At 49.9% G+C, this 103,370-nt stretch overlaps 1 protein-coding gene across 4 annotated transcripts; it reads right to left on the bottom strand.

The window, feature by feature from the left end:
- Positions 1-22,635: 22,635 nt before the first annotated feature.
- DPY19L3 (dpy-19 like C-mannosyltransferase 3) lies at positions 22,636-95,308 on the bottom strand. Of its 4 annotated transcripts, none has more exons than XM_084770819.1 (20): positions 95,098-95,308; positions 93,379-93,520; positions 89,518-89,651; positions 68,657-68,747; positions 65,403-65,524; positions 63,897-64,042; positions 61,155-61,278; positions 59,821-59,955; positions 55,399-55,530; positions 52,567-52,668; positions 47,095-47,168; positions 46,837-46,995; positions 44,329-44,451; positions 43,186-43,297; positions 42,250-42,306; positions 37,320-37,402; positions 30,770-30,902; positions 28,256-28,414; positions 25,583-26,299; positions 22,636-25,489 (listed from the first exon to the last, which is right to left on the bottom strand). In XM_084770819.1, exons 2-19 carry the CDS (start codon positions 93,479-93,481, stop codon positions 26,138-26,140), a joined length of 2,151 nt encoding a protein of 716 aa, XP_084626945.1. In that variant the 5' UTR covers positions 93,482-93,520; positions 95,098-95,308; the 3' UTR covers positions 22,636-25,489; positions 25,583-26,137. The 4 variants fall into 4 exon arrangements, with proteins under 4 accessions (XP_084626945.1, XP_084626946.1, XP_084626947.1 ...); XM_084770820.1 differs by lacking the exon at positions 95,098-95,308 and adding an exon at positions 94,928-95,028; XM_084770821.1 differs by lacking the exon at positions 95,098-95,308 and adding an exon at positions 94,906-94,977.
- Positions 95,309-103,370: the final 8,062 nt, after the last annotated feature.

Here is a 103,370-nt window from a genome sequence, read left to right as displayed (position 1 = left end):
CATCTAGCCTTTTGCTTGTATTATTCTGGTTAGCTTACAATTTCTAGTTTCCTTCAAAAGAATACCTTTGTTTGTTTTCTTTTCAAGAGAGCGTGTTTGGATGAAAAAAACAAAGCGAAACAAAACAAAAAGTCATTATCAAACATAATAAAGCTTAGCCAGGTGGTGGTGGCTCGCACCTGTAATTCCAGCGCTCTGGGAGGCAGAAGCAGGTGTTTCTGTGTGAGTCTGAATCCAGCCTGGTCTATTTGTTTTACATGTATGTCCCTGGATGGATGGATGTGCACCCGGTGCGTGCGATGAGCGTCCTCGGTGGGCAGAACCGGGTGCTGGAAGCCTTGGAACTGGAGTTACAGGGTGGTTTTGAGCCACTGCGTGAGTGCTGGGAATCAAACTCTGGTCCTCTGCACGAGCAGGAAGCATCCTTAGCACTGAGCCACTGGAGAGAGCCTGGAGAGGAAGCATCCTGGGACTGGTCCTATTTCTTGTAGGCATCATGAGGGGGCCCTGAAGCTCTTGTTTATGAATGAACTTTTTGTTAAAGCATTAGTACAACAGCTGTTACAAACCACTTTTACATGATTTATTGATGTGTGTAGAGAGATGGATGATAGATAAATAGGTAGATAGACAGATGATTGATAGATGATAGATAGATAGATAGATAATCAAACGCATTCAGTTACCCTCAGAGGCCAGATGAGGGCATCTTATTCCCTGAAATTGGAGAAACAGGCAGCTGTGAGCAACCATGTTGGTGCTGGGACCTGAAACCTGGTCCTCTGAAACAGCAGCAGGTGTGGTTAGCCACTGAGTTACCTTTCTAGCCCTCAAGCTATACTTTTTTTCTTTGTTTGTTTGTTTGTTTGTTTGAAACAGGGTTTCTCTGTGTAGCCTTGGCTGTCCTGGACTTACTTTGTAGACCAGGCTGGCCTTGAACTCACAGTGATCCGCCTGCCTCTGCCTCCCGAGTGCTGGGATTAAAGGTGTGCGCCACCACGCCCGGCCCAAGTTATACTTTTTAATCTTTTTAAAAAGTGTGTTAGGTGGTAGGCAAGTCTGACCTTTTTGCCCGTTAAGATTATTTAAATCTTGGGAACTTAGGAATTCAAGATGATTTCTCTGTGGGGACGTCTTTCTGTGACTGAGGTAGGACCCAACTCACCAAGGAGACCAGCACAGTGATGACAAGAAATGAGTTACATCATCGGAGGTGATCCAGAGCTCTGGAAGGCCTTGACCTACTGTGTGCATATGACCATTGATTAGAAAAGCGTGTCCCTACCTAGACACCGCTGAAATAAGTGAGCCGAGACACATTCGTTATGTAGATTAAAACCAAAGGCATCCAACTTTGCATCTTTGATTACATACCCAAACCATACAATTACAGCGTATAAAATCAATTTTTACTGTAGTCATAAGTAGCAATTAGACAGAGTGTTTTACAATTCAAATGATATTTGTATTAGATGAAACGTCCCCTTTCCCCAGCCCCAGGAGAGCAGCTGACTAGGAAAGTATCTCCTGTAATCCTTTCTATATAAGGAGTCCCCAAAAGAGCTGCTTAGGGGATGCAGTGGGAAAGAAATAACATTGACACCCCCCCCACCCCCCCACCCCCCCCCCCCCCCGCAAACACCGCTTCGTCAGGGTCAAGGGCTCATAGCCATCAAAGATTCCAACGTTTTGTCAAAGGTTTGATGCCCAAAGAAAGTTGAGAAGAAAATGAGGGCAGATAAATGGGAGAGGCAAGCAGAAACCGGAAACTAGGTTCCTTCTGTTTTCTGGGGTTTGTTGTTGTTGTTGGTGGTGATGATGGTGTTGGTGATGGTGGTGGTGATGGTGGTGGTGATGGTGGTGGTGGTGATGGTGGTGGTGGTGGTGGTGGTGATGGTGGTGGTGGTGGTGGTGATGGTGGTGGTGGTGGTGGTGGTGGTGATGGTGGTGGTGATGGTGGTGGTGATGGTGGTGGTGGTGATGGTGGTGATGGTGGTGGTGATGGTGATGGTGGTGGTGATGGTGGTGGTGATGGTGGTGGTGGTGGTGATGGTGGTGGTGATGGTGGTGGTGATGATGGTGATGGTGGTGGTGATGGTGATGGTGGTGGTGATGGTGGTGGTGGTGGTGATGGTGATGGTGGTGGTGATGGTGGTGGTGATGGTGGTGGTGGTGATGGTGGTGATGGTGGTGGTGATGGTGATGGTGGTGGTGATGGTGGTGGTGATGGTGATGGTGGTGGTGATGGTGGTGGTGATGGTGGTGGTGATGGTGGTGGTGGTGGTGATGGTGATGGTGTTGGTGATGGTGGTGGTGATGGTGGTGGTGATGGTGGTGATGGTGGTGGTGATGGTGGTGGTGATGGTGGTGGTGATGGTGATGGTGGTGGTGATGGTGGTGGTGATGGTGGTGGTGATGATGGTGATGGTGGTGGTGATGGTGATGGTGGTGGTGATGGTGGTGGTGGTGGTGATGGTGATGGTGGTGGTGATGGTGGTGGTGGTGGTGGTGGTGATGGTGGTGGTGATGGTGGTGGTGGTGATGGTGGTGGTGATGGTGATGGTGGTGGTGATGGTGGTGGTGGTGATGGTGGTGGTGATGGTAGTGGTGGTGGTGATGATGGTGATGGTGATGGTGGTGGTGGTGATGGTGGTGGTGGTGGTGGTGGTGATGGTGGTGATGGTAGTGGTGGTGGTGATGATGGTGGTGGTGGTGGTGATGGTGGTGGTGGTGGTGGTGGTGATGGTGATGGTGATGGTGGTGGTGATGGTGATGGTGGTGATGGTGGTGGTGGTGGTGATGGTGGTGGTGGTGGTGATGGTGGTGATGGTGGTGGTGATGGTGGTGATGGTGGTGGTGGTGGTGGTGATGGTGGTGGTGGTGGTGGTGGTGGTGATGGTGATGGTGATGGTGGTGGTGATGGTGATGGTGGTGGTGATGGTGGTGATGGTGGTGGTGATGGTGGTGATGGTGGTGGTGGTGGTGGTGATGGTGGTGGTGGTGGTGGTGGTGGTGATGGTGATGGTGATGGTGGTGGTGATGGTGATGGTGGTGGTGATGGTGGTGGTGGTGATGGTGATGGTGGTGGTGATGGTGGTGGTGGTGGTGGTGGTGGTGGTGATGGTGGTGGTGGTGATGGTGGTGGTGGTGGTGGTGGTGGTGGTGGTGATGGTGGTGGTGATGGTGGTGGTGGTGGTGGTGATGGTGGTGGTGGTGATGGTGGTGGTGGTGGTGGTGGTGGTGATGGTGATGGTGGTGGTGATGGTGGTGATGGTGGTGGTGGTGGTGGTGATGGTGGTGATGGTGGTGGTGATGGTGATGGTGATGGTGGTGATGGTGGTGATGGTGGTGATGGTGGTGATGGTGGTGGTGGTGGTGGTGATGGTGATGGTGGTGGTGATGGTGGTGGTGATGGTGGTGGTGGTGGTGGTGGTGATGGTGGTGATAGTGGTGATGGTGGTGGTAGTGATGGTGGTAGTGGTGGTGCTGTCATTTATGAAACACACACAAGAATGCTATTGGTCATGAAACACAGCCTCTACAGCTACTCACTAACATGGTGATCAATATAGCAAACAAACAAACAAACAAACAAACAAAAACCAGAACTTTTTTTTTATTAATTAAAAAAAAAGTGTGTTTCTGTGGGTACGTGCATATGAGTGCAAGTGCCTGTGAAGGCCAGAAGAGGGCGTCAGGTCCCCAGGAGCTGGAGTTACAGGCTGTTGTAAGCTACCCTACCTGTGTGCTGGGGACCAAACTCAGGCCCTTGGCAAGAGCATCACCTGCTCTTAGCCACCGAGCCATCTCCCTCCAGTCTGAGAGCTTTCTGAAGCAAGTTTTCTTATAACTGACAGTTATAAGTATCAGTTGATACTGTATTTGCCACCTTTCTCCTTGTGGTGACAGGATTCCTGATAGAAGCAATGTTAAGGGGGCTAGAGAGATGGCTCAGTGGTTAAGAGCAAGGACTTCTCTTCCAGAGGACCTTGGTTCAATTCCTAGCACCAACATGGCAACTTACAACTGTCTGTAACTCCAAGATCTCACACCCACAGACATACATGCAGGCAAAACACCGATGCAAATAAATAACTTATTTAATAAATAAGAAATAATAAAAAAATAAATTAATTAATAAATTTTTAAAAAGAAAAGAAAGCAGGGCAGGAGAGATGGCTCAGAGGCTAAGAGCACTGATTGCTTTTCCAAAGGTCCTAAGTTCAATTCTCAGCAACCACACTCGGAGGCAGAGGCTGGTGGATTGCTATGAGTTTGAGGCCAGCCTGGTCTACAAAGTGAGTCCAGGAAAGCCAAGGCTACACAGAGAAACCCTGTATCAAAAAACAAAAACAAAAACAAACAAACAAACAATTCCCCAATTTCCTCCCTGCCCCCCACAAAAATGAAAAGCTATGCAATGCAAGACTCCATGCACCTTCCGTGACATCAGTGGGATACTGGCGTGACACAGCTAAGGGTTGCCTACCGCTCTGTCAGTGGCCCCTCACCCGTGCGGTGCAAGACGCCCAGTTAAACCCATTGATCTGAAAACAAATAAATGAACTGGTAAGTAGATACATAAATACATTTCAAACGAAAGGTTGAAAGCAACAATTTGGTTAATTCCCTATTACTTTATTTATCTAAGTATGTTAGGGTAAGTCTTAACAAAATAATGAATTTATTTTTAATAATAAATTATTAAGTGAAAGTGAAATCATTGTAACTTGACTTGCTTTTTCTTCAATTAGCAGCTAATTGACTTTCATGCATATTTAACATTTGAATAAAAATATGTTCACGTCTCTAAAAATGAAAGGGCTATAAAAGAGAATTCCCTGGGGCTGGAGAGATAGTTCAGCAGTTAAGACCAGGTTTTCCTCTTGCAGAGGACCTGAGTTCAGTTCCCAGGGTTACTGCCTGTGACTCTGGCTCCAGGGGATAGAGCGCCCTTTTCTTCTACAGGCACCAGGCACACATGTGGTACAAATACATGCATGCAGGTGAAACATTCAAACACATTTAAAAAAAAAACATAGCCAGGCATGGTGGCGCACACCTTCAATCCCAGCACTCAGGAGGCAGAGGCAGGTGGATCGCTGTGAGTTCGAGGCCAGCCTGGTCTACAAAGCAAGTCCAGGACAGCCAAGGCTACACAGAGAGACCCTGTCTCAAAAAACAAAAAACAAAAAACAAAAAAAGAAAAAGAAAAAAATAAAAGAAAAAATCTAAAAATAATGTAAAGGGGCCGGAGAGACGGCTCAAGAGTAAGATGACATAGCCAAGCAGCTCCAACTGTTTTTACCGAGGATCCAGGTTCAGTTCCCAGCATCCACTCGGCTGCTCATAACCATTTGTATCTCCAGTCCCTGGGGAATACAACGTCCTACTTTGGCCTTGATGGGTACCAGCACACACGTGGTGCATAGACATACATATAGGCAAAATGCCTATACACACAAGAAAATTTAAATTAAAAAAATGAATGAATAGGGCTAGTGTTATAGTTCAGTGGTAGTCGGCTGGTTGCCTAGCAGACCAGCATATGCAGGGCCCTAGGTTCAATCTCCAGCACTACACACACACACACAAACACACACACACACACACACACATGTATGCACACACACAGACATAGACACAGACATACACACACAGACACACACACGCACACATACACACAGACACACATGCATGCACGCACACACACACACAGACACACACAGACACACATGCATGTACACACACAGACACGCACCACACACGCATGCACACACAGACACAGACACACACGCATGCTTGCGCGCGTGCACACACACACACACACACACACACACACACACACACACACACACACACATCCCTGCCTAGAGAGAAACATTTGATGGAGTCCCTCAGCCACGGCCCGAGGTATCTGCGCCCCATAGGAAGCAGATGCCTACATATTTGCTTGCTGATAGGACACCCAAACGAAGAAACTGAGCCAATGTCACTTACTTGAGAACTTTATAAGATTTTAATGTCCAAGAATCCAAATTAGCGCGTCTCTGTCCAAGGGGTATGAAGAACTCATCCCAGTCTAATGATCTCATAATGCGATGCCGGGAGCAGGGACGGGAGCCGCTGCCCACGCACGCAGGTGAGTTACCGCGGGGGCCATTAGCAGACTCCATCAGGCAGGGCCTGGTTCCGAGAGGCTTAACAAGAGCAGTTCCCAGGGTGGCCCAGCTGTCGCCCGCAGGTTGACATCCTCGCGGTGGGGCCTGCAGAGTGACTTCTGCCTGCAGTCCTCAATGAAAGGCACCGTTAACATTCAGGTTTCAGAGGCTCTCACAAGGGAGCTGCCTGTGCAGTGAGTGACAAGGCCTGTGGGAGGGGAGGGGACCCAGAGCCTTGATTAATGCCACCTCCCCGCGCTCTTCACGCCTGCCCGGCGGCCCCCCTCACCCCCCCCCCCAGGGAGCTGACCCACACGTCTGTCTGAAGTCTAAGGGGTGGGCGGCTTCAAACAGGGCATCAAGACAGCGTCGGGGTAATTAAGTGCCTAATTGAGTGTCTCAGTTCAGCTGGAGCCGTTTGCATGGCGTCTGTAATATCTGCAGTGCCAGTGCCACTTCTGTCTTAAGTTTACGGATTTTTTTCTCTCTTGCGTGTTTGTGTATTGTATGTGTTTGCGGCTTGTGGGGTGGTCTCTGTGGTGTGTGCTTGTGATGCGTGTGTGTGTTGTGTTTGCATGGTATGTGTACATGGTGTGTGTGGGGTGTGTTTGTATTTGTTGTGTGCTGTGTGTGCTGTGTAGTGTGCATATGTATGTGATGCGTGCATATGTGCTCACGTACCCACGCATGAGCCTGCGGAGGCCTTTAGAGGATTGTCTCTACCTGGCACTGCTCCCCCCACCGTCCACCCCCTTTAGCGTCTTGAGGCAGGGCGTCCCCTTGAGTCTGAAGTGAGCTCTTTCCGCTCGGCTCCTGGTGGCTGAGCTCTCAGAACCTGCCTGTTTCCATCCTGCAGCACATGCACAGCAGGCCTGGGGTCTTGTGGGTTGGTTTTGTTTGACTTTCGTCTTTTGTTTTACATGGGTGCCGGAGATTTGAACTCAGAACCTCGCGCTTGTGCACAGTGGGTCAGCACTCTGTCATGAAGCTGCATCTTCAGTTGGCTTCCATTCTCACAAGGCCTTCATTCCAAGCCCAGAGGTGTAGTTCATGTCCGTGTCTCCTTCGGAAGGTCTCCTTCCAGAAGACCCAAGTTCAATTCCCAGCACCCACATGGTGGCTCACAACCATCTATAATGTGATCTGACGCCCCCTGCTGGTCAGCAGGTGTACATGCAGGCAGAGCACTGTGTACATAATAATAAATAAATCTTTTTTTTATAAAAATCATGTGTTGATATGTTTTTAGTATGGCTTTTATCAACAGATTTTTTTCCCTCTTATCTCCGGGAGAGAAGCTACTACCTTTTTGGGAGAGTGCCATTGCTTCGACTCCCGAGCACTCAGTTAAGCATTTATGAAGCGCTTGCTGAGTACACTGATCCAGTATGGGATCCTAGGTATCAGATTACATTATAGATGGCTGTGAGCCACCATGTGGTTGACTGGGAATTGAACTCAGGACCTATCTGGAAGAGCAGACAGTGCTCTTAACCACTGAGCCATCTCTCCAGCTCTCTGGGCTCATCACCTCCCAGAGTCTGTTCACGAGATCTTTTCAGCTGGCAACAATCAAGCCCCTGCATGAGGTGGTCGGTCTTTAGTGGATTAACCTCACCTGTTCTCTCACGAGACGGCTCCCATCACGCACTTCGGATCCTAAAAACTAGGTTTATCTCTCCTTCAGTTATGAGAGATCCAGCTTCCAGCTCTGGTCTCTGTGGGCACCTGCACAAGCATACGTGGGTGCACTTGGGCGCGTGCACACATACACACATGGACACACACACACACGCACACACACAAAACAAAATACACTTTTAAAAAGTAGAGTTGGAAGCAAAATTTATGATCTCTCTAAATAACTGTTATTAATGCGGGTCCTGCACATGGGGATATCTTGCTATTGGATGCATAATTGTTACGTGTGCATTGAGCAGTTGGTGGTAAATTTTCTAAGTCTTTACCTATTTGAAGATACTTGAATGCTATGTGCCCTTCGCTGGGAGTTTTATGGCCAAAATTACTTCACCTGTGTAACTTGAAAGATTAGTTTCTTTGTATCTTTTTGTTTGTTTGGTTGGTTTTTCAAGACAGGGTTTTTCTGTGCAGCCTTGAAACAGTAACTGTTAGGTTTTTAAACAAGGTGCTGGGGCGGCGGTGGGGGGGCTGGGGGGCAGCTAGAGAGCTGGCTCAGTGGCTAGGAGCACTTGCAGCTCTTGCAGAGAACCTGGGTCCAGTTCCCAGGACCCGTATGGCAGTCCAGGAGAACCTGCAATCTTCTGGCCTTGCAGGGCACCGGGCACACATTTGGTTCACATAAATACATGCACGCAAATACTCATACGTATAAAATAGAAATGAAAGATAAATTAAGGGCTGGACTGCATACTGCCCTTCCAGAGGATCTGGGTTTGGGTCCCAGCACCCACAGCTGACACAGCTCATGATGGCCTGTAACTCCAACTCCAGGAGATCTGACACCTGGCCTCTGAAAGCCAGAAGAACTCATATGCGTGCACCCCCCCCCAGCAAAGAGACACACACACATTTAAATAAAAATAGATCTTTTTTAAAAGGTGTCAGGTAGGGCTGGAGATTTTTCTCAGTGGTTAAAAGCACTGGCTGCTCTTGCAGAGGACCTGGGTCCAATTCCCAGCGCCCACATGATGCCTCACAACCATCTGTAACTCCAGTGCCAGGGGATGCCATGCCCTTTTCTGATCCCACGGGCACCACGTATGCACATGCATACATACATACATGCAGGCAAGACACATAAAATAAATAATAAAATAATATATATATATACATAAAATAAAAATTATGTAAAATAATCAAGTAAATAAATAAATCTAGGCCAGCCTAGTCTAGAAAGTGAGTCCAGGACAGCCAGGACTACACAGAGAAACCCTGTCTCAAAAAACCAAAATAAATAAATAAATAAATAAATCTAAAAATAAAAAACAAAGACAAAACAGAACTAAAGTCATGTGTCTTTAAGCCCTTGTGTTAGCCAAAGTTTTGAAGTATTTTTGAAAGCCAGTCAGCCTTTCCATGGGGGTCAGCCCGCTGCTGATGCTGCTGTGTTCAGCTTTTCCACTGAGTTTCGATTGTCACCAAGAGTCTCCCTGGGTCTCACGCCACCTCGGGGTGTGACACTGAGAGGCCATGTAATGAGACCGAGTTCTAAGTCCAGGATCAGCCTTCCCGGATGGGTTTTAATTGTCAATCGCAAAAAAAAAAAAAAAAAAAAGACTGCTCTCCGGAGTGAAAAGGAATGGTCTCTGGTAAAGACATTGGCTTTTGAAAGGGTTACCATGACAACCTCTGTCTTTAGGGTAGCATTTGAGCGCTATGAAAAACAAAGCACTTGGCTCCGTGTTAAGCTGGTCACCGTGGAAGTGTGCGCAGCAGCAGCGTGCTGACTTCGCCAGCTCCCTGGCCTCCCCGGGGGACATTTGTTTTTCTTTTGACTCGGGCACTGGGTTGTCCATCTCCGGCATCGTGGACTCAGAGTAATAGCTTAGTCATAGGATCTGTCCCTAAATAAAGCAGGCGCTCTGTAGGCTCCCTGTGGCGGGACACAGGAGCTTGCTGTGTAGGTTGCGCAGGCCAAAGCGCCCTGGTTAGCATCTCCGTGCCCAGCATCCCTTTCTCTGGCCAGAGCATGTGGTCTGCGCCTTGATTGGTCCACTAACATCTCCAGGACAACGGAAGTTATATTCTTAAGTGGGAAATGGCACCTGCGCTTTCACGACCCGCGGGAGATTGTGTGTGGGTTAAAACTCTGAACGTGGCCTTGGCAGCGTGGCTGGCAGCGTCGGTGCGCATGGGCAGGGCCCGCCCCGGCCCTCGCCAGGCCACCCAGGCTCAGATCCGGGACCTTTGAGTTGGTTCACCCCATCTCTGAGCTGCTGGAGTGCGGAAGGGGCGGGTCCTGCGGACCCAAAGCTTCCTGGGGCAACAGCAGGATCTGTGAGAACCATCCTGGCATGAACACGCAGCCTAAGCCAGGGGCTGCCCGTGAGAGTGGGCCTGGCGGGGGGGGGGGGTGGCGGGGGGGGAGCAGCTGGGCCCGTGGTTGGGGAGTTTCTGGGAACAACAAAGCCACAGAGTTTTTCACTGAACACAAACGTAGTTTATGTCCAACCTGACCTTGTACAGAGATTCCTCTCACATCAGCAACGAGCTGAGATGGTGTGGCTGGTGGGACTGAAATAAAAATGTCTGTAGTTACGTCACCCCAAAGCTCAACAGTTTTTTGAGACAAGGTTTCTCTGTGTAGCCTTGGCTGTCCTGGACTCACTTTGTAGACCAGGCTGGCCTCGAACTCACAGCGATCCACCTGCCTCTGCCTCCCGAGTGCTGGGATTAAAGGCGTGCGCCACGACGCCCATGTATGTGATGGTTTTTGACCAGATATCTCCCGTACCTTCCTCTCAACTCGCTCCACCCCCATGTTCCCCGCCCCACCCATGGCCTCATCACGTTCTCGCTGAACTAAGTGTGTTTTTTAAATTTGTAATTTAATGCCCACCATGTCCATTTGGCACCGCTTGTAAAGCCCGTGAGTTTTTCTCGGAAAAAAACAAAAAACAAAACACCTAGAACCAGGCATGGTGGCTCATGTCGTAACCCCAATGCTCACTGTGTATGCGTTTTTGTGTGTGTTGGTGGGTATAAGTGTGTGTGGTATGTGTGTTTGTGTGTGCCTGTATATATGTGCATATTTATGCATGTGTGCTTGTGTATGGCTTATATTTGTTTATGTATATTTGTGTGGTGCGTGTATGTGGCATGCATATGATGTGTATGTTCGTGGTGTGTGTGTGTGTATAGTGTGCACATAGGCATGTGTGGTGTGTGTATGTATGTGTGGTGTGTGCATATGCATGTATATGGTATGTGTGGTGTGTGTATGTATGTGTGGTGTATGTACATGTGTGTGTGGTATATGTAGTGTGTGTGTTGTATGTGTTGTGTATGTAATATATGCATGGTGTGTGGCATGTATGTACATATGTGTATGGTGTGTGTTGTGTGTGTACATGTGTATAATATATGTGGCATGTATATGTATGTATACATTGGTGTGTATACATATATGTGGTGTGTGTACATACGTGTGTGGTGTGTGTGTCTGTGTGTCATGTCATGTATGTATGTGGTGCGTGTGTAACTATGTGTGTGTTACATCCACCCAAGATGCCTCTCACACAGGCATGCCACAGCCATCAGTCACCCCCACCTGCTCGGTCCCTGCGGGCCCTGGCGTCTGAGCTGACCTTGGGGACAGTGTCCGGGCTGCGCTGGGCTTGAAGGGCGCACACTCCACGGCCACTGCCTTCCCCTCTGCGGCCTCACCTTGCACAGCCAATGGACCGGAGGTGTTGGGAAGGGCACTCAGAGAGTGGGGGGCTCTCCTCAAGGTTTTTCACTCTGCTTAATTTTAACAAATAGACTATATATCAGCTAATGAATATTTCAGTCTTTCACGTATGAGCCGAGAATGTAATTATGGATTTGATTTTGCCGACTGTTGCTGCCTGCGGTAGTGAGAGAGATCACAAATCGCATTAAATGAAAGGTGAACCCCATTACTGCATCAGGAAAATGGAGCTTAATAAGTTTTATAATTATGGGGCAAATCTATGCAAATTGCCATTTTTTATCAGGCAATTTTCCATCTTCATCTCAGTGCTAATAGTCCATTAGGCTTGTGGCAGCCGGTGCCTGTGTCGGGAGCTTTCTGGCTTCCTTTCTGGGTCGTTCTCGTGGTGTTGGGGGCTGGAATAGTCCCGGGCCGGCTTTACTTTTGGTTTCCAGTCTTTTTAAAGATATCAGGATTTGAATCCTGTGCTAACCGTACAGTTTATTCCATCTTACGTAGAGATCAAGAATTATAAGAAGCCAAGTTCAAATCACTGTTTAGTTCAGTTTAGTTTAGTTTTTTTTTTTTTTGAGACACGGCCTTACTATGTAGCCCTGGCTGGCCTGGGATTCACTGTATCGACCAGGCTGGCCTTGAACTCACAGAGAGCTGCCTGCTTCTGCCTCCCAAGCGCTGGGTGTGTGTCTTAGGGTCTCTATTGCTGTGATGAGACACTACGGCCAAAAAACAGGGTGTGGAGGAACGGGATTATTTGGCTCACACCTTCACGTTGTAGCTCGTTATTGAGGGAAGCCGGAGCAGGAACTCAGCTCAGGGCCCTGGGGCAGGAGCTGACACAGAGGCCATGGAGGCTGCTGCTGCCTGGCTTGCTCTCCATGGCTTGCTCAGCCTGCTTTCTTATACACTCAGGACCCCCAGCCCAGGGGTGGCACCACTCACAGTTGGCTGGGCCTCCTCCCATCAATCACTAATTAAGAAAATTAAGCTCTACAGGCTTGCCTGAAACTGATTTTATGGAGGCATTGTCTCAACTGGAGCCCTCCCCCCCTTCTCCGATGACTCCAGCCAGCAAAGCACGGCCAACCACACCTGGCTTTGTTGTTTTGAGACATGGTTTCACCCTCTAGCCCCAAACTGGATTAGAAATGATGGGACCCTCCTGCCTCAGCCTCCCAAGCGCTAGAATTACAATTGTGAAGCCTGGCTAAGATGATAAATTTTTGAAGTGATTCTTTTTTTAAAAAGTGTTATTTTTATTTTTAATTATTTGGGGGTGGGGGTGGGGATAGGGTATGTGCAATTGAGTGCAGTACCAACAGAGGCCAGAAGAGGGCATCAGATTCCCCAAGAACTGGAGTCATAGGCAGTTGTGAGCTGACTGGTGTTGGGGGTTGGGAACTGAACCCAGGTCCTCGGCAAGAGCAGTATTATAACCTTTGACCTTCTTAGTTGTTTTACCAAATGTTTCTTTTCTTACTCTGCAGGACCATTCTAAAGGGCTTCACAGTTTAACACAGTGGCTTGTAAAAAAGTGATTTATGTCATTGTTACGTGAGTGTTCAGTCAGAAGAGGGTGTCAAGTCCCCCAGCACTGGAGTTAGAGGCAGTTGTGAGCTGACATGTAGATGCTAGCAATCAAGCTCAGATCTTCTAGAAGAGCAGCCAGTGCTCTTAGCTGCTGGGCCGTCATTGCAGGGTCCTGCATGCTGTCTTTTTTCTTTACTTGTTGTTTATTGTTGTTGTTGTTATTCAAGGCAGGGTTTCTCTGTGTAGCCTTGTAGCCCTGGCTGTCCTGGACTCGCTTTGTAGACCAGGCTGTACAAATCCATCTGCTTCTGCCTCCCAGAGTGCTGGGATTACAGGCATGCACCGCCACGCCTGGCTCTGTCTCTTTTCTCAACCATTCTGCCTCTGCCTCATACAGACTCACCCTGAGATTCCTTCCTGTGGTGCAGGCTGGGATCCCAGGTGGCGTGTGGGTGTAGACCTGGGAGGTGCAGGTTCCTCCGGCTGCAGCTGGTAGCGAGGGTGCCTCTTGCTGCCGCTGACGGGTGGCGGCCATGCAGAGGGACCAGCCTGTGGCCTCCTCATTCTCTGGACACACAGAAAGCTGTCTGGACACAGAACTGGGGGTTCCAGCTTGACCAGCAGGATGGACACAGAGACACGTCGTGGGGACATGTGAACGCGTCTTCACTTTGGACAAGAGAAGACTTCGTGTGGATGAGATTAAGAGTCTTGGGGCTGGAGAGATGGCTCGGAGTTTATAAGCACTTGCTGCTTTCCCAGAGGCCCTGGGACTGGTTCCTGGAAGCAGCCGCTTGTACTCCAGTGGGAGGGAATTTGATGCTTCTGGATGCTTGGGGCACCTGTACTCACAGGTGCATATAAACACACACACACACACACAATTATAAATAAAATAAATCTTAAAAAAAAATTGAGAACATTCTAGATGATTCTGGAACCTCCTGGGGAAAAGTATAGAGATATTTGACAGTTATGTGAGGTACACATAAAGATGGAAAAAAAAAAAAGAATTGAAACTATGTATCCAGCCATAAGTCAAGAGCCCAGGAACTTAGGAAGTGCAAATTTCCCAGAAATAGAGAGAAAAAAAAATTCCACACCTACGTCAAAGATTCTAAAAGCTGATTGACTACAAGACTCATAGAGAGTTGGAACATTGCAGATCCAGAGCCAAATTATCTTGGGGTATCTTTAAGCACCTTCCAGTAGACACTTCTCTCCCACCGTTGTGTCTGACTGGGCATCTTTTTACCTCTCGTGTAAAATCTTTTGGAATGTACCAACAGGACCACTAGCTGCCACCCAGCTGAAAGCCTGGAATGTGACACGCACTCCTCAGATAGCACGTGCTGCAAGCCCTGTTACTTGAGGTACAAGAAAATAAAAGTTGACCCAGAGAAGCTACACCTCAGGTGCTTAGAGCTGCCATTGGGGCAGCAGACAGCTGGATGGAGGGGCTGGGGCCACAAGCCGGAGAGGGGGATGAGGCCCCCTCTGTGTCGAGTGCTCCCTGCAGTCAGTTGGGGTTGGACTTGCTCTTTTTGCTGATGGAAGAGTGCGTTTCAAAACTGGCCTTAGAGAAGAAAGCAAATATTAGTATGTGTTGTAGCCACGTCTGGGGTAGACACTTTACAGCAAAGGATAAAATAGGAGTCATGAAAGCCAACCTCCATGGTAGGAAGTGTCAGAACTGTGTTAATAATAGCAATAAATATTTATTAGGTGTTTAGCCTGCTCAGTGCTGTTCTAAAAGGCTTTAAATTATTAACTAATTTAATCCTTTCAAAAACTCCGTGGGATAAGACTGCTGACTTAATCTATTTACAGTCAACACACAGACAGCGTCGTGCCCAAGGTTATGCTTTGGGCGAGCGCTGACGCCAGGCAGAATGCTCCCACGCTTGGGCTTTTCCTCCAGACCTCTCGAAGAGACATTAGAACCTACTAGAATGTGGGTTTGGAGAGATGGCTCAGGGTTGAGAGCACATATTATTAACCTTGCAGAGGACTAGAGCTCCGTACTCTGCAACGCACCCCCTCCCCTTCAAAGGGGGACTCCTACGCCCTCTACTGGCCGCCAAGGACATTGCGCTCTCTCTCTCTCTCTCTCTCTCTCTCTCTCTCTCTCTCTCTCTCTCTCTCTCTCTCTCACACACACACACACACACACACACACACGAATGCACAGTGTACCCCCACGGAGGAGGTGACACAGACAGACACCATAGCCCTCCAGGTGACCCCCCCTCAGTGTAGCTTTTCTCACGACATGACGCATTCTGTGCATCACCATGGTGGGAGACGGAATACTCACTGAGTCAAAAGCCCTCCTTGCCGGGTCTGTGAGGTGGCTCAGCACATACAGGGGCTTTGCTGCCCAACCCTGAAGCCCTGAGTTCAATCCCAAGGCTGCTGGTCTAGTCTCCGAGTCTTCTTTGCAGCTCAGTTTCCTTTAGTTCTGACCCGGGGACTCTCAGCTTTTTCCTGCTTGCAACGGCTCAGTTTCAGGGACTTCCTAGCTGTTTTGAGTTGGTTATTTTCTGGCCTCAGGAGCTTCCCTGCAGGACGGAGTGCTTCCATTTTGGAGGAAACCGTTACAAACACACGTGCCAAATCAGAGGAAAGCTTACAGTGGGATCTCTTACTACCACGTGGGTCCCAGGAATTGTCCCCCGTCCCTGTTGCCAACAAAAGCCTTTAGCCACGAGCCATTCTAATGGTATGTGGTGATATCTTCTTGCTGGTTTGTTTTGTTTTGTTTTTTGAGACAGGGTTTCTCTGTGTAGCCCTGTCTGTCCTGGACTCACTTTGTAGACCAGGCTGGCCTCGAACTCACAGCGATCCGCCTGCCTCTGCCTCCCGAGTGCTGGGATTAAAGGCGTGCGCCACCACGCCCGGACTCTTACTGTTTTGTTTTAAAACCAAATTTTCCTTTCCTTTCCTGAATTACGGTTCATTTGTTATTGACTGTAAGTAACTGATTTTAGAAATATTTCCCAGTAAGGCTTGCTTCACTTGCGGGTCCATAGAACTACACAGTGTTAAGTCAAGGATTGGGGAACTCTTTTTCATAATGGATGCACCCACTCCCCAGATTGAACCAAAGAGCATCGTTTTACAAAATAGTAAACCTGGGGTCAGCGGGGTTCAAGGCTCACAGAGTTACTGTCACCTTACTCAGCTAAATCCACACCCGCTTTAAAGAATAAAAATGTTTTTAAAGAAAACACAGAGGTAGCCAATAAGGGCTGTAGAGACGGCTCAGTGGTTAAGAGGGCCTCCGGCGCGTGAACCATCCGGTGGCTCATAACCACTTGTAACTTCAGCTCCAAGGTATCTGGTGCCCTCCTCTGGCCTCCACGAGAACATGCAGTCACACACACACACACTCGCATGCACACACACATGTACACACACGTGCGCGCGCGCGCGCACACACATACACACTTACATATTTAAATACCGATACCCACCACCTGCTATCAGCAATCATGGAAATGCTCTACACTTTCCTCCCGGCCAGTCTGACCGAGGCATTTTCTCAATCGCGGCTTCTTTTCCCTCTGTGTCTAGGTTTGCATTGATTTGACAAAAACCAACTGGCGCAGCGACTCTGCCCTAGGGATGGGTGCCTAACAGCTTTCTCCCCTTCTCTTTGAACAAGTTTTAAGTGGCCATCTTGACATCTTCGCTGACTTTGACATTTGGCAATCTTACAGGGCGTCTCTGTCGCCTGCATTTTCTCAGCCTACGGGACGTGCGTCCCTGGGCCTTGTCACGTCTTATAATTTTTAAAAATAAATGCATTCTGTCATTACTTCTGCCACCGTTGCATATTTAGAGCCCGTCGGCTCGAGCGGCCGTGTATTTTTAGTGGAATTTTCATATTTATGCACTCCTTCGGAAACGTACAGCTCAGTCAGTCTCCCTGACAGGCAGTGGGAAGGGCGGGTTAAGCCCGTCAGGCAGCATGGTCTCTGCTCTCATTCAGATTTTTGGGAGGGAACCCACGGATCTCTCCCCCCCCCCAACCATCCATCCTTGTCAGACCATCAGCAACTAGTGCAGCATTTCTGTACGTGTTTGAGCAACCTTCCTTATTTTCCATAGCTATTTCAAACTTTCACCCTTTCTCCCATTTTGAATTTAAATTTTTTTTCGAGAACTTCATACGTGAGTACTGTTTTTATATCTCCTCCTTTCCCTCTCTTCAGTCCTGTACTCCCTCTCAAAACCGTGGCCTCTACTACTACTAACTACTACTACTAACTAGTACTACTAACTACTACTACTAACACTAACTACCATTACTACTACCAGCACTACTACTGTGTATTTGCATGTGTGTGCGGGTGTGTGGGTGTGTACACACACACACACATAAGTAAAAATAAATTCAAGAACAAAGAAGAAAGAAATCCAAGCTCCCGAGAGCTTGGCCTTTGCTTCTGCCATGTCCTTACAGAGAGGATACAGTTAGAAAGGATCCCCGTCTGCTCGTACTAGATCAAGGGAGAGAAGTCACCTGTTGCAACGTGACATCAGTGCTTCCTGGGGTCCAAGATAAGCCATGGCTGAGGCTCACCGGTGGTCCGTAGCGCACACGTTTCTTCTTCTTGATTCACGGAAGCCACAGTCTTTCATTGCTACTTGAAATGGCGTGCGTGTGTGCGTGCGTGCGTGTGTGTGTGTGTGTGTGTGTTCATTTGTGTGCAGGTGCCAGCTGAGAAGCCAGATCCCCGGAGCTGTACTAACAGACTGTGTGTGTGTGTGTGTGTGTGTGTGTGTGTGTGTGTGTGTGTGTGTTTCATTTGTGTGCAGGTGCCAGCTAAGGAGCCAGATCCCCGGAGCTGTACTAACAGACTGTGAGCTTCCCAGTGTTGGTGGTGGGAACCTAACACTGTGCGCCCCTAAGCCCTGAGCCGTCACTACAGCCCCCCACCCTCCCCCCACCCCATTACCAACCTCAGGCCCTGCTTCACTGCTTCACTTCGTGTGGTATGCACACAGGAGCTCAGGCTCCCCCCACCCCACCCCACCCCCGACAATCCGCTGTGCTACTGGAGACAGATTAGGGTCCTATGCAACAATCTCTCTGTGACCTGGAATTCGCAGGCAACGTCTCATTATGCTGCCTAGGGCGGCTTGGAAGGAGGTCTTCCCACCTCAGGTTCCCCGCTGCTGGGATTACAGGTGTGCACTACATGGCTGCTTCCAATTCTTGTTTATAGTTGCTAAGCACACAGGGGGCTTTTGTTTTGTTTTGCTTTGAGACGGGGTGGTGGGGTGGTGGTGGTGGTGTCTCCCCATGCCGCCCTGGCTGGCTTAGAACTCATTATGTAGATCAGGCTAGGCCAGCACTCAGATCCACCTGCCTCCGGTGGGAGTCGAGGCTGCATCACCACAAGCACCACCCTTGCAGTGTTTGGTCTCACAGATGGACACCACCCCAGCTTAAGACAGCTTCTAATGCAGCATGCACCCAAGGGCTTCCGTCTGTTTGTTTGTCAAAAATGAGTTAGATAAACGTCGTTACCTGGCTCAAAAAAAAAAAAAAAAATCTGCCGGGGGTGGAGAGATGGCTCAGAGGTTAAGAGCCCTGTCTGCTCTTCCAGAGGTCCTGAGTTCAATTCGCAGCAACCACATGGTGGCTCACAACCACCTATACTGAGATCTGGTGCCCTCTTCTGGTGTGCAGGGGTACATGCAGGCAGAACACTGTATGAATAATAAATACATAAGTCTTAAAAAAAAAAATCTGCCTCCCCCTCCACACTTTTGTTTACACTGGACGACTGTCCCACGTCAGTGTGACATCGCGGCTTTACTCCCCTGTCTACTTTCTCACCGGCTTTATTTGGGACTCGGGTGACAAACCCCTTCTTGCCTCAGGGGGTTGACGGTTGACGATATCTGGCCCATCTATCTGGAAACTTCACCCAGCTCAGTCAGTCCAAACACTGACTTCAACATCACGGCAGACACCTGACCAGATGGTCTCGCGGCACCTTCCCTTCTTTTCAGACATTCGGCGTTTCCTCACACTTTTCCTGCCCAGTGTCTGACCCTCTACTATAAGGTGAGGCTCAGTGAGAATATGGAACTTATTTGCACTGTCCACCGATGGGAAGCCAAAACCTGCAGAGCACAAAATAGATCAGTGGTAGAGCATTTGCCTCGCTGGTGCAAGGCCCTGAGTTCCATCCCTAGAACTGTAAAAATTAAAATAAAATCAATTACCATGACCTTTAAGGAAAAGTACCAACACGGGGGTTGGGGGAGCTCATTCTCAGTTACAGAAAACCTGGCTCAGGTGCCTTACATCATCTGCGGAGTTTTAGAGCACATTTAAACCATCAGACCTTCAGATAACATTTAATCTAATGTTCCAGTTGATTCAAGTGCTCTACCACTGAGCCACACCCCAGCCCCTCACTGGGGGGTTCTGGGCAGGGGCTCTACCACTGAGCCACACCCCAACCCCTCACTGGGGTATTCTAGGCAGGGGCTCTACCACTGAGCCACATACCCAGCCCCTCACTGGGGGATTCTAGGCAGGGGCTCTACCACTGAGCCACACCCCAGCCCCTCACTGGGGGATTCTAGGCAGATGCTCTACCACTGAGCCACATCCCAGCCCCTCACTGGGAGATTCTAGGCAGGGGCTCTACCACTGAGCCACACCCCAGCCCCTCACTGGGGGATTCTAGGCAGGGGCTCTACCACTGAGCCACACCCCAGCCCCTCACTGGGGGATTCTAGGCAGATGCTCTACCACTGAGCCACATCCCAGCCCCTCACTGGGAGATTCTAGGCAGGGGCTCTACCACTGAGCCACACCCCAGCCCCTCACTGGGGGATTCTAGGCAGGGGCTCTACCACTGAGCCACATCCCAGCCCCTCACTGGGAGATTCTAGGCAGGGGCTCTACCACTGAGCCACACCCCAGCACTTCACTGGGGCATTCTAGGCAGGGGCTCTACCACTGAGCCACACCCCAGCCCCTCACTGGGGGATTCTAGGCAGGGGCTCTACCACTGAGTCATGCCCCCAGCCCCTCACTGGGGGATTCTAGGCAGGGGCTCTACCACTGAGCCACACCCCAGCCCCTCACTGGGGGATTCTAGGCAGGGGCTCTACCACTGAGTCATGCCCCCAGCCCCTCACTGGGGGATTCTAGGCAGGGGCTCTACCACTGAGTCATGCCCCCAGCAATCCCATTTTTATTCAGTAAAACCAGGGGATTTCCCCCCCTGTTTTGGAGATAGTTTTACACTAGCCCAGGCTGGCCTGGAGCTCACTATATACAGAGAGACCATTTGAACTTACACTGGTCATCTTTACCTCAGCCTCACAAATACTAAGACTGCAGGTGTGCACCACCATGCCCAGCTTTGGAATTTTTTTTCATTCATGTCAGCACCATAAAACTTTTACACCAATACCTCATTGCCAGATGTCCTCCTGGCCCAGAGAACTAGGTGAGTTCTCACACTCACGGTGTCTGCAACCCAGCCGGCTCTTACATATGTACGGAAACACTGAGACTCTGGACTGGAGAGATGGCTCAGTGGTTAAGCACTGGCTGCTCTGCCAAAGAACCCAGGTTCGACTCCCGGCCCCCGGCCCCATGACAGCTCACAACCATCTGTGACTACAGTTCCTGGGGACCTGCCACCCTCTCCTGGCCTCTGCAGGCACTGCACACGTGTGGTACACAGACAAACACCCATACACATTAAAGACAGCAGACCACTGTTCACAGGGCTTCCCCAAATTGGCCGCAGTGACCAGTCCCCACAGTCCCCCAGCCATGGCAGGGTGTCCATGGTGAGACCAAGTACTAGAACCGTCCCCCTCCCCCACCCCAACCCCAACCACCAAGCTCTGGATGAGCACAGCTTATGTAAATAATCTTAGGAGTAATAATAAGAGAGCTAATTGTTCACAGGTGTCATTTCCTGGGGGGGGAAAAAAACTCCACCTTTTCTTCTGAGAGAAAATGCTAATAGTTTCATTCAATTTATGAGTCTTAATTAGCACACTGCTGTTCTAATTATTGTGCGGGGCCTGAAATCATTTTCCTGCACCCCTTTCCCTCTCCCGCACATCCACACTCAATCAGCCACTTCTCTCCTTGATGAATATGCACTTCTGGGCGCACATCTGCGCATGTCAATCACACACAGCACAACGCGATGGCGTTTCTGAAAGCAACCTGTCAGTCTCGTCTTTGTCAATGGCTCTTTCCAGTTTCATTTCTCTCTCTCTTGTGTTCATACACACACAGACACAAATGTCTTTTTTTTTTCTTTCAAATGTGCCTTGATTGTATTTTTTAAATGCACTTTTATTTTATATGTAAGGGTGTTTGCCTGCATGTGTGTCCCGGGTGCCCTCAGAGGACAGAGAGGGTGTCGGGTGTTCCGGAACTGGGGTCACGGGGACAGCTGCTGACAGCCACGTGGGTGCTGGGAATCGAACCCAGGTCCTCTGTAAGAGCAGCCACTGCTCTTGCCCACCCACCAACCCATCTCTCCAGCCCCATAAATCTATCTTTTCTTGCAATATAAATACAAACCTTCAGAGAAAACCCAGCTGATTATCCCGGTTCAGGTCCCTAAAGTGCTTTTGCTGGGAAGATGTTTCCATCACATTCTCTCTCACGCTCATGAGTTCTCTGCTCCCACACTGTGAGGCAGGGGCTCTTGTTTCCACCACAGCGCTGTGCACTGTGGGCTGGGGGGGGCAGGGGGGTGGGGGGGGTCCCAGCAGCCCTCCTAGCGCCCCTCCCATCTTGATGTAGGAGTGCTGGGATCGTAGACTCAAGCCAATGCTAGATGTTAATCACGTGATTACATGTAGCTCCGTGGGCGTATGTGCACGCATATCCAGGTGTCCTCAGAGTCCAGACGAGGAGTTTGGAGTGGTCGTGAGCTGCCATGTGGGTGATGGGAGCTAAGCCTGGGTCCTCTGTGAGAGCCGCCTCCCTGCCCCACATCTGGCTTTTTTACATGGGTTCTAGCGACCAAAGCTGGGTCTCCGTGCTTGTCCAATAGTTCTCTTATCCACTCAGCCACCGGCTGCTCTTTCAGAGGACCAGGGTTTGCTGTCCGTCACCCATGCGGTGGCCTGGGTGCGGGGGCCTGAAGCCTGCTTCTGGCTTCCACGGGCAGAGTCCACACACACGCAGGCAAAGCACCCATGTGCACACAGCAAATACATCTTTAAGAATGTTTTTATGTAACTGGGTACGGTGGTGCAGACCTGTAACCCGGTGTTTGGAAGGCTGACTCAGGAGGATCCTGAGTTTGAGGACAGCCTGGGCTACATAGCAAGATACGGAAGATGGGGAACAGGGGAGAGGGGGAGAGAAAGAGGGAGGGAGGGAGGGAATGAGTGAGAACAGAACCTCTTTACCCCATCATTGGTAATTTACACACTGACACGGATCTCCACCTCTTTACCCCATCACTGGTAATTTACACACGGACACAGATCTCCACCTCTTTCAGTTTGACCTTCAAAGCAACAAAAAGACACCTTGGGTAATTGAAAAGAGCTTTATTAAGTATATAATCTCCATAGACAACAAGTTATAAATGTTCTTTTTTCCCAGCACTCGGGAGGCAGAGGCAGGTGGATCACTGTGAGTTCGAGGCCAGCCTGGACTACAAAGTGAGTCCAGGACAGTCAAGGCTACACAGAGAAACCCTGTCTCGAAAAACAAAAACAAAAACAAACAAACAAACAAACAAACAAAAAATGTTCTTTTTTAAGGTTTTCCCCCAACAGATGCCACAAACTGGCAATGGCCGCAGGGACACAAGTGCCACCCCAACATGACAAGAGACCAGCGCTCTCTCCACAGACAGGAGGCGGCCGCGGCTGGAGCACGCAGGAGCGTGCTGCAGACAGGATCTCAGAACACCTTAATGGTCTTCTGCCGGTGCCAAGCTGTGATTTCAAATCAAATGCTGAGTTTTGGGGGGAACTATCTTCATGCCCACTGAGCTGTGTATGGCACTTGGCCAACACATCTGAAACAATAACATGGTGGGGCCCTCCTTGCTTGCAGAACCTCTGCCAGCCACGGGAGCAGTCACTGGCTGTTTAAGGGTTAATGCTGGAAACCGAGGAGAAGCTCCCAGCTCAGGCATTAGGCATGAGGCATGAGTAGAAAAGATAACTCCTTGACGGACTTTAAGCCCACTCACTCCTTCATTTCAGTTCCCCCAACATCTAAAATTTTCCTGGTCACATTTTTATTTAAAAATAAAAACAATTTTCTTTTCACTTATTTGCCTGTGTAAGGGATGGGCACCGAGTGCAGTGCCTGCAGGGGCCCCGCAGAAGGCATCGGGTCCCCCTGGAGTCACAGGCAGTTGTGAGCTGGCTGACACGGGTGCTGGGAACCAAACTAGGGTCCTCTGCACAAGCGACAGACGCCTAACCGCTGAGCCGGCTCTGCAGACCCCCAGCAGGTTAAATTTAAAAGCAATTTTGATAGGCAAACCACCTTATCAAAGCATTTGATTTAAACTTTTGTAAAAGTATATTTTTATCTGTCTGCCCGCCTGCCTTCCGCAGTGCTGGACATCAAGCCTCGGGCTCTGTGCAAGCTCAGGTGAACACGCCACTGTCCAGCCCCACCCCCAGCCCTCCTGTGGTCAGGCTCGGTCCTCAGTATTGGCAGCAGACCTGTGCACTGAGAGACCTGGGCGAGCTAGCACAGGAGCATGGCACCTGGAGTGCAGACGAAAGGCCGCGGCCACCTGCTGGATTGCAGCAGGTGGCTTCTGAGAGCGCTGGAGGCTTGAGGCTCCGAGGAGGCAGAAGTGGAGTTAATTAAGAGCACTTCTGTTGTACTTAGAGCATCTTCTGTGAGCTCAGAAGCAAAGCCTAGGGCTTGCTCTACCGTGAGCTACAGCTGATTGCTATTACCCACAGTCCCCAGGGCTTGCACAGCAAAAAGTGAGGCTCCGGCTTCAGCCTGCACAGGGTACAGGGGCTACGGCCAAGGGCAGATCTGTTTTCTTCCCATGTGCTCGAAGACGAGGTCGTAAACTATAGTCCTCATCAGCGCTAAAAATATCAAACATGATTTGCTGAAAGATTTGGTCACCAAGAGTAAAAAAACTTGTCCTGTACATTGTCACAGTGTCTTGGGGAGAGCGCCTGTGGGAAGACTGGTTTTGGCACTTCTCACTGTGTGGAAACGGTTTGGCAGCAATGGTGCCGATCACCACGGTAAAGATGTGCATCCAAGTTTAAGTCAGTGGCTCTTGGATACCAAGATGCCAAACACCAAGAGAGTAGACGAAAACATACGGGAATGTTCGAAACAGACGCAGACTCACCCACAAGGCAACAGCCACGGGGCCTCAGTGCTCTGTGCCTTACCTGCACTTGCTCTGCGTAGAGTGAGGCACCGGCCCAGATTGCTCCGCCAGCTCCAGCAGCAGGCATGCAGTGCTGCTGGCGTTGCTAAACCTTTAGCACTGATGAACATATTTTCTTGCTGCATTACCCCAAACTGCAGCTGTCTCCAACCTCGTTAAGGGGTCCAGAGAAAGCAGGATTCCAAAGTCTCAACGGCCTAAATTCAGTAACCTAAATAACTGCAGTGAGTTTTCCATAAAACCCCTGCACCTGATGAGACAATGGGAACGCATTTTCGAATGCTTCTTACGCGGTACCCGGCCAGCGAATCATCAGAGCGCGGGGTGCTCTCCCGTCCAGCGCTCCGTGGGATTTATTGCCCTAACATGTGGGGAGAAACACTTAAATCACTTCTAAATGGCAAGAGCGGGAGAGAAAGTTAATTTCATTAGCTATCTTGATTTAATTAAGTGGACAATATGCCTGTCTCAGCAGCTTTTACATGCCCCTGCCATTAGAAGTGAATTATAAACGCAATTCAGAAGCTGGAAGCAGGTACCCAGCCCCTCTGCTGTTTACAAGCGGGCGCGGCTCAGAGGCACTTGGTCACCTCTTAGGGAGGAGACTGATGTCTCCAGGCCTGGGAGAGAACGCCAGAGGCCACAACTCACAGGGTATGAAAATGCCACACGGAACTGGAGTCAAGGTACAGCATCTAGAAAACCTCAGACTTTCTAAGTTTCTAGGCTATGAAAAAAAAAAAAAATACAAAAGCTAAAAACACAAAAACATTTAACCAAGTTTTGCAAACCCAGTAAACTGAATTGCAGGACAGACTGAAAAGCACGGATAGGTTCCCCTCGCAGACGTCTCGCATAAGCTGTGACACTCTGCTGTCTCACACTGGAATACTCTAGTGTCTTGAGGCAGGGTCTTTTTACATAGCCGTGGCTGGCCGAGAACTCACTACCTAGACCAGGCCGACCTTGAAGTGTTGGGATGCAGGGAGTGTACCTCACACCTGGCCCGGCCCTGAAGTGTTGGGATGCAGGGAGTGTACCTCACACCTGGCCCGGCCCTGAAGTGCTGGGATGCAGGGAGTGTGTCCTCACACCTGGCCCGGTAGCACTCTGATTTTTGTGCCCTGAATGAAAACAAACACACGCTCTAAATCTGCCCCCATACAACTGCACACATGACATTCCAGATCATAAACGGGATATGTAAGAGTCAGAGACCTAACATAATTTGTTTCTTCACTCATGTGAAGGTAAATTGGAAAAATGTTATAAAACTTTATCGAGACAGGAGAGTAGGCTTTTAAAAAGCCCCCGACTAACCTCAGTGGTGAGGGGAGATGAGGAAGTGAACCGTGCGGCCTGTCAGCTACACTCACTCACAACGGGCCCATGTTCACTGCAAGTCACAGGTGTTTAAACAGGCACTCGTTTTCCAGGCCACCAGGGGGTCATGCAAGATTCCCTCTGCGGCAAAATCACCAGCCAGTCTTGGGCAGGTGCGCCTGTCAGCCTATGAACACCCCCGGGAAAGACGGAGACAGGATGGCCGGAGGCCTTTGCTGCGAGCCCAGCACTCACGCCCCGCTGCTGACTCACAGACACCGACTCCGTCGGCCGTAGGTGTGCTGTGGTTTTAAGGACGGACGTGGTTACTTGTTTCTGGACAGTCTGTAGACGTGGAACGTCCTGTTCTGGAATACTCTAGTGAAGTGAGCTGTGTAGGAGGGCAGGTTCCGTTTAATCTCCTCACAGAAGCGAGGGTGCTCCGCGGGTCTCAAGTCAGGTTCACTCTCTCCTGGCCCATCCATCTCCTGAAGGCAAAACAAACCCAAATACAACGTGAGTGGTGGTGGTGAGCCCTCATCCATCCGTCCACCCACCTACCCATCCATCCATCCATCCATCCACCCATCCATCTATCCATCCATCCATCCATCCACCCATCCATCCATCTGCCAATCCATTAATCCATCCATCCATCAACCCATCCATCAACCTGCCCACCTATCCACCATCCATCCATCCATCCATTCATCTATCCATCCACCCACCTGCCCACCCATCCATCCATCAACCTGCCCACCCATCCATCCATCAATCCATCCATCTATCCATCCACCAACCTATCCATCCACCTGCCCATCCATCCATCCATCCATCCATCCATCCATCCATCCATCCACCTATCCATCCATCAATCCATCCATCCATCCATCCACCAACCTATCCATCCACTTGCCCACCCATCCATTCACCCACCTATGTATCTACCCATCCATCCTAGCTTTTGCTTATTGCTTTGTTTAATCTTGAAACAGGGTTGTCTCTCTCTGTAGCCCTGCATAGCCTGGAACTCCCTCTGAGTGCTGGGAATAAAGGCATGCACCGCTACGCCCAGCCCATATCCTGGGCTTTGGGGACAGGACTCAACTATGTAGCCAGGCTGGCTTAGAACTCTTAATCCTCCTGCTTGCGATTCATGAATGCTGGCACCACAGACATCTGCCACCACACCCACTGGGGGGAATCACATTTATAAAGGCAAAAACAAAAAACCAAAAAACCAAAAAACCAAAACCAATCAAACAAAAAAAACCCAAAAACAACAACAACAAAACCAACCAGGGTAGGTCCTAGGCTTCCTTAGAGAAGTGATGCTGGCCAGGTAGTTTGGTGCCTACACCACCTAGGGATCAAATGGTCCACCTCGCTCTTCTCCCTTCAAAGAGCATGCCAAGGCTGGAAAGGAGAGCTCTGAATCATAAGACTTTTCACTGTAAGCTGGGCATGGTGGCACACACCTGTAATCCCAGCACTCAGGAGAGCAGAGGCAGGAGGATCTACAAAGCGAGTCCAGGACGCCCAAGGCCACTGTTTTGAAAACAAAGAACCTCCCCCCCCCAAAAAAAAAAACCCAAAACAAAACAACAACAAAAAACCCACCCACCCCCACAAAAAACAAAAATAACCCAGAAACCTTGTCCCTGTTAACAGTAGGATGGACGTAAGCTGGACCCCTCCCTCCCCAGGCCCTGAAGACCTAGGAACTACAACTGTAGAAGATTCCCCAGCTCAGGCGCTGTTGAGCGGAAGAGCGGCACTCGGGCTCACCACACGCGCAGGCGCCTGCTCTGCTCACCCTCTGGGTTCCAGGAAGTTACTGCCTGTTACTTTTCCTTGCAAAACTCTGAATCTCCAATTCTGCACCTTCAGGTTGCCTTTCAGGTTCGGGCTAGTTTCCACTGCCGCTGTTTACACCGCCCATTACGTCATGCCCCCAAAGGGACAGAGACCTGGGTCAGCTCCAAGGGAGACACAGCTCGTTCTTTGTGGGGGGCAAGATTAGCTACCCTGAGGCTGTGTGCAGATGGTGGACTAGAGGGAGCAGGGTGTGTGGGCCACAGGGCCTGGGAAAAGGGGGTGGCCTGCTGCCCAACACTTGTGCCAACAGCACGCCTTGGAGAAGTATGTTTATAGGCAGAGGTGTTGTATATAGAAGAAAAATATCCTTTACAGGTAAATTTTACGGGGCGCTGTTATCAGTCAAACCTGCCAAGGCAGAGGTACTCCATCTGAGTTAAACTGAGGACCCAGAGCTTTCCTGTTCCCTGGTCCCCTGGCCTTGCTCCCGCTGTCGCTAATAGGGCAGGACCTCTGCAAATGTCGTTCATACACGTGGTACAAAATGACGGTCATCATTTAGCATTCTCTACGGACTTCTACCCTTCCCTCAAAGCTTCCCCAGGAGGAAGGAGCAACGAGCTCACGTGTCCATTGGCGACGTCCAGCAGGTCGCGCAGCCGGCAGCCCCTGTGGTGCCTGCGCTCATAGCAGATGCTGTCCTCCAGGATCACAAAGTCAGCGCCGAAGGACCGCAGCAGCGCGTGCACATCCTCCGGGGACCTCTTCGCATATATCTGATAAACCTTCGGAAACGAGATAAAGGTGGAACGGGGCACACAGGAGGAGAGGGGACATCCCCGGGGGTTGAGGCTAAGACCTGACACTCACATCCCCTTGCTGCCCAGGCCACTCTTGTCCTGTCAATCACAGTCTGGAGTTGGGGGATGGGGTGGGAAAATTTCCAAATGGATACCGGAATTATTTAACAGGCAGGGGGAAAAGTTACACTGAACACATCTAGTTTAGATGCCAACAACACTTGGATTGAGAGTGAATCACTCTAAGTTTTGAATATATTTCTCATCTTATAATTCTAAGAATTATTAAACATGGCTGAGTCAACACGACGAGCAAGCAGGTTGGTGGCACCGCTTGGACACATGTGTGGCTAACAGGGAGAACTGGCTTCCCACAACAGTAAGTGGGCAAAGGCCCGGGCCTTGGCTGGAGCGGGCGCTGTTCGCTTTGTCACTGTTACACTGTGTCCTGTTGGCCCAGGAGGCCCAGGGGTTTACCCTGCACCCCAACCCTTTCCCGGGGAATCCCCCAGGGCACCTGCACTAGCAGCCTTCCCCAGGGGCACCTCCCCCTTTCAAGCCCATCGTGATGACCCTGAGCAAAGAATTCTGGGAGAAGACGGCTTGGGGCATGGCACAGGGCTGTGAGAAGCACACTTCCTCTGTGGCTCTGACTCCTGACGCACTGCTGTGTGTGGCTGCCTGACACAGGGTGAGGCATTATCACCTGCTGAGGTCCACAAGGAGGCCTCGGCTGAGAAGATTCAAAGTCCTGCCTGAAGGTGAGCGCTGTGCCTGTGGGCCCTCCGTGTTTACGGCTTTACACGGGAGAGGGTGGCACTCAGCTGCCAACTCCTAATGGAAACTTCTGTCCTATTGAACGTGGGGCCGTCTGCCAACACCTGAGCCAGATGAAAACCGTTTTAGCTCTTTAACTAACAACATTACAGAGCAGGGGCTGGAGACATGGCTCAGAGTGCACACTGCTCTTGCAGAGGACTAAAGTTCAATTCCCAGAACCCAATTTGGGTGGTTCAAAATTGCTGTAACTCTAGCTCCAGGGGATCTGACGCCTTTGGCCTCTGTGAGCACCTGTACACAGGTGCACAGGCAATCGCTCAAAGTACCCTATTTACGCATAGTTAAAAATAAACCTTAAAAAGAAAAGTAATGGTTAGTATAAGCCAGGCACATTAGGACGGGCCTGTAATCCCAGCACTCAGAAGGCAGAAGGATCACAAGTGTGAGGCTAGCCTGGTCTACAAAGTGAGAGCATGTATCAAAAACCAAACCAAACCAAAACCCTTGAGCGAGCAGCCTGAAGCAGTATGAATCCTTGCTAATAAAGGGGGGGGGGGGCGGGGAAGGGTGGAGTAGCAGGTACCGTCCTCACTGCTGCCTGGCATATAAACTGAAACCACCTGCTCAGAGGGTGCTTGACAAAGCCTGCCTACCAAGACCTGATACACATAAATGAAGAAAACACACCACACCCACATAAAGTATTTACAGTTTTCAAACTGGTCAGGAGACGGGCTGGGATCCAGTGCAACTGCACTGGTATAGCTACATCCAGACCATAATGTCAAGAAGGAGGAAGGTGGGCTACAGTGGCTCTTTGTAAGAATAGACGGGGCTGGAGAGATGGCTTGGTGGTTAGGAGTATGTACTATTTCTTGCAAATTGAGGACCCAAGTTTAGTTCCTGGCACCCACATCAGCAGACTCATAACCACTCGTAACTCCTGCTTTAGTGGGATCTGATGCCCTCTTCTGGCCTCTGTGGGCACTGCACTCAAGTGCACATACGCATGCATGTGGGCGCACACAGGCCACCCACAGACAGACAGACAGATATGCTATTTGCCTCCTGGGAAGGCAGTGGGCAGCTAGGATACAGGGATGAGGTGAACATGTTTCAGGCCATTCCCTTCTGTATTCTATGAACTTTGAACTCCTGGGAGCGTGTTATCTATTTAAACAGCAACAGCAAACGCCTCCCCCACCCCCCCACCCCCACCCACACACCAGGGCTGGTTTATGAGACATGACAGTATGTTCCCACTTCTGTTCCTTTCTTTCCAAAATCACAAGCTCTAAGGCTTTGGCCTAAACGCTGCCTCCCACACATCCCAGGATGTTAATTAACCCTCTCAGCTGGCCCCTAAGAGGAGCACGTGCTGTAGCCAGCCCTTAAAAGGCAGAGTCAGGAAGGAGGTGCCAGCCAGCCCCATGCCCTTATGTTCCGGCCCCTTCCTAAGCCACAAGCTGGAGGTAGTGGCGTGCATCGAATTCTCATGCAGCAGAGGAGACTTGCCCTCTGCCCTTGTTGGCAGCGCAGGGCACCGAAGACTGGCCTCACCGCTTGGGTCCGCTCTCTTAGGCTTTTGTCTTCGTAGTGCGGGTGGTTGGTCAGGGTCCGTCCTGTGCACAGCTTGACTCCAGCTAGCAACTGCATGCTTCCAGCGAACACGGCCTTTCTAGGTGTGTTAGAGCTGCAAGGTTTCAGAGTGTGCCAATTAACTCCAGCACGAACCAGCATTCCCAAGGAGACACCTCCCCCTCAGGGTGACCCAGCTCTGAAGGGGAGTTATGAACAGTCAGGGGCCACACAGACGGCCTGAATTGACACATACGTCCACGGTATTTTATGTAAACTATTTTTTTTCTCCTTTTTTTTTTTTTGGCTTTTCCAGACAGGGTTTCTCTGTGTAGCCTTGGCTGTCCTGGACTCACTCTGTAGACCAGGCTGGCCTCGAACTCACAGAGATCCACCTGCCTCTGCCTCCCGAGTGCTGGGATTAAAGGCGTGCGTGCGCCGCCGCCGCCACCACCGCCCGGCTTGGGTGCACGTTATTTTTGACAGGAAGCATTCTAAACATGCCACATGGAGGGTATGTCCCTCTCCTCCGCCCTCGAGAGAAAGGATCTTGGTCTTTTTCTCTTAAATTTTCATACTGAGTCTTGCCATGTACCCCAAGGCTAGCCCTCAAAATCCTCATCCTCTTGTCCCGGCTTCTTGCATGATGGGCTGACAGGTATGTCTGGGCAAAATAAGAACCTCCGAAGCTGACTTAGCTCCCTCTGTCTGGCTGAAAGCCTGAGCTGTTACTGGGGACTCTAGGCCTCTGCCCCACTGAGGGATAGACCAGACACTGACCAGGAACATCCCATGATATGCTTATCTTTGAGGTAAGAAACAGGAGGGGGGCTGGGAGGAGGGCGGGTGGAGGCAGCAGTGGCGGCTGCAGCTCACGCCTTTAATCCCAACACTTAGGAGAGGCAGCCAGACCTCTGTGAGTTCAAGGCCAGCCTGGTCTACAAAGTGAGCTCCAGGACAGTCAGGGATACAGAGAGAAACCCTGTCTCCAAACAAAACAAAACAAAACAAAACAAAACAAACCCTCCCTCACCACCAAACAACAACAACAACAACAACAAAACAAAAGCGGAGGGCTGCTGGCATGCTGTATACACGCCTCGAATCTCAGCCCTGTGGAGACGGTAAAGGCAGGTGGATATCTGTGTTTGAGGCCAGCCTGGTTCAAACAGCCAGTTCCGGGCCAGCCATCACTGCATAGTAAGATCTTGCCTCACAAAAAAACAAAAACAAAAACAAAAACAAAAACAAAAGACTAAGAAGGAAAGAAACAAGAGACTTTTGGCGATCTGAGCTAAAATGATGGAGGTACTCCTGAAGGCTATTTGAAATTTAAAAAGAAAGCCGGAGCAGGCTGCTGCGCCTTTGGGAAGCAAGGCCTGCAGCCTGCTCCGCTGCTGCCACGGCGGCTCGGAGGCGCTTCATCACATTCTTTATTCTAACTTAGCACTGAGAATCCAGTCTGGACGCAGGCCAGCAAAGGCCGACGGATGTCTGGGGGCAAGACACACCGCGCTTCGAGTGATGACACTTACAAATAAATTACTTTTAGAAAACCCGAGATTTCTTTCTAGCGATGACATCCATGTACTGCTGCTGCGTCCCAGCAAGGCTCCCGGTTGAGGGGGGAGAGACGGAATTACAGTGAGTGGGGAAGGAATGACAGACACTTCACTGCACCCCCCCCTCGCCCCCACTGAAGTCTAAAATCTGGATTCCAACAGAGAAGAAAGTTTAGCGTGAGCTTGGCTGGCCTGACAGGGCTGTCAGGATTCTAACAGGCAGATTCAGGAACACAGAGCAGACAAAAGCTTGCTCTGTCCCCCCAGATCTGGAACTTGACACTGGTCCCACACGGTCAGGAGAAACAGGAGGGCTATGAAGGAACGGGAGGGTCTAAATCACTCAGATAAGTCTGTAGGGCAAGAACTCAGTTTACCTCAATTAATGCCCATTTGACACTCACCCAGGGCCCACGACAACAATTCTGCACGACACACGCTTAGGACACACAGAAAGGGAGCCTAGTTTCATGTTTGGCGGAGCAGGAGGTAAAGGTGGCCCCGGTTTCATTTGAACTTGAAGTGTAAACCTCCAAGAGGTTAATTACTGCCGAACTAATGGGCAAACTGAACGCTTCAAGAAATTTACAGAATTATGCAGACAGGGAAAATGATTCACTAAATACAAAAAGGCTTGGGTGGGCGGCTGGAGTGGTTAAGAGCACCGGCCACTCTTCCAGAGGACCCTGGCTGGATTCATTCTGGGGAGCTGATGTCCCCTGCTGGCCTCCGTAGACACTGCGCACACATGGCGTGCACACACATATAGGCAGGCAAACACTCATACACATTTAACACATGGAACGTTCCCTAGTACCTTAAGTCTGAACCTAGACAACATGGCTCAGAGGTTAAGAGCACTGACTGCTCTTCCAGAGGTCCTGAGTTCAATTCCCAGCAACCACATGGTGACTCACAACCATCTGTAATGAGATCTGGTGCCCTCTTCTGGCCTGCAGGGGTACATGCAGGCAGAGCACTGTATACATAATAAATAAACACACACACACACACAAAGCAGTTCTGTCTGATTAAAAGCAAAAGAAATTCAGTGTGTGCTTTTCAGTTGTGCTAACATCCTAAACAGGGCAGGCTCCTTGACTGCAAAGAGACCGCTTCTAGTGAAAACCACCTAAAAGCAGGTAATTAAAACGCTGTCCCTCCAAATAGCCCCATCCACACCTATCTCTTAATTGCACAAGAAGATTCCCAGGCAACAAAAAAATGTGGCACCCCGGCATAGGCTGGCAAATGCATGTCCTAGCCAGGCAGCTGCTGCTTCTGCCTTGCTGAGGTCAAGCGCTCTCTAGTCACACCCCAGCCCTGCAGGGGCACCGCCCACCGGCTCTGGCTGAAGGAGAGACTCAAGAAGGCAGAGGGCCCAGGGATCCGATCTCTGTACCCAGGGGAGCGTGTGCTTGGAGGTAAGGCACACTGCGCTGTGAGCACACGGTATGCGACGGCGGGCGACAGCACGGTGCTCGAGCTGGCCTCCAAGCTGAGAGCTAGTGGCAGCCTCCAGCTCTCTAAAGGTCACTGGGAGGTGGCTGGGGGCTGCATATCCAGGGACCTGGTCTCCATAAAAAGTCCTTGCAGGCTAAAATGTCTTTATATAAGTGGAGGTAATTAAAATCTGCTGAGAGTTGTGGCGCAAGGCTAAGGCTACCGCGCAAGATCCCACCCAGAAGGAAGGGAGGGAGGAAGGGAGGGAGGGAGGGAGGGAGGGAGGGAGGGAGGGAGGGAGGGAAGTAAAAGACCCCCTCTTTTGGTTGGTCCTTGGATGTATCCCAGGTTAACCTCCAACTCATTATGTTGCCGAGGATGGCCTTGAACACTCGATGTTCCTGGTTCTACCTCCGAGTGCTAGGAATACAGGCTTGGGTCTTTTAAGTTGCCCAGGTTGGCCGTGATCTCACTGTGTAGTCTGGGCAGCCCTGAATGTTTGATCTTCCAGATTCTGCCTTCCAAGTAGATGGGCCTGGTTTATAAATGTAAGCGCCCATTCATTCCATAGAAAACAAATTGTTTCCCCGCCCAGCCCCCGCCCCCCAAGACAGGGTCTCTCTGTGTGGCCCTGGCTGTCCTTGGACTTGCTTTGTAGACCAGGCTGGCCTCGAACTCACAGAGATCCGCCTGCCTCTGCCTCCCGAGTGCTGGGATTAAAGGCATGCGCCACCACTGCCCCGGCATCCCCACACTTTGTAACAGAGTTTTCTTACATTAGCATGGAAGATCCATGGTGTGTCCCTGGATTTTTTTTTTTTTTTTGCATGCCCTCCTTAACCTGTCGGTCTTTCCTTGCCCTAGGCAACACCATCATGGCTGCAGTGACAAGGGACAGCATCAGTCAGGATGGCAAGGGTGTAGGCACCCCTCAGTGATCACGCTGGGGCCCCAGCTGTAGGCTTTTCTACCGGCAGCACACACAACCTGTGACCAGTCTCCCCTAGGGAGCCAAAGTAGACAGGACAAACCAGAGAGGGTTAAGTGGCTACTGAGGTGGGACATGGTGGCACATACCCAGGCTACAGAGGGAGAGTTCAAGGCCAGCCTGGGAAACCGAGTGAGGCCCTCCGCCTCAAAATGAAAAGTAAAAGACAGGTCTGGACCGTACTCAGGGGCGGAACGATGCCCACCTAGCGTACACGAGGTTCCGGGTTCAACCTCTGGCACTAAAAAAAAAAATAAATAAATAAGAATATTAAACGTCTCCCCTTACCGTGAGAATCAAAGCCAGCCGACCACAGCTGATCTGAATGTTGATTTAAACAAACATATTTTGTGTCTAAATAGACCCTACTTTGGCATACATTCATCATCACTTAAGCTTAATTTACAAACACGCCAAGCAGCTATTTTTACAAAAAAAAAAAATCATTTCAATTTGAGGGATTTTTAAGGGAAAACAGGCAGGGACTGGATGACAATGGAATTGATGTTTTTAGAATAATATGAATCTCTTCAGTTGCTGAGAATGAAAAAGAAGATGACGGCGACGTAAGCCAACCAGCTAACAAGTTAAAGGTGTACGCAGGCCAAGAGGCTGCCCCGGGGAGGCCCCGTGTTAGCCAAGGAGCTCTCGGGTGCCCAGGCCGGCCCCCAGCAGGGGCCATCGGCAGCCTCAAAGTGCTTTCTTTATACTCCACAATAGCATCTCACCCAGACTGTTGCAGAGACAGAGATGTTGCTTTAAATAGGTTTTTGAGGGGGAGAATTTGAAGATGGCGTTGAGTCTGAGACAGTCAGAGACAAGCCTGGGCTCCACTGCAATCACCTGGACCACAGGTGAAGACGCCGAGGACGCCGGCCCAGGGGGAGCTCCACCACCCACAGGACGCGTCCTAAAGCTAAATTCCCAGCACCTGTGTTGGGTGGCTCACAATGGCCTACAACTTTAGCTTGTGGGGGCCTTTTCTAGACTCTGCAGGCACCTCCACGCAAGCACACATGCCCACATGCATATACTGAAGATAAAATAAAACTTAAAAAAAAAAAAAAAAAAAGACAGGACCAGCCTTGCTTTCAGAGGCACATGTTGTAAATATCTAATTGATTAGCTAGTACAAAAGTAATTAGCTTTTCTTTACATGAGTAATAACCTTTTCCTATTTACAATAAATACCGAAAGAATTACTTACCCCTACACTACCCACCATGATTTAAACTTAATAAATAAAGATGAAGTGCTGCTCCCCACTAGAAGCATGTCAAAAATTATACTCCTGTCCAGTCAAATCCAGCCTGACACCGGGACTCAAGCCACATAGCTATTAAGATTTAAGTCTCTATAAAACCCAGGCATGGTGCTCGGGGGGCCTCAGCTACCAAGCAGCTGCCACCACATAACTCAAAGCAGTACTGACTGGTACTGGCCAGGAAGCGTTAGTCACGGCACGGCACGTACCCATGGGCATGCGGCTGCTGCTAAAAGCCTAAGTGATGGAGACCGCGGATAACTCCAAGGCTCACCTGTGTGTGTGTGTAGAGCAGGAGAGCGTGCCACAGCGTGTGGGCTTGCTGCTCAGGTGGAGCAGTTCACCCTGCTAGTGAGAGTCAGAGTTTCCAAAATAAACTTTGAAGCACACCAGTGCCGTTCTGAGGCTGGAGGCTGAGGTGAAGCAACCGAGTTGAGTGAAGAAGGAGGAGGAGGAAGAGGAGGAGGAGGAGGAAGAGGAGGTGGAGGAGAAAAACAAAACCAAAAGCAAGCAAGCAAACAAAGAAAAAGGGATTAAAAAAAAAAAAAGGAAAGAAAAAGAAAAAGGAAAAAGCAAACCCCCAAAAAACCAAAAACCAAGAGCAATATCATGCCAGGGTATTCTGAAATTGTTCTATATTGAAAATCTTCTTCTTATTATTTTTTTTAAAAGAATTTATTTTTATTATTTATACAGTATTCTGCATGTACACCAGATCTCATTATAGATGGTTGTGAGCCACCATGTGCTGCTGGAAACTGAACTCAGGACCTTTGGAAGAACAGACAGCGCTCTTACCCTCTGGGCCATCTCTCTAGCCCTTGAAATCTTCTTGATGAGCTGGAAAGATCAGTGGCTGACAGCACTTGTTTCTTTTAGAGGACCTGATTCCATTCCCAGCACCCACATGACGACTCACAACCACCGAGGGCACCAGACAGACACGCAGACACCCATACACATAAAAATATAATTAAAACAATTTTAAAAAAGAAAAATGCCTTATTTTAAAAAATTCATTAATTGCTTTTTTAAAAAATTTGAGACAGGGTCTCTCTAGGTAGCAGTGGCTGTCCTGGAACTCTCTATGTAGACCAGGCTGTCCTGGAACTCTCTATGTAGACCAGGCTGTCCTGGAACTCTCTATGTAGACCAGGCTGGCCTCGAACTCACAGCGATCCGCCTGCCTCTGTCTCCCGAGAGCTGGGATTAAAGGCGTGCGCCACCACCGCCCAGCTCATTCCAGGTTTTAAGCTTAAAAGAAAAAGTTCTTACTTGATCCAGTTCATCAGCTCCACTGTATCCGGGTCATAGAATTCTTTCAACTCGGAGAGTTCATCCATCATTCCTGGCCAGGACTGAAATTAAGAAAAAAACAAAAACAAAAATTCACCTCGGTTAGCTGTCACTGAGATTAAATAACGGAGGAAGAGAAAGTGTGTATCACGCAGTCAGGAGCCAGCGGCAACTGCTCCCCAGAACTGCTTTAGCTATGCAGGGGTGAATGGAGGCTTAAGAAATTCCAGAATCGGGAGCTGGAGAGATGGCTCAGTGGTTAAGAGCACTGCCTGCTCTTCCAAAGGACCCGGGTTCAATTCCCAGCACCCACATGGCAGCTCACAACTGTCTATAACTCCAAAATTTGACACCCACACACCAACACACATAAATTAAAATTAAATAAAATTAAAAAAAAAAAAAAAAAAGAAATTCCAGAATCATCCCTGCTGCAGTGAATCAGGGGTCAGAGGTGCAGTCAGCTTTTATATACAGGCTTTATGCTGCTTACAACCACAACCACCACAACCACAGCAACCCCAACTACAACCACCCCCAGCCCTGTTAGGCCTGGAGAGACGGCTCAGTGGCTAAGGGTACTGGCTGCTCTTGCAGGAGGAACGTGGGTTCAGTTCCCACCACCCACAAGGTAGCGCTCAGCTGACTGTGGTTCAGCTCCAGAGGATCTGCTGCCCGCTGCTGGCCTCTGTGCATGTTGCAGGCACATGGTGCACAGACTTACACATAGGCACACATACAGGACCGGTTTTCACACAGACTAATCACCCTGTCCTTACGAGCATCACCACAAGACAGACGCTGCAGCTGGGAGCATCACTATCAGACCCATTGGTGGCTGAGGCCGCTAGGGTGAAAAGCAGGAGAGCCGTGCCTCAGAGCCTGCTTCTAGGTGCAGCCCGTGCTCGCTGTGGGGCCATGACTATTCTGGTGCGTGAATTCTAATAGAAATGCTGTCACAAGGGGAAGAACTGGCAGAAACCGGACTCTCCGGGAGCACCAAATGTATCAGACTTCGTTATTTATGCTGCGGGTCAACTTGCGTCACTTAAGGTTATACAGGCACAGTGTAAAAAAGAACATTCCTGTCTGCCACTTATCAATAAGTGGCACTAACAATAAGTTCTAGTTCATTAATCAATTAAATCTTAATTATTCTCAAATGATGGTGGGCCAAGCACCATTTCCCCCTATTAGTTCTTACTTTGGTTGTTTTGAGGCTGTGTCTTACTCTGTAGCCCAGGCTGGCCTCAAACTCCTGACTCACTCTATCATACTGACTTACTACACACACACACACACACACACACACACACACACACACACACACATTTCTTTTTCTCTTTTGGTTTTTCGATACAGGGTTTCTCTGTGTAGCCTTGGCTGTCCTAGACTCACTTTGTAGACCAGGCTGGCCTCGAACTCACAGCGATCCGCCTGCCTCCGCCTCCCGAGTGCTGGGATTAACAGTAAAGGCCACCACTACCCTGTTTACAATCTTTTTTTAAGACAAAGCCTCGCCCACTATGTAGCACAGGCTGTCCTGTAACTCACTCTGTAGTACAGGCTGCACCGAACTTACAGAGATCCCCTGCCTCTGCGTTCTGAGGCTGGGATCAAAAGCGTGGGCCACCACGCCTAGTTTTATTTTGCGGATTTTGAGATGAAGCAGCTAAGGTATTCTGTGCAGTGAGAGCAGAGGCATCAGGCTGTCTGTCCAAGGTCTGCGTGCCGCTCTCTCACCCCTGGGCCACCTCGGTAGCTTCAGGGAGCACGGACTTTCCCTGTGCTTCCACCGGTGCAGCGATGAGGGGTACTTTGTTCTCGGCAGGCAGTGACAGGGTGTCACAGGGGGAGGAGCTTTGAGCATTAGGGGACAGTGAGTCCGCTATTGGATCTGGTTGGCGCAGGCCAGCGCCCCAGACACGGTTTTCCCTGTGAGGAAGCCCTAGTGTGGGCACAGCAGCAGGCTGTCTCCACAGCATCACCAGGGCTGGACTCCGTAGGCCTGGGGTGTAACCTGTAGCTTGCATTTCCTAGTTCACTGTCACTGTTGCTGTCGCCGCCACTGCCTGAGGACCATGTTTAAAAGCCAAAGCTCTAGAGCATGCTTTTATTTCCCTAAACCCTTCCTAAATCTTATCACCAAGTCCTTAAACACCTTTCAAAAAAAATTTCACCAAATTTCAGCAAGTAGTGGAGACATAAAAGAACACAGCCTACAAGTACACACACATCCACAGACACACACCCATAGACACACACCCACAGACACACATCCATACACACACACCCACAGACACACATCCATACACACACACCCACAGACACACACCCATACACACACACCCACAGACACACATCCATACACACACACCCACAGACACACATCCACAGACACACACTCACAGACACACATCCATACACACACACCCACAGACACACATCCATACACACACACCCACAGACACACATCCACAGACACACACTCACAGACACACATCCACAGACACACCAATAGACACATCCATACATACACACCCACAGACACACATCCATACACACACACCCACAGACACATATCCATACACACACACCCACAGACACACATCCATACACACACACCCACAGACACACATCCACAGACACACCAATAGACACATCCATACATACACACCCACAGACACACATCCATACACACACACCCATAGACACACACCCACAGACACACATCCATACACACACACCAATAGACACACATCCATACACACACCCACAGACACACATCCATACACACACACACCCATAGACACACATCCATACACACACACCCACAGACACACATCCATACACACACACCCACAGACACACACCCACAGACACACATCCATACACACACACCAATAGACACACACCCACAGACATACATCCATACACACACACCCACAGACACACATCCACAGACACACCAATAGACACATCCATACATACACACCCACAGACACACATCCATACACACACACCCATAGACACACACCCACAGACACACATCCATACACACACACCAATAGACACACATCCATACACACACCCACAGACACACATCCATACACACACACACCCATAGACACACATCCATACACACACACCCACAGACACACATCCATACACACACACCCACAGACACACACCCACAGACACACATCCATACACACACACCCATAGACACACACCCACAGACACACACCCATACACACACACCCACAGGCACACATCCATACACACACACCCACAGACACACACCCACAGACACACATCCATACACACACACCAATAGACACACATCCATACACACACACACAGACACACATCCATACACACACACCCACAGGCACACATCCATACACACACACCCACAGACACACACCCACAGACACACACCCACAGACACACATCCATACACACACACCCACAGGCACACATCCATACACACACACCCACAGACACACACCCACAGACACACATCCATACACACACACCAATAGACACACATCCATACACACACCCACAGACACACATCCATACACACACACCCACAGGCACACATCCATACACACACACCCACAGACACACACCCACAGACACACATCCATACACACACACCCACAGGCACACATCCATACACACACACCCACAGACACATCCATACACACACACCAATAGACACACAGACCCATACACGACACATAAGCATACACACACATACACCCATACACACATCCATAGACACATATGCATACATACACAAGCACATGCACACATACGCACATGTACACTGACACGCATACATATAAGTATGTACACACACACACACACACACACACAGTCCCCAGTCCCACATGGTCCTGTGCCCACAGCTGTAGTGGTGACAACTGACCTGGGCCTGGTGGGCTCTGCCTGTGACAGTGGCTGTTCTGTTGACAGGACACACTGACTATCAAACACAGTTTCCAAGCCCAAAGCCTTTGGTTTATAGAACCTCACATCACAACAGAAGCAAGCCAGCCTGGAGCCCAAGCTGCGGGCTGACTCTCTTGACCCCCCGACAAATCAGGGCCTCTCTGCAGAAGCCTCCAGTGCCACTGCCCTACCTTAAAACCACAGACGTTTGTTTTGGTCAAGAGAGGGCAAGAGTTCAGATGGATTAAACACTCTGTGCTGTTTTCCCAGGTGATGATGATTCAAGGCCTGTAAACCTCAGAGGTGACAAAAGAGTCACCCAGCGGCCAGCGATCGATGTCTTAGAACACTTTCAAATCGTCTAATGGAGAATGAGACGTTTTTTTCACTGCTCACTAAAGTGTCCTTGGGTTGGGGGAGGGGCCAACCTTTCTTTCCGTTGTTTAGGTTTTGTTTTGGGTCTCACTACGAAGCCCAGGCTGGCTTTGAACGCTGGCTCCCCCACTCGGCCTCAGTGCTGGAGATTTATTTCTGGCACACGCAAGCACACCTGGCCCTAGACACTAACCGCACGGTTTACTGCCTGTGTCCTGTCCCCCCTCCTCCGCCCCCACCCCCCGAAGATGAGCATCTAATCAGTGGGCCCTATCTTAAGACCGCTCACTCTAAGCGCAACAGGCCCCAGGAGAACCTTTTTTCTGCCTTCCTTGTTTCAAAATAAGTCTAAAAACACCTTCAAAATCTGCTTCAAGCAAGAGTCAAAATTAACAGCATGGCTTCCTCCCTTTCTGAATGGTCTTTTGACCATAATGCTTGACCCCTAAAATCTACGGTTAACAATGACTCTCCTATCAACGCCAGCCAACTCAATAAGATGTGAAGGAAACCTTCACAGACGCCCACTAAGGCCGTCTGCTGCCGGACGGCAGACCGGGGAGAGCAGCCTTACCTTCCAGCACAGGTACAGCAGGGTGAGGATGGGCACCGAATACCGCAGGACCCAGACCTGTGGGGCAGAGACTCTATTTAGATGGCACGTCTCTGGACCTCTTGGGCCTCAGAGCCTGGCGCTGTTGACGCACGCACGCACGCACGCCTTCCGAAGACAGCGACAAGACAAGATGCGCTGAAGGACGCATCAGTCTCTCCAGCTGCCAAAGCCCTGAGCTGAGCGAGCCACCGGCAGCTTCCACTGTCCTGCCACCCAGTGAGCGTAGACGGCAGAGCGGTTGGTTCTTAGCGATGGGCTGCTCGGCCCCATCACGCAGATGCTGGTAAGCTATTTTTAGGAAAATGCCCTATAATAATGATTTGTAATTCTGGACAATGGAACTACTGGGAAGTTTTTAGTTTTAATTTCCCTTTTTATTGCATTGCTAAGTTCTGTGTATAGTGGACATTATCTGACACGTAGAGATCTAAGTGACCTGATGTAGCTGACGACCAGACTCTGCTCTGTTCTCGCCTTGAGTTCCTGCGCAGACTTCTCTCGGGGATGGACTGTGACCTGGGACGTGGAAGCTGCGTAGTCTCTCCTCCTCAAGCTGCCTTTGCTCATGGTCTTTTATTACAGCAACAGGGAGCAAACTAAGATGGAGGGGACTCACAGGGGTGTGGGAGACGGCAGGGTGCGGACAAGCAGCTAGGACGCATTGTACACACGTATGAAACTGTCCAAAAACTTAAGTGAGTAACGCAGGATAACTTAAAGTTATAATTAAAATAATAAAAATTTTTTTTTTTTAAGTCCTCATAAAAGAACAAGTGAGTGAATCCGGTCTAAGCGACACGCGGCACCTGCCGAAATGCTCGGGGGGGGGGGAACTGATACTGAGGACACACTACAGCTGTTTCCGACTGACAGACGGGACGGGATGGCACTGACCCTCTTTGGGTTACAGAGGTGAACCAGCCTCAGAAGCAATTCCCAGATCTCAGAGCTGCAGAGGCCGAAGGACGCAAACACGCACATGTGCGAGGTCCACAGGTACTTCATCCTGAAACAGCAGAGTCGGAGGTCAGCAGCCTGTGCGAGGGAGGGAGGGGGGGAGGGGGGGAGGGGGAGGGAGGGGGAGGGGGAAAGGGAGGGAGGAAGGGAGCGAGGGAGGGGAGACGGGGAGGGAGGGGGCGAGAGATGGAGGGGGAGGGAGGGGGAGGGGGGGAGGGGGGGAGGGGGAGGGGGGGAGGGGGGGGAGGGGGAGGGGGAAAGGGAGGGAGGAAGGGAGCGAGGGAGGGGAGACGGGGAGGGAGGGGGCGAGAGATGGAGGGGGAGGGAGGGGGAGGGGGAAAGGGAGGGAGGACGGGAGCGAGGGAGGGGAGACGGGGAGGGAGGGGGCGAGAGATGGAGGGGGAGGGAGGGGGAGGGGAAAGGGAGGGAGGAAGGGAGCGAGGGAGGGGAGACGGGGAGGGAGGGGGCGAGAGATGGAGGGGGAGGGAGGGGGAGGGGGAAAGGGAGGGAGGACGGGAGCGAGGGAGGGGAGACGGAGGAGGGAGGGGGAGAAGAGGGGAGGGGGGAGGTATAGAGGGAGGGAGGGAGGGAGGGAGGGGGGAGGGAAGGAGGAGGCTCACACACACTGACAAGGCAGTCTTGAGGCCAACGCTAGCGCTAACGGGCTACCCATCCATTCCAGCACTTTCAAGGCGCGATCACACAGGTAACTGAAGGACGCTTGCAACCAAGAAAACCACAGACGGAAATACTCCACAGAGGGAGGAGGACACGGAGGGCAGATCCCCGGGGGCAGAATCACCGACAAAGGCGACTGCCACGTCTTGAATCCTGCAGCTCGATAACGTTAATTAAAGACCTGTCAAGTTTGGCTCAGCGGTTAAGAGCACTGGCTGCTCTTCCAGAGGTGCTGAGTTCAATTCCCAGCAACCACGCGGTGGCTCACAACCATCTGTAATGAGATCTGTTGTGCGGGTGTACATGTAGGCAGAACACTGTATGTATAATAAATAAATCTTAAAAAAAAAAAAAAAAAGACCTGTCAAGTTAAATCAAAGACATGAGGGGAGAAGGAAGTACCTCATCGTACTCAACGCCAAGACGCCGAACAGAACGGTGTGGGTTAAGTTGTAGGCGGCTTCCGGCTTCAGGTCAACCGCACGCTTTCTTGTCTGACCCACGGACTGCGGACCTGCAGAGTCGCTGGGGGAAACAGCAAAGAGCAGCATTGAGCTGGATGTGGAAGTCTGACTTGGCTTTTCCTGTGCGAGGAAGTGAGTCAGCATCGGATGCACCCCCAGATCCAGCGAGCTCGGCAGGCTCTGCACCCGGTCAGCTGGCTCTCCCGCGCTGGACGCAGACGGGGTCCTGTCCGCCTGTGTGTCTATAATAGCATTAACTGTGCTGTCTAGAAGAACTTTCCCGTTTCCAGGGGATAAGGCTTCTCTTGAGCTAGCTTGTAACTGATGAGGTATTTCCATAGTTCCTTTTTAAAAAGATTTTTATTAAAAAAAAAAATTTTTTTTATGTGTCTGTGTGTGAGTTCCTGAGGAGGCCAGATGAGGCCACCAGGTCCCCTGGGACTGCAGTCGCAGGAGGTTGGGAGCCACGCAACCACAGGTGCTGAGAATCCAACTCAGAACTTCTGGAAGGACCAGGCGGCACTCTTAGCCACTGAGCCATCTCTGCTTTAGCCTCAGCAATCGTAAGGCTGAAGAGGCCTTGGCTTCCGCTAACCACAGCTTCCGTGCCTGGAAGTCACAGGTCGCCAGCGTTTTAGGCGCCTACGCAGAAAAGCTGCTTCTCTGAGACCCCCACCATGCTTTCATGAGTGACAGTGGCTTCGACTTTTTAATTTCCTTTCACTGAAACACAGATCGTAAGTGCAAAACCCACAAGCTTGATGGCAAGTATTCTACAAGTCTGCCCAAACCTGCCCCGTGCTCCCTGACACTTCCTTCCTGTGGGCGGGAGACACGGGCAATGACTTCATAGGAGCTTCAGTAAATACTCACAACCACGGGCCACGCAAACCTTGTGAGCTTCCCAACGACAGCCAAGGGGACTAATGAGCAATAATTAGCTCTTTATTTTTCTGGTACTGGGAATTGAACCTAGGCCTCAGGCATGCCAGACAAGTAATGTACCGTTGGGCTAATGTCCCGCCCTTATTTTCCCTTGCTATTTTGAAACAGTCTAAGTTGCCCACAATGGCCCTGAACTCATCTTAGCATAGGGTGGCCTTGAACTTGTAATCCTCCTGCCTTGGCCTGAGTGGCTGGGCATACAGGTCTGCTGTGTTGTCATGTATGAAGTCCTCACTTGAGAACTGTGTGATGGGGTTACGAAAAAAAGACACAGACAGACACCAACACACACAGACACACACACACACACACAAAACAACCTGCCCCCCCCCATTTTCAGTTATTTTATTATTTTGTACTGTGCCACATTGTAACCCTGACTGCAAACAGGACCCAGGCTGCATGTGCCTCCTCTAGAAGAAAGAAAAAAGCCACGTTCAAACCAACCCAGACTCGTGAATCAACAACAGGTGGTGATACCTAACGCCTACAAAGGGGTCTTTGGAAGGAGACTCTATTTCCTACACTTGGTGTGGTTTTCACACTGTTACACAGCAGCCTCACAGCGGGTCTTCCTGTCGGACAGGAAAGGAGACAGAAATACTGACAGGTCCCCTGACTCACCAGAGATGGGCTCTCCCGTGCATACTGGCTTAGACAGGAAACCAGCCCACCCCAAACTGGGTGCACTCTCTTTCCAGATGAGCAGCGAGCGCTCTTATGCTCTGGGCCTGTATTTTCGCCCTCCCTGCCTCCCTCCCTCCCTGCCTCCCTCCCTCCCTCCCTCCCTCCCTCCCTCCCTCCCTCCCTGCCACCCTCCCTGCCTCCCTCCCTGCCACCCTCCCTGCCACCCTCCCTGCCTCCCTCCTTCCCTCCCTCCCTGCCTCTCTCCCTGCCTCCCTCCCTGTCACCCTCCCTGCCTCTCTCCCTGCCTCCCTCCCTGCCACCCTCCCTGCCACCCTCCCTGGCTCCCTCCCTGCCTCCCTGCCTCCCTCCCTCCCTCCCTGCCTCCTTCCCTGCCTCTCTCCCTGCCTCCCTCCCTGCCACCCTCCCTGCCACCCTCCCTGCCTCCCTCCCTGCCTCCCTCCCTGCCACCCTCCCTGCCACCCTCCCTGCCACCCTCCCTGGCTCCCTCCCTGCCTCCCTGCCTCCCTGCCTCCCTCCCTCCCTCCCTGCCACCCTCCCTGCCTCCCTCCCTCCCTCCCTGCCTCCCTCCCTGCCTCCCTCCCTCCCTGCCTCCCTCCCTCCCTCCCTGCCTCCCTCCCTCCCTCCCTGCCACCCTCCCTGCCACCCTCCCTGCCTCCCTGCCTCCCTCCCTCCCTCCCTCCCTGCCTCCCTCCCTCCCTCCCTGCCACCCTCCCTGCCACCCTCCCTGCCTCCCTGCCTCCCTCCCTCCCTCCCTCCCTGCCTCCCTCCCTGCCTCCCTCCCTGCCACTCTCCCTGCCTCCCTCATCTCCCACCCAGAACAGCTCCATTACAGCAGGCGTGTTAAAACTCCCACCTGAGATTATGAAAGGCCACAACTGACGCTGTGACCACCGTCACCAACAGGACAAACATGTACGCGTAGAACAGCAGCGTCTCGGAGAGCCTCTGGAACGTGTTGAGGGGCAGGAGGCCGAAGGCTTCTTCGCACAGATAGAGATTTGCATCGAAATCCCTGGGGAAGAGGCAAGCCAGTTACACCACTGCAGGGCAGAGCGGAGGTCCCCACGGGCTCAGCATGGAAGGACAGGCCACGGTCCCACGCCAGTCCTACCTTGTTGCTCCAAACCCAAATTTGGCCTTCAGAAATTTAAAGATGTGCTCGTCTGACTTCAGGTTAAGGATTTTCTGTTAGGAAGAGAGAAAAGGAAATGAGCTCTCCGTGCCCTGGGTGCGGCTCCCTGGCAGCCCGTGCCGGGCACAGCTCAACAGAAGCACAGGGGCTCAGTCACAGGCAGCTCCCGAACGCACACCTCTGCCTCATCCCCCGCCGCCTTTCAAGGGTGACCTTCTACTCAAACACCCGCAAGACCTCAGCATGCGACGTGGACAGAAGAAAGGCGGCCTTTTCGGTTTTATATCCGAAGATCAAGCAGGGGATGTGAAATCTCAAGCAGGTACTCAGCCAGTGTGGCTGCCGGGTTCTGGTTTTGAGGACACAAGTGACAGGACTCATCGGTACATAAACAACTCCGGACAGAAGGAACCCTAAAGTGCAGATGCCCCCAACTCCAGTGTTTATCATTAGTGATTGTAATTTTAATTTCTATAAATTTAGCTTTTATTTATGGAGTATAAAACAGTCGCATAATAGAGACAGTGGGAGCTGGAAAGATGGCTCAAGCGGCGAAGAGTCTAGACTGCTCTTGCAGAGGGCTTGACCTGGGGTTCTTGGCAACCAAGTAGGGCAGCTCCTAACTATGTGTAACTACAAGTCCAGGGGACCTGGTGCCCTCTTCTGGCCTCCATGGGCACTGCACTCATTGTACAAACCCATCCACAGGCACACACATATGCATCGTTAAAAATAAAATCTTCAAACAAAGATGGAAAAATAGTATCAGATGAAAAAGCACAGGGAAAAAAAAATAAGATAAAACCAGAGTTAAGATGAGAAAACAAAATATACTCATTAGCAATGAGGAAAAAGTGAGGCTTGTGCCTTTAGGTAGCAAATGTGTAAACGCTCCAGGCAAGCCCAGTCTGTACAAGGACTTTCACAGACTGCCGTAGCTCTCTGCTGATCAAGGGCTCTCTACTGGTTCAAAGAGCAGGATCAGCGAGTCTGTCAAGTGGGACATACAAGCTGGCCAGTGAGCCCAGTCAAGCCTTGCTGCTACCACAGGAACCGGCTCAGGGAATCCTTCAGACAGTCCAATCGTCTATGTGTTGTTTGCATACAAACATATTCTTCCATGCTCTTTTTTGGGGGATGGGGGACCATGCGAGGTACTGGACTTACGGCCTTGCACACCCTGAGCAAGCAGCCCCCTATCCCATTGCAGAGCACAGAGCCTTGAACTCAGGAACCCCCTGCCTCAGTCTCCTACCTGCTGGGATTACAGGTATAGACTTGAAACCAACTCTAGATTACTTACAATATCAAATAAATTCTATATAAGTGGCTGTTATACTGTATTATTTAGGAAATATGATAAAAGTCTATACATGTTCAGTATTGATACATTTTCAGATTGCATGTGTGTGCGTGCGTGTGTGCGTGCGTGCGTGCGTGCGTGCGTGCGTGCGTGCGTGCATGCATGCGTGTGTGTGTGTGTATGAAGGCAGATGTTAATGTCAGGTGTCTTCCTCCATCTTAGAACTTGAAGCAGGGCCTCTCTATGAACCTGGAACTCTCTGACTCTGGTAGGCCGGCTGGTGAGTTCCAGGAACATGGCTGTCTGCCTCCCGGGTGCTGGGATTACAGACACATGGCACCAAGCCTAGCCTTTCACAAGGGACCGGAGGTCTCTGTGCTTGGACTTTACCGACTGAGCCATCTCTCTAGCCCCTTTTCTGAGTAATTTTGAGTCCTCCAAACTAGGAAACCGTGGGTCTGAAATGGCGTTTAAGAACAAGGTGGCAGCTAGATGAGGTGGCACACGTCTGGAATCCCAGCACCCTGGGAGGCAGAGCCATGTAGATTGCTGTGAGGTCAAGGCCAGCCTGGTCTACAGAGCGAAACCCTGTCTCGACCTCCGCCCCCGCCCCCCCCAAAAACCAAAAACAACAACATGGTAACATGTTCACTGTGGTTTGGTGACTGAAAGATTTTTTTCTTTTTTTTTTTTTTTTTTTTTTTTTTTTTTTTTTTTGGTTTTTCGAGACAGGGTTTCTCTGTGTAGCCTTGACTGTCCTGGACTCGCTTTGTAGACCAGGCTGGCCTCGAACTCACAGCAATCCGCCTGCCTCTGCCTCCCGAGTGCTGGGATTAAAGGCGTGCGCCACCACGCCCGGCAGATTTTTTTCTTGACAGTCAACAAGCGAAATGAAGAGATGGCCATTCTCCTCTGGGGGGGAGGGAAGATGTTTTCACAAAGGCCTCTTATGCCAGACCAGCATTCAGGAAGAGGAGAAATGGGATGTGGAAGGTTCTGATAAAATCCTGCTGCTTGAGACTGGGGAGGTGGGTTAACACCACCATTTATAATGGAAGTTTTGGTTTCTTTAAATTCAGTGATGCTATGTAAACATGTTGTTTTTTTGTTTTTGGTTTTTCGAGACAGGGTTTCTCTGTGTAGTCTTGACTGTCCTGGATTCACTTTGTAGACCAGGCTGGCCTCGAACTCACAGCGATCCGCCTGCCTCTGCCTCCCGAGTGCTGGGATTAAAGGCATGCGCCACCACGCCCGGCTGTGTAAACATGTTTTTGTTTTAATTCCAAATGTGGGATTTCAGTTTGCCCTTTGGTTTGTCCACAGCTGATAACTGTGTTGTGCTGGAGTGTGGCCTTTGCCAGCTAGAGTCGGCTGAATCCTAAGGACTCCGAGGGGCATAAAAATGGGAGCCTAAAGAGGGAACGGGCGGAGACTGAGGGAGGATTGCCCGATGCGTATGCTGCTTACCTGGGCTACTGGGTATTCTGAGGGCTGAGATTGGTTTTGCCCCTAAAAAGAACCCAATGACCCTAACCAGCTTTTTTCCTTCTAACCTTCTTTCTCTCCTACTTAGGGTTGGGCTGAGCTCCAGATCATGTCGATCACAATCTTACAAGGCGTGAGGCGGAGGCAGGCAGGCTCCCATCAGCTCCAGGCCAGCCCACTCTGCCCAGTGACCAGGCTAGTTAGTATGTGTGATTCTATAGTTATTTTTAATTCATTTTTTTTTTCTGGTGGGAATGGAACTGAGGGCTCCGTGTACTCTGAGTTCATAACCTACCTATGACATCCCAGCCTACAGTTGTTCATTTTAACTTAGCAAAAATAGACTCACATCTTCTTAAAAAAATGATAAACAAATAAACTCATGTATAATTCTATCACATAGGTGGGTAAGGGAGTGGGGTATGTAGCTCAAGGTCAGCTAGGGTATATACACACTCTGTCTCAAAAATCTCCCAAATAAGACAAATAGGAAATAGTTATTTACTGCTTATGGAGATGGCTTCAAATGTGGCAAACAAGCCACTGGACAAAATGTCCTCATTTCTGCTACAGACAAAATTCTGCCTAAAAAGGGGCAAGCTTGGATGCAGGCAAAGTTGATGGCCAAACTCTTGCCAAGTCAGGGTAAGCAAGTCCTCAATAGTTCCTGCCTCACAAATATGTCTATCAGATATGCTGGGCCAGAAGGCAGAAGAAGATGCTCCAACGTTATGGAAAGCATTGGGTGACTTCTCAGGCAGCAAACTGTCTCTGTCATCTTCTCATTTTGGAAGCTGCTAACCTACACTCCATGCATACTCAGGTAATTAATTTTATTCCTTCTCAAGTCTCTAATGGGGTTGAAGACCAGATAGTTTAGTTTTACAATTAAGCTTAGTTGTTTAGGGGCTAAGATGTTTTTAGGTCTAGATAGATGTTTTAAGTTGATAATGATGAGATATGATAGCGATTTACGTTCAGAATTTTAGACTCGCCAAGATATGAAAGATATTTTTCTTCAAGGCCAAATACAAATAGTTAAAAGACTATGATTGTAACATTTATATAATTCCTGACTGTTTCTTGGCTGTATGTAGTGTATTGTATTTATATGTTAACAATATAAATGTATAAAAAAAAAAAGAAAAAAATTTTAAAAACTGGAAATAAAAAAAGAAAGTGGTTATTTAAAAAAAAAAATACCATAGTGCTAACAGGAAATAGTTAATGTTTTTAAAGTTGAACCTTAACTCTTGAGTTCAAGGAAGGACACTGTGCTGGCTAGTTTTAGAAAGAAGCCTTAACTGAGAAAAATGCCTTGATAAGACCAGGCTACAGATAATCCCGAAGGGCATTTTCTTTCTTCTTTGTTTGTTTGTTTTCTTTCTTTTTCTTTTCTTTTTAAAAGGGTTTCTGTGTGTATTCTGACTGGTCTGTAGGCCAGGCTGACTACGAACTCACAGAGATCTGAGGCATGTGCCGCCACCGCTCAGCGGCATTTTCTTAATTAGTGATTGAAGTGGGAGGACCTGGCTCATGGTGGGCGATGCCGTCCCTGGGCTGGTGGTCCTGGGTTCTGTAAGAAAGCAGGCTGAGTTGGGGGCTGGAGAGATGGCTCAGAGGTTAAGAGCACCGACTGCTCTTCCAGAGGTCATGAGTTCAATTCCCAGCAACCACATGGTGGCTCACAACCATCTATAATGTGATCTGACACCCTCTTCTGACCTACAGGTGTACATGCAGGCAGAACGCTATATACAAAGCAATGAAGAAGAAGAAGAAGAAGAAGAAGGAGGAGAAGAAGAAGAAGAAGAAAAGAAGAAGAAGAAGAAGAAGAAGAAGAAGAAAAGAAGAAGAAGAAGAAGGCAGCAGCAGAAGCAAAAAGCAGGCTGAGCAAACCATGGGAAGCAAGCCAGTCAGCCTCCACGGCCTCTACATCAGCTCCTGCCTCCAGCCTCCTGCCCTATTTGGCTTCCCTCAACGGACTGTGACGGGGCATATGTAAGCAAAATAAGCCCTTTCCTCCCCGAGTTGCTTTTGGTCTTGGAGTTTGATGATAGCCATAGCAACCGTAACTAAGACAGATACCGTGGTGCTTTGACTGAGATGCCCTCCATGGGCTCAGGCATTTGAACACTTGGTCCTCAGTGGTACTGTTTGAGGAGGCCTGGGAGGTGTGACTACCTCTAACCCTCTGGAGGTAAGAGCCCAAATAAACTCTTCTCTGAGTGGCTTTGGCTATGGTGTTTGTCACAGCCACAGACAAGCAGCTAACACATGTGTGTTGCGAAGGGGAAGAGAAATTATTCACTAAACCAACGAAGCCGAGTGTGGCCCTGCTGGGTCGATCAGGACTCAGAGACTCAAGGGTGCTTTCCAAATGAGAACCATTTCTGATTAGGAGTTCAAAGCTTAGGCCGGGTGGTGGTGGCGCACACCTGTAATCCCAGCACTCAGGAGGCAGAGGCAGGCGGATTGCTGTGAGTTCGAGGCCAGCCTGGTCTACAAAGTGAGTCCAGGACAGCCAGGGCTACACAGAGAAACCCTGTCTGGGAACAAAAAACAAAAAACAAAAAAACCAAACCAAACAAACAACAGGTTCAAAGCTTATCTCCAACACCATAAATACATTTCAAAAACGGATCGAATCTCACATATCTCACCTTAATAATGTTGTTGAGAAAAAGTGTCAAGCAGAACACCAGAAGTAAATGCAACAGTAGTTTCCCAATCCTAGTCAGGAAGGTCCCGGTTTTTAGGTTTTTCTAGAAATTGAAAGAATTGTTTTAACTTTTAATTAACATTTAAATAAACTTTAAGGTCACTTTAACTTCATAAACACTTGAGATTACTTGGATATTTATACACTCAGGAAAGCATACATGAAGGACAAAACCTACTTTATTGGGTCTCTTTTCCTTTATTTCAATAATTTTACAAGACGTGTGAAGGTCGGGGGGAGGGGGGAATAATGGTGCTTAAAGGTCCAAGCAGGGACGAGGCTGCGAAAGGTGTGGGGCGCTGGTGAGATGAGACTAAGGATGTACGGAAGCGCCTTGTGGGAACCTACTACTTGGTAAGGTAATTAGAAATGTAATTAAGTAAAAAAGGATTTTGAACAGAGGTCACCTGTATGGGTGAACACGGGTGTCCCTAAACACGCAAGTTATTAAAACAACTCTGGTGTCCACACGTGGGAGACCTCCCTAAGACCCTACGACAACAGAAGTTCGTGGCTGCCCACTGTAACAGACGGTAAGGCCCTACTGGTGAAGACACCACATAAGCGGGCCTGACTGGGGAACTCCCTCTCAGAAGGCGATCTTTTTCACGGTGCAGGAAGGTGCTAGGCAGCAGCCAGGCCAGGTGTCCCGCTGCTGTGACAGTGGCAGAGCTGTCAGGGAGTAGCCAGCTGCTTTCTGAGTAGGCGGAGTCCACTCACTGGGAGGGGATTCATGCCTGGTTCTGTAAACTTAGCCAAAAGCATGTGGCTGGGGGAGGTCATGAGAACTGGGGAAAAACCTCTGGTGGCTGTTGTGTGGACTGGCCACACTGTCTAGGTGTCTTCTAAATATTTACATGTCTATCTGCAGGTCTGTGCTGCCCAACCTTGGCCGGAGAAGCTTCTCTTTGAGGTGGGAAGTGGTTGATGCAGAGACTCATATCTGAACAGAGTACTGAGAACTATTGACTCTTGAGTGTTTAGCCTGCAGTGTTCAAACTCCTCGGATCACACCCCACCAAGGCTCGGGGAACACGGGGAGAGAGCGGGAGGGTCAGAGGGTGGAGAGTAAAACCCTGAAATGCTATCAATCAGGACATGACATGGCAAATGTACTCACGAGGCCCACAGAGGGTACGGATACCTTCAAAAGCCCTACACAAGATCAAGTCAGACAAAAAGCCCAGTACAGAAGGGCTGCTGCTGCTGCTGCTGAGGCCCACCCCTAGCGGAGCAGCTCCTGACAGCTGATGGCTGATGGGAGGCGGACAGGCACCATCTGGAGGGCATGGCTCCCAGTCGGTTGCCCGTGCCACAGTGGATGACCCCCACAGACACTTGTATGAGTTTAGCATTAATTTGATTCAGCAGGTTAATTGTTTTTAAAGATTTATTTAGTTGTGGATTTGTGTCTATAAAGCACTCTATTTATATGTATGACTGCATGACAGAAAGGAGTATCCAGTCTCTTTACAGATGGCCGTGAGCCACCATGTGGGTGCTGGGAATTGAACTCAGGACCTCTGGAAGAACAGACAGTGCTCTTAACCTCTGAGCCATCTCTCCAGCCCTCAGCAGGTAATTTTCTAAACGAAGACCCACAGTTGGCAGGGGGACATGTTGGGGGCCCTGAGGAGACACTGAAGAGAGAGTGTGAGGATATAATCAGAATATATTACATCCATGGATGGATTCTCAGGGAATTAAGATACACACAAAAGAATTTTACACAATCCTGTAATACCGTACAAGATGCCCCATGCCCTTTTAAGTATTTGCTTGGACTCTGAATTCTGAAAACAGCTGACTTTAATTCACTTTGACGCCACCAACAGGATACATAGAGACAGGAAAGAGTGGTGCTACCACAAACAGCAAGGAGTCTAGACCCGGAAGACCGTGATGGGTGCACTGGCACTGCTGAGTACACGCACAGTTTTTGTTTTTCTCTTACATCGCAGCTTTACATCTATGACATGTAATAATGTAATTAAAGTACGCAACCTTGGCTAATGCCTGAGCTAAGGTTTCGGTTGCATAAGACACATGGCTGCTAGGAGGAAAGAATTGACACACGATCTGAGACAGCTCGGAATGAGTGTTTAGCACGCACTTTAACAAGAGAAGCCAATGTTAACCCCGCCGGCGCGCTCTGCTGGGAACTGGGTCATGTTTGCATTTGAATTCAGGATGAGAATAAGGTACAGTGAGTCACACATTCAAAAATAAGACTTTACAGGGCTGGAGAGATGGCTCAGTATTACGTGCCGGTCTTTGTAGAGGACCCCAATTTGGTTCCCAGCACCCACTTTAGTGTGCCCTGCCCTCACCGCCTATTGGTTTTTCGAGTCATGGTTTGTCTGTTACAGAGCCCTGGCTGTCCTGGACTCACTTTGTAGACCAGGCTGGCCCTGAACTCACAGAGATCCACCTGCCTCTGCCTCCCGAGTGCTGGGATTAAAGGTGTATGTGCCACCACACCTCCAGCACCCACTTTAGGCAGCTCACAACATATAACTGGTCCAGGGGATCTGGTGCCCTCTTCTGGCCTCTATAGGAACTGCAATTATGTGCACATCCACAACACACACACACACACACACACACACACACACACACACACACACACACACACTCAGAGAGGGAGAGGGAGGGAGGGAGGGAGAGAGAGAGAGAGAGAGAGAGAGAGAGAGAGAGAGAGAGAGAGAGAGAGAGAGAGAGAGAACCATTAAAGCAATTAAAAACAGAGCTTATAAAAATTTAAAACTCCTACCTGAAGCTTTCTTACAATTAATACTGAAAGGTTAAAACTGATGAGCAACGATCCCAGAATCATGGAGTTAAAAAACTGAAGCGTGCAGACGAGGAGCAAGCAGCTTATCTGTATGCCGTACAGCCAGGTAGCCTGCGAGGAGGACGACACAATGAAGATTCAAGGCATGGTGACAGAAAACATGCCTAGCTCCAAGAAACACTACCTACAGAAGGACACTACACTGTATAGATTCCATTTGTTTTTCACTGTTGGTGACAGAAAAAGTTTTTAAGATTCCTATTTAATTATGTGTGTGCGTACTTGCCTTTACGTAGGGTGCATGCCATACTTTCAGAGGCCAGAAGAGGGTGTCAGATCCTAATTTTCTAGACCCTCCACTTCAGGACCATGTTACGCATAACTACATTCAGTTTGTATTTATGCCCACATGACAGCTCACAGCTGCCTGCAATTCTGGGTCCAGGAGATCCAACGCCCTCTTCTGGCCTCTGTGGGCACTGCGTGCATGTGGTGTACATACATACGTGCAAGCAAAAACTCATACGTGGAAAAGAAATAAGTAAATCTTTAAAATAAAAAATGAATTGATCATTTTTAAATTCCATACTCAGCGGCAGATCTGACTCACTCTCGGTTGTGTGCTTCTAACCTCAAAGGAAACCAATGTGCTTCAAGCACGGAGAGTGAGGCCTGCGGGTTCTGCGCTTGCCTGGTGTCACCAGGGGCTCAGGGCATGGGATGGTAGCTGTCCTTAGGAATATGATGTGTCTCACTGTACACAGAAAAGCGTGGAAGAGAACAGCAATTGGTAGAAAGAATCAAAACCCAACAGCGACTGACCGAGGCAGTGCAGGGTCAGACTGGCACCTCACACTTCATACAAGCGAATTCCACACAATGATTATTCTGTGAAAGCTAGACCTTCAAGGCACTGCAAAACCGCAGTAAAGACCTGATTCTCAAATGTCCTCCCACAGGCTTGGTCAACAGCTGGCGGTACCTTAAAACCCGCCCCCCCCCAGAATAACATGCATGTATACAGTAAACATGATCATGTCCAGTCCCTGCTTCTGCCCTATGTCCCCCAATATGCTCCCTCCCTAATTCAGGCCTTTGCTTGTTTTTGAAAACATTACGCCTAGTTAGTGCCGCCCATCTGTGTATGGGTGTGAGCATCCTTCGGTGCGGGAGGCCCACTAGGACCACATCCTCAGGAGAGAATCATTCTCCCGCCCGCCTCACCATCCACCAGCGACGGAGGCGGGGTGGGGCCTTGTGCCAGCATTTCTGGTGGCTTGGCTGTGTGTGGCTCTTGTGCAGGCAACCACAGCTGACAGAGGCGGAAGAGCTGAGTCTTTGGGAGATGGGGCCCAGCACTAGGAGCGGCCACCAGCACGAGGCCCTCAGCAGCTACGCACACACAGCTCTGGTTCTGATCCTTGCTTCCTGCCTGCTGACGCTAACAAGCAGCTGCCTCACGCTCCGGACACCACAAATGGGCCCAACCCATCCCATCACCATGCCTTCACCAGGACAGACTGAAGTTTCTCTGAAGCCATGGGACCAAATAAACATTCATCCTTAAGCTGCTCTGTTCCAGTGGTGAGAAAAGTCACTAATATTACATTGTCACTAACATTACAGCGTCACTAACATTACAGCGTCACTAACATTACAGTGTTATTAACATTACAGCGTCACTAACATTACAGTGTTATTAACATTACAGCGTCACTAACATAGCGTCACTAACATTACAGCGTCACTAACATTACAGCGTCACTAACATTACAGTGTTATTAACATTACAGCGTCACTAACATTACAGTGTTATTAACATTACAGCATCACTAACATTACAATGTTATTAACATTACAGCGTCACTAACATAGCATCACTAACATTACAGCGTCACTAACATTACAGCGTCACTTACATTACAGCGTCACTAATATTACAACATCACTAATATTACACCGTCAATAATATTACATCACTATTACAGCGTCACTAACATTACAGCATCACTAATATTACGTCACCAATATTATAGCATCATTAATATTACGTCACTAATATTACATCACCAATATTACAACATCGCTAATATTATGTCACTAATATTTCAGCATCACTAATACTACAATGTCACTAATATTACATTTCACCACAGGCTGGGATGAGACGGCTGCATTATGTGGGTATATCTGCTTTTCAATCTTTTAAGTTTAGTTTTACGTGGCTGAGCTTGATCAATATGCACCCAAGCACTCCTAACAAGTCTCCGCTCCTGGCTCATGTCCTCTCCACGGAGTGCAATGCACGCTGCCTGTTGTGACGCTGACTCATGTAGTGCGGGGAACCAACCATAGCTGCTGAGTTCCTGCGTGCAATGGCCAGGTCTCGTCCTGAAGACAGCATTTCACGGCTCCCTCCCACTCCCCAGATCTTAACATCTTTCTGCCCTTCCTTCTATGGTGTTCTTGAACCTGGGGGATGGGGTTGAGACGGAGGTCCCATTTAGGGCTCTGATGGGGAAGTTCCCTAGTCCGCTGACCTCCCCTGACATCAGCATGGCTGGCACAGCTAAGTGGGGGCCTGTGGGAGACGGCGAGCATCCCAGACTTTCTGCTGCCGCCCTGGCATGCAGCAGGCTTGCTTCAGCAGAGCGGGGTGAGAACAGAAACCCAGGAGCTGGCTGCCATGGTCACCTGCTGGCAGAGGTGGGCGTGGAGCTGCACGAGTTTGGAAGGCGTCAGCTGCCACCGGCTGTTAGCTTTTCGTCTTGCTAAGTTTTCTCTTTTGTGCTCCTCTGCTACAGAGGCTTTTCTTGTGCGCGTCTGTCTAACTCTTCTGCTATTTCTGGGGTTCTGATCTCCCCAGTGCATACTCAGTGCCACGCTTTTCCTTCTGGTCTGGAAGTTTCTAGCTGTCTTCACTGGGGTTGTATTGCTGTGAGGAGACACCATGACCCACTGCAGCTCTTTAACTGAGGCTGGCTGGCAGTTTTACTGTCAAGGTGGGAAGCGTGCCGGTGTGCAGGCAGACATGGTGCTGGAGGAGCCGAGAGCTCTACATCTGCATCAGCAGGAAGAAACACTGGGCTTGGCCTGAGCTTTAGAAACCTCAAAGCCCCCCCCCCCACCCCTGCCAATGACACACCTCCTCCTAGTGCCACACCCTATGGGCCTATGGGGGCCATTTTCATTCACACTAGCCACCTCCCTTCTCAACTCTGTGGCCGATCACTTGCTTTGTGTAGGGGCCCAGAGCTTTACATGTGCACGCAGGAGCGCGTGGAGGGCAGAAGATGCTGCCCGATTCCCTGCGACCAGAGATACAGGCATCAAATCCGGGTCCTCTGCAGCCAGTAAGCATTCGGAATTGCTAAGCCATCTCTCTGTCCCTTACCTCTCATTTTAAAAGATTTAACTTAAAAAAAAAAAATTAAGTCTTTAAGTATGTGTGTGAGCGTGGTTATGTACATGTGAGTCAAGCGCACCTAGTCACGCCAAACCATGATTAGAGGACAGCACACACACTAGGAGACAGACGTGACTCTGTTTATTTTATATGTAGCGTTTGACCAATGAGCAAGAAACCACATATTCTTTGTATTGGGAGAATGTGTCTATAAACATTTCTTATAAACTATTATGGAAGAAAATAATTATTTAGTGGGAATGGTGGCTCAGACCTGTAACCTCAGTGCTTAGAAGGCTGAGGCAGAGGACTGCTGAGTGGGGAGTGGGGTATGACTTTCACACGTACTCTGGTGCCCCATATTTGACCACGTCCCCTGGATGGGGAGACCTGGTGGCACTCAGAGGAAGGATAGCAGGCTACCAAGAAGAGACTTGATACCCTATGAGCATATTCAGGGGGAGGAGGTCCCCCTCAGTCACAGTCATAGGGGAGGGGAGTAAGGGGAAAATGGGAGGGAGGGAGGAATGGGAGGATACAAGGGATGGGATAACAACTGAGATGTAATATGAATAAATTAATAAAATATATTTTTAAAAAATAAAAATAAAATAATTTTTCAAAAATTTTGAGGGGCTGGAGAAACCGCTCAGCAGTTAAGAGCACTAACTACTCTTGCAGAGGACCCAAGTTCAATTCCCAGCACCCATATGACGGCTAACGACCACCTGTAAGTACAATTCCAGGGGGTATCCAACGCCCTCCTCTGGCCTCTGAGGGTACTGCATGCCCACATGTGGCATACATACATATATGCAGGCAAAAGCATCCATACACATAAAATAAAAAGTAAGTAAATAAATATCAAGAAAAAATTTGTTGAGATTGTCAAACTGGGCGTCACATGACCACAGCCCAGTCACACAGGATCAGCACAAAGCTTTGCCACTGTGACAGTCTCACCAGTTTCCATGCCCTCCTCGGGCGGCGCTCACCTTCATGGCTGGCAGCATGTCCAGCGAGTCCAGGATGAACAGCACCAGCGCCTGCAGCAGCATCATGAACTGGTTGAACTGCCATGTCAGGCTAAAGAGAAACGTTGACACGAAAACGGCCAGAAGTGTCAGCCTCTGCGGGGGAAGAACAACCGTGGGTGACTCGCGTCTCCAGCTGTGAAACAACCTCACAGTCTAGTTTCCTCAAGAGCAGCCTAACGGTTCCACGGAACTGTGTGTGGGCTTCCTGCGGCTACTTGAGGGAAGATTGTAGAGAGGACATTTTTACCTTGGAAGCATGCGTCCTCTTTGCAAAGGAAGGAAAAAGCCCAGAGGGAGGGAGTTTAGCTTAATTTAGCAATGACGAGATGGCTCAGCTGTCAAGAGAGCTTGCTGTCCTTGCCGAGGACGTGAGTTCGGTTCCCAGAACCCACACGGGGCTGCTCACAACAGTCTGTAGCTCTAGCCTGGGGAGATGGGTGCCTCCACAGGCACCCTCACCTAAGCGCCTGTACCCACACGTGAATGCAGACACACACACATAACTGCTCACGGGATGAGAGCTACCCCCGAGGACCGAAGCGCCTTCCTTCTTACAGGAAAGCAGGGGATTGGAAGGTACTCTAGAAACTGTGGCTGGCGAGTGTGGGGTGGCTCAGTGGGCAGCGTCACTAAGAATCCCAGTTCAATCCCGGATCATACAGGTGGCAGGATGAGAAACAACTCCCAAGTTTCCCTCTGAGCTCTGCGTGAGTGCTGTGCCACCCAGCACACGGGACACACCCACACAAAGTCACACTAACACTACACTCACTCTCACACTCATACACATGCATACTCCCTCTCACACACATAATCACTCACACACTCACACTCGTACACTCACTCACACCCTCTTACACACTCATTCACATACACTTACCCTCACACACATACACATTCACACACTCTTACAGACACTCATGTACACTTACAGACTCGGGCAAACTCTCACACTCGTACACTCACATACTCACACTCATACACACACTCACTCATACCCTCCCACTTTAGACACAATCTCACTTAATCACACACACTCTCACACACACACACACTCTTACACTCTCTTCCACACATACACTCACACCCTCTCACACTCATACACTCACACACTCTTACACACACTCACACTCTCATACACTTACACTCACACCCACATACACTCACACACTCTCTCACACACACACACTCACACCTACACCCACTCATACACTCACACACTCTTCTTACACATGCTAACACACACTTGCACACACTCTCACACAAGTAATTAAAGTGTTCCAGAAACTTACTTCAGAGAGCGTCTGTAAGTTTGGTCTCAGGAAGTAGGTAATGGCGGCTATCTGAATCGCAAAGAAGGGCAGAGCCCAGTTCTCCCTCAGCGGGATGGTGAACTCCACTCGTGTGGTGTCTATTCTGTGGGGAGACAACACAGACAGCCAAAGGACAGTTAATGCAACTGCTTCTCCAAGGAATCCTGCCAGGAAAGCCACAGGGCTTTGCAGCCCGTGTCAGCCAGGGTACCGAGGCCACGGAGGCCCACGCCAGACTCCTCCTCAGCCCGTGTCAGCCAGGGTACCGAGGCCACGGAGGCCCGCACCAAACTCTTCCTGGTACTTCTATCTAGAGGCTGTAAGCAACCTTTCTTCTTTTCTTATTTCTTTTTCTTTTAAAGATTGGCTTTGACTTTATGTACGTGAGCGTTTGGCAGCAGTGGCCAGAAGAGGGCACCGGACCCCCTGGAACGGGAGCTACAGACGGTCATGCTGGGCTGTGTGGGAGCTGAGAACCAAACCTGGGTCCTCAGCAAGAGCAGCCAGGGCCGAGGCAGCGCCACAGCCCCACGGCCGTCTGCCCTTAGCGTTGTACGTCTGCCTCTGAAGCTTGCTGATGGCAGTCACTTTTTCAAATGAACGTGACCTGAGGAGGAAGCCTTCACCTCTGTGTGATCAGCACTGAGGGGCACCCATGCACAGACGGGGCAAGTGACAGCAACTGCCAAGAACGACAGTGTGAGAGCATAGGTGACACCCTTCTGTTGGACCCCGCGGCTAGGGTCACAGTCTGGCGTTACCAGTAAGCCCCTGACCTCGGTGGTAAGTGTCAGCTGGGTTCCCTCCTCTCCCTATGATCTGAGGGACCCCAGATCCTGTAAGGAGCATCACACAGGCCTCAGGGAGATCACAGGCCCAACCCCCCCACCCCCCGCCATAAGAACCCTGTTCAGTGTGCACTGGGGATTCCTAAAAATCCCCTCCTGATGCTAATGGGGTGTCTTAGTCTCTCCATACCTCTACCCACACCTGGAGTGCTGTTGTCCGCACCCCCCCCCGCCCCAGTCCCTGCCCCCTGCTGTCCACAGGATAACTAAGTCCTGTGCTCCCCTTCTTAGAATAGGACTGTGCTGCTGCATGTAAACCAAGTATCCCTGGCACGCCGAGCCCCAGGGAATCAAACACATTCACCCAGAAAACCCTCCCACTGCCCACGCCATTCCTCTACCATGATCGTCTGAGACTCACTGCTCCGTCTCTGAATCTTTGAATTTGCCTGCCTAGCTAGGCTTGCTGGGGTGCAAGCTCCCGCCTTGCCACCACCACCCGGCTTGAATATGTTTTTAAAATGTAATTCAAAGCCGGGCATGGTGGCGCACGCCTTTAATCCCAGCATTCAGGAGGCAGAGGCAGGCGGATCGCTGTGAGTTCGAGGCCAGCCTGATCTACAAAGTGAGTCCAGGACAGCCAAGGCTACACAGAGAAACCCTGTCACAAAAAAACCAAAAAAAATAAAAAAAATTAAAAACAAAATAAATAAAATAAAATGTAATTCAATAAGGCTTCCACATTTACAAATGAATATGAAAATATATTCATAATACCAAATAATAATATATCTATATCCCAGTATATTTTGCTGCAAATCCTATTATGATGTTCAGGGAAGCTGGCTGTGTTGGGGGAGGCCTCTGACGACAGCAGCTAGGAAAACAGAGGCAGGAGGATCTGAGTTCAGACCCTGCTTGAGCTACAGAGTCCAGGCAACATACTGAGACCCTGATGCAAAATCCAAAAGTTACGAGAGTCTGGGTCTTAGTTTAGTGGTAGAATGCTTCAGGGTGAACACAATGCCCTGGGCTCAACACACACACACACTCACACACATTCATACACACACACACACACACACACACATTCACACACTCACATTGCTCCACACATATACTCATACACCACAAACGCTCATACACACACACACACATACACACTCATACATATACACTCACACACACATATTCACACTCACACACACACACACATTCACACACTCACATGGAGATCCACACATATACTCATACACCACAAACGCTCATACACACACACACACACACTCATACATATACACTCACACACACACATATTCACACTCACACACACACATTCACACTCACACACACTCACATGGAGATCCACACATATACTCATACACCACAAACGCTCATACACACACACACACACACTCATACATATACACTCACACACACATATTCACACTCACACACACACATTCACACTCACACACACTCACATGGAGATCCACACATATACTCATACACCACAAAAGCTCATACACACACATACACACACACACACACTCATACATATACACACACACACACACACTCATACACGTACACTCACACTCACACACCCCCCCCACTACTGAGGGAATAGCTGAACTGTGTAGAGATGAGGGGCGTGACTGAAGAAATACCATCACGGAGCAAACAGGTAACGGCAGCGGGATTGTGGCAGCTGACGCTGTAACGCGGGGTTCTACTGCTCAGGGGAGAAACTTCCGAACGGACCTTTCTCCCTTGCTAAAATAAGAAAGACACTGTGAACCCAAGAAATACGGCAATACCATGCCCTGGCTCCCTAACCACACTGCTCACGGCCATTCTTCCCGTAAGGAAACAGTCACTTCATCCACACTCAAAACTAGGCAAGGAAGAGGTGTAAAGTGACCCAACTCACCTGTTAGTGACGTACCAGAGGGCGGCCAACAGCCCTGACAGCCAGGTGCCACTAAGGAGCCAGCTGGTGACATAAAGGGCTGTCACGTAGACTGCTTGGAGGCCGAAAAGAGTGTAGATATAAAAATAAACAGGTTCTAGATATTTCTGTAAAAGACAACAATAAGAACTGCCATCAGAGCTGGGGATGCAGCCCCGTGGAAACGCGGCATCTTAGTTACGGCTCCCCTGCTGTGAAGAGACGTCGGGACCAAGGCAGCCTAGAGAGGAAAGGGCCTATGGGGGCCTGCAGTTTCGGGGGGGGTGTTCATGGCCTCCATGGCAGCAGCACGGGGCAGCAGGCAGCAGGCAGGCTGGGGTTGTACCTGAGAGCTTACAACTTGATCCTCAGGCAGGAGGCAAAGAAAGCTAAGTTTCAGCTTTTGGACCCTCAAAGCCTGCCCCCCCCTCCAACACACACCTACTCCAGAAAGGCCACACCTCCGAACCCTTCGCACACAGTTCCACGTACAAACGTATGAGCCTAAACATTACAGCTAGCACATGCAAGTTTATCGCAGACGCCCTCAACCCCCTTACTAGCATTTAAAAAGTCCGTCCACAGAGGGGCCTGGGGAGCCGGCTCAGTGCTTGAGCGTGCATATGGATCTCACGGAGGACCCGAGTTCCGTTCCCAGAACCCATGTTAGGCAGCTCACAGCTGCTTGTAACTCCATTTCCTAGAGAGACCCTTAACGGCTCTGGTTTCCGTATGTACTTGTACTCACACGCACAACCCCCTACGCAGACACACATACACACATATCCAAAGTGAAAGCAATCCTTATAAAATATGTCCACAAAAAGGGGACGCTGAGAAGCTCGGCGTTGGCCTTAGCAGGAGGGTCATCACCGCTCTCCACCCACAAGAAAGCAGCTGTCTTTCTTCAAACTAGCGGGAGAAGACAGACAGAAGGGAAACTCAAGACCTTGTCTAATTCTGCCTCATTCATGTGAGACTTGGGCACTGCGGTCTGATAACTGTATGTATAGTACTTAAATCATAAAGATAAGTCAGAGAGCCGAGGGGTGGTGGTGGCTCACGCCTTTTAATCCCAGCACTTTGGAGGCAGAGGCGGGCAGATCACTGTGAGTTCAGGGCCAGTCCCATCTGCAAAGCGAGTCCAGGATAGCCAAGGCTACACACACAAAGAAACCCTGTCTTGAAAAATAAAAACAAAAATAAGTCATAGAAAAATGGGTGACTCAGGAATGGTTACACATTTTCAAGTGAAACTATTTCTCAAGCTTTTAGACTGCATGCATATTATGGCGTAAGCCAGGAAGCACCTACTTGTGAAAATAAAATCACAGTATCTCAAAGGATTAAAAACCCGAAACAGAGTCCTCAGTGCCCAAGCGACGATGCTCTACCAAACCAGTTTGAACCAGAAGAGGAGAGGAACCTCCACTGAATGGCAGAGCGCACCCTCGCCCTGAGGACTCAGCGCTGGCAAACACTACATACCTGTATAGGGAGGAGTCTATATAAAACACTGAGAAAAACTTCTTGGTAAATATTCATTCGCTGAAGGAGGTTGATTGTCCTCATGGATTCAGTTTTATTGTCATAGATTAAGCCATGAAAACCTAAGGGTGTTAGAAAAAAAAATCAAGAGTGAAAAATTACAGCGGTATTCCATTCATTCATAGACTCTAGTATTATGCTGAGAGTGTGGTCAAAACAACTGACTGTAAAGTAAGCTGTAGAGCCAAAGTGACAAAGACGGCGTGACAACGCGGCAAAGGCTACACTACACATGTCGAACAACAGAAAGGAACAAGGACCCGGCCATTCACCCATGCAGGGATGGCAACCTAATAACTGATAAAAGCATCAGCAACACACAGAAGAAAAAAATGTGGCTGGGTGTGGTGGTGCACGCCTGTAATGACTCCGGAGGCAGAGGCAGCCTGCCTGAGTTTAAAGCCAGCCTGGTTTACAGAGTGAGGTCCAGCACAGCCAGGGCTACACAGAGAAACCCTGTCTAGCCAACTTACCAACCAACCAAACAAACAAACCTACTAGAGGAAAACACACCACAATGTAGGTACACGTAAGAACTTCTGACTAGAGCCGGACAGGACAGCCCCCCAAAACTGAGAAATGTGATGGCATCAAATTAAAAAGCTCCTGCACAGCAAAGGAAACCAACACTGAGACACAGACGCCTCTAGATGGGAGAAAGTCTCTGCCAGCTACACCTCAGACAGGAGATTAATATGTAGAGTGTATAAAAAAAAAACTGCAAAAGTTTAACACCATAGAAATAAAACTGCTTATCGATAGACGGGCTAATGAACTGTTGAACAGTTCCCAAAAGGAGGAACACAAGCAGCTGATACATCTTTTAAAAATCGTTCAATGTCATTAACCATTGGGGAAATGCAATTTATTTATTTATTTATTTTTTTCCGAGACAGGGTTTCTCTGTGTAGCTTTGGTTGTCCTGGACTCACTTTGTAGACCAGGCTGGCCTCGAACTCACAGTGATCCACCTGCCTCTGCCTCCCGAGTGCTGGGATTAAAGGCGTGCGCCACCACCAATGCAAATTAAAAGGGCTTGGAGACCACACTTTGCGCTGGTCAGAGTGGCTGTCATCAAGAAAACAAATGACAGCAAATGCTGGAGAGGATTCGGGGAAAGAGGAGCCTTCGTCCTTGCAGGTGGGAGTGTACACTGGGGTAGCCGCAGCCGCTGGCTCTGGAAACCAGGATGGAGGCTTCTCAAGAACTTAGAAACCACCACTGATAATCAGAATGCGCCCCCTAAGACACATGCCTGGGAAACTACTGCAGCACTGTTTGCCGGGGATGGGGCTGATCAATGCAATGGTACAACCACTGCTAAGTTGCGGGTGCTGCAGTAAACACTGCTCAAAAAACGCTTATGCCGGCAACTGTGGACTAAGCTCAGTGGGGGCACAAAGAAAACGAAACGAAGGCAAAAAGGACATGAAAGAAGGTGGAAAACTTGTTGGAAACAAACAAACCAAGGTTTAACAGAGGCAGGGGGATGACAGTGGGTAATGGGAGAAGGGGAAAATGATACAAATGCATTATTTACACATAGGAAATTTGTTAAAGATTTTTCGGGTTTTTCTTTTTTTTTTTCTTTTTGTTTTTTGAGACAGGGTTTCTCTGCCTCCCTGGCTGTCCTGGGACTCACTTTTTGGACCAGGCTGGAGTCGAACTCACAGAGATCCACGTGCCTCTGCCTCCTAAGTGCTGAGATTAAAAAGGTGTGCGCCACCACGCCTAGCTAAGATTTTTTTTCTTTTAAGATTATTTCTTCCTCAAAAGTCCTCGTCATAGGACGGCTGGTCCTGTATCAACCTATCAAAGTCCTCGTCATAGGATGGATGGTCCTGTATCAACCTATCAAAGTCCTCGTCATAGGACGGATGGTCCTGTATCAACCTATCAGTGACATCAGTGTTGTTCTTGCCCTGTAGCGGGAGTATGCAGGCAGGGACTTAAAGAAGCAAATTCACGGGGCCGGGTGTGGTGGTGCATGCCTTTAATCCCAGCACTCGGGAGGCAGAGGCAGGCGGATTGTTGTGAGTTCAAGGCCAGCCTGGTCTACAAAGTGAGTCCAGGACAGCCAGGGCTACACAAAGAGACCCTGTCTCGAAAAACAAAACAAAACAAAAAAAAAAAAACAAACAAAAAAAAAGAAGCAAATCCACTTGATGTCACGCCCACAGAGGGCTGGGGATAGATGAGACAGGCACAGGTACATTCTGACCCCTGACCTGGGCTTAAGTTAGCAGCGAGGGGACAGAGGCCCAGCTCCACCATGCCACCCCTTGCCCTCAGCATCCTGAGAGGTTACCTTAAATTTTCAGGGGCCCTGACATGAGAATATGTGGCTTTGATGCTGAATTTTTTTTTTTTTTTGGGCATTTTAATTGTCTTTATTTAAAAAGAAAAACCTACACAAAACAAAAAACCCCCAAACTAGGTATAAAAGTCTTTGTTCCAAATAGATTTTTTTTTTTTTAGCATTAGCCAGTATAATGAAGGCTTAGTCAGAGAGTAAATTAAAATTGTTAAGATCAATTCTCAAGAAGAGAGGCCAGCACACACAAGACACAGACGCAGGCTTCAGTAAGGGAGCGCCCCCTGCATCTCAGGTGTCCCCCACGGTGACTGTGGAAGGTACTGGAAGCTGTGGGAGTTCCGTTGCGAGGGTTTTACCTGCCTCTGGTCCCTTCTCTGAAAACTGACAACAGATGCCTTGGGTGGGGTGATGGCAGGAGCTAGGGGGGGCTGGAGAGATGGCTGTGCCACTGAGAGCACTGGCTGCTCTTCCAGGGGACGCTGGTTTGAGTCCCAGCACCCACATGGCGGCTTACAACCATCTCTAGTTCAGTCTTAGGGAGCCTAACATCCTCTTCTGACCCCCCACGGGCACCAGGAACACACGTGGTGCATAGACATATATGCTGGTGAGACAGCCGTACAGTTAAAATTATGAGCAAAGTGTGGTGGCACACGCCTTTATCCCAGCTCTCAGGAGGTGGGGGCAGGTGGATTTCTGACATGGAGACTGTCTGAAAACAGACAGACAGACAGACAGACAGACAGACACAACCACAACTGCACACAAATAGATAAATAAATAAAAGTGTATCAGTGCAAAGCGGGGAGGGGGTTGCTGGCCTGAACAGCGAGCGGCAGAGAAGGCTGCGGTCCGGGTGCGCGGCGGCCGTGATTACCTTGCAGGAGGGTCGGCGCCTGCAGCATCTGCTTGTAGTAAGAATAGTACAGTCCGCACTCCGTCCTGAATGAGATTTCTCGCTCCACTTCCTGAAACAAAGTGAGAACTCCTGGGTTTACTTGACCTAGTTCTGTTGAAACACCCACCGTTACCATAGAAACAAGATGCAGAACTACTAAGGGCCGAGGAGAGAAAAGATGCTTTGCAGATAAGCAGAAGTCTTGACGCAGCGGGGCTCAGAGGCAAGCGCCTGCAATCCCAGCAGCAGGAGGGCCGAGGCGGGAAAGGCATGAGTTCAAAGCCGGCCCAGAGACTATATGGAGAGACCCTGCCTCAAAACCACCAAGAGAAGACCAAGGACGCTGGGCAATGGGCCGGGTCACTATTCTCTCTGCTTTTGTAGGTGTGTTTACATAGGAAACCATTTTTACGCTGGGCGCGGTGGCACACGCCTTTAATCCCAGCACTCCGGAGGCAGAGGCAGGAGGATGGCTGTGAGTTTGAGGCCAGCCTGGTCTACAAAGTGAGTCCAGGACAGCCAGGGCTACATAGAGAGACCCTATCTCGAAAAACAAAAACAAAAACAACAACAACAACAAAGGAAACCATTTTTACCACCTGACAGAAGTTGTTCAATTTAAGGGGTATGTCAAAGTTCAGCTACAAAGAAACTCAAAAATCACCAAGACACCCAAGTGACATTAGTTTTCAGGGCACTGGGGCTGGAGAGATGGCTCAGCAAATGAAGAGACCATATACACATTAAAAAATTATGTTATTGCAGACCCTGCTACTCCAATGTTCCAAAAGCCAGTGGTGCCGAGCACATCCCCACACCGCCCACGAACCCCAGGCAGCCGGGAGAGGGCATAAACACACGCAGCTGCTAAGCTGCTAACATCCTCACTTCAGCACAGCTTTGCTCATCCCTACCTGCCATGAATTTTTTCAAAGAGTAATAAACATTTTATTAAAAGAACCATTTATGGTCTGGAGATACGGCTCAGTGGTTAAGAGCACTGGCTGCTCTCATGAGGACGTGGGTTCAGTTCTCGGCACCCACAAGGCAGCTCACAACTGTCTGAACTCTAGTTCTGGGGGGATCTGATGCCTCCTTCTGGCCTCTGTGGGTACTGCATGCACTTGTGCATTCACAAACATGCAGGTACACAGTCATAGACAGAAAAACCCACTTAGACTATTTATCTCCAGACCTGGAAATAATGCAGTTCTCTCACCATTTAAACATTTCTTTTCTCTTTTAAAAACACTATGAATTTGGGGGCAGTGAGTGGGCTTAGCCACGTCTGATGACCTGAGTTCCGTCCCCCGACCCACTTGGTAGGAGAGACAGACATGCTATCCTTTGGCCTCCACACATGTGCCCTGGCAAATATGTACTACACACACACACACACACACACACACACACGTATGTGAAGAACTCACTCATGCGCCTACGGAGAAACTGCTAAGCGTGTCTCAGCACAAGCCGACTGCCTGCGTTCTGTCCCCTGAGCCCACACAACTGAAGGAGCAAAAAGGCTGCTACGGGAGGTCCTTTGAGTTCCACAGATGTGACATGATATGCCACACACGCACATGTGCACACACGCATGCACACACGTATGCACGCCTGCACACACATACACACGCACAAGTCCAACTGAAAAGAAATTTTATAAGAATGGAAAAATATCCAACTCTTGACTCCAGGAAACTATTTAGCTGGTACTGTCTCCTCCTCGTGGGACACAGAGGACACACTTTATACAGTGAGCTTCCTTTCAGAGAAGAGAAGCGCATCTCGGGAAGTCAGGCATTAAGGGGGGGGGAGGAATGAAGGAGTGGGGAAGAGAGGAAAGGAAGAGGAGGAGGAGGGAGGGAGAAAGGGAGGCGGAGGAGGAGGAGTCTGCCAAGATGGTGGCTCAGGTCTGTAGTTCCATTACCCAGGAGGTGGAGACACGTTGGAGGTCCAGCCTGGGCTACATAGTGAGACTTTATCTCAAAATAAAAGTTTTTAAAGGACCAGAAGTGCCAGTCATGGTGGCGCACGCCTTTAATCCCAGCACCTGGGAGGCAGAGGCAGGCGGATCGCTGTGAGTTCGAGGCCAGCCTGGTCTACAAAGCGAGTCCAGGACAGCCAGGGCTACACAGAGAAACCCTGTCTCAAAAAACAAAACAAACAAACAAACAAACAACAAGGAGTGATGCAGACACAGTCCAGAAGTACGGACCAGACTGGCCAGCACACGGTAGCGCAGAGGCAAAGCAGAGCAAAGCAAAGCCCCAACCACGGCGGGAAGCCATCAGTCCTGAATCGTCCCCGCCCCAGGGACAGGACTGTGGGGGTCGGTCCCTCCTTCTTGGACTTCACCGTGGTGCCGCTTTCCCAGCAGAAAGATGCCATGCTCCTCAACAATCACACCAACCTAGCCATCATTAATCTCCGCAAACACATGATTTATTGATAATATCCAGCCAAACTGCACTGCTCAAATTCCCACCTGGTCGAGAAACCGCGGAGACAGCCACGGTTAACTGAGCAAATACTAGCTTTTGTTCATGAAAAGGGGGGGGGAAAAAGGCAAAGTGAAAATAAACCCACATTAAGTGTAATTACACTCCTCTTTCCTCCAGCTGCCTTTGAGCGTTCACACTGCCAGTGACTGCCATCAACAGAGTATCCTAACTCCACACCCGGAGCCCCAGCGGGGGAGCCAGCGTGCCCAGGCACATCTTCGGGTTTCATTTCCTATATGGCTCTAAGGTTGGGGGGGGGAAGTCTTACAAGAGTGGCGGCGGGGTTTGGGGGGGTGCGGTATTCAAAGTATGAACCTCGGAAAGCTTTTGTGCCCTTCCCCCTCTTTCCTATACCCAGAACAGTAAAAACCAAAGGGGGGATCTAATTAGTAAAGAAGGCGTTCAGACATGATTAATTGGTAATCTTGGCAGCAGCTGTCTAGAACCAAATGCTATCCTTTATTAGACAGACACTCGCAAGGTTTACATCTGCTTCACGCTAAGAGAACATCTGCTTCGCTCGCACGCTTTCCCAGTTCGACGGCAATTTATACTTCGGCGGGTCCCGCCGCTGAGAGCGTGCACCGGCGGAAGTTACCCTCTGCAGAACGCAAAGCGCACCAACACCCCGCACTCTCACTCGCACACGTTCTGGGGGTGGGGATGGGGGGCAAACAGTCGTAGGTGCAAGAACAAAAACAATAAAATAGTGTGTGCACGTGTGCACGAGCACACACACCCCTGCAGAGCCAGCACTGGGCGTGAAATGTCTGGAAGCTGGGGTTCCAGGCCATGGTGAGCTGCCGTGCGTGCGGGTGCTGCAAACTGAACCCAGGTCCTCTGGAAGAGCAGCAGTCTCCTCACCTCTGACCCAGCTCTCCGGCCATGTGAATGGTGCTTTGAAAGATCCGCATCCCTAAAAAAACGTTTCAGTATAGTAGCTTGGATAGTAATTTAAGTACTAGAAGCAGGGGGGGGAAATAAAAGTGCTGTTCACAGTTCGTGATCTGTACCCCCAGGGGCATGCAAGCAAGCTGCTGGCAGTGCCCGAAAGGTTACCAGGTCCTTTGAGAATTATGCCACTCAATTCAGGAACACAGCGCGTTCATTTTTTTTTTTTTAAATCTCACATCAATAACTTTTGTTGATGAAAGCTGTTCCCTCCCATCCCCCAATAATTAGACTGCTGGGAACGGAGAAGCCAACGACCCATTAACTTTCTGAAACGCTGTTTCAGAGTTAACAAATCATCTCACCAAGAAACGGGGGCGTTCAAAGGAAGACAGCTGTGCGGAGAGCCCCGCACTGGGAACCGTGCCCTTGGCAAACGTATTTACGGCACGTACATGGTTTATTGTCTGGTTAAATTCCCATCCATCTGTTAGGATGGAAGGATTCCTGCCCCAGAGTTGATTAAAGCTGTGACACGTGACAGCTGACAAGCGGGGTTGGTGAGAAGGTTAAGTCTTGCAGGCTCCACCAGCTTCCTCTGGGCCCTGCCCGCCCAGGAGCCACCAGCATCTGCAGATTAACCCTGTCTATCCCGGAGACACCTGGCTCTGAAGGAGCATGCGAAGGCTGCAACGCCAAGGCCCACTGGTGAAACAGAAGCCCAAGAAAAACACACCAGGAAGAAACCAGGAGAACCAGGCTGGCTTTGCAGGAGGAAGCATAAGGGGTCTAAGTCCTAGACCTAAACGCACAGAGAATACAGGGGGGACCAGTGGAAGCTCACAATGGAGGTCTAGTCCAGGGGATCTGACACCGCCCTCTGACTTCCACTGTCACCAGATATGCATTTAGTGCTCAGGCACAGGAGGCAAAACACTCACACACATAAATCAATCCAAAATGCAAACTTCATCTTTTTTTTTAAGTAAAGTAGCTGGGTGTGGTGGCCTTTAACCCCAGCACTTGGGAGGCTGAGGCAGGTAGATCTCTGTGAGCTCCAGGTTTACATGGTGAGTTCCAGGCCAGCCAGGTCTATAAAGTTTGCCCCAGTCTCAGGATGATGATGACGGTGGTGATGATGACGATGATGATGATGATGATGATGATGGTGCAGAGTGGTGAGCCTGGTGAAGTGGTGTGTGAGCAGAGATCCGTGGGCCAAGTGGATACCTGGGGAAGGGTCTGCCCATCATACAGAGCCATGCACAGGTACCAGGAAGACTAGCCAGGAGGGCGTGGCAGCCTGAGCGGAGATGAGGTATGGAAGAAGAGGCAGTCAGGGCAGGAGGCAGGCCCTGGAGGGCACATCTGCCGGTCTCACCGGCCACACAGACCCTGGGCCTGTACTTGGGAGCTCAGAAGGCTGGAGTGTGCAGAGTGGAGCTGGGAGTTTGTGTTCAAACTCATTAAGTCTGAAAAGTGTCGGTGGGTTTACATTTTATCTTGATGGGGTCTTGCTAGGTGGTCCAGGCTGGCTGGCACTTATAGGCACGTGCCACTGTGCCTGGAAAACACCGCAGCCCCAGCAAGTGTCTGTCTCTCTCTCTCTCTCTCTCTCTCTCTCTCTCTCTCTCTCTCTCTCTCACACACACACTCACAATACATATGCATCATATATTTGAAGACTTTAATCTACGTGTATATTCATGTATCTGTGTGAGTGCACGCCACAGAAGTACAGGCACTCAGAGCGGCTGAAGAGGGCGTCAGGTCCCAAGGAGCTGGAGCTACAGACGGGTGTGAGCTGCCTGGAACTCTAGACGACCACTGGGTACTTTGAACCACTGAGGTCCTCTCCAGCCCCCATAGGGTTTATATTTTTAAAAGGCTGGGGGGTAGGGGGGAAAAAGCTGCAGAGTTCAGAATGGTCCAAGGGGATCGCTGGGTGAAATGAGCCGGCCTCAGAAAGATAAACAGTACACACGGTCGCTCACGCGCAGGATCTAGATATAAAACATATGTGAGACGAGGAGGCTGAAGGGCAGCTTTGTGGGGCAGACGAGAGGGGAGCAAGTCGGGGCTGGAAGGAAAAAACCGGACCACACATTGCCAGTGTGTCCTCATACGCAGCGCCCAGGTTTTGTTCGTGAAAACAGAAGCAGGAACAACAGAGGGTCATGCGAGGTAAACCGAGCCAAGTGCAACGGCAGGCACGTTTGAAACTTCACAGTGAAAGAGAGCCGCTATTTGTAATCATTTAAAAAAATTAAAATAAAATAAAGGAACTGGCTGGGCTTGCACTGTAGTAACATGGGCAGAGAGAAGGCACAGTCCTGACACAGTCACCTTCTGGACAGCGTCTGTGCTGAGGGGCGGGATCGGCTGAGGGCGTTCACGCAGGGTCTGAATCATCATCAAGCGTCTTCAAAGCCTTCTGGCCTATGCCAGTCAGACACGATGCTCCGAGCTGCAGAGATGGCAACAGCAAGGCCAGGGCAGGTTAGGGCAGACCAGGGCTTTGGCCTGTGCATCTGAAATGCCCCGTGGACACTAGAAGAAGGTGGGCAACCAAGGGGCTGATTGACAGGTCTGGATTTCGGGGGAAATACCTGAGTGGGGTCTTCACTTGGAGCTGCCAGCATGTAGTTCTTAGAAATATGGCTCAGTGGTAGAGCCCCTGCCTAGAATCCCCCAGTGAGGGGCTGGGGTATGGCTCAGTGGTGGAGCCCCTGCCTAGAATCCCCCAGTGAGGGGCTGGGGGCGTGGCTCAGTGTAGAGCATCTGTCTAGAATCCCCCAGTGAGGGGCTGGGGGCGTGGCTCAGTGGTAGAGCCCCTGCCTAGAATCCCCCAGTGAGGGGCTGGGGTGTGGCTCAGTGGTAGAGCCCCTGCCTAGAATCCCCCACTGAAGGGCTGGGGGCATGACTCAGAAATAGATAACTTATCTAATTTGCAAGTGCTTAGTTCCATCCCTAATTCAGGAAAAACTTCTCATAAAAAAAAAAAAAAGAAAATCTCCAATGCTTGACATTTTTAGAGTAAAAAATGGCAAAATATTCCCTATTGAAACTACAGAAATTATTTTCGGGGGCCACACTTGGCAATTCCTATTTTCCTAGAATAAAATCTATTTTTTTCCTAAGACCTCAGATTTGCACACACATGCCATCTGTGATGTCATGATCTGCTTCTGCTTTTTAGTTTCTCTATTTCTACCTCATTTTGTCCATCGATGTGGACGAGGCCACACTGATGGTTTTCATTTTCACAGAGTGCTTTCCCATTTTCTAATTAATTTACTTCTTAGCTGTACCCTCCTTTTGCTGGATTATTTGTTTTCTTCCAGTTTCCATTCGTTTCTGGGCACTCACTCTTATCCTATATATTATACTATTTAAAGGAACAAAACTCTGCACACTGCTTTGAGATACATCTCTGCTTTCTAGGTTTCATTTATAATTTCTAAGCATTCAGCATTCATTTCCTCTGTGCTCCAAGAATTTTTAAAGAAACACTTTTAGGCACTTGTCTTCACTGTACAAGGCCCCGGTTCAGTCCTCGGGGACACAGGAGAAAAGACAGGAAGGAAGGGGGAGGGAGGGAACGGAAATTTTAGAATTACAAGTAGCAAGGGCTTTTGTATTTAGATAGCTCAAACTTTTATTTAAAGGATGGAATAAATCAAAGAGAAAACTGTCACTGCCCTGAGGCAGGAACCATAGTGCTTATTTTACTGGGTGAGTGAAGTCTTCCTATTTTCTCTGTGAAAAGCAAAGCAAAGCAAAACCAACCGAAACAAACAAAAGGGGAGGCAGAGAGAGAGGGCTCAGCACCCCAGAGCACTTTCTGCTCTTGTAACAGACCTGGGCCGGTTCAGGTCCCAGGACTCACATCAGTAGGCTCACAACTGCCTGGCGCTACAGTTCCAGGGGATCTAGCGCCCTCTTCTGGCCTCTTGGGGGCATAGCACTCATGGGTGCGTGCACACACTCAAACATACATCTATCTATATGTGTAACTTAAATATAAAAGTTTGGGAGTTGGAAGCGGAAGTGTGTGTGGGTGAGTTTGAGGTCAGCTTGGTCTACATTATGAGTTCCAGGCCAGCTAGTAGTAGTTGAGACCTTGTTTAAAAAAATAAAGTTTGGATAGATCTGACATACTTATCTTCTTAACTGGGGAGGTTTCTTAACTACAGTAACACAGGACAACTTATGTACCTCTGTTTGTCTCTTAATGACATTCTGCAGAGAGTAACGGTCAGAGGACCGACCGTGTGTGTACTACTGTGCTTTTTGGGTAGTTTTCTTTCATAAACACACCTGTGGGGATTTGTATTTTGAGACAGCTTCACTATGGAACCTAGGCTGGTCTTTTATTTGTTTTGTTTTTGTTTTTTTGTTTTGTTTTGTTTTTTTGGTTTTTCGAGACAGGGTCTCTCTGTGTAGCCCTGGCTGTCCTGGACTCGCTTTGTGGACCAGGCTGGCCTCAAACTCACAGCCATCCACCTGCCTCTGCCTCCCGAGTGCTGGGATTACAGACTTGTACCACTGTACCCGGTGAGACAGGGTCCTGAATAGCCCAGGCTGGCTTCAGAGTCTCTATGCGGCTGGCAATGCCCTTGGCTTCTGATCGCCTGGCGTCCTCCTCCCAGGCTGAGATCACGGGTGGGCACCACAGTGCAGGTTACTGGACACACACAGGGCTTCATGCATGCTATACGTGCACTCTATACACCGAGACCTATCCTGGGCCAACTCACCAGCTGGAGCTATACATACATTTATAGATATATTTTGCTTCTTAGCTATAAAAGAGAATCCAGGCTGTCTGCATTACCTGGGTTCTTTTTCTCCTTCCCCGGCCCACATGCTGTGTTATCATCACACTGTTACTTGGTCGTATATTACACGATGAATCATTACTTCATCACACGTGTAAACCTGCGCGGCTCGCATCCAATATGCTTTGTGCTGTGGTGTTATGTAACCTTGGTCCTGCAGTAAGCTACGTGAGTTCCGCTGGCAACAGTTCTGACATTAAAAAAAAATTCTACCCTAGACAGACAGACAGAAAGGTAAGTAGGCAAGTATGTAGATGAGTGATTGATACATACATACATACATACACACACACACACATACACACACATATACATAAATTTTTTTGAGATACAGTCTAGCTGTATAGCCTTAGCTGTCTTGGAATTCACCATATAGACCAGGCTAGCCTCTAGACCGGCTTCTGCTGTCTGAGTTCTGGGCTTTCAGGCATGCACTGCCCTGTACCGGCTTTTGTCGTGGTTTTAAAATCTGTCCAAAGGCTAGGTTAAGTATTTCCTCTGAGTTTCCTTAGGAGCTTGCAGATCATTTCCCAGAAGAAGTTTGTTGCCTTTGTTGGCTTGAATGAGCACGCCTGCACAGGCTCATAAGTCTGAGAGCTTATGCACCAGGGAGCGGGATTATTCGAGGGGATTAGAAAGATTCGGAGGTGTGGCCTCGCCGCAACACCTGCGGCCCTGCTGGAGGACACGGCACTAGGAGTGGGCTTGAGGGTTTCGGGAGGCCACGCCAGGCGCAGGTGCTCTCTCTCTCTCTCTTTTTCTTGGCCTTTGGATCAGGATGTAGAACCGAGCTACAGCTCCAGAGCCATGCGCCCCGCCATGATGATCATGGGTAAAACTCTGAAACTGTAAGCCAGCTCCCAGGTAAACCCTTTCCCTTGTAAGAGGGGCCTTGGCCGTGATGTGCCTTCACAGCAACAGAGCAGTGACTAAGACAACGCCTCAAGATATGATGAAATGAGTGGGTTAACATGTGAACTGCTTATCCTAAAAGCATTATTCAAAACGATCTTTTTTTTATGACAGGCTAATATGCAAGTCACTACTGTAGGCCTAAATCAGCTTCAGATTGACGATCCCCTGCCTCAGCCTCTTGAGTGTACGTATCACAGGCATGCACCACACCTAGTCAATCCACTCACAGTCTCTGAGTTTCACATGTGACAACGAAAAAGCTGCAAGTGAGATGAAGCCCTGCTGTCGACCTCCCCCCTCCTCTTGCTCTCCAAAACTGGGGGACTGTGTGCGCGCGCTATAAAACGACTCTGGCACGTAGCTATATGCCCAGTGCTAAGTCCCACAGTCCCATAGTGCTCTGTACTTGTTACTCTTCTGTGCCTATAAATGGTGGCGTGTGCCACCGCATGGGTGTGGAGCTCAGTGGACAGCTTTGCCGAGCTGGCTCTTTGCTCCCTACAATACTGGACTCCAGGGACCAACCTCAGATCAGATCTTCAGGCCTATGTTCAAAGCGCTGCATCACACACCAGGCCATCTCAGTGGCTGAGAATACACACACACACACACACACACACACACACACACACACACACACACACACACACCCCACACACACACAGACACACATCACACACACACACCACACACACACATACACCCACACAGGATTCCCACGTATCCTAGGCTGGCCTCAAACCCATTATGGAGCCCAGGATGACCTGGAACCTTGCTCTTCCTCTCAGTTGCTGGGATTACAGCTCTGCTCTACCACTTTTCCACATTTTGTTTGTTTGTTTGTTTTGTTTTGTTTTGTTTTTGAGACAGGGTCTCTCTGTGTAGCCTTGGCTGTCCTGGACTCGCTTTGTAGACCAGGCTGGCCTCGAACTCACAGCGATCCGCCTGCCTCTGCCTCCCGAGTGCTGGGGTTAAAGGCGTGCGCCACCACCGCCGCCGCTGCCACCGGGTTCACTCTTGCACATTTTCATGGTGTCGCATCCTGCTAATGATTTTGCTGGGTTAACTTTCACTGGACCAGCTATGTCCTTTCAATTTGTACACCCCAAACTTCCCTTTATCCTTGAACCTTCTGGGAAACAAATTCTTGTGCGCCCTTTCCCTGCTCTTCGGCTGGGACACGAGCGCTGCTGCACGTGTGCTATTCCGCGTCTCTCTTCCCCTCCACCGCTTGGCTAATTTCACTCGTTTGTCTCCATTCACAAGCCTGCCCAACCCCTCCTCCTGCTCTTCCCACAGTCCCATCTGCAGGAGCCTCAATCCTGCTTGGTGCTATTTTTCCTCTTTCTTTTCTAAATTCTGTCTGCTCGTGTTCCCTCTCCCTTTGTGGTCTTTATCTCTTTGTGTGAGAAAAAGTACAGGCGGGGGGGTAGAGAGCTGGCTCAGTACCTTGCCGAGGATCTGTGCCCACGTGATGGCCCACAACCACCTGTGACGCCAGTTCTAGGGATCTGAGGCCCTCTTCTGGCCTCTGAGGGCACTGCACACACGTGGTGCACACACATACGAGCAGGCAAACACTCATAAACATAAACTTTTTTTTTTTAAAGGTCTCTGCTTTGAGTCTATCTTCCAAACTAGCAAATACTTTATTTTTTTGGGGGGGGGGGTCTCACTGCGTAGTTGAGGCTGGCCCTAAACTCTACCGTCCAGGCAGGAGGCATAGCCTCCCAAGTGCTGGGGTTACTGGGGTTACAGGCCTGCAGCACTGTGCCTAGCTGTTTCTGATATATTCGGTTTTAATCTTCAAGTCTTTGCTATAAAGTTTTTTTCTGGTTTCCTCTCCCTTCCTCTCCGACTGTGTCATTTCACAATCTTCTGCTAGCTCCTTCTGGGTAATCAGCTGTTCTGAATATGACTAACAAGTTCGTCCTTCAGCAGTTCCTTCCAAAAAGGCTGTGGTGGGGAAAGGCAAGGGACACCCTCAGCAAAAGCTGCATTAGGATAGAGGTTGTCTTTCTTTTTTTTTTTTTTTAACTTTTGTTTATTTATTTTATGTATATGAGTGCCCTATCTACCTGCAGGCCAGCAGAGGGCATCAGATCCCAGTATAGACGGTTGTGAGTCACCATGCGGTTGCTAGGGAATTGAACTCAGGACCTCAGGGAGAGGAGACGGCACTCTTAACCGCTGAGCCATCTCTCCAGCCCTAGGAGTTGCCTTTCAAGAGTGATTTCTTAGCCTGTCCCCGTGGTGCGTGCCTTTAATCCCAGCACTCAGGAAGCAAAGTCAGAGGTAGGGAGAAATTTTGAGTTCAAGGTCAGCCTGGTCTACACAGCGAGGCCCAGGCCAGCCAGAGCAGCACAGTGAGACCGAGAATGGCTTCTCTAGTTTCCTCCTCAGTTCAGGGCACAGTGATTGGCAATGCCGGGGTTGTTCAAACTGCAGGTCCTGTTCTACTAAATCCCAAGTCACCCGTTGGCCTCCTCTCATACCGCCTAGCTCCCTTCTCTGTCACAGAGGCACACCCAGGACAACTGCACTGTGGCTCCCTGTGCCCACTCCCACAGCCACGCTAGGGCATGCCTGCGCCTCAGGCCTGCGCTGCCTACGCTCTGCAGCTGCACCTGAAGGCGGAGCCAGAGAGCGCTCGCTCAGCACTCCCCTGGACCTCACCGGGTTTGCCTAATTTGGGCAACAGTCTTCTTAGATTCATGGGTCACAAAGTCTGGGGTACAGTGTGGTAGAGTGTGCTTTGCATGTGCAAGCCTTATAAGGGAGGAAGGGAGGGAGGGAGGGAGGGAGGGAGGGAGGGAGGGTGAAAGGGAATCCGGCTCTCTTCGTTTTCCTTAATTGTTCTGACACGAGTAGAAAGTGACATGTTTTTACTGCCACTTTAAAGTGAGAAGTTAAGTAAGTAATTTTGGGAATTTAATGACACAATTAGAAACAATCCAACTCTCCAAAATTGGGGCACATTCAGAGAGTGAAATAAGTAAGAGTATGCGCACGTCAAGTAACGCTGAGTTCTGCAGGCACAGGGCTTTTATCTAACAACGGTGCAACCGTCTATGTGACATGACACCAGATATGGTGAATTGTACACATGATATTGGGTTTTCCACGTCAAATACATATGCATAAAGGAGGAACGATAGTGGGGGAAAACGTTTTTCTTTGGTGGTGCTAGCAGAAATGAAACCCAGGCATGCGCAGACTAGCCAAATGGTCTATTACTAAAGCACGCTTTTACCTTCCGCACTCAAAACTGTCCCCACCCGCCGTGTGTGTGTGTGTGTGTGTGTGTGTGTGTGTGTGTGTGTGTGTGTCTGGAGAGTGAACCCAGGGCCTAGGCAAATACTCTACCACTGCACTATATTGCTGACGGGACTTTCACTTTGTTTACGTTGAGACAGGGGTCTGGATGAGCTGCCCATGCCGGCTTTATAAACTTAACTCTGCAATCCTCTGCCTCAGCATCCTGAGCAGCTGGCACAGCCAGCTCTTAAAAAAAAAAATAAATAAAAATTTAAATTTAAATTAAGGTAAAACTAATGTGTACTGAAGTCGGGCGTGGTGGTGCACGCCTCGGATCCCAGCGCTTAGGGGGCAGAAAGCAGCGCATCCTTGTGTGTTCCAGGCCAGCCAGGACTACGTAGTGAGACCCTGTCAAACATAAACACACACACATATAGAAAGAGAGAGAGAGAGACAGAGACAGAGAGACAGAGAAAGAATTCCTAAATACATAAGTACAGCCTGCTTTGTCAACAGTATGTATGTATGTATGTATGCATGCATGTATGTTTGTTTGTTTTCAGGGCTAATCTTTGGTATTAGATAACCCATTGGTGTGTCCGTCCCTGTTTCTAACATCAATTAATAAAAAAAAAATAGGCCATGAATTTAAGTGGGTACTCGGGAGGGTTTAAAGAAAGAGGGAGGAGGGATGACGGAATTATAAACAAGCCAAACGTGGTAGTGAGTGCTAAGCAATGTTCTCATCTGAAAGTCTGTTTCACCATCAAGGCATGGCATGTATGACAACGGCAAATAAAACATAATAAACGCTCTCAATTTTTAAAGCACAATAGCAACACGGCTTCCCTATGGCCTCTGCCGACAGCTGTCGTCATTAAAATGCACTGCCTGCTCCCCCACCTGCCGGGACTAACGGTGTCCCCTCCTTCCGACGCAGGTCAGGACCGAGCCCCCCAGCGGCTGACCGACTCCCCACTCCTTCAGCAACCCCACAGGCCCACCCTGCTACACACACACACACACACACACACACACACACACACACACACACGCTTGTTTACTTAGCCCCAATAATGCACTGGGCTTTAAGGGCAGTGCAGCAAGCCTTGTTTTCATTATAAAACAGGACGGCAGAACAAGCAGGCTACATTTAAAGGCCAACTTAAAGCTAAGGTGTTTACTCAAAAAAGGAAAAAGAAAAAAAAAAAACTCAAACAAACCTATAAAATGTACCGCACACACTGCAGACATTCAACACGGTCTATGTATTTTTTAAATCTCTAACATTTGAAGTTTCACGGCAAGGAAAGTAAACCGCAGGGCTGAACAGACGGAAATACAGCCTCTAACCCGTGAGCGGGGCTGGGGAGGGTGCGGAGCACAGGCCTGGCACACGGCGTGAGCCGCCATCTTTCCTTTCAGTTCTCAAGTGGACGCTCCAAGGTTCCCAATTCCCCCTCTCTAACAAAGCAGAAGACATTCCAAACACCGCTCAGAGGCCGACTGTCACACGTCCAAGGTGAGCCTGGGCTATACTCAGAGTTCCAATGAGGCGACTGACTTTTTACCCTGACCCCAGTCTGTGTCTGCCCCGGCATTGCTCAGCCCAAGCGCCCCTGGATGATCATGTGTTCTTGGGCAGCACGCCTGGGAGTTTCTGTGACCTTGACCATAACCCGGATGTGTAAGTAAAACAGCTAATGCGAGCAGGCTCCCCTGACCTGCACCCGACAGCAGCAGCATCATCGTGGTGTTTGCCTTTAGACACGCTCTGCCCCCTCTTCCCCCCCCCCCCCCCGCCCCCGAGCTTTGGAGCAGCAGCCCGCTCTTGGTTACCAGCTAATAAAGGAGCCCAACTTGGCCTTATATGCCCAGCAGCCTGTAACTCTCTCCCCTGGCCTGTCGCCATCCGGCCATCCAGAGCTGGGCCTTGAGACTATGACTCAAAGGAAAGAAACAGACAGACACGCCCTGCTGAGGTAGGACAAGGTGGTGTGTACCTGTCATCCCGGCACCCCAGGCTAAGGCTGGAGGACCGATAGTTGGAGGCTAGCCTGGGCTACGCACTGAGATGTTCTCTTAAAATCAAGTAAAACTTAAACCAGGAAATGATTTGGAGCACAGAAACTCAATGTATGAACTGTCTGTCTTGCAACGACTTATTTGCAGTTGTTGAATAGTTAATAATCCCGAGTACTCAAAAACCAAAGTATTTTCACACACACACACACACACAAAAAAGCTTAGTGCCCCAGGAGTAATGGCATGTGCCTTTAACCTCGGCACTCAGGAGGCGAAAGCACGCAGATCTCTTGAGTGTGAGGCCAGCCTGGTGTACATAGCGAGTTCCAGGCCAGCTGGGACTGCACGGCGAGACTCTGAGCTCAGTTGTAGCCTCCACGGCACAGGGGCGGTGGGTGGAAGAAACCTGTTAGAGGCTGTGCCAGCTTGCGGCTTCCCAGATGGCATCGGAGGCGCAGAGAGAGACTGCCCGGGCTTCTCTTTCTTCCCCGTTCTACACACTTTTGAAACAATCTCACCCACACATCTACAAGCTGGTAATAGGAAAATGTCCGCTTTTCAACACAGATGGAGTGCCTGCCTTCCGCACGCCCAGCTTCCTCAACTCCCCATCTTTAGCGTGACTGCTTCGAGAGCGCCTTCAGTATCGAAAGTCAGCTGGGGGTGCTGGCTGGAGAGTCGTGAGTTCGGAACCGGCCTGGGGCACACAGACCTTGTCTTTTGGAAGCTAACTCCTGAGCCCTAGAAATGGAGAATCCGGCTGTCCTCAGCCCTCCGTTCCTGTGGGAGGGCTCAACTCACTGTGAGCAGTGCCACCCCTGGGCAAGTAAAAGCTCGGAGAGCAAGGCAGCAGGCAGCACGCCTCCATGGCCTTTGCTTGAGTTCCAGCCTCCAGGTTCCTGCCTTGACAGGCTGTAATACGGAAGTGTAAGCTGAAGTAAACCCTTTCCTCCTCCTCCTCAAGTTGGCTTTTGGTGGTGGTGTTTCACCACAGCAACCAAAACCCTAAGATAGGTGACCTGGCCAGGCTGGCATCAAGCCACACAGTGCCAGGCCGAGAAGAGTACTTCACTCTGAGCTCACAAGGAAGGGCAAAGGATGCCTGCGTGTGGGGTGCTGCAGACTGCCCGGCGCCTCCCCCCCCTCAGCTGGTTCTAAGCTGCATCTTTGTGCCAACTGCAAGTGCAGCATTGTCCCTGAGTTCTAGGGGTCACTCCAGCCAACTGCTCGCCCCCAAAGGCCAGTGGGCACCTCGGCACTTACAGCCAACTGCTCGCCCCCAGAGGCTAGTGGGCACCTCAGCACTTACAGCCAACTGCTCGCCCCCAGAGGCTAGTGGGCACCTCAGCACTTACAGCCAACTGCTCGCCCCCAGAGGCTAGTGGGCACCTCGGCACTTACAGCCAACTGCTCGCCCCCAGAGGCTAGTGGGCACCTCGGCACTTACAGCCAACTGCTCGCCCCCAGAGGCTAGTGGGCACCTCAGCACTTACAGCCAACTGCTCGCCCCCAGAGGCTAGTGGGCACCTCGGCACTTACAGCCAACTGCTCGCCCCCAGAGGCCAGTGGGCACCTCGGCACTTACAGCCAACTGCTCGCCCCCAGAGGCTAGTGGGCACCTCAGCACTTACAGCCAACTGCTCGCCCCCAGAGGCTAGTGGGCACCTCAGCACTTACAGCCAACTGCTCGCCCCCAGAGGCTAGTGGGCACCTCGGCACTTACAGCCAACTGCTCGCCCCCAGAGGCCAGTGGGCACCTCGGCACTTACAGCCAACTGCTCGCCCCCAGAGGCTAGTGGGCACCTCAGCACTTACAGCCAACTGCTCGCCCCCAGAGGCCAGTGGGCACCTCGGCACTTACAGCCAACTGCTCGCCCCCAGAGGCTAGTGGGCACCTCAGCACTTACAGCCAACTGCTCGCCCCCAGAGGCCAGTGGGCACCTCGGCACTTACAGCCAACTGCTCGCCCCCAGAGGCTAGTGGGCACCTCAGCACTTACAGCCAACTGCTCGCCCCCAGAGGCCAGTGGGCACCTCGGCATTTACAGCCAACTGCTTAGAAGTGAGAGCCACCTGGGGATCCCTCAACTTGAGACCAGAGGTGGCTTTTTTGTTTGTTTGATCTTTGTTTGTTTGTTTGTTTTGAGATGCCTGGAACTCATCGAGACCTGCTTGCCTCTGCCTCCCAGGTGGTGCTGGGGTTAAAGGTATGCGCCACCACGCCCAGCTGCAACCAGAGTCCGAAGCCAGGGCAGTTTTGCCCAGAACTAGTTTCTCAACCTTGGAAGTCTGGCCGAACTGGTGGTAGCTGGAGAGAAGTCACTGGGCCCTGGAGAACGGCAGGTGGCACCTGCAGATGCAGCCAGCCAGCCACCACGCCGCTCACCGAACACATCAGGTCGTCAGTGAGCTCTCTGTCCTGCCGTCTGTAAAAAATGTCACCTTCCACAAGGTCAGCTTCCTAGGAAATTCTGAGTCGGCCTTCTTTTCTCCAATTCCATCCAGCTCGGATGTGCAAATGGGGGTGCAAACTCTACGTTCCCCAAAGAAGGCGTGTGGACAGCTGCAGGCACGGAGCCAGGTCATCTCCTGCCATCCTCAGTCTCAGTGGCCATCTGTCCCCAGCCCTCCCTCCCTGACCTGGGACAGCTGGCTAGCAGGTGGAAACTCACTTAGCAAACCACCAGCTTCTCCCAGATTCAGAATTAAACACTGTCATGAGAACCACACCCACAAAACCCAAGGCGGAGAGTCCCCCACTCTGCCGAGACCCACGTCCTAGCTGTGCTCAAACATCATGACCGAAAGCAACTTGGGGAGGAAAAGGTTTACCCGCCTTATACATGCAGGCTACTGTGAAGGGCAGTCAGGGCAGAATTAAAGCGGACGCCATGGAGGCGCTCACAGTCTTGAGCTTCCCCAGAGACCGCCTCTGCTCCTACAACCACGAAGGTCCTGGTTCCCACGTCTTACCCTTGAGGGGCTCAGCTTTACCCTGGTCTCTCATCATCTGCTTTGATTTTTCTTTCTGATTTTTGTCCCCCTCATCAAAGTGAAGTTAAACGCCTCCTTCAATGCCGGATTCCCAGGCCTAGGAGAGCGCCTGGCTCAAAAAAGATAATCGCTTACTGAGTGTGTCCTAATTGGATGTTCAGGTCTCACAGAATCCGCTGAACAGGATTAGCTCAGCAGTGGGCGCCAGCTTTACTCTACCCTCCTCAATCCGTTCTCCACACCACGGCCTGAGACGCCTCTCCAGGGAAACGCTGCAGCCTGGTTAGATACGGGGCTCAGCACACGCTCGGGGGGCCATTTTTCTCTTAGAGAGGAACACAGGCCCCTCGCTACCGGCTGTTTCCACACCCATCTACCCTTTCTGAAGTGGGAATTCTGCAATTTTGGTTTCTTTAAAAACACAGGCTGGAGAGATGGCTTAGTAGTTAAGAGCACTGGCTCTTCCAGTGGACCTGGGTTCAATTCCCAGCATCCACAGGGCAGCTCACAACTCTCTGTAGCTCCAACCCCAGGGGATCTGGCACCTTCACAGACATACATGCAGGCAAAACACCAATTGCACATAAAATAAAAATGAATAAATCTTTTTTTAAAAAAAAAAAAAAGGAAAAACAACCCACAAAAATATTATAAGAATTATATTTTCATTTTAGTCCCCAGGTGTAGGGGTGTGGGGCTGCTTCGGGCTGTCCGCAGCAGCTGGCCATGATTTGCCTCGTGCTCTGGCAGAGGCATGGTTTTGCCAGCTGCAGACAGTTTCTGTGACTGTGATGTTTGGAATTCTGGGAACTTTTCAGAGTGTATATATAAAACGCTTGCACCCTGATGGGTGGGGTTGGTAGCCGTTGGTCATTCAGAGGGGTTGGTTGAGGTTTGTTGGTAGTTGTGCTCAGAGAAGAAACAAAAGAAAGGAAATTAGATTCACGGATCTCTCTCTCTCTCTCTCTCTCTCTCTCTCTCTCTCTCTCTCTCTCTCTCTCTCTCTCTCTCTCCTTTGTCTCATATCTAGTGATAGGGGGTGAAACTGGAGAGGAGCGGGGATCAAGAGTGGGAGAAAGAAGAACCCACCAAGTAGCAAGGACCAGCGACACCTTCCCCCACCTCTTCTCCAGCCATGCTATACTGCTTGCTGTTGGCACACCCAAGCCTCTCTTGCCCCCTGGCCTTGGGCACCTGTTCCTCCCCCGAGGCACTCATCTCCCCTCCCGGGGTCTCCTCCTTTGTTCCCCCTCCAGGATGTCTTAGCCAATGCTTCTAAAACCCTTCCCTGGCCGCCACACGGGCTGCCGTCCTGTGGGCTGCCCAGGCACACGGGTTCAGGACGCGTGCCCCGCCCGCCGTCTCCCTCTCAGGGGCGTCACGTGGAGGCGGGCTCCTGTCTTGTTTGTTTGTCCCGCTCAGTACTGTGGGTGGCTACTACACAGTCGCTCCATCTGGTATGCTGGACAAGCTGAAGCCCTTGCTACTCCCTCCATGTTCTCCGCAGAATTTAGTTCCCTGTTACCCACAGAACAGGTGCTCAACCCCAGATTGAAAAAGCAGCGCAAAGCCGGGCAGTGGTGGCGCACGCCTTTAATCCCAGCACTCGGGAGGCAGAGGCAGGCGGATGGCTGTGAGTTCGAGGCCAGCCTGGCCTACAAAGTGAGTCCAGTGGCAGCCAAGGCTACACAGAGAAACCCTGTCTCAGAAAACCAAATAAAAAAATAAAAGAAAGAAAGAAAGAAAAGAAAAGAAAAAGCAGTGCAATGAAGCACCATGGTGTCCAAGCAGCTAGATGACGGAGTATGGTCCTTTTAAGGATGTGAGCAAGGGCCACTCATAACCTTTAAAAGACCCTGACTCAATAGTTTGTCCTTAGTCACATGACTTCCTTCAACACGTCTTCCTGCTACACTGCTACCAGCATTTAACTTCGGACACATGGTTCCCACAGAGGTATTTTAGTTTTTATTCAAAATAAGTGTATTAATGTTCATGAAGAGGCACTGATCCGGGGCTGGAGAGATGGCTCCGCGGTTCACTGCGCTTGCTGCTCGTCCAGAGGACCAGGGTTCAGTCCCCAGCACCTGGGCCCAGCGGCTCACAACCACCTCTAACTCAGCTCCGGGGGATCTGAAGCTCTTTCCTGGCCTCTCCTGGGCACTTGCACCCACAGCGGGCTGCACACACATGGACGCACACTATATATAAATAGTAAAATACATCTTAAGGGAACAAGCAAGGCATTTTTGGCTCAAAACCCCCTGGCAACCTGCAAGCTTCCTTCTGTGAAGTTAGGTGCGCCCTGAAACAATGTCAGCAAGTTCTAGAAATTCTGAGAAAGACAGAAAGAAAACAAAATGGTATTTAGAGAGTCAGTCCTGTCCCATCAGCAGACACGGTATCAGAAAGGTCTGAAGCCCCTGGTGGAGATGAGGGCCTCATCGCGTTTCTTCGTGTTTTCCTTTTTTTTTTTTTCCTCTCCCTATTGCAACCAACAGACAGAAAAAAAATTAAATTAAAAAAAAATTAAAATTTCCACCATGACCCAGTTTGTACACAATCAAAACTAAAAGTAACAAAATTCTCCTCAACCCTACTCTGTAATATTCCACTGGATTTCACTGAAAAGCACAACTCAAGCTTACTGCGCCCGACACATAGCCCACATTATCTCTTTCTCTTTCTGCATGGGGACGAGGGTCAGGGATATACACATGAACGGAGGCCAGAGGTCAACTGAGCGTCTTTCCTCAGAAGCCGTCTGTCCATCTTGAGTTCTAGGAGACGGAGTCTCTCACGGCAACCTGGGATTGTAAGAGCGCACTATTGTGCCCGGATATTTACACAAGTGCTAGAGGCTTGAACTCAAGTCTTCACTTTAGTTTTTACTTTTTCAGGCAGGGTAAGTAGCCCAGGCTAGCCTCAAACACAACCCTTCTGCCTGTGTCCCTAGTGCTGGGGGAAAGGGGACACCACTATACCAAGTGAGAAACTCTGTTGCTTATACAAATGATGATGCCTTTTTTTTTTTTTAAGACAAGGTTTCTCTGTGTAGCCTTGGTAGATTTGTAGACCAGGCTGGCCTCAGAGCTCACAGCGATCCACCTGCCTCTGCCTCCTTAAATGCTGGGATTAAAGGCGTGCGCCACCACCGCCCGGCGGCTGCTGCTATTTTTAAATGATGGACGCTCAAGTCTTTTTGCCCTGTGTTTTTCTTTTTTGAGGGGACAAGGTCTCCTGTGACCTGGGCAGGCTTCCCATCTCTGCCTCCTAAGGCCTGGGATGACAGATGCTACCGAACCAAGGTAGCGGGCTGGGTCGGATTCTCGTGGTCCCGGTGAGTGTGCAGGTGCAGTCACACATCTACAGGGTTGGCTGCTGGAGAAACAATGGGCCCAGGTGCCCCATACCTTAATATTGGAAAACCACAGATCGTTCTCATGCAGGGTGGCCAGGTAAACAGACGTGAGAAGCCCGATGCAAAGGGCCACAGTCCCACCGACCGCAGGTGACAGGATCTTCCAGAACCTTCCAGAGGCACGGCCTTTTAGAAAAGAGAAACACAGGAAACAAGAATTTGGAATTTAGAGATGGCTCCGCTGCTACGATCACTTGCTGCTCTTGCAGAAGAGCTCGGTTTGGCTCCCACACGCACAGCAGGCAGCTCACACCACCTGTGCCTCCAGCTATAGGGGATGTGATGCCTTCCTCTGTCCTGTGCTCATTTGTACAACCTACACACACACACACACATACATATACACACACATACACACATACACACCTACACACATATATATACACACACATACAGATACACACACACACACACACATACATGCAGACAGACATACACACACATACATATACATACACACACATACATACACACATATACACAGACATACATACACACACACACACACACATACACACAATTAAAAATAAAAATAAATTTTACGGAAACAGTAGAGCATGATTCAGAGGACACACAAACTAGGAAAAATACAAACGTAGGCGGTTTAAGGATAGTTAGAAAGGATGAATATTCTAGTAGGGAACAGATTAAGGACAGGAATAGGCAATGAACAAAAGGGAAAAAAATGGCCAATAAAACTAACAGACAGAAGAAAATATGTTAAAATTCATTCAAATTCCCTAGCACTGACAAAAAAAAAAAAAAAAGCAAAAAAAAACCCACCAAGCTGTACTTTAAAAACTCTTGGCAAATATGAAACTTAAAATTGCTAATACACGGGCTGGGGGTGTGGCTGGGTGGTAGAGCACCTGCTTGGCATGACCAGCAGTGCCAAGAGGGATAAATTTAAATGGAGCTGGAACTGCTTTGGAAATGCGCTGGCTAGTGTTTGTGTCAGCTCGACACAAGCTAGACTCAGCTGAGAGGGGGGACGCCTGCTTAGAAGCTGCCTGCACGAGACCGGCCGTGGGCAAGTGTGTAGTCAGCGGCGGGTACAGAAAGGCCCAGACACTGCGGGCCGAGCAGCTCCTGGTCCCTAAAGCAAGCAGGCTACAGCCGGGCACGGTGGCCAACACCTTCAATCCCAGAACAGGGAGGCAGAGGGATCACTCTTGAGTTCGAGGTCAGCCTGGTCTACAAATAGAGTCCAGGATAGCAAGGCTACACAGAGAAACCCTCAAAAAAAGAAAGAAAGAAAAAAGAAAGAAATCAGGCTGAGCAGACCACGAGGGGCAGGCCAGTCAGCAGCACCCTCCACGGCCTCTGCATCCGCTGCTGCCTCCAGGATCCTGCCCAGCTTGAGCTCTTACCCTGACTTCCTCTGGTGATGAACAGTAATGTGAAAGTATAAGGAAAGCAAACCTGCGGGCCGTGGTGGCGCACGCCTATAATCCCAGCACTTGGGAGGCAGAGGCAGGCGGGTTGCTGTGAGTTCGAGGCCAGCCTGGTCTGCAAAGTGGGTGCAGGACAGCCAAGGCTACACAGAGAAACCCTGTCTCGAAAAACCAAGAAAGAAAGAAAGAGAGAAAGAAAGAAAAGAAACCCCTTTGCTCCCCAGGCTGCTTTTGTTCATGGTGGTTCATCACAGCAATAGAAAGCCTAACTAAGACAGAAATAGATTTAAATAAACAAACATTTTGGGGACCAGAGAGATGGCTCAGGAATTAAGAGCACTTGTTGCTCTTACAAAGGACAACAGGTTCCATTTCCAGCCCTCACGTGGTGACTTGTGTAACTCCAGTGCCAGGGAACCCGGTGTCCTCCTGTGACCCACAATGGTTCCTTCCTCCTCCTGACCACTGGGCACACGCATGTGGTGGCTCAGGGCACGGGAAGGGGCGAGGAGCAGCTTCCCAAGCAGCACGTGGATCTCGCGTGCTTTTGTAATGCCACGTATGAGTGCTGAGGGCAACCTTGTGGAGACAGCGACACTCAGCCAGCGAGGTAAAACACTGTCATCTGTGCCACTCTCAGGATGATGAGGAAGCTGGGGAAGGGAGCCTTTCCTTCTTTTTAAAACTTGTCTTTTATTGTCGGGGTTGCTTTTTTTTTTTCTCCTTCTTCTTACATCATTTTATAAAATTTTAAAATTATTTTATTTTATTTTATTTTTTGGTTTTTTGAGACAGGGTTTCTCTATGTTATCTTGGCCATCCTGGAAAAAATAATTTTTAAAAATTAAAAAACAAACCAAAACAGGGGGCTGGAACAATGGCTCAGCAGTTTAAGAGCACTTACTACTCTTACGGGGGACCCAGGTTCAGTTCCCAGCACCCACATGGCGGCTTACAACCAGTTCCAGGGGATCCGATACCCAAATCTGACTTCAGAGGACACCAGGCATGCATGTAGGTGCATATACACACATGCAGTCAAAACTCTCATGCACAGAAATAAATAAACAAACATTTAAAAATAACAAGAAACAACCTAGGGGCTGCTGAGGCAGCTCCGTGAGTAAGGGCACTTGCTGCCAAGCACGATGACCTGAGCTTAATTTCTGCAACCCACAAAGTGGGATGAGGGAAGATCCCTGCTGGCTGGCCTCGGGCCTTCACCTGCAGGCACTGCTGAGCCACCAACACAGACAACGTAAATAGATAAATGTAATTTATTTTTATTATTTTTATTTTTATTTTTTTGGTTTTTCGAGACAGGGTTTCTCTGTGTAGCCTTGGCTGTCCTGTACCCGCTTTGTAGACCAGGCTGGCCTCGAACTCACAGCGATCCACCTGCCTCTGCCTCCCGAGTGCTGGGATTAAAGGGATGTGCCACCATGTAATTTTTAAAAAAGATTTATTTGTTTACTACTATTATGTGTACAGTGCTCTGCAGAAGAGGACATCCGATCACATTATAGATGGTTGTGAGCCACCACCATGTGGTTGCTGAGAATTGAACTCAGGACCTCTAGAAGAGCAGGCGGTGCTCTTAACCTCTGAGCCATCTCTCTGCCGCCCCCCCCCCCCGTAATTTTTTTTTTAAAGACACAATCTAACACATTTTAGCTGCACAGCAACATCAGCAACTACACCAGGGCACCTGGCATGCACTGCTCCCATCAGCTTAGCTGAGTGGCCCGGCTTCCCAACCCAGACATCTTTTATCATATCAAACAGCCTTCTCTGCTACCTACTAGCTCTGGCTGCTAAGAACTCATCTGGCTACAAAGGACTAATTACATCTGATCCAGAAAAGGGCTGGTGGCTGGAGAGCTTTTTCATGCTGACCAGGGGTCACTTAGCAACTGCTCAACGTTATATAAGTGATTTCCCCAAATTCTCATTTTCCCGCCTGCCCCCCATTCCTACACCCCTCCCCACCCCCTAAATAAAGCAAAAAAAAAAAAAAAAAAAAAAAAGAGGTTAACTTCAGGAACCTGACTGGATACAAAACGCTAAATTTCTTTTTCCAAAGATTTTAGTGAAATGAGACGCAGCCCAGATGAGGCTGCCTGGATGGTACAAGCACACAGAGAGCAGACGAGGTATTACGGACAGAGACACTGTGCTAGGCCAGGCGAAGCATCACTCTAAAACCCAGATGACACTGACACAGTCAGTTCCATCAACAGACAACTTTTTTACCAAGGATTCTTTCTTTCTCATCAAAGCTCTTGGACTGATTGCAGCCGAAAAAGCCAATATAATCAAAGTGCACTCAGAATATCTGAAACAAGTGTCCTTCCTAAGTCTCACGAGCTTTTTTTTTTTTACCCTGTTAGAATGTGACATGTGTTAATACGCAGAAGTAAAAGTAAGCCAAAAACACTGCTTCAGTTCCAGTCACCTACCAGATGGCAATTTCTTTTCCAACGCCACATCTTCTTTTGGTAATGGAAAATCCTCAGAAACTTCTATGGGTTTTGTCTCTTTTCTTTGCCGGATGTACATCATGTTGTCAGAGACTCATCCGCATTGTTCTTCCAACCACGCCTACAAACAGCACCCCGATAAATGTCCCACGGATAAGCTCGGCACCCTGTTTCCCCCCCAAGACACCCTTACGCTCCTACGTACTTAAATCGCATGAGTTAGCCTGCTGTCCCTCGCTCAGCAGACTCTCCCATGCACATCTTAATCAGCCTTTAAAGACACAACCCAGATATTTAACTCAGCCACATTTATGAAGCACCTGTTCCCCAACAGGCACTGGCGAGAGTCAGGGATACAGGTGAGCCATAGGAAGGCACCCTTCTTCCAGGAAGCCATCTTGGAGGCTCCTGGCCTCGTGATGATGTTTTACCTCCCTGGTTCCGTAACACTAACTGTGCAATTTGTTGCGTGCCACCGTTTTACATTATTTATTTATTTTACAGTTCCTTTAGAAAGTGGCGGGTCTGATTCTCTCACATAACTGACCACGTGGGAGGGATTCCTAGTAAACTTGTGACAGCTAGATTTTGAAGAATTGATACATTGTCTCTGACACCTGAATTTTAGCACCTGTGTTCTAGGAAAAGAAAAGAAAAAAAAAAATCCCTGCTAAGCTTTATGCCTGGGTGTCAAAGACAGCGCAGAGCTGTGCCAATCAGGGTGGCTGCCCTCGCAGGGGGGGGGGGCAGGGGGGAGGGAGCAACAGTGGGTGTAGCTACAGGAGCAGTTACCTAGATTGGAAGCTGTGAGGGGGAGGCGGGGGTGTGGTGGTGGTGAGTAAGCTGGCTTCTGTCCCCCGGGGAACATCTTGCCTCGGTCCTTCTGACTAATGAATAGCGTTTTACTAATTATCTGTTAAAGACGAGGAGTAGCCAGACGCAATGGCTTCTTCGGCAGTTAATCCAACCTGCACTCCGAAGGTACCAAAGTCTATGTTTACCTAACGGTACTACGCCACTTGCTCAAGAAGGCAGAGGAAGCCAACGCCACACAATGCTTCTTGTTAAGTAAGATACGTTCACTCAAAAAGGACGAGAAGGAACAGACTTACATTGCTGTGCCTCAAAGCGCAAGAAACAGTTAAAGTGAGGCGGGGGGGGGGGGTGAGGGGAGAGGAAGAGGAAGGGATCTTTTCAAAGTCCTGCAGCCACAGCTGGCATCCTGTCCCCTCTTGGGGAGCCATGCCCTGCCAGCCCTAGGCAGGGTTAATTAAGGGCTCTAGAGGGCCCACCTTACATCCTCCCAGAGCCTGTTGAGAGGCGGAAAAAGTTAACAAACACCGCAGGTGCTAATTACGATACCCAGCGAACTAGGAAAACAAAAAGTTGCTCCGGCCAGCGGGACGCAAAGCCGGGGCCAAGGCAAGACCCTCAGCAAAGGATACCCCGGAGGCAATTCCTGGGCTGCGGACCCGGGGGACGCGTGCAGCCGCCACCGCCGCGCACCTGGAGCCACTCCCCTGCGCACCTGGCATGCCCACGCGAGGGGCCAGGTGCCGGCCGGCCCAGGGAACGACGAGCCACTCGCTTCCCGCTCAGAGATGCTCCCACCCCCGCCCCGCCCACGTGTCCCACAGCCACGGCGCGTCCAGTCCCCCCGCCACCCCCCGCTCCCCGGCCCGACCCGCAGCCACAGACCTGCGGCCTCGGCAGTCCTCGCGGGCGGCTCGGGATTGGCAAGGAAGCACGCCCGGGCACCCGGACCTCGGGAGCGCTCTCACCCTACGGGCTAACAGGCGAGGCGGGGACCCGGAGGACCCAGCGGCCGGCGGCTCTGTGCGGCTCGGTGCAAAGCTGGGCCTGGGGGGTTGGGGGCGGGGGGCGTCTACAGCCCCGGGAAGGGGCGCGCCGGGGAGGCCGGGCTGCTGCCGCTGCATTCATTGGTCCCGGCAGCTGTTCGTTAACGCGGGGCCCCGCCCCCACCCCCCCGCGCTGCCCCGCCCCGTCTCGTGCGGCGCAGACCGGAAGGAAGAGGCACACTTCCGCTCAGAGGCCCCCCCCTTGGGGCGGGGGGTGCTGGGTTCCGAGGCAGATCTTAAGCTTGGACTGGTCCTGTCCTCGGAAGCCCTGCTGCCCGGAGGAAAGGTTACCCAGTCTCGGGGGGACCTTGCCAGCCATCTCTCCTGCCCGCCGTGTCCACCTGTCTGTGCTTTCGACGTTGCTGAGTGACCAATCCCGCAGACGCGTTTGCATCTCCAAAGACAACGCCCCTCAACCTCTGCATCCCCAACCCCGTCGCACCCATGCCCATCCCCCCCCCCCAGCCACCCCCCTCCCGAGCCCCGACCCCCCAGTTGTAAGTGCCCTGGGCTTTGTTGTTAATTATCCTCCTTAACAGGCTCCTCCAGTGATGAGCCCCGGATGTTACTCTTACCTTTAAATTGCTTGTCAGCCCTTAACCCCTCCTGTTTGAGACAGGGTCTCACTTATGTAGCCTGAAACTCTGTATGTAGACTGGTTTGGCCTCAAACTCAGAGATCCCTCCGCCTCTGCCTCCTGAGTGCTGGCACTAAAGGTGGGAGCTACTACACCCAGATTGAGTTTTGGTAGTTGGGTGGCCCTCTAGGATCGGTCCCTATGGAAAGGCAGCCTGTCAACTCGTTCCAACGAGAACTGCTTTTTCCACCCTGCTTTCCTTAATTTCCGGTCCCTGCTAGGTTTTTTTTTTTTCTCCTTTGAGTATCAACTGTTAATACCAGGAACATACTGCTCAACAGAGTGAGTGTTCTGTTACTTAAAGTGACTTGGGGAAAGTGTAACCGCTGGGAGGTGTGTGTCTCTTTGAGGAACGAACGGTGTTCAACTTCTACTTGATTTCTTTCTCTCTTTTTGTTTGTTTGTTTTGTTTATTTGTTTTTCGAGACAGGGTTTCTCTGTGTAGCCTTGGCTGTCCTGGACTCGCTTTATAGACCAGGCTGGCCTCGAACTCACAGCGATCCGCCTGCCTCAGCCTCCCGAGTGCTGGGATTAAAGGCGTGCGCCACCACCGCCCGGCTTTCTGCTTGATTTCTATAACACGAAGCAAGAACTGTCATAAGATAGCCTTTGTCATAGGAAGTAGGTGCCCGCCGCTAAGAGTTAAAGCCTTAGCGCTGCTGTAGTCCCAGCACAGAGGAGGGCAGAGTCAAACTCTCGCCAGGACTACGGAGTGCTGACTTCACAGACATACAATAAGGCCGTGGCTTGCAGTAAGGCAGAAATAGAAAGACAGGGGAAATTATGGGAAGAGGAAAAGGAATCCCTCACCCCACCCCAGAGCTCCATGCAGCCTCTTGCCAGCTGCCAGCAGGAATTTCGGCACATAACACTCGCTGTAAAGGCCTGCCAACATAGAAATGACATTCCTGCGTGGGGGCGCACGCCTTTAATCCCAGTACTTGGGAGGCAGAGGCAGGTGGATCTCTGTGAGTTCGAGGCCAGCCTGGTCTGCAAAGCCAAGGCTACACAGAGAAACGGCCTGGATTAAGGCTTGAACATATATATATATATATATATATATATATATATATATATATATATATATATATTCTTTATTATTATGTATACAATGGTCTGTTGCATGTACACCTGCAGGCCAAAAGAGAGCATCAGATCACATTACAGATGATTGTGAGCCATCATGTGGCTGCTGGGAATTGAACTCAGGACCTCTAGAAGAGCAGTCAGTGCTCTTAACCTCTGAGCTGTCTCTCCAGCCCAAGGCTTGAATGTATTTGGATTTTGCTTGGATCTCATTCATTTTCCCCCAACACCTGAGAACTTCAAGGGAGATCCTTACCTTTGTTCACAGTAAAAACAAAATCCTACCTTATGACCCTGTAGATGGCTCAGCAGCAGTTAAGAGCCCAAGAACCCATCTTGTAGCTCGCAACCATCTGGAATGTCAGTTCCAGGGGGGTCTGATGCTCTCTTCTGGTCTCTGTGGGCGTCAGACACACATATGGTGCACAAACGTACATCCGGGCAAAACACCGATGCCCATAAAATAAAAAAGAAATGTATAAAGATCACCCCACCTTCCTGCTTTCCTCTGATCTTGTCAGTTGTCCCTCAAGGGTCACTCTGTGAGATAAGAATGCAGGAGGCGGGGCCTGGAGAGCTGGCTCGGGGAGTAAGTGTGCTTGCTGCACGTGTGTGTAGAAGACCAGAGTTTGGTTCAAGCACCAGTATGTGTCAGCACAAAGCCAGCTGCAGCTCCTGCGCCAGAGGCTCTAACGCCCTCCTCTGGCTCTCCTCCGGACACCCACACAGACACACGCATACACGTAAATAAAAATGGATCTTTAAAAAAAAATGTAAAAATAGTCATGTTTAAAGCCATAGGACCCAGGGTCCGTTCCCAGCACCTACATAGTGGCTCACAGCCATCTGTAACTTCTATTCCAGGGCATCCAGTGCCCTCTTTTGATCCCCCAGGGCATCAGGCATGCACGAGGGGATACGTATTTGCAGGCAGAAACACTCATTACAAACTATAAATCAGGAACTGGCTGTCGAGATGGCTCAGCAGTTCAGCGTACCAGTTTCCCCTCCAGAGGACCTCCATTGCATTCCCGGGGATCCATGCTCTCAGGAACTCCTGTCCCAGGGGACCCGATGCTCTCTTCTGGCCTCAACAAGCCAGGCATGCACACAGTGCAGACCCGCGGACAAAACCCTCATATATATGCCAGGTGCACGCTTTTAATCCCAGCACTCCGGGAGGCAGAGGCAGGCGGATCGCTGTGAGTTCAAGGCCAGCCTGCTCTACAAAGCAAGTCTAGGATGGCCAAGGCTACACAGAGAAACCCTGTCTCAAAAAAAAGCAAAAACAAAAACCCAAAACCAAACAAAAAAACTAACCCACACACCAAAAAAACAAAAACCATACTCATATACATAAAATAGATCTTTAATTTTTTTTTTTAAGTTAAAACAAGTCTTTTAAAAGTTATTAGCTCGGGTGATAGGCACAGAGAGGAAGAAACTGAGCACCATGTAGGGTTTTCAGGTGCTCCGCGCACGTGGAGTCAGTGTGGGCGGCTGTACAGGTTACATAAGAGAGAGGACGCGTGCTAGCTCTGAGCTTTTCACTTGAGCAGTCAGGCCAGTGAGCCGCATGAAAAGAGAAGCAGGCTTGGGACGTGTAACGACTTAAGGGAGGGTTTTGTTTTGTTTTGTTTTGTTTTGTTTTGTTTCCCATAGGCAGAGCTGGTTCTGCCCAGGAGAGCTGACCTGGAACTGTCTGATCGTACACTGCGTGGCTGGCGTGTGGATGGCTAAAGGCCAGCGGCGGCTCACAGGGCTCTCGCCACAGGCTATTCGAGTAGCTTCTAGACACAGCCACAGAGACCTGCGGCTTCTGAGGCGTCTGTGGGAGAGGGAGGGCAGTGTGGAGAACGAGGCACATTGTGGGGGTGAAGAGAGATGACAGCAGCGGGTGCAGCCTGCCTCCTTTTTCACTTTCACCCAGCCTGGGCCTGGGGAAACGGAAGCACGCGCATGCGCATGCGGGGCAGGGGCTCTCGCTCCTGGGGAACCCTCTCTCACGGACATACCCTGGGATGTGGGGCATCAGCCCACTCCAGGTGCCTTCTGCGGCTTTTCTTCAGGTCCAGCTAGCGATGAGCAGTTCTCTTCTGTCACACTCCTGCCATACTGTCCTGCCTCCAAGGACTGGAGACAGAAGCCACCTAAACCACGAGCCAAAGGCTGGAGAGATGGCTCAGAGGTTAAGAGCACTGTCTGTTCTTCCCAAGGTCCTGAGTTCGATTCCCAGCAACCACGTGGCGGCTCACAACCATCTGTAATGAGATCTGGTGCCCTCTTCTGGCCTGCAGGAACACATGTGGGCAGAATACTGGACACATAATAAATGAATAAATCTATCTTAGGGTGTGCTGCCAGGCATTTTGGCCTCAGTGGTGCAAAGCCAACTCACACAACACCCTACTATCACGCCCTGTCACCGAATCGCGGCCGTGGGAGTCACAGCACGCGACTTCTGGGGTTAGGGCGCAGGACAGTCCGTGTCAGCCTTAGCTTCTGTTGAGTTGTTCATCTGGGGAGGATTTCAGTGGTTGCGTCTTGAGGCTACTCCAACAGCCTGCAGAGAGAGCCCAGTGAGCAGGAGCAAGTGGCCCCTAGTCAGCTGCCGCTCAGCAGCCACGGAGTGAGCGTGGGGTGTTAGCAGACGGATGGGAGAGCTACGGGTCAGGCTGGGCTGACAGCAGCGTTGATCCTGGGCAGAGCCACCTCTGCTTATAACTCCCACACAAGGAAACTCTGAGCACGGTGGAAGCTTATTGCTGTTGTAAGGGGGTAGGTCTGCCATGGGGGTCTTTCATGACACAGTGATAGGTAACGGTACGATGTTAATTACCAACATGGATATGTCGTGATGTATACATTCCCACTGAACTGGACATTTAGGTTGTTTAATATATATATATATATGTGTGTGTGTGTGTGTGTGTGTATACACACACACATATATACACATACATATATGTATACATATATACACATATATACTATATATACACATTATACATACATATAAAAACATATTTATGTGGATGTGTGTATATATTTTACCTGTATGTCTATGCACCTCCTGGTGCCCAGGAGGTGAGAACAAGGCATCAATCAGATCCTCCAAAACTGGAGTTACAGATGGCTGGGAGTCACCACTCAGGCACTGGGAACCAAACTCAGATCCTCTTCAAGAGCAGCAAGTACTCTTTTTTTTCCAACACAGGGTCTCTCTGTGTAGCCCTGGCTGTCCTGGACTTGCTTTGTAGACCAGGCTGGCCTTGAACTCACAGCGATCCACCTGCCTCTGCCTCCTGAGTGCTGGGATTAGGGTGTGTCCACGCCCAGTTGCAGCAGGTATTCTTAACCACTGAGCCGCCTCTCCAGCTGCTCTCTTTTGTTGAGGTTTCCAGGGTCTCACTATGTAGCCTGAGCTGGCCTGGAACTGTCTATGTAGACCAGGTTAGCCTGCAAGAGGTCTGCCTGCTTTTGCTTTCCCAGCACCCAGCCTGTTTCTGTTTTTATGCAATGTTGAACAGTGCTGTAAGAACGTTCTTAGACGTATATAATTCTTTAGGAAATGTTTCTAGAAATAGTCTTGAAAGGACCCAGGTTCTAATTCGTGACAAACGTTGGCAAACTGCATCCCAAAGGATAAGCAATTCCATCACGTTAATTCTTAGCACCAGTCTGTGCACAGCTAGGCTCTCCCTGCGCCTTTGCCAACAGTGGACATATTTAGTCTTTGCCAGTGCTAGGTGAAGAATAATATATCATTATATTACGGTGTTTTTTTTAGGAGTGGGGGATAGTCTCCTGGGCATAGGACAGAGGACTTTGCACACGCTGGGCAGATGCTCTACCTCACTCCTCAACTCTTCTGTGTTGTCAGCAGGGCCTTGAACACAGTGTGTAGGTCAGGATAGCCTTAAGCTCACCGTGTGGTCCAGGCTGTAGACTCAAGATGATTCTGTCTTGTCCTTCTAAGTCCTGGGATTACAGGTGTGTGCCACCTGAGGCCTGTGTGCATTTATTAGGCAAAGGGCATGATACTGGGGTGTTTATGTATTTATTTATTTTTACTGTGATCGCTCTTTTTATATTCTTTGTTCTGGCCTGCACAGGTATTTAATCTCTTGTGAAGTTAGCACATTTGTTCACTGTGAGTGTATGTGGCCATACGCTACTTGTCACATGTGTCACGGGTGTTGTCTCATTATTGTATCATCCATTGTGTGTCTTTTGCTCTGTGCGACTTTTCCAGGTTTGCGTGATTAAATCTGCCATTCTTTTTTTTTTTTTTAAAGATTTATTTGTGTATTATTATGTATATAGTGCTCTGCCTGCATGTACATCTGCACACTAGAAGAGGGCAGCAGATCACATTACAGATGGTTGTGAGCCACCATGTGGGTGCTGGGAATTGAACTCAGGACCTTTGGAAGAGCAGGCGGCGCTCCTAACCTCTGAGCCATCTCTCCAGCCCTCAGATTTGCCATTCTTATAGCTCATAATGGTTACAACACGTTCTCTCATTCCAACATCAGTTTTCCTCTTGAATACTTTCTTCTGGTATTTTGAAATACTAGATTTTTTTTTTAATTTTTAAAATTTTTTTTTAGGTTTTTCAAGACAGGGTTTCTCCATGTATCTCGGCTGGCCTGGAACTCACTCTTTAGATCAACTGGCCTCAAACTCAGAGGTCTGCATGCCTCTGCCTCCCACTGCTAGGATTAAAGGTGTGTGTCACCACACCAGGTTTCAGAGTCTTTTTATTATGGAATAGGAGAGACTTACATAATCTTTTTCTAGTTGTACAATTATTTCATGATCCTTATTCTGATGTTTTAAATTACTTATGCTGCATAATAAATTCCCACGAGCTTACAGCCAGTTTGTGAACTATTTTATACACACACACACACACACACACACACACACACATATATTTGGTTTTTCGAGACAGGGTTTCTCTGTGCAGCCTTAGCTGTCCTGGACTCACTTTGTAGACCAGGCTGGCCTTGAACCCACAGCAATCCACCTGCCTCTGCCTCCCAAGTGCTGGGATTAAAAGCGTGCACCACCATGCCCGGCTTACGGTATTTTTAAAAATCATTTTAAATAAATACTTTATTTTTATTTTATGTTCATTGGTGTTTTGCCTGCAGGTGTGTCTATGTGATGGTGTCAGACCCTCTGGCGCTGGGATTACAGAGAGGTGTGAGCCGCCATGTCGGTGCTGGGGATTGAACCTGGGTCCTCTGGAAGAACAGCCAGTGCTCTTAACTACTGCGACATCTCTCTATCCTCTTAAAAAAAAAAGATTTACTTATTTATTATGCATTTATTATGTACACCTGCACATGCAGGCCAGAAGAGGACACCAGATCACATTATAGATGGTTGTGAGCCACCATGCGGTTAGCTGGGAATTGAACTCAGGACCTTTGGAAGAGCAGCCAGTGTTCTTAACCGCTGAGCCAACTCTCCAGCCTCTTTAAATTATTTTTTAAACACAAAGTATGCTCTTCCTTTTTAAAACAAGTTTTGTGTGTGTGTGTGTGCGTGTGCGTGTGCGTGTGTGTGTGTGTGTGCATGCAATGCCCATGGATACCAGGAGGGTGGGTACCCTGGAAGTGAAATTAAGAGCACGTGTGAGCTGCCGTGTGGGTGCCTCAAACCAAACCCGGGTCCGCTACCGGAAGGTCATGTGCTCTTAGCCACCGAGCCATTCTCTAGGCCCTGCTTAAACTGGTTTTTACAAAGAACCGAGGGTGCGTGCCTGTAATCGCGGCACTTCGGAGCCTGAGGCGGGAGGGTTAGGAGCACATTACCGCCGCGCAGAGGGCTCGGGTCGCGGTCCCGGCACCGACGCTGGCCGCTCACAACCACCTACGACTCTACTGGGGGCCCTGTTTGGTGTCTGACGGCACCTGCATCCACGCACCCCTCCTTCCACGCACATAATTTAAAAATAGTAAGTATTTTGAGGTGAAAACAAAAAACCGAAACAAATAACAAGGCTGGAGATGTAGGCAAATGGCAGAGTGCCTGGCTGTGTGGTGGGAGGCCCCGCACCAACAGGACCGCATGGCAGCAGTCAGAACCCGCGCGCGCAGTTTCCCGGGGCTGAGATTCCGTCTCTGTGTAGAAGAGTGCTTTTCCATATCTGACAGAGCAATTGCAATTAGACTACAGTGAAGTGTGGGAGAAATACACAGGAGAGTATATGCAGTCAAGAAGGTCTGGGCCTGGAGAGAGGGCTGGAGAGATGGCTTGGCGGGCAGTGAAGAGCACTGACTGCTTCTCCAGAGGACCTGAGTTCAATTCCCAGCAACCACATGGTGGCTCACAACCATCTATAATGTGATCTGGTGCCCTCTTCTGGCCTGCAGGTG

This window comes from Acomys minous (assembly GCF_964271855.1).
Source record: "Acomys minous genome assembly, chromosome: 20".
Classification (NCBI taxonomy): Eukaryota; Metazoa; Chordata; class Mammalia; order Rodentia; family Muridae; genus Acomys; species Acomys minous.
The sequence above is the reverse complement of the archived record's forward strand: the minus strand, read 5'-3'. Positions and strand labels throughout refer to the sequence as shown.

Coding starts and splice junctions, on each gene's coding strand:
- DPY19L3 (XM_084770819.1), bottom strand. CDS start 93,481: ATGATGTACATCCGGCAAAGAAAAGAGACAAAACCCATAGAAGTTTCT. Junction 64,043..65,402: donor ATAGACTCCTCCCTATACAG/GTATGTAGTGTT, acceptor TGTCTTTTACAG/AAATATCTAGAACCTGTTTA. Junction 47,169..52,566: donor TTCTCAACAACATTATTAAG/GTGAGATATGTG, acceptor TCTTCCTAACAG/AAAATCCTTAACCTGAAGTC.